The sequence below is a fragment of the Canis lupus genome, chromosome 35 (genome assembly GCF_003254725.2).
Source record: "Canis lupus dingo isolate Sandy chromosome 35, ASM325472v2, whole genome shotgun sequence".
NCBI classification, from domain to species: Eukaryota; Metazoa; Chordata; class Mammalia; order Carnivora; family Canidae; genus Canis; species Canis lupus.
The window spans coordinates 4,176,222-4,320,400 of record NC_064277.1 but is presented as its reverse complement, the minus strand read 5'-3'; the positions used below and the strand labels follow the sequence as shown (position 1 = coordinate 4,320,400).

At 40.4% G+C, this 144,179-nt stretch overlaps 2 long non-coding RNA genes and 1 pseudogene across 2 annotated transcripts; 1 reads left to right on the top strand and 2 right to left on the bottom strand.

Moving 5' to 3' along the window:
- Positions 1-22,989: 22,989 nt before the first annotated feature.
- On the bottom strand, positions 22,990-23,808 carry LOC112659255 (60S ribosomal protein L7a-like; annotated as a pseudogene).
- Positions 23,809-55,291: 31,483 nt separating this feature from the next.
- LOC112659280 (uncharacterized) lies at positions 55,292-106,272 on the bottom strand. The gene is made up of 3 exons (XR_003136285.2): positions 104,118-106,272; positions 94,856-94,950; positions 55,292-55,859 (listed from the first exon to the last, which is right to left on the bottom strand). It is a non-coding gene; the product is annotated as an uncharacterized LOC112659280 (long non-coding RNA).
- A 62-nt stretch (positions 106,273-106,334) lies between these two features.
- On the top strand, positions 106,335-119,120 carry LOC125754388 (uncharacterized). Its single transcript, XR_007408442.1, has 2 exons — positions 106,335-106,851; positions 117,988-119,120. It is a non-coding gene; the product is annotated as an uncharacterized LOC125754388 (long non-coding RNA).
- The last annotated feature ends 25,059 nt before the right edge of the window (positions 119,121-144,179 follow it).

Below are 144,179 nucleotides of genomic sequence, written 5' to 3'. Positions count from 1 at the left end.
CATATTTTGCAGTCTCAACTAGAATTTCATATTATATGGCTAATTTTATATAATCTAACTTTCTACCTTTGTTTTCATTGTAGCTATCAGCTTTCACCTGTTTTAAATAAGCAGCCTAGCTCTAAGGCTTATTGAGGAAAGAAAGAAAGAAACCTACAAATTTTTATTTACCCAAGTCTTCAGAATGTGTTCTTGGTTGTTTCGTTTGGTTGCTTTTAAAATATTTGTGAAATGGCTGTGAACTTTTTTTTTCCTAGTAGGTTCCATACCCAGTGTGGACCCCAACACGAGGCTTGAACTCCTAACCCTGAGATCAAGACTTGAGCTGAAATAAGAGTTGGACATTTAACTGACTGAGCCACCCAGGCGCCCCTGGCTGTGAACTTTTTATCGCAGATTTCCAAGTTGTGTGTTTTTGGCCCCAGGAGGATAATTTTTCTTTAATTCTTACACTGTGGTTGCCACCACAGTTTAAAATAATTTTAAGGTCTAGGTCAGCCCGCTCTTGCTCCTGCAGTGATGTCCTTTCCCTCTGCTAATTAACTTAGGTGAGAGGAAGGCAAATGCCTGCCTATTGACTTTACCATAAAATATGTATATACTGCATAATTTCCTCCTATCTGTGTCTCCATTTCTACCACTCTTATTTAAGCCACCAAAATGTTTTTCCTAGTCTCTGCCTCTATTCCTTTTCCCCCAAAGCAGTAGAGTGATATTTTAGAACATTAACTAAGCAAAAATCTATCAGTCTGGTCAACAAAGGCCTACACTATCTGTAGTGTAGTGCCCTCCCTAAATTCTCTCTTATGCTCTTTAAGCTCCAGGAACACCCTCTTTTGTGATAATACTCCAAGCTTATTCCTGTCTCAAAACCATTCTGTGTGTTCGTCTGCTGACAATTCTCTTTTCTACATTTGTGTATGGTCAGTTTTCCTGGCTTTCAAACCTTAGCTCAAAGGTCACATCTTCTAAGACTTCTCAGTCTCCCACCCCTAAACCAGAATCCTCTTCATCATTTTGCCTTATTTTAGTTTCTTCTCACTGTTTAAGATTATATTTACTTTATTTAGTAATGGCTCACTAAATTAGGTATAAGATCTATAAAATTAGAGATACTATTTTTGTTGGCAGGTGTTTGCCTAGCACTTGACCATGTTACTATACAATAGATATATAATACATATTTGTTAAATCAATGAATTAATCCCTGTGTTGTTAGTTTATACTCCAGCCACTTTGACAGGCAAATGTTAATCGTCTTTATAAAAATTTGCACAAATTTTAGTTGTTTCCAATTAGATGTAGACCAAGAAGGATCCATGTCCCCTAAAAGACTACTCTCCCGTTTCAAGCAGGATGTGAGGAATATCCTGCTTTGCTGTAGGATTAAGATGCTGCACCACAATTATCTCAGGAAAGTGGCTGGGTCTAGCTACCGAATAATAGTTCTTCTTAGGAAAATTTTAGACACGTATTTTATTTCTGCAGTTGCTGACAAGTGTTTTGTTTTACAGAATAAAAGCCATCTTGCCTAGAGTAAAAGCAAAAGGCCTTGTCTTTGTAGCGTTTTCTTTCTGTTTTGGAAAGCACTTCTTTTTAGCTACTCTGTGTCATGGTAATGTTGAATTCTCTGTTGAAAGTCTAGGGCTCTTGGTTTCCTTGATGTTCCTAGGCTTTGGGGTTTTGTTTCAGATTTGTGTTTTTAGAAGGAACATTTCCATGGTTACACTCGTTCCTTCTACCATTCTTGAAAAAAAAAATGATGACAAGTAGAGGAATCTGATTCCTGGATTACTACACAGATGTCTTTTGTAACTGCCTGCATATGAAACTCTTGGGCAAGTTCCATTTCCGTGCATTTATTCCCTTGAATGCTTTTATAAAATGAAGCGTGTTTTAAGATTAGGAATAAATGACTTGGATTGGCAAATTAAACAGGGTATGGCCTATGTTATGTTAATGGTTTGAACTCAATGTCAGCTGAATTTGGAAGGAACAGTGTATGAAGGGAGAGACTGTGTCAGGGGCCAGACTAAATAGGAGCTTTGGGAAGTAATAACACACATGTGTGAAGACAGTACTCTAGTCGGAAAGACTGTTGTGTTCAAATACAGTGTTTGGTTCTTTTAAATGTAAAGCTTCATGTAAAGTGTTATAATAAACATACGTACTTTTACTGATTTGGAGCAGTAAAACTCCCTTTTCCTGGGAACAATTTGTATGCTTATTGCCATGCTACTCAAGCCTCGTCTAATGACATATACAATCTAGCACTTTTCAGAGCATTGCAAAGCATTTGCACAGACTTGTTTGAATTTACAGTCATGAGATAATTTTTTTTTAACTTTTAAAAGATTTATTTATTTGAGAGAGAGAAAGCCACTGAGCAGGGAGCCTGACATGGGGCTCCAACCTAGGACCCTGGGATCATGACTTGAGCTAAAAGGCAGATGCACCTGACCAAGCCACCTGGGTATCCCTCATGAAATAATTTCAAGTAAGAAGGGGGAGCAAGAGAAGGACCTACTCTTCCAAATTAAAGAAAATTTAAATTACAAAAAAGTTGTGCACATTTTTTTAAAGTTAGTGGTTGATTTATATGACATTTCTCAATGAGTATATGAAAAATTTAATTTGAGTATTAGCTATTGGTTTGCAGACAGCTTGGCTAGAGGTTTATGTTGAAGTATTTAAAATGACTTTTAGGGGTGCCTGGGTGGCTCAGTTGGTTAAGTAACTGCCTTTGGCTCAGGTTATGATCCCAGAGTTCTGGAATCAAGCCCTGAATGGGGCTCCCTGCTAAGTAGGGAGTTTACTTCTCCCTCCTCCCCCCACCCTTGCTCTCTCTCACTCCTCTCTCTCCCTCTCAAATAAATAAAATCTTTTTTAAAAAAAATTAAAAATGACTTTTTAACCCGGTATCACTCCATTTTGCCTGAGCTTTAGATCCTATCTCTTTTCCTCCTGAGGGGCCACATTTTATACTGTGGTATCTCCTCTCCTCCCCCATCTTAATTCAATTATAAATTATCACTAGTGTATAATTATTACTGATTTTTTAAAAAGATTTTATTTATTAAAGACACAGCGAATGAGAGAGAGAGAGAGAGAAGCAGAGACACAGGCAGAGGGAGAAGCAGGCTCCATGCAGGGAGCCCGATGCGGGACTCGATCCTGGGTCTCCAGGATCACACCCCGGGCTGAAGGCGGCGCTAAACCGCTGAGCCACCCGGGCTGCCCAATATTCTGTAATTAAATTCATCTTCAATCCTTTCTAATCCTTTTGATTCCATTTATTTTTAGTTTTTGTGCTACAGGTCCTTAAATATTATGTTTTGATTTCTAAAAACAACAACAACAAAATTCTTTAATACTGCAAACCTAGCGCTGGAGTAGCTGAAAACTAAACTCAAATTTTGAAATTTAGGGTTGCCAAATCACTCTATCAGTTAAAGCCACCAAGCATGTAAGTAAAAGTTGGAACATAGAGTTAGGAAAAAAAAATCAAGACTGTGAATTGAAATGAGTATACCTGAAATGATTCAGAGAACTCCATGGAGTACTCTGAACTCTAACAGCATGAGCCTCCCCTACTTGTCATAGGAGCCCCTCCTTCCTTCTAATCCTCCTGACACCAAATTCATGGTCTCTTTATTAATAACAACCAATTTTCCAATTCTCCCAACATCAGTTGGCTACCCAGCAATTCAGTTCACTTCTGACCCTACTACCTGGGGTTAGCTTCAGATTCCTCAAGTTAAAGGCTCAGTCCCACAAGACTGTGTCTACTTCAGAAGCCAGCCATATATGAGGTGTCTAGGCTACCCACATCTCTGTCCAGCTGACTACAAATCTGGGGGTTTCCACAATCCCACTCCTTCAGGTTCAGTAGTTCACTAAAATGACTCATAGAACTCAGGAAAAGGCTTTACTTAATATTACTTGTTTATTATAAAGGATACAACTCAGGAAGAGCCAATTTGAAGAGATGCATAGGGCCATCTTAGGGGGAAGAGTGTGGACTTTCCATGTCCTTTTTGGGCACACCAGCCTCACAGCACATGCGTATACTTCAAACTCCATCATTTAGGGGATTTTATAGAGGTTTCACTGTGTTTGATAAAATTGATTTAATCATTGGCCATTGGTGATTGAACTCAATCTCTAGCCTATCTCCCTTCTCTGGAGGTTGGGGGATAGAGTTGAACCCAACCCTCTAATCATGCCCTGGTCTTTCTGGTGACCAGCTCCCATCCTGAAGCTTTCTAGGGACTCTACCACCACCTCCACCCCTCTGCCACCAACCATCTCAGTAGCACACAAAAGATACTCTTATTACTGAGGAGATTTCAAGGGTTTTAGGGACTTTGTGCTGGGAACCAGGGACAAAGACCAAATCACACCTCCCTTTTTAAAAGATATTGTAACTCCTTATTATGGGTTGAATTGTGTTCCTCTCACCCCCTAAATTTACATGTTGAAGTCTTAATCCCAAGTACCTCAGTGTGACTTTATGTTGAGATAAGGACTTTAAAGAGGTAGTGAAGTTAAAATGAGGTCATTAGAGTGGGTCGTAATCCAATGACTGGTGTTCATACAAATAGGGAAAATTTGGATAGTTAGATATGCATAAATGTGAAGAGACACAGGGAGAAAATGGTCTACAAGTCAAGGAAAGAGGCCTAGAACAGATCCTTTCCTCACAACCCTCAGGAGAAACCAACCCTGATGACACCTTGACTTTTTACCTTAAGCCTCCAGAACAGTGAGAAAATAAATTTCTGTTATTTAGTCCACCTGCTCTGTGGAACTTTGTTGTGGCCGCCAGAGGAAACGAATGCATTTCTTTATCTGAGAAAATTACTTTGAAAGATGAAGTAAATTTTCCTCAGTACCCTTCCAACCACTTCCGTTGTATATGGGCCAAGAAGTAGAGTTAAATGCCAGTATGTCCCAGGGGATGGTTACAAATTTAACACAAGAAAAGACTTACACGCCAAAAGACTTAGACCTCTGCTAATTTGTATCTTTCCTTTCTTGAGGTAATTCTTCCAAAGTCTAGCATTCATTGGCTTTTAAAAAAATATTATTATGGTCCTTTCTATTCCCTTTTTTGGTATGCGCTTAATTCATAGATCCCTTGTTAGATCTTTTGTAGTCATTATTCATTTGAAACCTTTTGGACTATGTTAAAGCTATCCATTAGATCTTCCTATGGCACCCCACAGTTCTTTTTTCATTTCACTCAGTATTCTTGTAAAATTTTAATATACATTTTCCCCAGTAGGACCTGTTTTGCCTAAGGATTCTTAGTGCTTAGCTCAATGCCTGGTACAAACTAGGTGTTTAATAGATCTTAAAGGAAGAAGGGAAAGAAAAAGAGGAAGGGAATTCCATTCAAGACTGCTATCCAGGAATAATGTGGATTTTTCTTCCATTTACTGAGGAGTTGTATTTGTAGTACCCTTAGAACTTGAGCTGGAGAGATAAATATTGGGAACTTGTGATTTCTTCACCCTTCAAATACTGCATGTAACATAAGGGACTGAATAGCCTAATATGTTGTCTCCAGATACTCTCTCACTAAATCTGAGGCATATTCTCTTAAACATTGGCCTTCCTCTTTACCCTTCCCCTTGCCCAAATCTAGGGACAATAATTGTGATGAGAACTCTGGGTCAGAAAGCTTAAAGATGACTTGGTCTTATGGTCCCGCCTTCTGTTCTCTCTCCTAATATTGTTAGTGTTTAATAACTTATAGTTCCTATGCTGGGTATTTTCCACTTCTTTGGAGAGCTTCAGTCTTTTCTCTAAGGTGATATGGTGCTGCCCAGCCCTTCATTTATGTTTTGAAATTAACATTTTACCCAATATTAGAAAAGATGGTTTCCAACTTGCAGTTTTTTGCTTGGCTCAAATTCTCTTATATTTTGCAGATATTTTTCAGAATCTTCAATTCAAGATTATGTTCTTTCCCTAGTATCAATGTAGATTTCTTCTTCTTTTAGTTAATTTCCATACATTTTGAGAAAAGGAGACAGATAAATGTGCACTTATTTAGCTACCTTTCTGGAAAATATTAGCATCTCCCCTTCTACTTCGAATATGCTCTCTTCCACTGGAAAAAAGAGGGGGGGTTGTATATGATTGTCTTAATAGAAAACCAAAAGAATGTATGGACAAGTTGTTGGAAATAATGAGGAAGCTTAAAAAGATGAATATTATAACACCTCTATCTTTATCCATATACTTCTAGGTTCTAACCAATTCTCCTGCTTTTCCCCATTGATGAGTTCTTAACATTGGTCTTCATCATTTCCCTGCCAATTACTTTTCTTTCAATTCCTGCATCCTGACATATATCCCTGTCATATTGTAGAAGCTAATCTCTCCCAAAACATTTTGGGATTTTCTAGACCACTGCAGTAGCTTTTTTTGTGTGTTTATTTTCCTTACACTTGGGGCCATATTTGATGCTGTTGATTAGCTATTCCTTAAAACCTCATCTTTACTTTCATGATTCTGCACTGTACTGTTTTCTCTAAACCAGTGCTTTCTCCTTCAAGAACCCTTTTGGCTTTTTGGAACTTCTTTTCTTTAAGAAACATAAGTATCCCAGTTTTAACTGTGTGTGTTTTTTTTTTTTTTTTCCCTATGCCAGAAGCATGAAGGTTTATCTCTACAAGCTCCTTTTTGGTCTAGCCTCTACTTGTCTTTCTTTTGGGTGGAGGTAGAGGTGGAGAGCAGGACAGAGATGGAGAGAGAGAATCCCAAGCAGGGTCCATGCCCAGTGTGGAGCCCAATGTGGGTCTCACTCTCACAACCCTGAGATCATGACCCAAAATCAAGAGTCGAATGCTCAACTGACTGAGCCACCCAGGAGTTCCTCTACTTGTCATTTTTAATAGTATTCTGGATGCTATTGTGAGAGATTTAAAGACAGAGGGGCTTGGAGACAAATGTGAGGGAAAAGTTGAGACTAATGTCTGACTTGAATAATGGCAAGGACAGCAGTGCTATTTCACATAGGAAATGTAAGGGAAAATAGGGTTCAAGAGAATCATTTTAGTTATAAGAAACAGGAATAATTCAAACAATTGGAGTCTTAATTCCAAACCACTGGTGACATTAGTCCAACCACTTTAAGGGATTCTGAACTAAGTAGAGAGACGAACTGACAAATAACTTAGCCAAATTTATTATGTTTTTATTTGATTTGTGTATCCCTGAACATAAAGTTGTTTTGTTGTCATTTTTAATAAAAATTATCAGTGTTCCTTCTTAAAGGATAAGAATTATACTTGTTATAAGTACTACCATTGAAGAAGAGTTTACATTTTTAGTACATTTAGGTTACCCCAAAATAATTGCCAGGAAAAGAGTGACAGATAAAATAATTGCTTTTTAAAAATGAAGCTGTCTGTGAGAAATTCCCTAAAACAGAGACAAATATAAAAAATGCCACATTTGTTTTGTTAGAAACTATTTGAAAAATGACTGGATTGTAAATATTGTCAGCAACTTTAATATTCTAATTTTTACTTGAGGTTCGCAATGAAATTCAAAATTGTGACTGATGGAAAGATTTCTTGTCTCTGCATTGTGGTTAAATCTTTACTTGTTATCAAAATACTAGAAACATGAACAAGAATAAGAATCTATGTGTGTCTTGTGCTCTGTACATAGGTAGAAACTACCCATATGCACATAGTTCTTTTAAAACCGTAAAGAGGATGTCACAAGTAAGCTCTTTATCATTCTCTCTTAGAAAATCTGATATTATGTCCTGGGACTAGTAAATTAAACAGATAATTACTGGTAAATTATGTGTAGACCTCTGGGCTTCAAAAATATCTCCATTTATAAACTGAGTTGGGCATGCTTATAATTCTGTCAATAACATCAACTTCATAGTTTTTTGGGTCACATTGTGCTTTCATGAATATAAAATCTTTAATTAGCTCTCCTTGAGAGGTATAATAGCAACATTTTAGTGAAGGAGAACAAAGTTTGCTTCATCTGAGTCAATTAGTGAAGGAAAATATGCCTTTTTTTTTTATAAAGACACTAGTGATAAATTTATTGGCTAATAGAATGCATCATTCAGCTTCTTACTTACAGTCTCAAGGTTAGATTTTTGGTATATTAGGAAGAATTACATATAACATGTTCTAATTATTATTAACTAGAATTTATTAATCCCCTGATAAACTTATTAGATAATGTAGGTTTCTAAGCTGTATGCAATAAAAACAGATTTGTTTTACGACTAACATCTACATACATTGATGTTATCCAGAAAGTGAAATATAGGTTAGCTGCATACAAAGCTCTTCTTTTGTATTCCTGTTTCCTCTTCTCTAGTTCTTCTATTCTGTTATTTTGTTCTCTTTATAGCCTGTTTTTTTTGTTTGTTTGTTTTTGTTTTTGTTTTTTTTCCTCTCAGGAAAGAACATCTATGAAGGACTTACCCAACAAAGCATAGCACCAGCAAGCCTGGTGCAAAATCAAGGGAAAAGTTTGAAAACAGAGAACTGCCTGGATTAAATGTTTAAGCTTTATTCATTGATGACCTTGGATTGTGCAGAGTGGTACTACCCTTCTGACCCTTATGCTTTGTCCACTTCTGGATGATTTCCTTATTGTATAAGCTGAATTATGCATCTGTACTCATTTTGGCCTCCCTTTAGAACTGAAAGATGAGTAACATAAACCCTTTAAATTTACTTTTAGTCACATTTTATAAAACAATGAGTCACATTTTTAAATGAATCAAATAACATTTCTATATCTAGAATAAGCCATGTGCCTCAGGAAGACATTGACCAGCATATTAATAATAAATGTCAACTAAAGATTGTTTTTTTCTAAGAATTCTGAAGTCTTCTGGAACATTTAGTGCTTTTCTTTAGAAATTACTTTCAGAACTGTAAGTGTATTTTATAATATTGTCAATGGTGATAAATCTTCATCCACCAACATTGGATTTGATTTTTGTGTATAGTCAAAAATTCAGAGTTAATTCTGTTGTATAATGCAAGTGATTAAACTGGATAATGCCAAATTTTTATTTTAAGCAAGAGATATGGCTATAACATAAGTCACTATGTTTTTGAATATGATAGATAAATTCACTTGTAATCTGCTCCGGTAGGGGAATTATAAAATGATATTTTATATAGGATTGTCATTCTAAGGATTATTGAACAAAGAATATAAGAGGATATTTGCAAATGGCATATAGGATAAAGGGTTAGTATCTAAAATATATAAAGAATGTTTAAAACTCAACGCTTAAAACATGAATAATCCAAATAAAAAATGGAGAGAAGACATGAATGAATACTTTTTCAAAGAAGACATGCAAGTGACCAATGGACACATGACAAGATGCTCAACATCACTTATCATCAGGGAAATGCAAATCAAAACTACGAGATATCACCTCATACCTGTCAGAATGGTTAAAATCAACAACAGCCAAATAGCAGGTATTGGCTAGGATGTGGAGAAAGGGGAACCCTCTTGCACTGTTGATGGGAATGCAAACTGGTGCAGTCACTCTGGAAAACAGTGTGGAGGTTCCTCAGGAAGTTAGACATAGAACTAGTCTATAATCCAGAAAGTGCACTACTGGATCTCTACCCCAAAAATACAAAAATACAGGGGCACCTGGGTGGCTCAGTCGGTTAAGTGTCTGACACTTGATTTTGACTCCGTTTATGATCTCATGGTCATGGGATCGAGCTCCACAAAGGGCTCTGTGCTCACTGCAGAGTCTGCCTCAGATTCTTTCATCCTCCCCATCTTCCCCTCCCTGCTCATGTGCTCTCTCTCTTAACTAAATAAAACCCTTTAAAAAATAAAACAAAAATACTAATTCAAAGGGATGCATGCACTCTGATGTTTATAGCAGCATCACCTACAATAACCAAATTGTGGAAACAGCCCTTGTCCATCTACTGATGAATGGATTATAGAAGATGTGGTATATATATACAATGGGATATTGCCTAACCATAAAAAGGAATGAAATCTTGCCATTTGCAACAGTGTGGTTGGAGCTAGAGGGTATTGTGCTAAGTGAAGTAAGTCAGAGAAAGACAAATACCATATGATGTCAGTCATATGTGGAATTTAGGAAACAAAACAAATGAGCAAAGGGAAAAGAGAAAAAGAGTGAGAATGGCAAGCCAAGAAAGAGACTCTTAACTATGGAGAACACACTGATCTCGCCAGGAGGGACGTGGGTGGTGGCATGGGTTTAAATGGGTGATAGACATTAAGCAGTGCACTTGTGATGAGCCCTAGGTATATATATATATGGAAATGTTGAATCATTATATTGTGTACCTAAAGCTAATATTAATTACACTGTATGTTAACTAACTGGAATTTAAATAAAAACTTTAAAAAATTCTCGTATTATAGTCAAATTTATAGAAACATAGTATTATTTTTAAGTAATATAAAGAAAAAAAATTCCCCAAACTACTTCTTTAATAATGAAATTTATTTTTAAAAATAACATCTGTTATGCTATTTTTCATATCTGGTGTTTTTTATAACAAGCAAGGAAAATATCATTGTCTCCATTGAAGAGGAGATTTCTTTCATAGGAGTAATCATCTTGCTCAAGATAATATGGCAAAAAGTATTGAAACTGGGCTAAGAACCTGAATGCTCTAACTCCAAATGCTATGTTTTTATAAGGTAATTTACATAATGCTTTGCAGAAGGAAATTGGAGTATAAATGAAGAGCATTAGATAAAATCTAGTCCTGGCTGTGTCCCTAACTAGCTGTGTGATCTTCAGACAGTTTATTTCACCCCTTGGGGCCCTTAGCACAGTTATTTGTCAAATGAGGGTTTTGTATTTTTTTGTTTTTGTTTTTGTTTTCTTAGTTGTAGGCTAAGTTAAGAAACTCTGTAAGGAAATACTATCAAACACTATTTAAAGAGCAGGATAGAGGAAGTATTTAAATAAGCCTTACAAATATTACAAAGAAATCAGTCAGCTTTACCAAGCCAACTTCATATAACAACCACAAAGGATTAATACAAATTTTATTGAATGGAAATGAAGAATGTTTAAAAGCACATGAGCCACTATGGAATCATGAAAGTTAGTAAAATATATTTATGATTGTCTTGTTAACTTAGTTAAACTTGCTGAGCACCCTTTGCATGTGTTTGCTTATTACAAAACCAGCTCAGAGAATAGACAGATGTGGAAAAATCTGTAATTTAAGGAAAGAACAGAGACACAAGAGTTGTTGCTATTAGTATATCTCAAACTCTATTTCTAGGATTCACATCTGTGTGACTTAAAGCCAACGGACAATAAAATGATGTATGTGATTGTAAATGAAGTTATACAATTCTGTTAAATAGTGTCCCGGGTTGGTTTTCCCAAGAAGTACACTCTGAGGGGGAGTATAGTACCTAGAAAGTTTATTAAGGGAGGGAGTACACTTCAGATCACTGCCTGTGGAATAGAAAGGAACAAATTGGGTGCAGGGAAGGCTCAGCCAACCCTGCTGGGGTTCTGAAGACATAATGCCCCTTCAGACCTGTTCCAGTTAGAATACAAAGGCAGAGTCTTTATGCCTCCACTTGGATCAGTCACTGGATATGGACTATTAGGGCTTTAATTTTAAAGAACAAATGCAGGTCCTGAGTAATATTGTTTATTAATCATGTTATTTATTATGATTGATAATTATGGTCGTTTATCATTATAGGAATCAAGTATGCAGGTTCAGCATAGCCCTGTTGTGAGTAATACTCATCCTTTATCTGGGATTCAAAGTCACCTAACTGTGACTTTGGCCTCCTACCAAAATGGAGCTAACTAGACCACAAGTTGTGTTACCTCTAGATGCCACTTGATTTATTTGCATGTGATTTTTCTCACTGCAATGTCTTTACAAAATGTGGAGGTGCCATTGCCAGGGCAACAAGGAATGTTGCACATGAAGTTGAGCCTTTACTAAAATTTTAATTCTCCCTGTCTGAACTCCCACTGACTCCTGGCTTATCCTTATATTGTAGCCAGAAAACAAACATCATGGAGTTCACACTTCTGTTTCTCTGTTCCCTCTGTTTCCTCCCATGGTCGTGGTAACCTATACACTTTCTCCTAAGTTGACACACAATGAATTTATTTCTTCTAACTAATGTTGACACTTTTTCCTTGTCCGATTCAATAATTCCCCTTTGTGTTGAATACTATCTACTCAACATAGCTCATGGTATGGCTATGCCATATTTGCCTTACTGTCCAGTCCTATTAACACTTAGTTATTTACCATTTCTTGCTACTACAAATGTTTTGTGAAACATTTTTTTGTAGACTAAGTTTTTCTGAAGTGCAAGGTTTAAAAATAAGTATGTAATGCTAAATTTCCTTTCAAAAAGGTTATTCTCAGTTCCTACTGTCATTGAGCATCAGTTAGGTCATTTATTTCTTTATACTTTTGCAAACTGAGGTATTATTAATCTTTTAAATATTACAAATCTGGGGATCCCTGGGTGGATCAACGGTTAAGTGCCTGCCTTCTGTCCAGGGCACGATCCTGGAGAACTGGGATCGAGTCCCACGTCAGGCTCCCTGCATGGAGCCTGCTTCTCCCTCTGCCTGTGTCTCTGCCTCTCTCTCTCTCTCTCTTTGTGTGTCTCTCATGAATAAATAAAATCTTTAAAAATAAATAAATAAATAGATAAATAAATAAATATCATAAATCTGGGAAAACTATAACTCATTAATTCACGTGTCTTCAATTGTTAGAGAATCTGAGCATCTTTTATGTTTTATATTTATTTTTAAGTGAGTTATGCATTTATATCTTTAGCACACTTTAAAACAGGATAGTATTGGTGCAAGAAAAGACATAAAAGTTCAATGGAACAAAAGAATTTAGAAACACACCTGTGTATATACAGGTGTATTGTGTATGTTAAGCCAGTGGTAAAAAAGTGCTTTATTTATACGTGATATTGAAGAACTGGCCATCCATTTGTCAAAAATAAAATCAAATCTTTATATCTCACCATTCAAAAAAATAAATTTTAGTGGATTAAGGGCAAAATATTGAAACAATATTCTAAGAATTGGTGATTTATATTAAGATAAAATATTTTTTAAATCTAACCTGATTCAATTTTAAAAATTGAAATATATTTGACATATAACATTGTGTAAATTTAAGGTATATAAATGTCAGCTTGATACATTTATGTACTGCAATGTGATTTTATTGTAGCCTTAGCTACATGTCTGTCACATCATATAATTATTATTTCTTTTTGTAGTGGGGATACTTAAGATCTAGGCTCTTAGGGTATTTGATGTTAATAATGCAGTACTGTGGTCTATAATCACTCTTCTGTGCATTAGATCTCCAAGGCTAATTTATCTACTTGTTGCAAGTTTGTATCTTTAAGCAGTATCACTCCTGTTACCTCATCTTCCAGCCCCTGAAACCACATTTCTACTCTCTATTTTTACCAGATTGGCTTTCTTTTTAGATTCCACATATAGGTGACATCATACAGTATTTGTCTTTCTCTTCCTGACTTATTTCACTTAGCATTATGTCCTCAAAGTCCACCTTGTGACCAATGGCAGGATTTCCTTCATTCTCATGGATTGAATAATATTTCATTATATATGCACACATACCTTGGAGATATTGAGAGTTCAGTTACAGATATATTACAATTAAGTGAATATTGCAATAAAGTGAGTCAAATAAATGTTTTGGTTTCCCAGTGCATATAAAAGTTATGTTTATCCAAGATCTATAAAGAACTTATTAGACTCAACACCAAAGAAACAAACAATCCAATCATGAAATGGGCAAAAGACATGAAGAGAAATCTCACAGAGGAAGACATAGACATGGCCAACACGCACATGAGAAAATGTTCTGCATCACTTGCCATCAGGGAAATACAAATCAAAACCACAGTGAGATCCCACCTCCCACCAGTGAGAATGGGGCAAATTAACAAGGCAGGAAACCACAAATGTTGGAGAGGATGCGGAGAAAGGGGAACCCTCTTACACTGTTGGTGGGAATGTGAACTGGTGCAGCCACTCTGGAAAACTGTGTGGAGGTTCCTCAAAGAGTTAAAAATAGACCTGCCCTACGGCCCAGCAATTGCACTGCTGGGGATTTACCCCAAAGATACAGATGCAATGAAACGCCGGGACACCTGCGCCCCGATGTCTCTAGCAGCAATGTCCACAATAGCCAAACTGTGGAAGGAGCCTCGGTGTCCATCGAAAGATGAATGGATAAAGAAGATGTGGTTTATGTGTACAATAGAATATTCCTCAGCCATTAGAAACGACAAGTACCTACCATTTGCTTCAACGTGGATGGAACTGGAGGGTATGATGCTGAGTGAAGTAAGTCAGTCGGAGAAGGACAAACATTATATGTTCTCATTCATGTGGGGAATATAAATAATAGTGAAAGGGAATATAAGGGAAGGGAGAAGAAATGTGTGGGAAATATCAGAAAGGGAGACAGAACGTAAAGACTGCTAACTCTGGGAAACGAAGTAGGGGTGGTAGAAGGGGAGGAGGGCGGGGGGTGGGAGTGAATGGGTGACGGGCACTGAGGGTTATTCTGTATGTTGGTAAATTGAACACCAATAAAAAATAAATTAAAAAAAGTTATGTTTACATTATAATGTTGTCTACTAAGTGTGCTATGGCAGTATGTCTAAAAAAACAATGTACATATCTTAACTAAAAAATAATTTACTGCTAAAAAAAGCTAATCATCATCTGAGCTTTCAGGGAGTTGTAATATTTTTGCTGGTGGAGGGTCTTGCCTCAGTGTTGATGGCTGCTGATTGATCAGGGTGGTAGTTGCTGATGGTTGGGGTGACTGTGGCAATTTCTTGAAGTAAAAAACGAATACAACAATGAAGTTTGCCACATTGATTGACTCTTCCTTTCAGGAACAATTTCTCTATAGCAGGTGGTGCTGTTTGATAGCATTTTACCCACAGTAGAACAGAATGTTTCATCTACGTTGAAAATCTGTTGCTCAGAGTAGCCACCTGTACTAAATATCTTAGCTAGATCTTCCAGATAACTTGCTGCGGCTTCTACATCAGCCCTTGCTGCTCCACCCTGCACATTGATGCCATGAAGATGGCTTCTTTTTTTTTTTTTTTTTAACATTTTATTTATTTATTTACGAGAGACACACACATATAGAGAGACAGAGGCAGAGACACAGGCAGAGGGAGAAGCAGGCTCCATGCAGGGAGCCCGTCGTGGGACTCGATCCCAGGTCTCCAGGATCACGTCCTGGGCCAAAGGCAGGCGCTTAACTGCTGCCCACCCAGGCTGCCCATGGAGATGGCTTCTTGCCTTAAACCTCATGAACCAACCTCCACTAGCTTCAGACTTTCCTTCCATAGCTTTCTCCCCTCTCAGCCTTCACAGCATTGAAGAGTGAGGGCTTGGTTTGGATTAAGCTTCGGCTTCAGGGAATGTTGTGGCTGGCTTGATCTTCTATCCAGACCACTAAAACTTTCTCCATTAGCAATAAGGCTGTTTCTCTTTCTTATCTTTCATGTGTTCACTGGAGTGGCACTTTTAACTTCTTTCAAGAACTTTTCCTTGCATTCACAACTTGGTTAAATTTCATGCAAGAGGCCTAGTTTTCAGCCTCTTGACTTTTGACATGCCTAACCTCAAATGGTTAAACTAAGTTTAACTATTTCTAGTATATGATTTAAAATGAAGGACATGCTACTCTTCCTTTCACTTGAAGACTTAAAGACCATCTTTGGTTTATTAAGTGGCCTAATTTCAAAACTGTTGTGTCTCAGGGAATAAGGAGGCCTGAGGAGAGGGAGAGAGATGGGGGTATAGCTGGTTGGTGGAACATCAGAACACAAACATTTATAGATTAAGTTTCACTGTCTTATATGGGCATGGTTCATGGCACCGCAAAATAATTACAACAGTAACATCAAAGATGAGAAAGTTTGAAATATTGTGAGAGTTACCAAAATGTAACATGGAGACATGAAGTGAGCAAATGCTGTTGGAAAAAATGGCAGATAGACTTGCTGGATGCAGGGTTGCCACAAACCTTCAATTGGTAAGAAATGCAGCATCTGTGAAGTGTAATAAGAAGTATCCCTGTTAGACCATATCGTCTTTATTCATTAATCCATTGGTGGAATATTTACATTCTTTCCTGTCTTCTGTATTGTAAATAATGCTACAATAAATATCGGGGAGATTTTTTATCTGCACGGGAGTGCAGATATCTCTTTAATATCCTTTTTTCCCCTCATTTTGAGTATATACTTAGAAGTGGATTTGCTGGATCAAATGGTAGTTTTATTTTTGCTTTTTTTGCAGAAACCTAATACTGTTTCCCACAGTTGTCGAACTAACTTACATTCCCACCAACACTGCACAGGGTTCCCCCTTTTCCTCATCCTTGCCAACACTTGTATTTCATGTCTTTTCCATGATAGTCATTCTGACAGCTGTGATGTGATATCTCATTGTGGTTTTGATTTTGCATTTTCCTGATGATGAGTGATGTTGCATACCTTTTCATATGCCTGCTGGCCATTGATGTTTTCTTTGGAGAAATGTGTATTTAGTTTTTGTGCCCATCTTTTAATCAGATTGTTTCTATGTTGTTGAGCTGTATGAGTTCTTTATATATTTTGGATATTAGCTTCTTATCTGATTTATGATTTAAAAATTTTTTAATTTTAGTATAATTAACATACATCGTTAGGTTAATTTTAGAAGTACAATGTAGTGATCCAATTCTATACATTACTCAGTGTCCTTTGAGTGTTTTTGACTCCCTTGTCAAATATTAGTTGACCGTATATGTGGGGATTTGATTCTGAGCTTTCTATTCTTTTCCATTGATCTATGCATTTTTTTAAAGGCCAAGACCATACTATTTTAATTACTATAGCTTTGTAATATAGTTCGAAGTCAGGATGTGTAATATATCTAGGTTTGTTCTTTTTCAGTACTGCTTTGATTTTAGGATCTTTTGTGATTCCATACAACTTTTAGGATTTTTTTTCTATTTTTTTAAAGATTTTATTTATTTATTTATTTATTTATTTATTTATTTATTTGAGAGAGAGAGAGAGAGAGAGGCAAAGACACAGGCAGAGGGAGAAGCAGGCTCCATGCAGGGAGCCCGACATGAGATTTGATCCCGGGTCTCCAGGATCACACCCTGGGCTGAAGGCAGCACTAAACCGCTGAGCCACCCAGGCTGCCCAGGTTTTTTTTTTTTCTAATTCTGAGAAAAATGATATTGGAATTTCACTAGGATTGCTTTGAATATATATATGGCTTTGGATAGTATGGACATTTTAATAATATTGTTTCTTTTAATCCTTGAACACAGAATGTCTTTTCATTTGTTTGTGTTGTCTTTGTTCCTTTCAACAAAGCCTCCTAGTTTTCATTATATAGATTTTTCTTTCCTTGGTTAAGTTTATTCCTGGGTATTTTATTGTTTTTGATGCTATTGTGAATGGTATGATTTCCTTTATTTTTTTCAGATGTTCCATTTTTAGTTTATAAAAATGCAACTGATTTCTGTATATTGATATTATATTTTGCAACTTTACTGAATTTTTGTTGTTGAGTCTTTGGATTTTCTTTTTGTTGTTGAATCTTTGGGATTTTCTTTTTTTTATTTCATTTCATTTTATTTAGATTCAATTAATTAACATATAGTGTATTATTAGTTTCAGAGGTAAGAGTTTAGTGATTCATCAGTTGCATTTAACACCTAGTGTTCATTACATCACATGCCCTCCTTAATGCCCATCACCAACTTACTCCATGACCTCACCCACCTCCCCTCCATCAACCCTCAGTTTGTTTCCTATGTAAAGAGTCTCTTATGGTTGGTCTCCCTTTTGGTTTCCATTTTATTTTATTTTTCCTTCCCTTCCCCTATGTTCATATGTTTTTTTAAATTCCATATACAAGTGAGATCATATGATAATTGTCTTTCTCTGACTGACTTATTTCACTCAGCATAATACCCTTTAGTTCCATCCATGTCATTAGAATGGTGACTTTTTCATGGCTGAGTAATATTTTATTGTATGTATGTACCACATCTTTATACACTCATCTATCGATGGACATTTGGGCTCTTTCCATAGTCTGGATATTGTGGGCATTTCTGCTATAAACATTGGGGTACAGGTGCCCCTTCAAATCACTATGTTTGTATTCTTTGGATACATACCTTAGTAGTGCAATTGCTGGGTTGTAGGGTAGTACTATTTTTAAATTTTTGAGGAACCTTCATACTGTTTTCCAGAGTGGCTGCACCAGTTTGCATTCGCAACAGTGTAAGAGAGTTTCCCTTTCTCCACATCCTTGCCAACATCTGCTGTTTCCTGAGTTGTTAATTTCATATCAGCATAATGCTGTCCTCATAAAAGACTTTGGGAATGTTCCCTCTTCTATTTTTTGAAAGAGTTTGAGAATAATAGGTATTCTTCTTTAAATGATTTATAGAATTCACCAGTAAAGCCATCTGCTCTTGGATTTTTGTTTGTTAGGAAGGTTTTGATAACTGATTCAATCTCCTTACTAGAAATTGGCCTGTTCAGCAGGATACAAAATCAATGCCCAGAAATCAGTGGCATTTCTATACACTAACAATGAGACTGAAGAAAGAGAAATTAAGGAGTCAATCCCATTTACAATTGCATCGAAAAGCATGAGATACCTAGGAATAAACCTAACCAAGTAGGTAAATGATCTATACCCTAAAAACTATAGAACACTTCTGAAAGAAATTGAGGAAGACACGAAGAGATGGAAAAATATTACATGCTCATGGATTGGAAGAATTAATATTGTGAAAATGTCAATTCTACCCAGGGCAATTTGCACATTTAATGCAATCCCTATCAAAATACGATGGACTTTCTTCAGAGAGTTGGAACAAATCATCTTAATATTTGTGTGGAATCAGAAAAGATCCCGAATAGCCAGGGGAATATTAAAAAAGAAAACCAGAGCTGGGGGCATCACAATGCCAGATTTCCAGTTGTACTACAAAACTGTGGTCATCAAGACAGTGTGGTACTGGCACAAAAACAGACACATAGATCAATGGAACAGAATAGAGAACCCAGAAGTGGACCCTGAACTTTATGGTCAACTAATATTCGATAAAGGAGGAAAGACTATCCACTGGAAAAAAGTCTCTTCAATAGATGGTGCTGGGAAAATTGGACAGCCAAGTGCAGAAGAATGAAACTAGACCACTCTCTTACACAAGACACAAAGATAAACTCAAAATGGATGAAAGATCTAAATGTGAGACAAGATTCCATCAACATCCTAGAGGAGAACACAGGCAATACCCTTTTTGAACTCGGCCACAGTAACTTCTTGCAAGATACATCCACGAAGGCAAAAGAAACAAAAGCAAAAATGAACTATTGGGACTTCATCAAGATAAGAAGCTTTTGCACAGCAAAGGATACAGTCAACAAAACTACAAGACAACGGACAGGATGGGAGAAGATATTTGCAAATGACGTATCAGATAAAGGGCTAGTGTCCAAGATCTATAGAGAACTTATTAAACTCAACAGCAAAGAAACAAACAATCCAATCATGAAATGGGCAAAAGACATGAACAAATTTCACAGAGGAAGACATAGACGTGGCCAACATGCACATGAGAAAATGCTCCGCATCACTTGCCATCAGGGAAATACACATCAAGACCACCATGAGATCCCACCTCGCACCAGTGAGAATGGGGAAAATGAACAAGACAGGAAACAACAAATGTTGGAGAGGATGTGGAGAAAGGGCAACCCTCTTGCACTGTTGGTGGGAATGTGACCTGGTGCAGCCACTCTGGAAAACTGTGTGGAGGTTCCTCAAAGAGTTAAAAATAGACCTGCCCTACGACCCAGCAATTGCACTGCTGGGGATTTACCCCAAAGATACAGATGCAGTGAAATGCCGGGACACCTGCACCCCGATGTTTATAGCAGCAACGTCCACAATAGCCACACTGTGGAAAGAGCCTCGGTGTCCATCGACAGATGAATGGATAAAGAAGCTGTGGTCTATGTATACAATGGAATATTCCTCAGCCATTAGAAACGACAAATAACCACCATTTGCTTCAATGTGGATGGAACTGGAGGGTATTATGGTGAGTGAAATAAGTCATTCGGAGAAGGACAAACATTACATGGTCTCATTCATTTGGGGAATATAAAAATTAGTGAAAGGGAATAAAGGGAAAGGAGAGAAAATGAGTGAAAATATCAGTGAGGGTGACAAAACATGAGAGACACCTAACTCTGGGAAATGAGCAAGGGGTAGTGGAAGGGGAGGTGGGCAGGGGGTTGGGGTGACTGGGTGATGGGCATTGAGGGGGGCACTTGGCGGGATGAGCACTGGGTGATATGCTATATGTTGGCAAATTGAACTCCAATAAAAAAATTAAAAAATAAATAAGTAAATAAATCCTTTCCTCCAGTCTCAAAAAAAAAAAAAAAAGAAAAAAAAAAAAAAAAGAAAAAGAAAAAGAAAAAGAAAAAAAGGCCTGTTCAGGATTTCTCTTTCTTCTTAATTCAGTTTTCATAGATTGTATATTTCTAGGAATTTGTACACTTTTTTCTGGTTTGCTCAACTTGTTGGTGTATACTCATTCACAGTAATCTTTTATAATCCTTAGTTTTTTATGGTACAAATTGTTACTGTTTGCTCTTTCATTTGAGTAATCTTTTTCATGACGAGTCTAGCTTAAGATTTGTCATTATATTTATGTTTTCAAAGAACCAGTGTTAGTTTCATTGATCTTTTCTACTATCTTTTTAGTCTCATTTATTTCTGATCTGATCTTTGTTATTTCCTCCCCTCTACTAACTTTGGGCTCACATTTCTCTTCTTTTCCTAGTTCCTTGAGGGTAAAGCTAGGTTGTTTATTTGAGATTTTTCTCAAATAATGTAAATGTTTACCACTACAGACTTCCTGCTTAGAATGGCTTTTGCTGCATCTCATACATTCTGGTATATTGTATTTCCATTTTCATTTCATTTTCATTTGTCTCAATAAAAAAAAAATTTTTATTTCACTTTTTATTTTTTCTTTGACCCATTGGTTGTCCAATATCGTGTTGTTTAACATACAAATATTTGTGAATTTTCCAGTTTTTTTCTTGTAATTGATTTTTAAATTCATACCATTGTAGTCAGAAAAGCTTGATATGACTTCAATCTCCTTAAATTTACTAAGCCTTGTTTTGTGGCCTAACATAAGATTTGTCATGGAGAATGAATGTTACATTTGTACTTGAGAAAAATATGTATTCTTTTGCCTTCAGATGGAATGTTCTATATATATATATTGAGTCCATGTGGCCTAAAATGTCATCTAAGGCCTATGTTTCCCTATTGATTTTCTTTTTTTTTTTAACGATTTTATTTATTTATTCATGATAGACACAGAGAAAGAGAGAGAGAGGCAGAGACACAGGCAGAGAGAGAAGCAGGCTCCATGCAGGGAGCCCGGTGTGGGACTCGATCCCGGAACTCCAGGATCATGCCCTGAGCCAAAGGCAGGCGCTAAACCACTGAGCCACCCAGGGATCCCTCCCCCCTATTGATTTTCTGTCTAGATAAACATTCATGTAAATGAAGTATTAATGTCTCCTATTAATATTATATTGCTTTCTATTTCTACATTTAGATCTGTTTTTGTTTCCTTTATATATTTAGGTGCTCCCATGTTTGGTGTATAAATACTTGTAAATGTTATATCTTCTTACTAGATTGACCCCATTATTGTTATGTAATGCCCTTCTTTGTGTCTTATTATAGTTTTACATTTAAAGTCCATTTGGCTGATATAAGTATATCTACTCCAGCTTTCTTTGAGTTTCCATTTGCATGCACTATCTTTTTACAATACTTGAATTTCAGTATGTGTGTCCTTACGTCTGAAGTCAGTCTCTTGTAATCAGCATATAGATGGGTCTTGTTTATTAATTCATTCATCCTTCTTTTGATTGGACAATTTAGTCCATTTACATTTAAAGTGATCATTGACAAGCATGTCTTTACTGCCACTTTGTCAATTGTTTTGTGACATTTTGTAGTTCCTTCCTCTGTTCCTTTATTCTTCTGCTCTCTTCCCTAGTAAATTGATGATTTACTTTAGTGGTATGTTTAGATTCATTCTCTTTATCTTTTGTGTATCCACTATATGTTTTTCTTTCAAGTTTTTATTTTAATTTTAGTTTAAAATTACATACAGTATAATATTAGTTTCAGGTGTACAGTATAGTGATTCAGTAATTCCATGCATCACCTGGTGTTTATCACAAGTGTACTCCTTAATCCCCATCACCTATGTAACCAATCCCCGCCCCCCCCACCTACCCTCTGGTAACCATAAGTTTGTTCTCTATATAAAGAGTCTGTTTCTTGATTTGTCTCTCTCCTCCTTTGCTCATTTGTTTTGTTTCTTAAATTCCACACATGACTGAAATCATGGTATTTGTCTTTCTCTGACTGACTTATTTCACTTAGCATTATACTTCCTAGCTCCACCCATGTCATTGAAAATGGCAAGATTTCATTCTTTTTATGGCAGAATGATATCCTGATGTGTGTGTGTGTGTGTATATATATATATATATATATATCATATATAAATCATATGTATGTGTATATATATCATTTCTTCTTTATCCATTCATTAGTTGATGGACACTTAGGCTATTTCTATATCTTAGCTACTGTAAATAATGCTCTTATAAATATAGAGGTGTATGTATCCCTTTGAATTAGTGTTGTCATACTTTTTGGATAAATATCCAGTAGTGCAATTGCTGGTTCATAGGGTAGTTCTATTTTTTTTTTTTGAAAGGGAAACTTTTATTACTTTTATGGATAGAAAATTCAACAGTGTCCACTCAGCCCAGCTTGGTGGCCAGTTCTTTAGCCTTTGCTTTTTCCAGCTTGGCAATGTGAGCCACCAACTTCAGACCCAGGACACTGCCTCCCCAGTGGCAGCGGATCTCATCATATCCGTCATTGTAATTGGTCCTGATGGCTTCTACCAGCTTAGCCAGAGCTCCCTTGTCTTCTGAGTTAACCTGTGTGAAGGCAACAGTCTTGCAGGTCTTCCTGTGGACGAGATGCCCCAGCCTGGCCTTCTCCTTGATAATGCAGTAGGGAACCCCCACCTTAGGACACAGGGGAGGCAGGAAGACAACCAGCTCAGTGGGATCCACATCATGTGTGAGCACTACCAGCTGAGCCTTCTTGTTTTACACCAAGGTGATGACAGTGTTAGCCCCAGCTCGAAGGACAGGAGGCCTCTTAGTGGGGACATCTGCTTTGCCAGCAGCTTTCTTCTCGGCCTGGGCCAACAACATCTGCTTCTTCTCTTGCTTTGTCTCTGGTGTGTATTTGTGGGTCAGCTTAAGCAGTTGAATAGCTGTTTGGCAGTACAAGGTCTGGGTGAACTGGTTAACGGCGGGAGGTACTTTGAGACGTTTATAGAGAATGACCCTCTGCTGCTGCAGCCGGATGTAGTGCACCCATTTGCAAAGCGGGTGAGGTCCCTTTTGGGCTAGATGTCCTGTCCGATGCCAAAGTTTTTGGGCCTTTTCTCAAACAGGGGATTGATTGACCACCTTCTTCTTGGCCTCCTGCTTCTTCACTACAGCAGGGGCTAGGGCCACCTTCTTCCCCTTTGCCTTCTTTCCTTTCAGCATCTTGGCTTGCTGGAGAAGAGAGTGGGTAGTTCTATTTTTAACATATTGAAGAGCTTCCATGTTGTTTTCTAGAGTGGCTGCACCAGTTTGTATTCTCATCAACAGTGCACAAGGCTTCCTCTTTGTCCACATCCTCATCAATACCTGTTGTTTCTTGTGTTTTTTATTTGAGTCATTCTGACAACTGTGAGGTCATATCTCATAGTTTTGATTTGCATTCCCCTGATGATCAGTGATGTAGGGCATCTTTACATATGTCTATTGGCCATCTGTATGTCTTCTTTGGAAAAATGTCTATACATGTCCTCTTCTCCTTTTTTTAACTGGATTATTTGTTTTTTTGGTGTTGATCCATTTTTTGGTCTTTAATCCATTCTGAATTTATTTTCGTGTATCACATAAGAAAGGGGTCTAGTTTCATTCCTTTGCATGTAGCCATACAGTTTTCCCAACACTGTATGGCTACTTTGTTGAAGAGACTTTTCCCGTTGGATGTTCTTTCCTGCTTTGTTAAAGATTAATTGATCCTATAGTTGTGGGTGCATTTCTGGGCTTTCAATTCTGTCCCATTGATCAGCCTATTTTTTGTTCCAGTACTCTTTTAATGACTACAATTTTGTATTATAACTTGAAGTCCAAAATTGTGATGCTTCCAGCTTTGCTTTTCTTTTTTCAGGATTGCTTTGGGTACTTGGGGTCTTCTGTGGTTCCACAGATATTTTAGAATTGTTTGTTCTAGCTCTGCAAACAATGCCACTGGTATTTTGATAGGGATTGCATTAAATGTATAGATTGTGTTGGGTAGTATAGACATGTTAACAATATTTGTTCTTCCAATCCATGAATATGGAATGTTTTTCCATTTCTTTTTTTTAAAAGATTTATTTATTTATTTATTCATGATAGACATGGAGAGAGAGAGAGAGAGAGGCAGAGACACAGGCAGAGGGAGAAGCAGGCTCCATGCCGGAAGCCTGACGCGGGACTCGATCCTGCGACTCCAAGATCGCACCCTGGGCCAAAGGCAGGCGCTAAACCACTGAGCCACGCAGGGATCCCCTGTTTTCCCATTTCTTTATGACATCTTCAATTCCTTTCATCAATGTTTAACAGTGTTCAGAGTACAAGGATTTCACCTCTTTGGTTAGGTTTATTCCTAGGTATCTCATGGTTTTTGATGCAATTGTAAGTGAAATTGTTTCCTTAATTCATCTCTCTTCAGCTTCATTAAGGGTATATAGAAATGCAACAGATTTCTCTTTATTGATTTTGTATCTTATGACTTTACTGAATTAGTTTAACAGCTCTAAAGTTTTTTGGTGGAGTCTTTGGGGTTTTCTATATATAGTGTAATGTGAAACATGTGAAAGTCTTATTTCTTCATTACTAATTTAGATGCCTTTTATTCCTTTTTCTCGTTTCATTGTTGTGACTAGGCCTTCTAATGCTATGTTGAATGAAAGTGGTGAGGGTAGACATCCTTGTCTTATTCCTGACTGTAGGGAAAAGAGCTGAGTTTTTCCTCATTTAGGATGATATTAGCTGTGGGTTTTTCATATATGGCCTTTATTATATTGAGGTATGTTTCTTCTAAACCTACTATTTTTTTTATCATTGTGCTTTGTCAAATGCTTTTTATGCGTCTATTGAAATGATCATGATTCTTATCCTTTCTCTTATTGATGTGATGTATCATGTTGATTGATTTGCAAATATTGAACCACCCTTGTAACCCAGTAATAAATCCCATTTGATTGTGGTGAATGAGTTTCTTTAATGTATTTTTGAATCCATTTTGCTAGTATTTTGTTAAGGATTTTTGTATCTATGTTCATTAGGGATATCGGCCTGTACTTTTCTTTTTTAGTGGAATCTTTTTTTTTTAAATTTTTATTTATTTATAATAATCACACACAGAGAGAGAGAGAGGCAGAGACATAGGCAGAGGGAGAAGCAGGCTCCATGCACCGGGAGCCTGACGTGGGATTCGATCCCGGGTCTCCAGGATCGGGCCCTGGGCCAAGGCAGGCGCCAAACCCCTGCACCACCCAGGGATCCCTTTAGTGGAGTCTTTATCTGGTTTTAGTATCAGGGTAATGCTGGTGTCATAGAATGAATTTGGAAGTTTTCCTTCCCATTCTATTTTTTTTTAAAGATTTTATTTATTTATTCATGAGATACACACAGAGAGAGATAGAGAGAGGCAGAGACACAGGCAGAGGGAGAAGCAGGCTCCATGCAGGAAACCTGACGCGGGACTTTATCCTGGGTCTCCAAGATCATACTCTGGGCTGAAGGCATCGCTAAACCGCTGAGCCACCCAGGCTGCCCCCCCATTCTATTTTTTTTTTTGGTTCTATTTTTAAAAATATTTTGAGAATAATAGATATTAACTCTTCTTTAAATGTTTAGTAGAAATCACCTGTGAAGCCATCTGGTCCTGGACTTTTGTTTGTTTGGAGTTTTTTGATTCCTGATTCAATTTCTTTGCTTATTGGTGTGTTCAAATTCTCTGTTTCTTCATGTTTCAGGTTTAGAAGGTTATATGGTTCTTGGAATTTATCTATTTATTCTAGGTTTCCCAATTTGTTGGCATATAGTTTTTCATAATAATCTCTTATAATCCATTGCATTTCTATGGTGTTGGTTGTTACTTCTCTTTCATTTCTGATTTTTATTTATTTGAGTTCTCTCTCTCTTGGTAATGAGTCTGCCTAATGATTTGTCAATTTGGTTCATCCTCTCAAAGAACCAGATCCTGGTTTCATAGATCTGTTTTATTGTTTTTTAGTATGCATTGATTTCCACTCTAATCTTTATTATTTTCTCTCTTCTGCTGGTTTTGGGTTTGGTTCTTTTTTTTTTTTTTTTCTTTTTCTAGCTTCTTTATGTGTAAGGTTGAGTTGTTTATTTGAAAATTTCTCACCTCTTGAGGTATAATTTTTATAATCTGAATTTTCATTTGTCTCTAAATATTTTTTTCCTCTTTGATTTCTTGGTTGACCAATTCATTGTTTAGTAGCTTGTTATTCAACCTCTATGTATTTTGTTCTTTCCAGATTTTTTTCTTGTGGTTGATTTGTAGTTTCATAGCATTGTGGTTGAAAAAGATACATGTCATGATTCCAATCTTTTTTAATTTATTGAAACTTGTTTTGTGGCCTAATGTGATCTATTCTGGGGAATGCTCCATGTGCACTTGAAAAAACTGTGTATTTTACTATTTTTGGATAGAATATCCTGAATATATTTGTTAGATTCATTTGGTCCAGTGTGTATGCAAAGCCATTCTTTTCTTGTTGATTTTCTGTCTGGATGATCTAATTATTGATATAAGTGGGGTATTAAAGTCTGTCACTATTATTGTATTACTATTAATTTCTTCTTTTATGTTTGTTAACAGTGGTTTTATGTACTTGGGTGCTTCCATGTTGGATGCATAAATATTTACAATTGTTATATTTTCTTACCTAATTGTTTCCTTTATGACTGTGTAGTGTCTTTCTTTGTCTCCTGTTACATTCTTGGTTTTAAAGTCCATTTTTTTCTGATGTAGATATTTTTACCCCAGCACTTTTTTCACTTCCATTTGCGTGATAAATGTTTCCCATCCCTTCGCTTCCAATTTGCATGTGTCTTTAGGTATGTGAGTCTCTTGTAGGAAACATATTGATAGTTTTGCTTTTTAATCCTTCCATCACCCTGTGTCTTTTGATTGGAGTGGTTAATCCATTTACCTTCAAAGTAATTATTGATAGGTATGTACTTACTGCCATTTTATTACATTTAATGGTTATTTTTGTAGTTCTCTGTTCCTTTTTTCTCTTGATCGCCTCTCTTGTGGTTTGATGGCCTTCTTTAGTGATATTCTTGGGTGTCTTTCTCTTTATTTTTTTGCATACCTATTATAGATTTTTAATTTGTGGTTACCATTAGGTTTATATATAATATCCTATGAACATTGCAGCCTATATTAGGTTGGTGGTCATTTAACTTTGAACCCATTCTAAAAGCAATGAATTTTTACTCCTCCGCCATCACATTTTATGTATATGGTATCACAAAAGTATAGAACACATTGGTAAAAGGAAATTTACAGATTTTTAAACCCTAATTCTGTAATATGATGCTGTGTTAGCCATTAAACTATAATGGTTAAGGGAAAAAGCATTAAATTAAAAATTACTATGGCTACAATAATTTGTATTGTACACATATTTAAAATATACACAACATAAAAAGTGGTAAATCATGACATCAAAATATAAAAAGTGGGAATATAAGGGAAGAGCTTCCATATGCAATCAAAATTAAGTTACCATCAGCTTAAAATGTACTGTTTTATCTATAAAATGTTTTATGTAAGCCTCATGATAACTACAAAACAAAAACCCATATAAACTCACAAAAGGTAAAGAGAGGAGAATGAAAGTATATCGCCACAGAAAACTATCAGTTCACAAAGGTGGGCAGAAAGAGAAATGGAACAATAAAAATACAAAACTACCAAAAAGCAATAAATAACATGGCACCAGTAAATTCTTACATATCAATAATTACTCTATGAATTATATGAATATACCAACAGAAGGTACAGAGTGCGTGATTAAAACAAAATAAGACCAACAATATACTGCCTACCAAAGACTAAATTCAGGTTTAAGAACACACTTAAGCCTAAAGTGAAGGTATAGAAAAAAGACATTCCATTCAAGTGGAAGCCCAAAGACAACAGGGCAAGCTACTTATGTTAGAAAAACTAAGCTTGGATTGTTTGTTTCTTTGCTGTTGAGTTTAATAAGTTCTTTATAGATCTTGGATACTAGTCCTTTATCTGATACGTCATTTGCAAATATCTTCTCCCATTCTGTAGGTTGTCTTGTAGTTTTGTGGACTGTTTCTTTTGCTGTGCAAAAGCTTCTTATCTTGATGAAGTCCCAATAGTTCATTTTTGCTTTTGTTTCTCTTGCCTTCATGGATGTATCTTGCAAGAAGTTACTGTGGCCAAGTTCAAAAAGGGTGTTGCCTGTGTTCTCCTCTAGAATTTTGGTGGAATCTTTCCTCATATTTAGATCTTTCATCCATTTTGAGTTTATCTTTGTGTCTGGTGTAAGAGAATGGTCTAGTTTCATTCTTCTGCATGTGGATGTCCAATTTTCCCAGCACCATTTATTGAAGAGACTGTCTTTTTTTCCAGTGGATAGTCTTTCCTCCTTTGTCAAATATCAGTTGACCATAAAGTTGAGGGTCCACTTCTGTTGGTGGGAATGTGATCTGGTGCAGCCACTCTGGAAAACTGTGTGGAGGTTCCTCAAAGAGTTAAAAATAGATCTGCCCTATGACCCAGCAATTGCACTGCTGGGGATTTACCCCAAAGATACAGATGCAGTGAAACGCCGGGACACCTGCACCCCGATGTTTATAGCAGCAATGTCCACAATAGCCACACTGTGGAAGGAGCCTCAGTGTCCATTGAAAGATGAATGGATAAAGAAGCTGTGGTCTATGTATACAATGGAATATTCCTCAGCCATTAGAAACGACAAATACCCACCATTTGCTTCAACATGGATGGAACTGGAGGGTATTATGCTGAGTGAAATAAGTCAGTCGGAGAGGACAAACATTACATGATCTCATTCACTTGGGGAATATAAAAATAGTGAAAAGGAATAAAGGGGAAAGGAGAAAAAAATGAGTGGGAAATATCAGAAAGGGAGACAGAACATGAGAAAGTCCTAACTCTGGGAAACGAACAAGGGGTGGTAGAAAGGGAGGTGGGTGAGGGGTGGGGGTGACTGGGTGACGGGCACTGAGGTGGGCACTTGATGGGATGAGCACTGGGTGTTATTCTATATGTTGGCAAATTGAACACCAGTAAAAAATAAAAAAAAAAATTAAAAAAGAAAAAAAGAAAAAGAAAAACTAGGCTTGGGATGCCTGGATGGCTCAGCAGTTGAGCATCTGCCTTTAGAGTCCCAGGATCAGTCCCCACATTGGGCTCCCTGCATGGAGCCTGCCTCTCCCTCTGCCACTGCCTCTGCCTCTGTCTGCCTTTCTCTCTCTCTCTCTCTCTCTCTCTCTCTCTCTCTCTGTGTGTGTGTGTTTGTGTGTGTCTTTCACGAATAAATAAATAAAATCTTAAAAAAAAAAGAAAAGAAAAACTAGGCTTTAAGTCAGGAGATACAAGGAAAAATCACAACATAATATGACAAAAGTATCAATTCATCAAGAAGATATAACAATCATACATATAAACACACCCATCGGAGCACCTAAGTATATTAAGCAAATACTAACAGATCTGAAGGGAGAAATGGATAGCAATACAATAATAGTGGGGGACTTCAGTATTCCACTGGCAGCAATGGATATATCATCCAGACAAATAATCAAGAAGGCAACATTGGCATAACCATACTTATGACCAAATGGACCTAATGGACATATGTAGAATATTTCATTCAACAGCAGAAGAATACACATTCTTCTCAAGTACACATGGTACATTTCCCAAGGTAAATCATATAATAGGACACAAAATAACTCAGCAAATTTAAGATTGAAATAATGCTAAGTATCTTCTGATCAAAATGTTCTTAAACTAGACTTAATAAAAAGACACCTGGTAAATCTACAAATATGTGGAAACTAAACAACACACTTCTGAACAACCAATGGGCCAAAGAAGGAATCAAAAGGGAAATAAAAAATTTCAAAATAAGTAAAAATGAAAACACAACATATCAAAACCTCTGGGATGCTGCAAAAGCAATCCTTTGATGGATGTTTATAGCAATAAATGCATTTATTAGGAAATAAGAAAGATCTCATCAAAAAACCTAACTTTACAGCTCAAGGAACTAGAAAAAGAAGAGCAAATTCAACTCAATGTTAGGAGAAGAAAAGCAATAATAAGGATCAGAGCTGAAATAAATGAAAGGAACACTAGAAAAAGAGTAGGAAATATCAACAAAACTAAAAGATGATACTTTAAAAAAGATAAACGGGCAGCTCGGGTGGCTCAGCAGTTTAGTGCCACCACCTTCAGCCCAGGGCATGATCCTGGAGACCCGGGATTGAGTTCCATGTCGGGCTCCCTGCACGGAGCCTGCTTCTCCCTCTGCCTCTCTCTCTGCCTCTCTCTCTGTCTCTGTGTCTCTCACGAAAAAATAAATAAAATATTTTAAAAAATGAAAAAATAAAAAGATAAACAAAATTGACAAACCTTTAACTAGGCTAATTACACAAAAAGAGAGCTTAAGTGAAATCATAAATCAAAGAGAATTACAACATACTAAGAAATATATAGAATTGTAAGAGATTACTATGAACAATTATATGCCAACAAAATATATAATCTAGAAAAAAAATCAGTAAATTACTAGACATATGACCTACTAGGACTGAATATGAAAGAAATAAAAAATCTGAACAGACCTCTAATAAGTAAAGAGATTTTAATAGAGTAAAGTTGAATTAGTAATAAAAAACTTCCCAATGTAGAAAACTTCAGGACCAGATGGCTTCACTGACTAATGCTACCAAATATTTAAAGAATTAATATCATCCTTCTCAAACTCTTTTAAAAAATAGAAGAGGAGCCACTTCCATATCACTCTCTACAAGGCTAGCATTACCCTGTTATTAAAGTCACATAATGACCTTACCAAAAAATAGAGAAAACCATAGACCAGTATTCCTGAAAAATATAGATGCAAATATTTTCAACAAAATATTAGCAAACTAAATTCAAGAACACTTGAAATGGATTATATCCCATGATCAAGTGGGATTTATCTGGGATGCAAGGGATGGTTCAACATACACAAGGCAATAAATGTTATATACTTCATTAGTAGAACGAAAGATAAAAATCATATGATCATCTCAATAAATGCAGAAATAACATTTTACAAAATATAACATCGTTTATATTGAGGATAAAAATCCTCAACAGATTGGTTTTTAATAGAAGGAATATACCTAAACGTAAGGAACCCACAGCTAACCTTATACTAAACAGTAAAAAATAAAGCTTTTTCCTCTGAGATCAAGAACAACACAAAGATCCCACAAGGATGTCATGAAGGATGCCCACTTCTCTTATTCATTATAGTACTGGAAATTCTAGCTAGAGCAATCAGCTAGACAAAGAAATAAAAGACATTCATATCAGAAAGAAGGAAGTGAAATTGTCACTATTTGCAGATGATATGATCTTATGTACCGAAAATCCCAAAGACTCAACAAAAAGAAAAATTGTACTTCCTCAAATTCATCTGAAAATGATGCTTGCTTGATGTAAAACTAACAGTGCATCCCTTTTTTTTTTGTATAGTTTTTTTTTTTTTATTAAAGTTCGATTTGCCAACATATAGCACAACACAGTGCATCTTGAAGAACCTGGCCATGGCATGGACACCGGCTGTCTTATAGGAATCTTCAACATCTTTATGGACCTAGTTAATTAGTCAAGAAGCCCTTACAATACATTTTTTAGTACATCGCTTTTAAATATAAATGTCTAAAAAATAAATAAATATAAATGTTTAACCAACATTGATCATCTAAAATGAGGAAAATGTTCACAGGAGAAACAGTCTTACACAATCAAAGAAACAGAGGAACTCCTAGGGAACAGAAGCAGAGCAAAGAATAGAAGAAAATATTTGTTTTAAATTATAATTAGTACCTGCTAATATAAAAGAATGTCTTTTACCCAGAAAGCAAAAAGAAGGTGCTATAAAAAGAAACAATCAAAGAACAGGAAAAAAACTGTGGGAAATTAATAATATAGCAGAAACAAAGGTAAATAAATAGATATATAAATTTTCATAGCAGCTTTGTTTGTAATAGCTCCAAACTGGAAAATACCTAAATATCCTTCAATGGATGGATGGTTGGAGAAATTGTCATACATCTACGCCATGGGAATAGTACTCAACAATAAGAAGGAATGACCTGTTAATACATACAACAGCTTGGATGAAATTATGTTGAATGAAGAAAAGCCAATTTTAAAAGCATACATGTTGTATGATTCCGTTTATGTGACCTTCATGAAATAACAGGACTATGGCCCCTGTGGGGTGCCCAATTTGCCAATAGCAAAGACCAACATTGAGTCCATATGCGGCACTAGTATTTGGGGGAACCGACCAGCTACCTGGTGGTAGTACATTGGATTTTCTGTCCTTTTAAGAACAATGATTTTTTTCTCATGGATATACATTTTGCCTCACTGCCCATATGCTTCTGCTGTAATGATCATCCCTGGACTTACAGAGTATGTTATTTATGATCATGATACTCTTCTTAATGGTACTTCTGACAAGGAACTCATTTAAAAGCAAACAAAGTGCAGCAATGTCTCATGAAAGCATGGTGTTGTTAATGCTATTATTTGGAATTCACTGTCTACCATGTTTCCTATCATCCTGCAGCTTGGCCTCATAGAATGGACTTCAAAAATTCAGTTATTGTGTCAGCTGAGTGAAACCACTTTGTGGAGCTGGCATAAAACCTGAGATGCAGGGCATGCTCTGAACCAGTGATTAATTTGTAATGTAGTTTTCCCCCCAGTAGATACGCAGTTTCAGAAATCAAAGGGTATAAACAAGCACTTTTAAAACTGTTACACCTAATGATATACTAACAGAGTTTTGGCTATCTTCACACTATTGAGCTCTGCTAGTCTTAGAGATCTTGGTTCCCAGGGCAAGGAATGCTTCTACCAGGGGAAAATCAATAGTTTCATTAAATAGGAAGCTGAGACTGCCATTTGGCCAGAAAAAAAGAGGTTACTGTACTGGTTGTGACAATTGATCTTGATTATCAACAGTAATTGGTTTGCTCCTACACAATGGTAATACCTGAGGTCCAGGAGATTCTCATGGTAATCTCTTAGTACTCTCATGTTCTGTAATAGAAGTAGTAGGAAATGATAGCAACCAAAACAGGCAGGCCCTTTATGGCACAGAAAGTTCAAGAATACGATTTAGGCCACCTTAATAGACTAAAAAAAAAAAAAAAAGAAAAAAAGTAACTGGTTTGGGTACTAGCTGGGGAAAAGGGGAAAAGGGAATGTATGGCAAGAGGAGGGAATTATAAATACCACTTATGGCCATATGGCCATTTACAGAAATAAACACCTGGTAGTTAAATATATTTCCTGTCTTGTTCTTATGTTTGGACATTTGTGTATGTACTGATATTTTTCTCTTTCTCCTCTCCCATTCCCATGCCACCTAAGAGTATTAATGTGTAAATCATGCTTTTTTCTATATTTCAGTTTTAGTTTATAGGATAGCAAAAGTGGACTGTGAATCAGAGAATAAAGAAACAATTACTCAAAGATGGAAAAGTGGAACTTTGGGTTTCTTCTTCTGGGTTTGGTTGTATGGAAAGAGTTAAATCATATAATGGGGAAGTACAATATTGCTAATATCTTCATTTGGAAGTTAAATGTTGCAAATGAGGGTCTTCAGATGCTGAGCTGTTGTACACTGCATCCACAGTCTGTTGTTAACTCAGCACTACTATCATTCATCTTTGAGGCTAAACTACATTTTCCAGAATCCCTTTTCCTACATAGTTTTTGGGTAGAGTATGCTGGTGAGAGAAACCTGCCAAATGTGTGAGTAGAGAAGAGATTCATAGTGGCTTCCTGGCAAACTTTTGAGAACCCTCTTCATTACTGAACTCTGAGATGATTGGTGGAAGTTCAGAGATTTTTAAGAACTTCAATAAGTTTTTGAGAACCACCTGCCTTATGCTTGAGCTGAGATCTTTAGCATGAGTTCCTCTGATTTTTGGTGATGGCTCCCATGTTCTCTGCTCCTTCAGCTCTTCCAACAGTCATGAAAATTCCTAATTCTATGTTAAATTTGTTATATAAAGAATACATAAAATGACTTATTTTTCTTGATGGTACCCCAACTGATACAAAATCCTAAAAGCTTCCTAAGAGAAAAAAACCAGACTGCCTACAAATAATACATCAGTATGGCGTTGAACACATCAACAGCAACATTGTAAGCTAGAAGAAAATGGAATAAAGCCTTCTGAAGGGAAGGCTGAAGGAAATTGATTTCCAGGTCAGAATTCGTATCTAATCAATAGTGAAGATAAATACATTTTTAGACATGCAAAATTTCCACATTTTTTCCCTTGTTTCCTTTTCTCAGGTTGCTACTGAAGGATATATAACATTAAAAATAGGAAATGAGGGTGAAAACCCAAGAAACTGAAATGGAGTCTGGGAAAGACGGGTGCCAATATATGAGAGAGGTGAAGAGAATTTAGAGGATAATAAGGAGAGTAAATTCCTAGTATGGTGATTGTGCAATAGGCCTGCAGGGCAGGGCAGATAGGTCAGTTTGGGCAGGAGGATAGAAAGCTATAGGTGAAATCAATAGCTTACTGAATGACTTTGGCCACATAGAAAGGGGTTTATTAATGTTCATTAAGTTTGGTGTATTAAATGCATTTTTGACTTACAATATTTTCACCTTATGATGGGTTTATTGGGATGTAATCCCATTATAAGCTGAGGAAGTTATTTGGACTATACTAGAAAGGTCACTAGCAAACAGTATGTATATAGTCATAACAATATAACTATTAAGCTTCAATTTAATCAACTCTACTGGGAAAAGGATTCATGTATATGGATAAGGTGGGCAAGTGTTTCATAAGAGTACTAAATTCTTAGGCTCAACCAGAAGTCACAATATAATATTTAAAATAAAGTATAAGTAGGGACTAAAGAATATTATTTAGAAATATGGAGATAAATATCAGAAGAAACAGCAAAAAGAGTTAAAAGAATTGCCTCTAAGAAACAGAAATTAAGTTGGGACTGCTTTTTTTTTTCCCTCCTACAAAGCCTAGAATATGATTTGATTTCAAAAAATAGATATATTTATTACTCTAATAAAAATAATGATTAAACAAAGAAAAGTATAAGAGAAGTTAGCACTGTAATACAAAAAAAATGGGCAAGGATATTAACACACAATTCGCAAAACACAAAGGACCACTAGACATGAAAAAAAAGCTTACTCTCACTAAAAAACCAGTGAATTGAAAATATACACAATGTTTTCTAATGTAGTTCCAACGGTTCATTTTTGCTTTTGTTTCTTTTGCCTCAGAAAACATTCTAGAAAAATGTTATGGCTGAAGTGAGAGAAATTACTGGCTGTGCTCTCTTCTAGGATTTTTATGGTCTCAGGTCTCAGATTTAGGTCCTGAATCCATTTTGAGCTTATTTTGTGTATGGTGTAGGAAAGTGGTCTAGTTTCATTGTTTTGCATATAGTTGACCAGTTTTCCTAATACCATTTGTTGAAGAGACTTTCTTTTTCCCCACTGCATAGTCTCACATCTTTTGCTGAAGATTAATTTAGCATATAATTGTGGTTCATTTCTGGGCTTTCTGTTCTGTTCCATTGATCTAGGTGTCTATTTTTGTGCCAGAACCAGTACTGTTTTGATTAGTATAGCTTGAAGTCTGGAATTGTGATACCTCTACCATTGTTTTTCTTTTCCAAGAGTGCTTTGGCTAATTAGGGTCTTCTTTGGGCCCATACAAATTTTAGGATTATTTGTTCTAGTTCTGTAAAAAATGCTCTTGGTATTTTGATAAGGATTGCACTAAATCTGTAGATTGCATTGGCTAGTATGGACATTTTAAGAATATTGATTTTTCTAATCCATGAGCATAGAATATCTTTCCATTTGTATGTGTTGTCTTCAATTTCTTTCATCAGCATTTTATAGTTTTCAGAGAATAGGTCTTTTACCTCCTTGGTTAAGTTTATTTGTAGATATTTTTTTCTTTGGTGCAATTGTAAATGGGATTGTTTTCTTACTTTCTCTCTCTGCTGCTTCATTATTAGTGTATAGAGACACAACAGATTTTTGTACATTGATTTTTGTATCCTATCACCTTGAATTCATATCACCTCTAGTAGTTTTTTGGTGGAGTCTGGGGTTTTCTATATATAGTACCATGTCATCTGCAAATAGTGAAAATTTTACTACTTATCAATTTGGATGACTTTTGTTTCTTTTTCTTGTCTTATTGCTGTGGCTAGGACTTCTAATTCTACGTTGAATAAAAGAGTGAGAGTGGACATCCTTGTCTTGTTCCCGACCTTAGGAGAAAAGCTCTCAGTTTTTTTGCCATTAAATATGATGTTAGCTGTGGGTTTTTCATATATGGCCTTTATTATGTTGAAGTATGTTCCCTCTAAATCTAATCTGTTGAGGGTATTTATTACAAACAGATGCTGTACTTTGTCAAATGCTTTTTCTGAGTCTGTTGATTACATGATTCTTATTCTTTCTTTATTGATATGATGTATCACATTTATTGATTTGTGAATATTGAACCACACTTGCATCCCAGGAATAAATCCCACATGATTGTGGTGAATGATTTTTTTAAATGTATTGTTGAATTGTTTGCTAACATTTTGTTGAGGAGTTTTGCATCTATGTTCATCAGAGATGTTGGCTTGTTGTTCTTTTTTCTCATAGTGCCTTCATCTGGTCTTGGTATCAGGGTAATGCTGGCCTCATAGAATGAATTTGGAAGTTTTCTTTCCTCTTCTATTTTTTGGAATCACTTGAGAGTAGGTAAATCAAAATAAAAAAAATTATGTACAGCAGAGCCTACTGAATGGGAGAAGATATTCACAAATAACATATTCAATAAAGAGTTAGTATCCAGAATATATAAAAACTGTATACAACTCAATATCAAAAACCCCAAACAACCCAATTTAAAATTGGGCAGAAGACATGAACAGACATTTCTCCAATGAAGACATCCAGATGGACAACAGACCTATGACAAGATGTTCAACATCACTCATTATCAGAGAAATGTAAATGAAAACCAAAATAAGCTATTACCTCACATCTGTCAGAATGGCTAAAATAAAAAACATAAGGAACAACAAGTGTTGAAGGGGATGTGGAGAAAAAGGAACCTTACCTAGTACACTATTGGTTGGAATGCAAGCTGGTACAGCCACTTTGGGAAACAGTACGGAAGTTCCTCAAGAAGTTAAAAATCGGGATGCCTGGGTGGCTCAGCGGTTGAGTGTCTGCCTTAGGCTCAGATTGTGATCCTGGGTCTGGGGATCGAGTCCCACATTGGGCTCCCTGAGAGGATCCCACTTCTCCCTCTGCCTATGTCTCTGCCTCTCTCTCTCTGTCTCATGAATAAATAAATAAAATCTAAAAAAAAAATGACTTATCATATGACCCAGTAATTGTACTACTGGGTATTTCTCCAAAGAATATGAAAACACTAATTCAAAAAGAAATATGCACCCCTATGTTTATTGCAGCCTTATTTACAATAGCCAAATTATGGAAACAGCCCAAGTGCCAATCAATTGATGAATAAATAAAGAAGATATGGTTGGTATGTGTATATATATATATATATATATATACTACTATTCAGTCATAAAAAAAGGATGAAATCATGACATTTGCAATGATATGGATGGAGCAAGAAAGTATAATGCTAAGCGAAATGAATCAGTCAGAGAAAGACAAATACCGCATGATTTCACTCATAGGTGGAATTTAAGAAACAAAACAAATGAACAAAAGAAAAAAAAGAGAGAAACCAAAAAACAGGCTCTTGACTACAGAAAACCAGTGGGGAGGTGAGTAGGAGGATGGATGAAATAGGTGAAAGGAATTAAGAGAACATTTAACATTTTTAAAAAAGTTTTAATTTTAATTCTTTTTTAGTTGACATACAGTGTTATATTAGTTTCAAATATATAATATAGTAATTTAACAATTTAATACATCACCTGGTGCTCATCACAAGTGCAAGAGTACACTTACCTTGATGAGCACTGAGTAATATACAGAATTATCGAATCACTATACCATACACCTGAAACTAATTTAACACTGTACGTTAACTATCTGGAATTAAAAAAACTAATATTTATTTTATTATTAGATTATAAAATAGCCTTACTTCTTTGCATATTGTTCTCCTTTTTTAGTAAATTGGATAGGTTATACCATTTGCCTTGATTAATTTGTTTTAAGGATGCAATGTAATGCACAGGAACTCCAAAGCCACATGACTATAAAGGGTTGAAAGCTGCCTCCGTGTTGTAACCCTCAGATAATGCTAAAAAAAATAGTTCCAGTCTTCCCATTTGACAGACATTCTTTTATTTAAATAAGTAGATAATTCAAATTGTAAAAACTATTCCCCCGTGTGATTCAGTAGAACTGGAAGGAAATTTTCATGTTTCCTGATTTGCTGTCCATTAATCTGCCTAATTACACTGGTGGAAAGAGGACTGGGAAGAATAAACATGTAACATACATGTTAGACTCTTAGATATTTGAAAAGGGTTCCAGGTTATGTTTAGGATCATCGTACATCCTGGTTTGCCTGAAATAGTCTCAATTTGTCCCTGTTTCTGGAAGTAAATATTAGTAGCACCTACTTTTGTGGCACCTGGGTGGCTCAGTGGTTGAGCTTCTGCCTCTGGCTCAGGTCATGATCCCAGGGTCCGGGGATGGAGTCCCGCATCCGGCTCCCTGCAGGGAGCCTGCTTCTCCTTCTGCCTGTGTCTCTGCCTCTTTCTCTGTGTCTCTCATGAATAAATAAATAAACTCTAAAAAAAAAAAGCACCTATTTTTATTCTCAAAGTGTTCCTAGTTAGATGACAAATTATATGGTTACCCCCACCATAGTTCCCTTAAATGCAGGTATTAATTTATGCTAAAAATACAAGTGAAATGCTTTTGATACCATGCGGAAGAGGGTAAGTTTGTTACATTGTATGTATTGTGAGACATTGAATTATATTCTTGATGGCACAAAAGATGAACCTGTTTGGCTAATGCAGTGAAAATGAGGCTTTTTTTCCTATCAAAAAATAACTCGCATCTGCTCTAATGGTTGTAGAAATTCTTCATTGTGGGCCTATGTTGTGCAGCATACTGTCATGGAATACACAGTTTTATCCTGGAAATTACTAAAGTTAAAGGCTGTAGAGAAAGTTTGACCATAAAGGAATGCCACTGTAAGTCCAATGGAACTCTTTACTTTTAGCAGGACATTTTCTTGATGGTGCCATCTGATTTACTGCGGAGTGTACCACGGTTAGTAACTGATCTTCACAATGTGATCCTCAGTAGCCACAACATTGTAGACTTTTTTTTTTGCACATTTTGTTTATTTTGCATATAAACAAAATTATATTTATTATGATATCTACCTTCTCCACTAACCCAACTTTTTCTTGGCATTGTTTGAAAAAGGAATGTACTTGTATAACTTAGTGCACTGGAAAGTGTGAAAGCGTGCCATCAGCAAGCTGAAACTGTGAGAAATTCCTGCAAGAGGGAAAACAGACAGGGTCACATTTATAGAGAAACAAGTCTACAGGAAATTTTATCCAAAATAGGGGCAGGAGAGAACTTCTGTGAAAGTCTAGGGCATGTCCTCAGGATATAACATTACAAGGAGGGGTCCAAGTCACAATTGCTGGGATGATTCCTTAGGGAACTGTGCTTGGAGCAGCTTGGCTGGTTTCTGCTTGGACTGAGCAACAAACAACAGTGACATTTTCTATCCATATAAGCAGACTCAGGTTCCAGGGATGGAGAGGCATGGAAGATCCCTATTAACTGTGAACTACCAATACAATTTTTCCAATAATATTGGAATAATATTTCCTTCTATTCCATAGTTGTTGTCAGAAGCTGCATTCATGAACAAGTAAGGATCCTGGAAAGCACAAAGACAGAAGAGAAAATCACCATGTATTTGAGAAAACACATCATGAGAGAAGAAAGAAATGTAATTAAGAGAATGCTTAATAGAGAAAATAAGAAAAGCTCTAAAAATAAGTATAGTATCTTCAAAAATATTGAGAAGCCCATTTGTTTTCATAACAAAAAAATAACAAAAGTCCTTAGAAATTAAAATAGCTGTTTATCCTCCTCCATCACAGCCTTCTGCTGCTGCCTCTGGTGCCGCTTTGGTGCTCATTTGTTACATATCATATATTTACCTTAATGGAGCAACTGAGATGCTGGTGTACATCTTGGCCAACAAAAGATCCCAGAAAGGAGTTGAGAGGCAAAGTGATCTTTTCAGTGACACCTGATTGCATTAACCCCTTTTGAGTAAAACTATTTAAATGACTTCCTGAAACCCTGAAGATAAGTACAAAATCGTTAACATGGGCTTTAAAGTGCTACGCAAACCTCCTTCTCTCTTCATTTTAGCTTATTCCATGCCTTTGCTCATTTTCTCCCTCTTGGGCCTTCTTGTATTGTGTCTTTTACTTGTAACACTTTTTATCCCCTCTCTTCAGTGAAATGAGTTTCTCCTCTTCCTTCAGACCTCAGATTACTCATATTTAAGAAAAAAAAACAGAGTTCTCTGACTTTCATAATTGGGTCAAAGCTTCCTGTTATTTATTCTTGTGGACCTATTTTTTGGAATATTTATTAAACATGCCAAGTTGTCTAGGTGATGTGCAGTCTTTCTATCAAGTCTGATGGAATTTCTCTTGGTCCAAAGACTTGGGAATTGTGCTCCATCCTCCAACTCTGCACATACCAAAAATACAGGATAGTTACAATAAAGATTGGAAAACACAGGCAGTCCCCCTGGTCCGTAACATTGATGGACCTGGTGGATCCCGAGATTGGCAATGAAGGAGGTTACTTCATGTGATCACATATCTTCTCTCTCTGAGGAACCACCCATTTTCTTCCACAGCCCCTGCTCTGGGATGTTTTAACTGAGAAAGTTCAGATTATTTTATTGTATAGTAATTTTGCAATGGTTATTTCTTTTTTTTTTTTAAGATTTTATTTATTTATTAATGAGAGCGAGAGAGAGGCAGAAACACGGGGTGCAGAGGGAAAAGCAGACTCCATGCAGGGACTGATGTGGGACTCGATCCCCAGGTCTCCAGGACCAGGTCCTGGGCTGAAGGTGGCGTTAAACCGCTGAGCCACCAGGGCCGCCCTGGCATGTTATTTCTTAACTTCATTCAACAAATATCTAGGTACCATAGTAAATACTAAGATATAATAGTAAACAAAACCAGACCCAGTATTTGGTCTCTAGAGTTTATAGTCAAATCGATAAATCTAAAACACGGCTACACAGGAGTAAATAACTCATCATAGCAGGTGTCAGTACTTTATTAGTCTTCATGGTCAAATAATATTCCATTGCATAGATAATGCAATTTGTCTGTTAATTGGTAGACATTTCAGTTCTACTTTGGAGCTGTGAACATTTGTGTAAGTTTTTGTATGAACATACATTTCCAGTTCTCTTGGGTACATACCTAGGAGCAGAATTGCTGGGTGATTGGGTAACTCTATTTTTAAATTTTTCAAGAATTGCCAAAAACCGCTGCACCATTTTACAGTCCTGCCAGCAATGTGTGAGGATTCTCATGTCTTGTTACCAACATTTGTCATTGTATACCTTTTTGATTATAACTCCTAGTGGTGATGGAGTGGTATCTTATTGTGATTTTAGTTTGTATTTCCCTAATGATTAGTGATATTGACCATGTTTTCATGCGTTTATTGGCCCTCTGTATATCTTCTTTAGAGAATCTTCTCTAAATTAGATTTATCTAATTCAAGATATTCACATCCTTTGACATTTAAAAATCGGGGTGATGTTTTATTGTTAAATTGGATGAATTCTTTATATATTCCAGATACAAGTGTCTTATCTAATATATGATTTGCAAACATTTTCTTCCATTCTGTACGTTGACTTTTCACTTTTTTGATGATGTCATTTGCAGTCTAAAATTTTTAAATTTTTATGAAGTCCCAATTTTTCTCATTTTGTACTTTTGGTGTCATAGCTAAGAAACTATTGCCTAATACAAGGTCTCTTAGGGTTTATTCCTGTGTTTTTCTTCTAACAGTTTTATAGTTTTAGGTTTTAGACTTCAGTCTATGATCTGTGTTATTTTTTTTTAATGGTCTGAAACAAGGGTCCAACTGAATTCTTTTGCATGTTGCCCCACCTGGCATCATTTTGAAAAGACTACCCTATCCCAATTGAATTGCCCCTCGTCAAAAAGCAATTAACCATAAATGTATCAGTTTATTTCTGAACCCTCAATTTTATTCCACCGATCTATATGCCTGTCCTTATGTTGTCATCATAATTTTTATTTATATTTATTTCATTTAATATATTTCTAGTGAAATTGTCACATGTTTGAAATTGTTGATTTTTTTTTTCAAAATAAAATGCAGGTAATTTGAAAACACTTAACTATAATCTGAATTTGGCCTACTGGCATTGATGGTTCTTTCTAATCATGTGAATTTTAAAGATTAAATACATTAATTTGGGAACTAATTCATTTCACAGTGACATTAAACAATTTCAAGGGGTGCCAGGGTTGGTCAGGCATCTGCCTTCAGCTCAAGTCAAGATCTCGGAGTCCTGGGATTGAGCCCCACTTGAGCTCTCTGCTCAATGGGGAATCTGCTTCTCCTTCGCTCTGTGTGCTCTCTCTCTCTCTCTCAAATAAATCAAAAAAAATTTTTTTTAATTTCAAAATTATATCTAATAAATTTTTTAAAAATATTTTATTTATTTACTCATGAGAGACACACAGAGAGAGGCAGAGACATAGGCAGAGCGAGAAGCAGGCACCCTGCAGGGGAGCCCAACACAGAACTCGATCCCAGGACCCCAGGATCACTACCTGAGCCAAAGGCAGATGCTCAACCACTGGGCTACCCAGGTGTCCCAATAAATGTTTGACAAATGAGAATTTGTCACTTTGCCCTTATACAGTGATGATTGCAAAACAATACTTCCTTATCTGTAATTATAAACTTAAATGGAAACTCTTTTAATTCATGAAGGAGGCCATTAGACTAAGTTGGCTTTAATGCCCTATGAAAGCAAACCAAATCCAAGCCTCAAGGTTAAGAAATCATATCCTAATGAAAACCAATCACAAAGAGCCAAGTGGGCTTTCCCAAATAATGCAACTACTTAAGCTACAGGCAATTTCTTTGCTTTGCCCTCTTTTCTGTAAAAGTCTTTCCTTTAGCTCCTGTCAGTGGATTGCTTCTAACAACTTCCAATTTGGCACTGCTTGATTTGAATCAATTTTTGCTCAATAAACTTGTAATTGTAATAGAGCTCAGTTTATCTTTTAATACCCTGATCGGTTTAACTGCAATATGAAGTGATTATGCTGAGTGTATAGGGCTACCATAACAGAGTACCATAATCTAGGTGGCTAAAAGCAACAGGAATTTATTGTCTCACAGATCTAGGAGCCAGAAGTCCAAAATCCAGGTTTTGGCAAGGTCATGCTCCTTTGAAACCTGTAGGAAAAGAATACTTTCTTGACTCTTCCAGCTTTTGGTAGTCTTACATGTTCTTTGGCTTGAGGCAGCATAATTCCCATTGTCACATGGTATTTTTCCAGAGTCTCTTTGCAGTCTTCCTTCTGTGCATGTCTATCTCTGTATCTCAATTTCCCATTTGTGTAAGGATACCAGTCAGTTTGAATTAGGGCCCACCCAAATGACCTCATTTTAACTTAACTACCTCTGTAAAGACTTCTCTTTTCAAATAAGGTCACATCCTGGGCTACTATGTATTAGGACTCCAGCATATCTTTTTTGGGAGACACAAGTCAACTCATGATATTGAGAAGAGGCGTTTTGCTAGACCAATATTTCAATTTTAAAATTTTCAGTTATTTTATTTATTATTATTTTTGTGTTTCTGCTGACCTTAGAACTGAACAGTTTTTAATTATTATATCTCTGATACAGACATGTTCTTCAAAGTGCCTGTAGCTATATCGGGTCACTTACAGCCATCACCATTGCTGTGTACATCAGTAATCTCTCTTCCCATTTACGCTTTATCCCATATTCATTTATTCAGCCATTTATTTATTTAAAAATAGTTATTAACTCCTTATTATGTGCCAGACATTCCGCTGGGCATTGGAGTCTATCAGCCTTATTTCCATCTAACTTAGGGGAAATTGCCGATAGAATATATACTAACACTGGAACATTACAATACTACTCAATAAATTTTGTCATTCAGCTTGCTAAATTGTATTCTTAATATAATGAAACATTTTCATTATGGCTTTCTGAGCTTTCTAACCTAGAAAAGGATGGAGGGATACTGTTAGATGGGTCCTTTCCAATGAGAGACCATATTTTCCCCTATGATTTTTGGTCACCATTTATCATTTAGGTGATTTCTTCAACTTCTCAAAAAGTCCAAAAAAGAAAATGTACAGAACAACTATACAGAAGATGATGTATGAGTCCATATGAAAAACTCATAGGAATGTGAAATATCTTATATTTTATAATCAACCCTAAGGTTGAAAAGCAAAATATAAGTTTAATAACAATTCTTAGGGCTTAAGGAATGGAGTAGGCATTCCAGAACTGCTGCTCAAAAAGATTCTAACCAGTGTTTCAGCTCTGAGTCCACAACTTGGTGCTCAAACTCCAGTCAGGTGAGATGTCAGGTGTTGATCTGACCCTGGTTCTTTTTGGGTAACCTGCCTCTTCACTAGTTACTTTTGGAAATTTATCCTTGGTATTCTAAAATTTCAATACTGTATGCCTGAGTATTTGTTTTTATTCTTACTTATCCTCTCATATTCAGTTGGGCCTTTCTTTTTATTTAATTATATTATATTAATTATATTATATTATATTATATTATATTATTATTTATTTTATTGCAGTAGGCCCTCCCTTTCAATCCAAGGATTCTTTGTTCCTGGGCAATTCTCAGCCATCATTCCTTCACACGTTGCTGGCTTCCACCTACCATATTTATCCTTTTGGAAAACCTTTGAGACAGATATATCTTATATGTCTCTCCACTTTTAAATTTTCATCATTGGATGCTGAAAGAATTCCTTCCTGGGCCTTCTTGTCCTCTAATTCACTCTTTCTCTCTCTCTCTCTATATATATATGTCCATTTTGCTTTTCAAAACCATCCATTAAATTATTTTTAAATTTCAGCAATTATAATTTTCATATTCAAGACCCCTATTCTGTTTTTCATAACATAGGTCATTTTTCATAAAAACCTATACATACACCATGGATATGACATTCCTCATCTCTCTGATACAGGATCCCTTAAGCCTTGTGGGTTCTGAAGATTCTACAATTTGAAATACTTCCTCTAAGGGCAAGAATACAAAATTGTTTATGAAAACGAATAGTTTAAAAAAAGAAAATGAATAGTTATTTAGGATGTAAATTGAAATAGATTTCAGGAGTCTTGGAGCTTCAGATTCCTTTCGTCAGAGATCCTTTAAGTATGATTGGAAATGCTTACCTAAAAATGGGCTTCTCCTCTTTTCTAGAGTTCTCTATAACCTTGGCAACTCCCAGCCTTTACATGAGGCCCTTTAAAAGGCTCAAACTTAAGAACATCCACAGGGGTGCCTGGGTGGCTCAGTCAGTTAAGCATCTGACTCTTGATCTCAGCTCAGGTCTTGATCTCAGGGTTGTGAGTTCAAGCCCTATGATGGGAGCCTACTCAAAAAAAAAAAAAATCCATATGCATGTGCATATAGTCTTTTCTGTCATTTCTGCTTGATGTGAGGGAGAGAGCTGGAGTATGGGCTCAACCTGTTACCTTGAAAACAAAATTCTATTTTTTCCTAGGTAAATGGAAATAATTTTTACCTCTGTTTTTCTGTCATTACTTTGTCTTTGTTTTCATTTCTATTTATTTATTTATTTATTTATTTATTTATTTATTTATTTATTATTTATGATAGTCACACACACAGAGAGAGAGAGAGAGAGGCAGAGACACAGGCAGAGGGAGAAGCAGGCTCCATGCACCGGGAACCCGACGTGGGATTTGATCCCGGGTCTCCAGGCTCGCGCTCTGGGCCAAAGGCAGAAGCTAAACCTCTGCGCCACCCAGGGATCCCTCATTTCTTTTTGAAATGAAATCATACTAGCTTACGATTCTAGCATGGTTATATTTTTATTATAATAGAGATTATTAAACTCCTTTTGAAATTAGAGAATAGATACATTGCAGGAGAGGAAAATGTTTTTTCCTTGACCCCATTAGGGTCCATGGCTAGGTCTGAGAATGAAGCTGACAAAGACAGATGAACAGCAGAAAAGCGTGCAAATTTATTTAACATAAGCTTTATGTGGCATGGGAATCTTCAGGAGGAAATAAAGATCTAAAGAAACAGACCTGTGTATTTTCATGCTAAGTTTGGTGAAGAGTGGCTGGTTATGGAGGAATATGAGAGATGAAGGATTATGAAGTATTTGTAATTGTGGGGGAAATACAGCAAGGCTTATTTATTAGGATTCCTTTTGGTGTCCTCTTTGGACATAAAGATGTTTCTTTCCTGTGGGTATAGGAAGGTTGCCTCTCACATGAGGATTTTATGATTTGTTTCAGGGAATAGGGTGAGGGGGTGAGATCAGGAGGAGCTTCCTGCTTAAAATATGCTAAGGTGCCGTATTTTGGGGTAGTATGCTGTGAACCGACACATAGATATGGTGGAAGAAAAAAACATTGATCCTGTTCCTGATTAAATTTCTTATCAAGGAACATAGTAAAATACAGAAATGTTTTAAGATGTCATTTATGTCAGGCAAATCAACTGCTTTGGGGGAATAAAGATATAATCTAATATGCTGTTAGTTAAAACAAAAACAAAAAACTTTTTTGTTGTTTGCTAATCGCTGAAGTTTACTAATACTATTCTTTGAAAATTTTGCACCCTCTGGAGGGACAAAATACAGGTAAATTAGGATATGTTTATTGTTCAAATGAACAAACAAACAAAGACCAGAAATAGACTTATGAATACAGAGAACAAAGTGGTGGTTGCCAGAGGGGAGGAAGTGGGGGGAAGTACGGAATAGATAAAGAGGATTAAGAGGCACAAACTTACAGTTATAAATAAGTCACAGAGTTGAAAAGTATAGGGAATACAGTCAATAACATTGTAATAACATTCTATGGTGACGATGGTAATTACCCTTCAGTGGTGAGCATCATGTAATATGTTGTTGAATCACTACATTGTGTACCTGAAACCAATATAATATGGTAGGTTAACTATACTTCTAATATGGTAATAAATTCTTTTTAAAATGACAAAACATTGTTTATTATTCAAAAATGTTCAAAATTGTTCAAGGAATATTATGTTAGGATTTAAATTAATAAAAATAACTTGATTTTTAAAATGGCCAATTTTTTTTCCTTTTCAGTGGTGTTGAATTCTTATTTTCTTCTCATTAAACTGAAATTGCTAAAATTGCCACACTTAGTCCATGCAAAGCCCATGCCTTTGTGCAAATTAGAGAAAGCTGACCCTTCCTTGGGAAAATATAAGCATGCCTTGGAGGGCTCCCCTTCCTGGCAGACACAACTTTGCCTGGGAGCACAGTTCTGATGAGAAAGGTTTAGCTGATTTTGGAGCTGGCTTGTCCCATTGGCCAGAATCCTTGCTCAGAGCATAACCAGCATGCCTGTATGTGGCACCACTGAATACCTGTATTAACTACTTGCAAAATAAGCCCTTTTATAAAATAGCTTCCCATTTGTTCGAATTTTAGTACCTAGTCTATGAGAACAATAAAAGTTTTTTGAGCAAATATATATTCTCTACAGCCTTCGTACTCAACTTGAAGTCTGAATAGCAGTAGCATTCGCATCGCCTGGGAGCTTATTAGAAACTTAGACCAGACCTATTGATGAGAATCAGACAAGATCCGTGGGTGATTATATACACACAGAAATTTGACATGTGCTGCTCTCCGTTACTTTTAGACATAAAGAGTGGACAGAGAGGAGAATGTAGCAAAACCAAATATAAGAAGTTCAAAACTCCAAACGGATAGGGATTCTTAAGATAATTACTATTAATGGCACCTGTTGTGGGATATTCCCATTCAGCAGATGAAGGTTTGGGATTATAGATATTAACTCATATTTAACTCATCACTGTAGATTTTTTAAAAAGCAGGAAAGAACAGTGAAAAATAAGCCACATAGAAATCTCTAGAAAGAGATTTTGCTTAAGGTACAGCAGAAGTTGCCACTATATATGCACAGCACTTAACAAGTAATTTTGAGTAATTTCAACTTTATTCACCTTCGATTGCTGCACTTCACAGGCAGGTACCCAGAGCAGATAGCTCATTGTGGCCTGTCCCCGAGGGCTGCCAGGGTACTTTCCCTGCCTCTGCCTCCCTCAGGGCTTGGTTGGCATGCTACAGAATGGGGAGTGACTGAAGTCAAAGGGAGGATAGGGCTCACTATTCAGCCCCATTTGTGTTCTAGTTTCTCGCGTTATCCATGGTAACTCTGCCTTGTTCGTTCCAACTAGTGTTACCATTTTCTGCTAGTTTAGTTCTGTTGTGCACTTTCTCAGAACAGCTGACTTGACTCCTGTAGACAGGTAAACCTCCCTGTTCATTAGCCTTCAAAGTGCGTCGTCGTAAAGGTGCTCCCTTCAGTAGCAGTTCCTAGGAAAGATCTCTCAATTGCTCACACTTCTGTCTGCTTTCCTGTGTTCAGAGCTTATTAGTTTTGTGATTTAAAAAAAAAACAGATTTATTAATTTATTTGAGAGAGAGGAAGAATGCAAGTTCATGTAGGGGCAGAGGAAGAGGGAGAGAGAATCTGAAGCACCCTCCTCGCTGAGTGCAGGACACCACACGGGGCTCGATCCCACAACCCTGAGATCATGACTTGAGCCAAAATCAAGAGTTGGACGCTTACCCAACTGAGCCGCCCAGGCACCCAGTGATTTTTTTTTTAAGGGTAATTGTGAAGCAATTTATTTAGTTACCCAGAAAAGGCTATGAGTCATGCTTAGCCAACAGTTCCTTGGCTAATAACATGTTATTTAGATGACCACAATTATTCTATTATTCTCTTTCAGAAGTTTAACTCTGAAACCCTGTGTAAATATAACATCTGTTAAGGTTTGACATTTATATTGAAAGATTTTCTTACAATATTCTCCCAATCTGTTCTTGTAAAGTAATGGCACCAAAAAACAAACAAATAAACCAGGATTAACACATTAACACCAAATATGAACAAGTACACAAAAAGAACAGATCTCCAGTTGCTATGAGGTTCCATTGGCATGTAGAACCTCACTTTCTGGGTTGATTTACAGGGTCTCACCACTCCCATGTTACTGAGCCACAGTCCCCTCCCTCCCTGATGGTACATCAACCGAATGGTGTCTTAAAATGGCTAGAAGCATCTGTTGTCCAGGAATGGCTGTGGAATGGCCCATAATACCTTTATAATCTTCCAGCAGGCTGAAGCTGAATTTATTGGCAGTCTAAGTTCAGAACAAATTTGCAGTCTGGCTTTTCCTACCTGAGAGTACAGGAACTAAGCTCTGGCTTCACTTTTTATGTTAATGGCCCCTCTTTTATCTATCTGTCTGATAAGGCCCTGATCTATTTTAATTCATTATATTTGCTCAGAGGTTAAGTTTTATCTGTTAAAAAATAACTGGAGGATGTTCTTTTTGTTTGAGATAATAAGCACTCCTCTGAGACTACTTTGCTAGTCAATTTTATGTGTGCATTATTTAAATAGAGCTTCATTCATTGCCAGAACTCGTTTTCCCTTCAATTAACTCAAAATGTCCAAAACTGAACTCATCATCTTTGTTTCTGGCAGGCAGCCCCCCTCTAGGTCTCCATTTCTAGGCATGCTGGCACTCTGCTACTACCTGCCAGGCTCTAGGACCTGGGAATCTTTCTTTCTTTTTTTTTTTTTTTTTTTTTTTTTTAGTTAATTTATTTATTTGAGTGGGACGGGGAGAGGGAAAAGGAGAAAGAAACTCTACAGGAGTAGAAGGAGTAGAAGGAGCTGGAAGCCTAACGTGAGTCTGGATCCCAGGGCCCTGAGATCATGACCTGAGCTGAAATCAAGAGTCAGACACTTAACCGACTGAGCCACTCGGGCGCCTGCGAGTCTTCTAACTTTGTCAATTCACTGAGAAGTATCATTTTGTTTTTCAAATTTCTCCTTGGAGTTTTCTGGTCCTGTCTGTCTATATGGCTACCACTGAGTCCAGATCTTCATCCCTTCACACATGTCTTTATTCTTATTATACCTCCTAATTATATCCACGGGCCTAACAGTTGTCTCCTTGGTCAGCAAACACTGACTGTCCGCAAGGTGCTAAGCTTTTCTCCTCCAAATCCATCCTACATACCTTAGCAGACCAATCTTCCTCACATGTGCTTTTATTATTGAAGCAGAGGCTGTCAGCAGTTCCCAGGATGCATTCTTCCCTTCAAACATAGAAAGAGAATTTTTAGTTGAGCACATGGTCACCCAGTTAAAGATTCCCTCCCATCCATTTTTCTGCTGGGTCCCCTTCCGGAGCTCTACAATTGAAGACAATGGGCTATTCATTTCTTCTCTTTTATTTTCTATTTCCTATCTCTATCTTTTTGCTCTATTTTCTGGGAAATTTTTTTCAAATTTATTTCGTAACCCTGTACCGAGTTTGATTTTTTTCCTATCATATTTTTGGTTTCTAGGAGCTCTTTTATGTTCTGTATTTAATTTTTATAGCATACTATTTTATTTCACGTATTCAATATCCTCTTGTTTATAAGAAGATATAAATGACGGGCTTCTTAGATGTTCTCTTCCTTGCATTGTCTTTTTTCCTGTGTGCATGTGCATGTTTCATTTTCGATTCCTATTAGATTACCTCATACATCTGGTGCTTCTTGGCTATTTGATCATATTTAAGAGTGGAGCCTATAGCGCTGAGAGTCCTGTGTGCATGCGGTGTGGAGAGGCTCGTCAACTATGGTCTTCACTACAGAGTGGCCTGACGGGATAATTTTTCACTGGAGAACTTCCAAAGTCAGTATTTTTAGATCTTTTACCTCGAGCTGATTATCTTCCCCAGGGAAGAATCTTCCAGCTGCCACCTGGAGATAATAGGCCTGGTTATAAGTGCTCTGAGAACATAGTGAGGGTATAGAATATAGAATTCAGTTACATAAACTTGCAGTCAATCCTTTTGTGTTCCAAGAAGCATCTCCACCCTACTGTGCTTGTATGACACTCTGCTTTACTCTTTCTGGAGAATCACCCTCTAGTCTGCTGCCGAAGTAGGAGAGGGCATCTAAGTAGGGTTGACAGACTTAGCAAATAGAAATATGGGATGCCTAGTTAAATTTAAATTTCAGGAACAGAGTAGGTAATTTTTAATGTAAATATATCTAATGTAGTATTTGGGATATATTTCTACTAAAAACCATTCATTTTTTTAATCTGGAATTCCAATAGGACTGGGCATCCTATATTGTCTGATAATATGCTTCTCAAGTAGACTTTGAATCATACTTCCTGTTTCAGCCCCATTTCCACCCCTAGTAGAAGAGGTACCTGGATCTACCAGTATCTATCCTTTGGGCAACATGAGTCACGCTGTTCCCCGACTTTCCCCAGAGCTGACTGGGGAAAAGACTTTCTTTGCTCTCCTACCAGTTACCAGATACCACTTACCCATCTGCTCTCCAGCTTCCAAAATTGTGTGGCTGTTCATTTGTTTTCTATATATCAATAAGCTTTGTAGGCTTAAACCTTTTTGTTTTTGTTTTTGCTGCTGTTCTATTTGGTTTGCTTTAGTTTTGGTTTTGATTTCTTTTGTCCAGGATAATATTTTTATTTGGTTTCAAAATCAGCTTAATTGAGGTATTCTTTACATTTTTAGCCACATAATTTGTAATATTTAACAAACATACGGTGGGGTAACCACAACCATAATCAATATGTAGAAAGTCTCTGCCACCTCAAAAAGTTTTATTCTGCTGCTTTGCACTCAGTCCCTTCCTTCAGGCTCTGAGTTTTGGCAACTACTGATCTTTCTGTCATTTGAGTTGTGATTTTTGGAACATTTCGTAATATGGTGTTGTGCAGCATTTAGTCTTTTGGGTCTGGTTGCTGTCATTTAGCATAATGCTCTAGAGATGCTTTATGCAGCATGCATTGTTGCATGTATCATACTGTTCTCTGTTTTATTGCTGATTAATAACAACATTTGAGTTGTTGAAGAATGGATAGAAGAAAAAAAGAACATTTGAGTTGTCTCCAGTTTTTGACTAATTGAATAAAGCTGCTATGAACTTAGGTATACAAGTCATTGTGTAGTCATATGTCTTCCTTCTTCTTGGGTAAATACCTAGGTGTGAGATTTCTGAGTCACATAGTCAGGTATTTTTAACCATATAAGAAATTGACAAACCGGTTTCAGAGCAGATGCACCATTTTACATACTGACCAGTAGTGCGTGAAAGTTCCATTAGTTTTACATCCTTGCCAATACTTGGTTTTGTCAGTCTAATTTATTTAGCCATTTTATGAGTATGTTGGGCAAATTTATTGTGGCTTTAATTTGCATTTACCTAATGATTTTAAGTATCTTATTTGCCATTCATATGTTATTTTTGGTAAAATGTCTGTTCAAATCTTTTGCCCAATTTTTTAATTGGTTTATTTATTTTTTATTGGACTTATTAGAGTTATTTATATATTTCGGACACAGTCCCTTTTCAGGTAAGTGATTTTCAAGTACTTTTGATCCCCATTATTTGTGCCTTTCATATTTGTGAAATTGTATACTCACTAAATTTTTTGTAATCCCCAAATCAACCCTTGTGGTGCTTTCATGGTCATTCACACACATACCCAAAGCTGTGATAAATCTGAGTTGCTCAATGTACACCTTCCCAGTTGAGGTCAAACAAGGCAACCTTCTGCCTTCTTGTTTCAGCTCATAAACAAGTATCCTTTATAAGTTCTATTAAATGCCATGTTTTCAAAATTTTTGTGAATTTTGTTGGTAATTTCACTGTTTAAAATGGCCCCCAGCTGTAGCACTGAGGTGATTTTTGGTGTTCCTAAGTGCAAGAAGGCTGTGATGTGGCCTATGGAGAAAATTTGTGTGTTAGATGCACTTCATTTAAGAGTGAGTTATTGACTTTTGGTGATGAGTTCACTGTTAATGGATCAACAATACATTACACCCAGAAAAAGGACGAGGAAATTTGCCAATCTGTATAAGAGGTTACTCTGGACAGTGCTAAAGCAACATCTATAGTGCACGATGAAGCTATGGAAAAGATGGGAGAGGGGCTACCTGTGGATTCATGAGATGATGACTGATTTAAAAGATCATAGGAGGCATTATTGTGAGGAAAAGCAAAGAAATTTATGGCCAGGAAAACGCTAAACCCTTCTCAGGGCTGGCTCACTTGCATGTTTCAAAGGTGATATGGTGTTAAAAACATTAAACTTGCATGTGAGGCAGATCAGAAGGCTCTGGAAGAATTTAAAAAAACACTCCCTAAACATTATACAGGAAAGGTGTTATGTGGAAGAGCAGGTTTCCAAGCTGCCAGCCGATAAAACAGGCTTCTTTTGCAAGGATGTTGGCAAACAAAGCTGCCTAACACAAATGGGGTTTTGATTGACAAAACGATGCCTGGGGCTCCCCGGAGCCTAACCCTGTGTTTCCTAGGGGCGGCGGTCCGGATTCACTAATGCAGTATTTGCACTCAGTTCCCGGAACATAACTACTGTGCACAGTGAGAACTGACTGTCCTTCCCGCTGGGCCTGCCCTGTGGGCTCCACTATCTGTGGTTGCCTGGGGCGCCCTCTTTTTCCTCTGGTCCGGTCACCTGATCCATCCTCAGGCCTCCTCACCAGTTACCCTCAGGAAGTCTCTGGACCCGAGCCCCGGGGTGATGGAGATGCTCCTCTTCGTGTGTAACACACTGTGCGTATTCCTCTGGCTCCGCGATGCAGTCGTTCAAGCATCTGTCTGTCTCCCCCCATCGTCTCTGAGCTGCTTGAGGGCAACTTCTCCCTTCCTTCCCCTTCTCCTTCCTTCCTCCCTCCTTCCTTCCCTCCCCTCTTCTCTCCCTCCCTGCCTCCTTCCTTCTTTCCCTCCTTCCTCCCTTCCTCCTTCCTACCCCTTCATCCATCCATCCACCCATCCATCCATCTATACACACATACACACACACACACGTGTATATATGTATATTTGTATTTGTGTACACATTTAAATATATATTTTGTGGGTGGCAAAATTCAACACTTAAAGATATTTCTTAGGTTGTACTTCCATTTTCTTTTTTAAATTACCCTATGGTACTCCATCACATTTGATTGATCTGTGTTTCCGTGTCCTGGTACTTAGCAAAGAGCCTGCCCCGTAGATAGGAGCAGTAAATATTTGTTAAAAATAAAAGCATAAATGTTAATAATATTGATTCATTCTACGCAATTGAAGTTTTCTGAGTCATAAATTTTTAATAAATAGATAAAATAGTTTGAAATTAACATATTAAATTAATAGCTTGTTCCCTTCAATATCCTAAACAATTGCTCTGCTTATTCTCTCTTTAATTTGAGCTATCTATAATAAAATTTTGCTGAGCAAAATAAGCTTAAGTTTAGTCCAAAAGGAATAATTAGAAACTTGGAACAAGTGGTCTGCATTAATGAGTTTTTACTGTGCTTGGTGGGTGTAATTCTAGAATTTTAGAACTGGAGAGTTCTTCTTGTACATGTGTTCATGAGGCTCCTCCAGGTTAGCTAAGGAGACAGGAGGAGAGACAGAGCCAGCCCTCCGCAGGGGGCTGCGGGGCCTGGAAGGAAGGTCATCCATGGACAGCTCTACTCCCGGCCCCTGGCAGCAGCCCAGCTGTCTTTTCGAGAATGCACGTGAGCTCCTCCTTCAGCTGGGGCTGCTGCTATGAAGACTCGGCTGCTCCAGACAATGCTTGGTCTTGGCTTGTCTGGACTCGTCACTTCGGCCACTTCTCTCTCTGCCTGCCCAGATCAGCAAGTGCCGATGGTCTCCATAGGTCTTTGTAGGGGTGGAAAAACTTGTTCCTCTACCTTCGTAGGCTTCGTGACTGGGGCCCTGCGAACTAAACCGGCAAAAGACAGGTTAACTGGAGAAAAAGATACAAATCTTATTTGATATTAATATTTTAATTTTTATGTGTACAAATGGTCTCACAGAAAAGGAAGTAAATAAAAAACCCACAGAAGCAATTAGGCCTGAGATTTTGCATACTATTTTAATGAAGAGCAATAAATTAGGGAGAGGTCACAAGACGAAGGAGAAAGGTTTGTGCTTCTAGGGGAGGCAAATTGTAAGAAGGTAAATATGTAAAGGAAACTAGTGGAAGATAAGGGATATTTCAGTAAGGTTTGCTTATGTAGATTCAATCTGACAGTCATCTCCTCTTCCTGGTATGGGGGAGGGAAGGGAGACAACCAATGTATGCCCTACCTTTAGGGAGGGTAAAGGGCTTGTCTTATGCCTTCTGTTTGCCATTTGCCTTCACCTAAAAACAATCCTATGTCAAAGTTGTGTATTTTGGAATAGCATACTCTGATCCGCCCATCTCAAATTCAAACCCTCACATAGAAAGGATTCAACTGTGACAGATAGTTATTCTCCTTCCAGCTAAAAAGAGATCACATACCAATCTCCCTCCTAAGACCACTCCATAAAGTAGCTGCCCTTGGGGCCAGCCCTTTTTTCTTGAACCAGGGTGATGAGAAGCACAGCTGCTTTCTCAGAAGGCCTATGAGCATGAGATACACTCAAGTCACACCTCTGAAAGCTGCCCTCTGAGTCAACAGAGGCAGATGCTGAAGCCTGGAATGTCAGGTGGGTCATTCCAAGGAGAGTCCTTTCAAAGTCCACTGTGATCTTGGTCTCTGAAGGACATCATCTCCCAGATTTTGAGAAGACTTGCCTATTTGGCTAATTCCTTTTGATCTGCTCTAAATGTTTGAGTTGTCTGTAGGTATCAACAGACACCTCTCATTTTGTTTCCTCTAGTTTTATTTATTTGGTATATAATTGCTATATAACATGGCATAGGTTTAAGGTGTACAGCATCATAATCAATATATGTATATATTGCTAAATGATTACTACACTTGGGTAACATCCATCACAGGTAGTTACAGAACATTTTTTCTTGTGATGAGAACTTTGAAGATATTTTCTTAGCAAATTTCAAATATACAATATAGTAGTATTAACTACAATCACCATGCTGTGCATTATAGCCCCAGAAATTATTGATGTTATAATTGGAAGTTTGTGCTTTTTGACCATCTTGACCCATTTCTCCCACTCCTCACCCCCCCACCTCTGGTAACCACCAATCTATTCTCTCTTTCTATGGGTTTTGTTTTTTAGAATTCACATATAAGTGAGACCATACAGTATTTCATTTCTATACACCTTATTCTCTTGTCTGACATATTTCACTTAGAATAATGCCCTTAACTTTCATCTATGTTGTTGCATATGGTAGGATTTCCTTCTTTTTATGGCTGAATAATATAAATACATAAATGTTCTCTTTTCTCATTCATTCTACAATGGCCAATTAGGTTGCTCCCATGTCTTGGCTATTGTAAATAATGCTGCATAAACATGGGAGTGCAGATATCTTTTTGGGATAGTGATTTCATTTCCTTTGGATATATACCCAAAAGTGGGAATGCTGGATCATGTGCTAGTTCTATTTTTAATTCTATGAGGAAACTCCATACTGTTTTCTACAGTGACTACCTTTTTCTCCACATCCTTGCCAGTACTTGTTCTCTCTTGTCTTTTTGGTCATAGTCATTCTAACAGATGGGAGGTGATATCTCGTTGTGGTATTGATGTGCACTTCCTGATGATGAGTGATGTTGAGCACCTTTTCATGTACCTGTTGGCCACTTGAATATCTTTTTTTTTTTTTGAAAAATGTGTATTCATTTCCCTTGCTTATTTTTAATTCGATGATTATATTGCTATTGAGTTGTAGGAGTTCTTTATATATTTTGTATATTAACCTCTTATTAGATACATGATTGGCAAATATTCTCTTTCATTCTGTAGGTTATCTTTTCATTGTATTGATTAGGCATGTCTTGTTTATGGATAATATATTACCAGTGGGTCTTATATCAGAATTACTTATGGTTGAAAATTAAGGATGGGGCAGACCGGGTGGCTCAGCGGTTTAGCGCCGCCCTCACGTCAGGCTCCCTGCATGGAGCCTGCTTCTCCCTCTGCCTGTGTCTCTGCCTCTCTCTCTCTTTCCCCCTGTGTCTCTCATGAATAAATAAATAAAATCTTAAAAAAAAAAGAAAATTAAGGATGTCTCACATGACTGGAACACTGAATAAGTAAGCCTACAACATGTTTCTTATTTTCATTTGTTTTACTTAATCTAAATAAAGGAGTTGCTGCTTTAAAAATAAATGTGTAACACTGCAAGGGAAATTGGTATAAAGCTTACCAGAGTTGCTCTTTCTTAGAAGTGATTAATATTGTTTTAGAAGTTTGAAGCAAGGCAGTATGGAAGGTAGTATTTAGTTAACTGATATTTATTGGGAACCAACTACAGGCCAGACATTGTCCTAAGCCCTGGGAATATTGCAGTGAACATGAAAGTTGTATTCCCTGGTCTTGTGGAACTTAAATAGCATATATTCAATCAACCTATTTTTCCTTTTTTTTTTTTTAGAACATGGGAACATGGACAGTAGGGCAAGGAGTGAAGTGAGAGTTGAAAGTAAGTCTAAAGTCCTACACCAAAGTTTTCTAATTAAAGTATGAATGAAAGACTTTAAGCAACCCATGAGCAATTTGAACATTGAAAACAGCAATTTAACTCCAACCTGAAGCAAACTGTGAGTCAGAATAATGCCATAATGATATTGTTAATCATTGGTGGGCTTGTCACCTATTGGGGTTTCTTTCTTTTCCACCTCCCCCACTCTCACTTCCCCTGACTAAAAGGGACAAAAAAAAAAAAACCTTCAAGAAGTAATTAGTCATAGATACATTAATTATTGGACTGGCTATAGACTTTTCATAAACCCAGTGATGTATGATGAGAACCTCAGGCCCCAAGGCCACCAGTTTCTTAAACAAAAGACTCATTATTGGCTCAGCCAGCCTCCATCTGAGTTACTCAGCCCCAGGCCAGCGTGGAAGACCCTGCCCTATTTCCAGCTCTGATTTACTTTATCTACAGCAGATTCATTACTGCTCACCAAGCAGTTCTCTTACAACAGATCCATTAGAACCCCCAAAGCACAGGCCTGTGAACGGGGGGCTCTTCCCCGTTGTTACTCTCAGCACCGGGGAGGGCATGCTCACTGCTGCCTGTGGAGTCTTAGCAGATTTCTGGAAAGCACGTCGAATATGCTTGACATCTACCACTCATCCCTTAGAACTGATAAAGGCCTGCATTCCCGGCGGGGTGGGGGACCCTGTTACCCAGAGCATCGAATCACAGATCGGGGCCAACAGATGACGACCTCATCATTCCCCAAGACAAAGGATACGGAGCCCCAAAGTCAAACCTTGTCGTGTGCCTGTTCCTCACACTTTTCATCTCACTTTATATCAAATGGGACGTGGATTTACACCTTTGAGCTGAAGAAGCACCCAACTGTGCTTCTGTATTTGACACAGTTTGTATACTCGGCTTCTTCAACCAAAGGCTCTCCCTGCCCTTGATCCCTGGACCACTTCTGTCTATAATTAGTAGATACACCCCCTCCCACCCTAGCTGCTTCGCTCCCAATTCAGACAGTACTGTAATCCCTAATAGCAAAGGTAAGCACCCCAGGATATTGAACCACGGGGCAGTTTCACTGGAGAAAGATGTGTCTGACGCCCTGTGCCTCCGGGAAGTGAACCAGCAGTCAGATTCACCTGGAAGCCACCCTTACATTCAGATGCCTGATGGAAGTTCAGCTTTGGACACCGACTGACTCACAAGTAGAGGCAGAATATCTCGGCAGCTTCATGCCTGCTCTGGTAGGCGGGTTGTTGGAGTCAGTCTCAGGACAACACACTTATCATGAATGAAATTAAAATATTTGTCACACTAGTAAATTTATAACACTGGAATAGATTCTCCTGAAAGCATATTTGCTATTATTTTGAAAATCTATCCTCGTATTTAAAATAATATAATATTAAAGTTTATAGCTTTCTGATATGTAAAACACTGGGCAGCATAGAGTCCTCATCCAGTAGTTACTTCTTGTCAAGCACGTAAAGTGAGGCCTATAGGTTTTTGGTCAATCTGTGACACATATGGAAACCTAAAGAAATTTACATATTGCTCTCTGGCTTTCCTTGTAATTTTGGGCACAGGAATTACATGATTTTGTTATAAAAATGTTATAAAAACAACATGTTATAAAAATAAAGGTCATTTAGAAGATCAAGAATATGCTATTTCAATTTTTAAAAGATTAGTTAAAACAAAGCATTGAAAAATAGTTTTGAGAAATCTGAACTCATTGAGAATATGTTGTGAGACCCCTAGGAATTTGAGAATCCTTCCATAGTTTTTTTTTTTTTTTTTGTATATTTTTTTATTAGAGTTCGATTTACCAACATATAGCATAACATCCAGTGCTCATCCTGACAAGTGCCCCCCTCAGTGCCCATCACCCAGTCACCCCAGGCCCCCGCCCACCTCCCCTTCCACCACCCCTAGTTCGTTTCCCAGAGTTAGGAGTCTCTCAAGTTCTGTCTCCCTTTCTGATATTTCCCACTCATTTTCTCTCCTTTCCCCTTTATTCCCTTTCACTATTTTTTATATTCCCCAAATGAATGAGACCATATAATGTTTGTCCTTCTCCGATTGACTTATTTCACTCAGCATAATACCCTGCAGTTACATCCATGTTGAAGCAAATGGTGGGTATTTGTCGTTTCTAATGGCTGAGGAATATCCCATTGTATACATAGACCACATCTTCTTTATCCATTCATCTTTCGATGGACACCGAGGCTCCTTCCACAGTTTGGCTATTGTGGACATTGCTGCTAGGAACATCGGGGTGCAGGGGTCCCAGTGTTTTACTGCATCTGTATCTTTGGGGTAAATCCCCAGCAGTGCAATTGCTGGGTCATAGGGCAGATCTATTTTTAACTCTTTGAGGAACCTCCACACAGTTTTCCAGAGTGGCTGCACCAGTTCACATTCCCACCAACAGTGCAGGAGGGTTCCCTTTTCTCCGCATCCTCTCCAACATTTGTGGTTTCCTGTCTTGTTAATTTTCCCCATTCTCACTGGTGTGAGGTGGTATCTCATTGTGGTTTTGATTTGTATTTCCCTGATGGCCAGTGATGCAGAGAATTTTCTCATGTGCTTGTTGGCCATGTCGATGTCTTCCTCTGTGAGATTTCTCTTCATGTCTTTTGCCCATTTCTTTTTTTATATAAATTTATTTTTTATTGGTGTTCAATTTGCCAACATATAGAATAACACCCAGTGCTCATCTCATCAAGTGCCCTCCCTCAGTGCCCATCACCCATTCACCCCCACACCCACGCCCTCCTGGAGCCTCACAGGATAAACAACCCCCACTGAGCCTCACAGTGGCCTCACCGGATAAACCCATAGTTTGTTTTTGTGGAAATGATTAAGAGCTCCATTTGTCTCTCCTGGGATTTGGAGATTCTCACAAAATGCTGGATTGACCCACCAATCTTGATTGAATAGTTATGCTAACAAATCTGTTCTAATGACCAGTTATAAGCTCTATCTGAAAGAACTTTCTTCTTGCAGGATATATTTAACACTTAAAGATTATGTAAAATACTGTCACTGCTTTCTGATAGTTTGTAATCCCACTCTCATCATCTATTAAGTATCATCATCATCATCATCAGACACAGAAAAAATACCATTCTGAAAAAATATAAAATTTGATGAACAATTAACAAAAAAATTCCAGCAGGGCTTTAAAAATGCAAACTGGAAATCTAATTCTAAAATTTATATAAGATATAAAGGGCCAAGAAAAGCTAAGACATACTTTAAAAAGAATAACTAAACAAAAGTAACTATAGACACAAGACATACTATAAATTTACAGGAATTAAGACAGTATTGTTGAACAAAGAATAGAAATTAGACCAACTGAAAGATCAGAGCCCCAAAGTCACCCCCATGCATGTGGATATGTGATCTATGAAAAAGGAAATACTGTAGATCATTGATAAAAATACACTTAAAAAGTCAGTGATGTTAGGTCATTTGGATAGCCATATGTAAAAAGCCAAATATTCAAACTATCTTATAGTATCCACAAAAATCAATTACAGAAGGTATCTTAAATATGAATGTTAAAAGCTTTTGTAAGATGATTTATGGGTATAGCCATGAGTTAGGGAAAGATTTTTTAAACAGATTACAAAAAGCACTAGCTTTAAAGAGAGAGATTGGTAAATTGGCTACATTCAAATTAAGCACTTCTGTTTATTTAAAGACACCATTAAGAGCTTGAGGAAGAAATTAGATAATGGCAACAGGTGTATGCTACATATAAAACTGACAAAAGGCTCATATCCAGAATATATAAAGAATTCCTACACATCAAGAAGAAAGAGGACAATCTAATAGAAAAATGGGTAGAAGACCCGAACAGGTAATTTATGAAGGAAGATACCCAGATGGTGTTCAGCTTCATTAATAGTCATAAAAATGCAAATTAAAATCACATATACCCCTACACACCCTCCAGAATAGCTAAAATCAAAAAGACCGACAATACCAAGTATGGGTGAAGATGTAGAGCAATGAGACATTTATGGCTAGAAGGAGTATATTGTATTTAACATTATATGCCAGATGTAAAAATTAACATACTCTAGGACCCAGGTAGTTCAGTGCTAAGGTAATAGAAATGCATGCATATTAAAAGATATGGACAAGAATGTGCATAGCATCATTATTTGTAATAGAGAAAAAATCTTAAAAAGAAAAGAGTCTTCTGGTTTCCAGCATAGAAGTTGTCACTCCCATCCTCACAAGAAGAAAAAAGCTAAACAAAGTAAACAACTTTTTTTGGAGATATAATTGACATATAACATTTTGTAAGTTTAAGACAGACAATGTGTTGTTTCATATATTTATTTATTGCAATAAAATTACCACATAGTGTTAGCAAACACATCTATCATATCACATAACTATCATTTCTTTTTAGTAGTGAGGCATTTAAAATCTAGTCTTTTAGCAACTTTGAAGTATATAAAATACTATTATTAGCTTTAGTCTCTACATTGTACGTTAGAAATCCAGAACTTACTCATCTTCCAGTTGCAAGTTTGTAGTCCTAAATGACATGTCCCCAATCCTCCCACCCCTTAGCACCCAGTAACCACTTTTCAACTCTGTTTTATGAATCAAGCTTTTTAAGTTCCACATATGAGTGATATCATACAGTATTTGTCTTTCTCTGTTTAATTTATTTCACTTAGCCTAGTGGATGGCAGTTTTCTTTATTTTTCATGACTGAATAATATTTCATTATATATATATATATATATATATATATATATATATATATATATACATATACCACATCTTTTTTGTCCACTTATCTTTTGATGGGTACTTACATTGTTTCTACAATTGTGGCAATTATGAATAATGGTGCAATAAACATGGGAGGGCAGATATCTTTTTCATATTTTGTTTTCATTTTCTTTGGGTATATAGCCAGAAATGGAATTGCTGATAATATAGCAGGTTTATTTTGAATTTTATGAGGAAACTCCATACTATCTTATGCAATGGCTGCACCATTTTACATTTGCCCCAGAGTGCACCTGGGTTCCCTTTTTCTCACATCCTCACCAATACTTATTGTCTCTCATCTTTTCAATATTGTTGTCCTAACAGGTGTGAGGTGATATATCATTGTGCTGTAGATTTGCATTTCCCTGATGAAAAGTGATATGGAGCATCTTTGTATGACCTGTTGGCAATTTGGATGTCCTTGGAAAAATTCAGGTCCTCTTCCCATTTTTCTGAACTGGATTTTTGTTTTATTATTATTGAGTTGTATGAATTGTTTATGTATTTGTGATATTTTTTGGCTTGTTTTTATTTTTTTAAGTTTTAATTTTAATTCTACTTAGTTAACATTAGTGTAGTATTAGTTTCAGGTGTACATTATAGTGACTCAACAATTCCATACATCATCTGGTGCTCATCATGACAAGCTCACTCCTTTACCTCCATCAACTATTTATTCCATCCCACCCCCATTCCCTCTTTTAACCATTAGTTTGTTCTATATAATTAAGACTGTTTCTTGGTTTGTCTTGCTCTTTTTTCCCCTTTGCTCTTTTGTGTTGTTTCTTAAATTCCATATACAAGTGAAATTATATGGTATTTATCTTTCTCTGAGTTATTTCCCTTAAAATTATACTTTCTAGCTCCATCCATGTCATTGCAAATGGCAAAGATTTCATTCTTTTTATGGCTGAGAAATATTCCATTGTATATGTATACTACCTCTTCTTTATCCGTTGATCTATGAATGGACACTTGGCCTGTTTCCATATCTTGGCTATTGTAAATAATGTTGCTGTAAACATAAACATGCATATATTCTTTCGAATTAGTGTTTTTGTATTCTTTGGATAAATACCCAGTAGTGTAATTTCTGGAGCATAGGATAGTTCTATTTTTAACTTTTGGAGGAAACTCCATACTGTTTTTCACAGTGGCTGTGCCGGTTTGTGCTCCTACCAAAAGTGCATGAGTGTTCCTTTTTCTAGATATCCTTGCCAACATCTGTTGTTTCTTGTGCTATTGATTTTAGTCATTCTGACAGATGTGAGGGATAGTTCATTATAGTTTTGATTTGCATTTCCCTCATGGCAAATGATAATGAGTATCTTTTCATGTGTCTGTTAGTCCTCTGGAGAAATGTCTAGTCATCTCTTCTGTCCACTTTTTAAGTGGATTATTTATGTTTTGGGTGTTGAGTTTTATAAGTTCGTTACTTATTTTGGATACTAATCCTTTATTGGATATGTCATTTGCAAATATCTTTTCCCATTCCATATGTTGCCTTTTGGTTTTATGGATTGTTTCCTTCACTGTGCAGAAGCTTTTTATTTTGATGTGGCAGGGTGGTTTAATATTCACGAATCAATCAACATGATACATCACATCAATAAGAGAAAGGATAAGAACCATATGATCATTTCAATAGATGCAGAAAAAACATTTGACAAAGTACAAATATCTATTCATGATAAAAACCCTCAACAAAGTAGGTTCAGAGGTAACATGCCTCAATCTAATAAAGGCCATATATGAAAAACCCACAGCTAACATCATACTCAGGAGGAAAACCTGGGAGCTCTTCCCCTAAGGACAAAAGCAAAACAAGGGTGTCTACTCTCACCACTTCTATTCAACATAGCATCCAACAACTTGGAAGTCCTAGCCACAACAATCAGAAAACAAAAAGAAATAACAGACACTCAAATTGGTAAGGAAGAAGTAAAACTTTCACTATTTGCTGATGACATGATATTATATATAGAAAACCCTAAAGATGCCACCAAAAATCCTGCTAGAGCTGATAAATGAATTCAGCAAAGTCACAAGATACAAAAATTAATGTATAATAATCTGTTGCATTTCTATATATCAATAAAGAAGCAGCAGAAAGAGAAATTATGAAAATAATCCCATTTATAATTGCACCAAAAATAATAAGATACCTAGGAATAAACCTAATAAAAGAGGTGAAAGACCTGTACTCTGAAAACTATAAAACAAAGATGAAAGAAATTCAAGATGACACAAAGAAGTGAAAAGAAAGTCTGTGTTCATGGGTTGGAAGAACAAATATTGTTAATATACCTATACTACCCAAAGCAATGTATACATTCAATGCAATCCCTATTAAGAAACCAACAGAATTTTTCACAGAACTAGAACAAACAATTCTAAAATTTTTAGAGAATACAAAAGACTCCAAATAGCCAAAGCAAACTTGAAAAAGCAAAGCAAGAGGCATACAATTCTGAACTTCAAGTTATGTTACGAAGCTGTAATAATCAAAACAGTATGGTACCAACATAAAATAGACACAGAGATCAATGGAACAGCATATAGAGAGCCCAAAAATAAACCCATGACTATATGGTCAATTAATCTTTGACAAAGGGGGAAAGAACATCCAATGAGAAAAGGACATCTCCTCAAAAATGATGTTGGGAAAACTGGACAGCAACATGTAAAAGAAAGAAACTGGATCACGTTCTTGCACGATACACAAAAATAAATTCAAATTAAAGACCTAAATGTGAGACTGGAAACCATAGAAATCCTGGAAGAGAACACAGGCAGTAACCTCTTTGACATCGGCCATAGCAACTTTTTTCTGTATATGTCTCCCGAGGCAAGGGAAACAAAAGCAAAAATAAACTATTGCAACTACATCAAAATATTTTGGATATTCCTATTTGATATTTGGCTTGTAAATATTTTCTCTCTCTGTAAGTTCCCTTTTCCATTGTTGTTTCTTTTGCTGTTCGGAAGCTTTATAGTTTGATCTAGTCCCACTTGTTTATTTTAGCCTTTGTTGCATGTGCTTTTGGTGCCATATCAAAAAAAAAAAAAATCATTGCCAAAACCATTGTTAAGGAGCTTCTTCCTTACATTTTATTCTAAGATTTCATGGTATCAAGTCTTATGTTTAAGTGTTTAATCCATTTCAAGTTAATTTTTGTGAGTGTTTTAAGATAAGGGTCCAGTTTCATCTTCCTGCATGTGGTTATTCAGTTTTCCCAAAACCATTCATTGAAGAGACTCTCTTTTCCCCACCGAATGTACTTTGGGTCTCTTATCAAGTAATAGTTGACTATATACACAGAGGTTTATTCCCAGGGTCTCGATTCTGTTCCATATCTTTGTGCCAATTTTATGCTGGTGCTGCACTGTTTTAATTACTAAAGATTGTAGTATAGTTTGAAATCAGGAAGTATGATGTCTTTAGCTTTGTTCTGCTTTCTCAGGATTGCTTTGGCTATTTGGGGTCTTCTGTAGTTCCATAACATTTTTAGAATTGATTTTTTTCTATTTCTGAGAAAAATTGGAATTCTGCAAAGGATTGAAGTGGATCTATAGATGCCTTTGGGTAACATAGACATTTTAACAATACTAAATCTTCCAATCCATAAATGTAGAATATCTTTTGGTTAACTCTTTGTAAACCAAAAGAGAAACCATTTGTTTCTCTTTTCTGCCAGAGTGCAACTATGCATAGTCCCTCAAACAAGGGCATGAATGAATGTCTTCTTAATTTTTTTTTTTTTATCAATCTTGTAGTTTTCCTTGTACAGATCTTTCACTTGCTTGGTTGGATTTTTTCCTAAGTATTTTAATGGTTTTAATGTTATTATAAATGAATAGGATGGATTTTTAAATTTGTTTATCAAATATTTCATTGTTAGTATATAAAAATGCAACAGACTTTTGTATGTTGATTTTATATCCTGCAACTTTATTGAATTTGTTGATTAATTACAACAGCATCTTTAGGAATTTCTCTATATAAGATCATACAATCTGCAAATAATGAGAACTTTACTTCTTTCCAATTTGGATGCCTTTTATTTATTTTGCCCAATTGCTCTATCTAGGACTTCTATGTTGAATAAGGGTCACAATGGTCATCTGTTGGTTCAAAACTTCTCAGGAGCTTCCCAGGTACAATCTGAAAGTGGCCCCTATATGTGGATGGCAGGGAGAGACTAACGGAAGAGGTAGACCATCCTACATTGATAGGTGGCAGGTTTAATAAGCAAGGGAACTTAGACACCGAGCTTGTCTTGGGTAACCTCAAGATGAAGTTCTCCAGATCTGCCCACCAAGTCTCAAAAGTTTATATGGGTTTAGGCACATATACTAGTCTCAGTACCACATCACTATCTCAAGGCTGCATCCTTGGGGCAGCTTCCGGGAAGTGGGTAGGCAAATGGAAGGTACATTTCAAGGGCAAGGGAGCCTTCTATTGTCTGGGTCCAGTTCATGGGTCAACCAGTAGTCATGTTTTCTTGTTACCTCCCCCAACACTCAATCCCTTGTGTCTGGCTCTTAAAATCTCACATGTCTCTTCTCTTACACAGTGTGCACTGAGCCATTAGAAAGGGATCTCGTTAGTATGGAGGCAGCTCCTTTGGCTGTTATCTGGCTGCATTCAAGGCAGATGCCACAGCAACTGTCCAAGCACATGAAAACTCATGACAATGATTCCTCAAATTAGTGACAACTTTTTCTATCAAGAGCCCCATGATCTGAACCCTTGGGTTAGATCACTCAAAGCATGAAAACTCATGACAATGATTCCTCAAATTAGTGACAACTTTTTCTATCAAGAGCCCCATGATCTGAACCCTTGGGTCAGATCACTCAAAGCATTCACTTGTATCCTCACGTGATTTCCTAAAGACAACACATTAACAGACGCATCAGTTGTGAACAGTTGACATTCTGTTTGAGTAATGGCATAGGTGCCTTCTTGCAAGGCAGTAATAATGTTCAAGACTATCCTATTTTGGAAGACAGCTTTTCTAAGTAGAGACATTTCAGTGTTCAGTAAGGACACATTTTGTTGGCTATCACTTAAGGCTTGGTAGATAAATTTTTTAAGGGTTTCCATGTGTGCTATAATATGCTCTAAGCTAATGGAGGGAACCGACAGCAGCCAAATAAATGATCCTACTCATGGAAAACAGAATGTGTCAACTCCTCTCTTTTTTCTTCAGTCTCTGTGGAAATTGTTTCAGTTATCTCTTAGGAGGTTTACACTTCAAAGACATGATAAGACATGATACAGCTTCAAGGGACCAAGAAAGAATGTAAATTTTCTGCTAGGAATTTTTTTCTTGCTATTTAAAAGTTTCCTTTGTATTACAGATTGGATGGCATGAGGCATTACACCCTTTTCCCCATCAATCACCACAACATCCTCCTCTTCACTCTCTTCACTTTTCCAGGGATTCCACCTCTTAATGTTTTAATCAGGCTCTGTTACAAGAGCTCAGATCTTAACCTGGCAGCTTGCAACCTCTTGGTTTTGCAAATGAACATGCTAAGGACTCCAGCTGATTATCCTGCCTTCCCACCCACCTTATCTGTCAGCCCAGAAGCCAGCAGAATAGTGAACAACCACATGTCCTTATCTATGTCAGCTCATCTTCCAACTTTCTAACTCAAGCTTCAACTTCTAGTTGAGTTGGTGTCTACTGAACTGTGCTAAGTAGAGGCCAGCCCACTGCACCAACCATTTGTTTCTCTGCAATGTGCATAGTCCCTCAAACAAGAGCAGCCAGCATTAGGGGGTGTCCCCATACTCATGTGGCAGTCCATAAGCATCTGACATATGGGCCACCCTTCTATACGTAGAGGTTGATGGCCAATTCAGGATTTCCCCTGTTGATACCTCATTCTCAAGGCCCATTTCTTTGGTCTCCTGCCTCGTTCACCGCTTATTGGTTTACACCCTCAGAGGCTTCCAGGTGTAATCTGAAACTGGCCCCCAAACACAGAGGCCACAGAGAGACCAAAGAGAGGCAGACTATTCTGGATTGGTGGATGGTAGGTTTAATAAGCAAAGCAACTTAAATAAGAGGCTTATATTGGATGGCTGCAAAATGAGGCAATCTCTGCACCTGCCCACCAATTCTTAAAAATTTATATGGAGGTCGTAACTGGTTTCAGTCACATATACTGTCTAGATGGTCTCAGCACTGCATCCCTATCTCAAAGCTATATATTTGGTGTAGCCTCTGGGGGCAGAGATGTCAAGTGGAATGCACGTTGCAAGAACAGGAGGTGGGGAGAGCTCTGGTTGCCTGGATCCAGCCCACAGATCATCTGGTGGCCAAGTCCTAATGATGATCCCCTTCAGCTGCACCTATTTCTCATTCCTGGTCTTCAAGAAGAGTTTTTAACCATTTACTGTTGAGTATGATGTAAGCTGTGAATTTGCCATATATGGCCTTTATTATGTTGGGCTATTTTTTATTCTAGGGTTTTCATCATGAAAAAAGATGTATTTTTGTCAGATGCTTTTTCTGCATCATTGAGATGATCATATGATATTTATACCTCAATCTATTAATGAGGTGCATCATATTTATTGGTTTGTGTATGTTGAACTATCCTTGCATCCTAGGAATAAATTCCACTTGATCATAGTATATGATCCTTCTAATGTATTGTTAAAATCAGTTTGCTAATGTCTTGTTGAGAATTTTTACATCTATATATCAGGGATATTGGTCTATAGTTTTCTTGTAGTATTCTTTTTTTTTTAATTAAAAAAATTTTTTTTTCAGAGAGAGCAAGTGAGTGGGGAGGGGCAGAAGGAGAAAGAAAAAGAATTCCAAGCAGGGGCCACGCACATCCTGGAGCACAACAAGGGGCTTGATCTCATAACCCTGAGATCATTACCTGAGCAAAAATAAAGAGTTGGACACTTAACCAACCGAGCCACTCAGGTGCTCCTGTAATGTTCTTATCTGGCTTTGGTGTCAGGATAAATTCTCATAAAATAATTTTGAAAATGTTCTTTCCTCTTCAATTTTTGGGAAGAGTTTGAAAAGGATTAGCAGTAATTCTCCTTTAAATGTTTAGTACAATTCACCAGTGAATCTATCCAATCTATCCTGAGCGTTTCTGTTTTGGAAGGTTTTAGATTACTTATTCAATCTATTTACATGTTTTTGGTCTGTCCAAATTTTCTATTTCTTCCTGATTCACTTTTGGTGGGTTTATATTTTTAGGAATTTACCTGTTTCTTCTAGGTTATCTGGTCTGTTGGCATGTAATTGTTTACAATTATTTCCTATGGTTCAATGTATTTTCTGTATGTCTTATACTACCACAATGCTGACATCATTCTCAAAAACTTTTCTTAGGTTCATCAGAGAACTAAGGTCACAGGGCAAACTGTGACCCCTAAAAGTGGAGAGACAAGTGACTACAGAGAATTATAGCTTACCAGGAGCAGAAGGCTAGGGACAGAGGCTAATTACTGGAGCTGGTACTAGAGTAAGGAGGCTTAAACTTTAATTGGCAAATTGCTGGAAGCTCAGTGTGCATAAGCTTGAGAATTAAAAATGAAGAAGGGCCCAGTATTACTTGAGGGGCTTCACACTTTTGTGAGTCTACTCCCAGGAGCCCCACCAAGTGTCCAGGGTGAATAGCAGAGAAAAACTACCTCCTCTCTTCCACAGGGGAGGGGGGGAAATACACCCAGAGCATTCTGTTCTTCCTAACAAATGGAACACTGTTTTGATAGAAGCCTAACCACCTTGGGGTTTGCCAGAGTCTAACGGACCTGAGGCATGGGAAATACCCACCTACAGCTCCCTAAAGCTCTCCTGTTTTACCTAAGGGCAGGGGAATGCAGTGGTTGCCTGAGAAGCACTTTGTGAAGGTCATAGCTGAGGGCACAGGCTCATTGACAACTGAGGTCTGATAGCCTAGGTCCGAGACACTTCCCCTCCCTCCACACATCCTCACCACAGCAGCAGGCTCCCAAACGATAACAGATTACAACTGGACTACATGACTCAGATCTTATTGAAATCTCTAGGAAAACCCAGAGCAACAGAGGAAAAAAAAAAAAAAAAAAAACAAGAACACAGGGGAAATTTTAGCCTCTTAACGCCTACAGCTACAGCAAGGAGTAAACTCCTAGCCAGATAAACAAAACCTAACACTAAAACATATTTCTTTCAGTCCTTTAACTTAGTAACCATGTCCATCTTTCAACAAAAAGTCACAAAACATGCTAAAAGGAAAAAAATGTAGCTGGAAAAGACAGAGCAAGCTTCAGAACCAGACTCAGATATAGCAGAAAGTTTAGAATTATGAACAGGAATTTAAAACAACTATGATTAATATGTCAAGGGCTCTAATAGAAAAAGTGGACATGTTGCAAGAACAGATGGACAATGTAAGCAGAGAGATGGAAACTCTAAGATAGAATCAAAAGGAAATGCTAGAATCAAAACCACTGTAACAGAAATAAAGAATGCCTTTGATGGGCTCATCAGTGGCCTGAACGTGTCAAGAAAAGAATCAGTTGAAGATGTGTCAACAGAAACATTCCAAGTTGAAAAACAAAGTGAAAAAAAAAATGAAAGAAACAGAAGAAAATATCCAAGAACTATGAGGCAATTTTTAAAAAATATACGTATAATGGGAATACCAAAAAAAGAAGAAAGTAACAGAAATATTTTAAGTAATAATGGCTGAGAACTTTACAAAACTAATGATAGACATCAAACCACAGATCTAGGAAGCTCAGCAAACAGCAAACTGTAAGCCGGAAAATACAAAAAAAAAAAAAAAAAAAAAGATACTAGACGTTCAATTGTAGAAAAAGTAAGGAGAAAATCTTGAAAGAAGCCAGAGTGGAAAAAAAACTGAACTTAATCTATAGAGAGGGACAGACTTCAATTCAGAAACTATGCAAGAAACTATGCAAGAAATCAAAACCAGCAAGACAGTAAATACCCATGAACCTGGAACTTCATATCTGGCAAAATCTTCAAAAGTGAAGGAGAAAGTGTCACTGGTAGATCTACCTGTCATGAAATGTGAAATGAGCCTTTTAAAGAGAGAGAAGGGCAGCCTGGGTGGCTCAGCGGTTTAGCGCCGCCTTCAGCCCAGGGTGTGATCCTGGAGACCTGGGATCAAGTCCCACATTGGGCTCCCTGCATGGAGCCTGCCTCTCCCCCTGCCTGTGTCTCTGCCTCTCTCTCTCTCTTTCTCTCTCTCACGAGTAAATAAATAAAATCTTAAAAAAAATAAAGAGAGAATTACATACGTCCAACACTTGGATTGACATAAAGAAAGGAAGAGTGTTAGAGGAGGAGTAAATGAAGGGGTTTCTTGGCTCTCTCTCCTGAGGTACTGGCAGCATATGCAGCACTGGGACCCCCATCCATGCTCAATAATACAGAGCACGATGGATTGTTGTTTTACAAAAGAGGAGACTTGCTTTTTCAGTCCACAGCTATAGGCTCTACATTTAAAGATATCAAAATGGACATAGTGAATTCTCTGGCTCGTGGAAGAGAAGAATCTTCTCCAAATACTCTCAAAAAAACTTCAAATAAGAAACGAAAATATGGTGATAGCGTCTCCTTCTTAGCTGTATATTAATGTATTCTATGTACTGTGCTATATTAACGTAGCTACATATTAATGTTAATAATGTATCTATTGTGTATTATGCTCCCGAACATTTTCTTATAGCATTGTGATGCCAGTTAAATTGTGGTTCCCTTTTGAGACCAATTTTCCAGAGTTTTTGTTTTTTAAGAAAACAATTTGAATTATTTAAGTATAGACATAATGAGCTCTTTAAAAACAAGAATGGTTAGCTTTTCTGTTGTTTTTTTCTTTTTTTTTTTTTTTGGTTAGCTTTTCAAACTACAAGGAAAAGGTCACTGAAGCATCCTATAGGTTTTAATTTCTAATAAAGTAAATACTGATGGCTAGTATCAACAAAAACAAAAAAACCACTGGGGTCCCCATTCCCTTTATTGAAAGAGTGCAGGGTTCTTGAAACCAAAAAGTGAGGAAATCACTGTGGATTATTCCCAGCTGTGATTGGTCCATTTTTTGCTATGCTATCATAAGCAACATTGTTAGAGAACTCTAAGTACCTGTATAAGTCCCTGGTTGGCCTAGGTTTTTTTGTCCTGTTAACCTACAAAGCTCATTTTGGTGACCTGAGGGATTTGGACCACAGTTACCTTTATCCCTCTTTGACTTTTTGCCTATTTTATTTTTCTTTACTCTTTTTTTTCCTTTTCTTCACTTTTTCTTATTCCTTTTTTGTTTTTTCTTTTCATTTTTTGCTTACTTTTTCTTTTTTATTCTACTTTTTCTTTATTTTTACGTTTTTTAGTTTTTTATTCTTTGATTTTTATTTTTTTCACCTTTTTCTTTATTTTTCTAATTTTTCATTTATTATTTTAATTTTTTATATAGTTGGTTAGTATTTTGGTATTGCTTTGTTATTAGTATACAAGTATTTTTGTTCGTACTGTTAGTATTCTTGATGTAGTTATCAGATCACCACTGCAGGGCCTCTCGGCCACCTCTGCTGACAAGGAAACCCATATTGACAACTACGGGCTCCTCTAGACTGTCAGCCAGATCAGTGGGGCTGCGATGAGGTTGATATGGCCCATCCTGGCCAGGACAGGTCACCATGAAGGTCATTAACAAGATCAGTTCCTCCAGCCTCCAGAGACTATTCCTCAAAGGTCAAAGCATGAAGGCCTTGAATCATCCCAATATCCTGTAGCTATTTGAGGTCATTGGGACCCAGAAAACACTCCACCTGGTCATAGAACAGTGCTGGTGAAGGAAAGATGATTGATTGCTCACTGCAGCACCACCCCATGAAGGAGAGCGAGGCTTGTAGCAAGTTCCTCTAGAGGATGTCTGCTGTGCGGTGCTGCCACCAGGAGGGCAGTGGCCACAGGCATTCAAAGCCAGAGAACCTGTATTTGGTTGCCGACCCTAATGTCAAGGTTGCGGACTTTGGCTTTGGCAACAAATTCACCCGTGACAATAAGCAGGCTACCTTCTATGGCAGTCCCTCTGATGCTTCCCCAGAGCTCTTTTGATGACCCCACCGTGGGTATGTGGAGTTGTGTCATTTTCTATACAATGGTCACCAGATCCTCGCCATTTAATGGACAGAACTTCAGAGAGCTGTGGCGACGGGTGCTGAGAGAAATATGCAGATAATATGACTATCTACACAGAAAAATCCCCAAATATCATCAAAGCCTCTAGAATAAGCAATTATAGCAAGGCTGCAGGATACAAGTTTAATATACAAAAGTAAATTACTTTCCTGCCTACCAGCAATTAATAATTGCAATTTGAAATTAAAAACACAAGGCCATTTACATTAGCACCTAAAAAAGAGAAATGTTTAGGGAAAGGTATGTACAAGATCTATATAAATAAAACTACAAAACTACAAAACTCTAGTGAAAGGAGTCAGAGAACTAAATAAATAAATAAATAAAAAATAAATTAAATCCATGCTCATGATAGGAAGACAATATTGTCAAGATGTGAGTTCTTCTAGACTTGATCTACAGATTTCACACAGTCCCAATCAAAATCCCAGCAAATTATTTTGTAGGTATTATCAAACTAATTCTAAAGTTTGTACAGAGAGGCAAAACAAACAACCCCTGCCCCCCAAAAAAGAATACTTAACAAAATATTGAAAGGGAAGTTTAAAGTCAGAGGAATGACACTGTTCAAGAGGTAGTATAAAGCTACAATAATTAAGACAGGGTGCTATTAATGAAAGAATAGAGAAATAGATCAATGAAACAAAGCAAGGAACCCAGAAATAGAGGCACAGAAATATAGTCAACTGATTTTTCACAAAGAAGCAAAGGCAATTCAATAGAAATAGAATAGCTTTTTCAACAGATCATGGTGGAAGAACTGGACATACACATGAAAAAAAAAATTGAATCTAGACACATATCTTACACTCTTCCCAAAATTTAATTCAAAATGCATCATAGGCCTGAATGTAAGATGCAAAAATATAAAACTCCAAAGAAGATAACATAGGTAGGAAAGAATCTAAATAACCTTGGGTTAGGTGATAGCTTCTTAGATACAACATCAAAAACGTGATTCATGAAAAGAAATTGCTGACTTGGACTTCATTAAAATAAAAAATTTGCAGGCAGAAGACACTGTCAGAGAATATATATCTGGTTTGATGGCTTTCTTTAATGATATGCTTGGATTCCTTTCTCTTTATTTTTTGTATATCTATTATAGGTTTTTGATTTGTGGCTACCACTAGGTTTATATATAAAATCTTATGCATATAGCAGTCTATATAAGTTGGTGGTCACTTAATTTTGAATTCATTCTTTATTCCTCTCCACTTAAGTTTTAGGTATATGAGGTCATATTTTATGTCCTTTTATTTTGTAAATCCCTGCGCTGATTCTTAAAGTTATACTCAATTTTACTGCTTTTGTGCATCTTACTTTTTTAACCCGTGCTTGTGGTCTTTCCTTTCTACTCAAAAAGCCCTTTAACATTTCTTGTAGGGATGGTTTTCTTTTGTGTGTGTGTGTGGGGTGGGGGTTTAGTGGTGGTCATGTACTGCTTTACATTTTATTGTCTAGAAATCTCTCTTTCTCTTTCTATTCTGAATTATAGCCTTGCTGGATAAAATATTCTTGGCTGCAGGGTTTTTTTTCCTTCTGCACTATGAATATATCATTCCATTCTCTTCTGGCCTGCAAAGTCTCTGCTGAAAATTTAGCTGGTAGCCTTATAGGGTTTCCTTCATATGTAACCATTTTCTTTTTTCTTGCTGCTTTTAAAATTCTCTCTTTATCACTACTTTTGACATTTTAATTACTATTTGTGTTGGTGTGGACCTCCTTGGGTTGATTTAGAAGGGGGACTGCCTATGCCTCCTGACTCTAGATTTGAGAAGTTTTGAATTATTTCCTAAATTTCTGCCCCCTTTTCTCTCTTTTCTCCTTTTGGGATCCCTATAATATGAATGTTATTATGCTTGATTGTGTCCTTGAGTTCCCTAAGTTTATTTTCACTTCTCATTAGTATTTTTCTCTCTCCTTTTCAGCTCAATTGCTTTCCATTACTCTGTCCTCCAAGTCACTGATCCATTCTTCTACTTTCTCCATTATACTATTTTTAACTTCAGCTATTGAGTTCTTCTTCTCTGATCCACTCTTTTTTTTAGGTATTTTGTCTCTTTATTAAGGGTCTCACTGGATCTTTTATCAAGTACAGTAATTATCTTTATGATCATTAAATTCTCTATCAGGCATATTACTTATCTCCATTTTGTTTAGCTCTCTTGTTGTGATTTTTTCCCCTTGTTCTTTAATTTGGGACATTTTCCTCCATTTTCTCATTTTTTCTAACTCTGTGTCTGTCTCTCTGTGTAAGGAAAATCAACTATGTCTCCTGTTCTTGAAAGTAGTGACCTTATGAAGAAGTCCTGTAGTGTCCTGCACCTGTTCACCAGAGCCTGGTGCCTAAAGGGTATCTTCTAGTGTGTTGTGCATGTCTTACTGTTTTGCCCTCAGTCCAGTCATCTAAAATGGCTCTCCTTGCCTGTTTTAGGCAGGGTTGGGTATCTTTTTTGTTAGTAGGCCAGTCTGGGGCTGCCTTGGGCTTGAGTTGAGCCAGACCAGGTGTTTTCCAGAGATGCAGTAGTACCAAGCTGCAGGTCACTTTCCCTGTGTTATTCCCTGAGAAGTTTTTATTGTTGGGTGGGGCCTGCAGACAGACCAGTTGTCTGCCCCCAGCTCACTACAGTGGAATCAGTGTGTGTGGTTATCCATCTTCCCCTCTCCCTCAGACAGAAGTCATTTGGGGGTGGTGCTTGTCCATGTTGGGGCTGCTTGCACACTGCCAGGCTTGTGGAACACTTCAGATTGACTCCAGCTAAGGCATATTGGAGGGGGCAGTCTGCAGGAGAACATGGGAGTGGAGTGCATAGTGTTAGCAAAGTTGAAGCAAGCCTGCTGTGGGAGGGGTCCTGGAGCAGAAGCCAGGCTGGAGGGGACATGTCTGGAGGAGAACATGGGACAAGGCATGCTTTTAGCAAGTTAGGTAGCAAGGGTTGGTGCTGGTTCCTGCAGGTGTTCCTGTGTCTAGTTTGGGGGATGGGAAGGAAATGGTGCCTGCCAGCTCTTGAAGTCTATCAATGATCCCTGCCCTTCCAGTACCTGTTCTGAGATTAGTAAACAAATCTGACTCTCATATATCCCAGGCGTTTTTCAAACTGCTGCTTCTATGCTGTATCTCCATAGGGACTGTTTCTTGTGCTATATCTTTAAGAGCAGAGACTCAATTTCCTTTTGCCCTTCTGACTCTCCCTGAGCCAAGCCCTGATTTTTAAAGTTTCACATCTTAACCCCTGCTGATTATAAGAATTCGTGAAATTTGGCCCTTTTGGTTTTCAAAGCCAAATGTTATGGGGATTTGTTCTCCCATGCATGTTCCTTGATGTGAGAGTCTGCTTCTCTCCTCTCTCTGCATTCCCTGCATCCCTTCCTCCCATGGACACTCTTATGGATCCTGGCCATGACTCTGCCTTTCCTACCCTCTTCGATATGGCCCCTTTTCCACATTTAGCTGTGGAGAATCTTCTCTGCCAGTCTCTGTATTGTTTTCTGGATGATTTACACTGATGTGGGTGTTATCTAGTTGTATCCATGGAACAAAATGAGCTTAGGTCCTCCTACTCCTCCATCTTCCCCAGAAGTCTCTTCAAATCAACATCTTTAAAGTGCAGAAAGAAAAGCCTAATGTCAACATAGGATTCTATATTTGCAGAACTCTTTTTCAAAAATGAGGCAGAAGCCAAAATGAGATGCCACACACTTTTTAGAATGGAGAAGATGAAAACATTATTGTAAATACAAAGCACTGGTTAGAATTTGGAACAACTAAAACTGGAAACAAACTAGTACCGTGACTTTTGAAAAGAGTTTAGCAGGTTTTTCTAAAGTTAAACATGCACTTATTATGACCCATATATCCTACTTTTAGGTATTTCAATTTTTGAGGAAATTAAAAGGTAACATTTCAGCAAAAATCTTATGTGAATGTCTATATCTACTTTTGTCATATTTGCCAAAAACCAGAAATAAACCAAAGCATCCTTTAATAGATAAATAGGTAGACAGACTGGTACATCCATACAATATATAATGCTTGACAATAAAAAGGAGTAAACTCGGGCAGCCCAGGTGGCTCAGCAGTTTAGGGCTGCCTTCAGCCCAGGGCATGATCCTGGAGACCAGGGATCGAGTCCCATGTCGGGCTCCCTGCATGGAGCCTGCTTCTCCCTCTGCCTGTGTCTCTGCCTCTCTCTCTCTCTCTCTGTGTGTGTGTGTGTGTCTCATGAATAAATAAAATCTTTAAAAAAAAGAACAAACTATTGATTCACACAAGAACATGGATGCATCTTGAAGACATTCCTCTAAATGAAGTCAGAGCCAAAAGCTTATCTATTATGTAATTGCATTTATAGGACATTCTAGAAAAGGCAAAATTATAGGGATGGAAAATGATCAGTGGTCATCAAGGCAAGAGGTGGAGGAAGGGGTTGACTCTGAAGGGGCAGAATGAGAGAATTTTGATGAAATAGTTTTGTATGTGTAAAGAAAGCCTCAGTATTCCTTCTGTGTTTCTCCATTCTCATACTGCCACTGCACAACACTTCTGACACCAGATGTGTGGGACTTTCCTCCACAAGTAATTTTCTGTGTCATCAGCTGGATGTCCTACAGTTTGGCTCAGTTCTGGCACTACCGGCCTGGAGATAGCATCAGATTCCACAGGTTAGGACTCAATCCCACAAGATTGCCCCATTCCCCAACTTCAGATGTCATTACAGTCCAGGTTGTTACCTGTGCACCGTATATTGGAGGTCCCCAGGACCTCCTCCTAGGATTGATTAGTTTGCTAGAGTAGTTCATAAAACTCAGGAAAATAAGTTACTTACGGTTTACCAGTTTACTATAAAGGGGTATGATAAAGGATAACGATTAACGTTCAAATGGAAGAGATGCATGGGGCAAGGTATGTACATGGGAATGGCCAGGCATATGACTGCCAGCACTTCCATGTGTTTAACCTGGAGTCTCTCTGAACATTGTACTTTTTATGGAGGCTTTATCACATAGACATGATTGATCATTAATTAACTCTATTTCCAGCCCTTCTCATCTCTTTAGAAAATGGAGGGTAGGGCTGAAAATCCAAAGCTTGGTCTTTCTGTTGATCAGCCTTTTCCAAGGGTCCCATCATGAGTCAGTTTGTTAGAACAAAAGATACTGCTATTATCCAGGAAATTTCAAGTGATTTAGTAGCTTTATGCCAGGAACTGGGGTCAAAGACCTGCTATTAGAAAAGCTGCTCCTAGTGTTCTTATTACATTACAAGGAATTTAGGAGGTCTGTGCCAGGAAGTAGGAGTAGTAATCAATATATATGTATATTTTTAATTATCTCACGTATGTTACTAAGGAAGTAGATATATAACTATACAGTTGTCAAGATATACCTCAAAGAGTAAGCTTTACTCTATGCAGATTTTAAAAATCAACCAGATGTCCCTTCCCTTGGAAACCACAATAAAGTTTCTTGCCCACAGATCTCCCCTCCTTCTGCTTTGTGATCAACCTTGGTGCTTCCCCATGTGAGCCTCATGACATGGTGTGCACCTGCCTCTTGGGATTTGTAATGAATTATCTTTCCAATGGCAATCTCCTGATCTGTTGGCCTTATTATACTTGTATTTTTTCTATTAATTTTCTATATTATAAAACAACTGACACAGTGAACAGAGTGGTTTAGCCTTAGACTGGAATGATACTCCCTTAGATATTACTGACTTGGTTCTACCAAACAGCAGGGACAGCCTGGGGAGGTACCACTGCTTGCTGGCTGAGCTTATGCTGTGATAAGATTACTGTTTGGTGCATGTGCTAGGTGTTACCATTGATTTCCATCCTAAATTCAGAATTTGAAAATTAAGTTCACAGGTTCCTACTTGAGTTACTTGCTTAGATTCTGGAATATACTCCTGGGGCACCTAGCTAAGTTTACAAAGCATCCCACTGAAGGGAACGAGATGTGACTTCCGTCAAAGTGCTGGAGGATAGTCCTGACCAATTAACCAGGCAGCACTGACAAGTTGTGGGGCATGTTGTGTTGCTATTTTTTATACATCTTAGCCTAACCCATTGAAGACAGGGAGAATGTGCTTTATCAAAAAAAAAAAAATAGAGGCCTTATACTAAAAATTCAAAGTCTCAAAATACTGTTAGGCCACCATTACTCTCTGAAAGTGGATCAAACCCCTCAGAGGTCAATTTGGACACCCTAGAGAGGGAGGCCCCTCTCTAGGAACAGCCCATTCAAGACTACTATGAATTTATCCAGTATGCCCTCAAAGGGTGAAAACAGTCTGAGATAGACAGGAAACTTAAAAAAAAAAAAAGTGAAAATGGATCCTTTAGATAGCAGAGTTATCTGCATTGCATTAGGAAGAGGATTCTATAGCTCTGTAAGTGCAAACCTCAATCCCTGGGAGACAGATTAAGCAACCTTGGAATGAGAACTGGCTGCCTTTGAGACACCACCCAGTCCCCTTATCCCTTTTCTTATAATTGCCTACAAGTTCCACACTATGAGTTATCAATAAAAAAATCATGGCTTCAGGCTGATAGATTAGAAGAATAAATACTGTTAAAATGTCTATGCTACCCAGAGAAATCTACACATTCAACGCCATCCCTATCAATATACCATTGACATTTGTCACAGACCTGGAACAAATAATCCTAAGATTTGCATAGAACCAGAAAAGACCCCGAATAGCCACAGGAATGTTGAAAAAGAAAACCAAAGCTGGGCATCACAATGTCTGACTTCAAGCTATATTACAAACCTGTGATCATCAAGACAGTGTGGTCCTGGCACAAAAACAGACACATAGATCAGTGGAACAGAATAGAGAACCCAGAAATGGACCCTTAACTCTATGGTCGACTCATCTTTGACAAAGCAGGAGAGAATATCCAATGGAAAAAGGACAGTTTCTTCAACAAATGGTGTTGTTGGACAGTCACATGCAGAAAAATGAAACTGGATCATTCTCTTGCACCATACAAAAGATAAACTCAAAATAGATGAAAGACCTAAATGTGAAACAGAAATCCATCAGAATCCTAGAGGAGAACAGAGGAAGCAATCTCTTGCAAGACATGTGTCTAGAGGCAAGGGAAACAAAAGCAAAAATGAACTATTAGGACTTCATCAAGATAAAAAGCTTCCACACAACAAAGGAAACTGTTAGCAAAACTAAAAAGGTAACCTATGGAATAGGAGAAGATGACATTCCAGATAAAGGGCTAGTATGCGAGGTCTATAGAGAACTTATCAAACTCAACACTCAAAAAACAAATAATCCAGTCAAGAAATGGACAGAAGACAGGAACAGATATTTCTCCAAAGAAGATCTACACACGGCCAACAGACACACGAAAAAATGTTCTACATCACTTGGCATCAGGGAAATACAAATCAAAACCACAGTGAGATACTACCTCACACCAGTCAGAATGGCTAAAATTAACATGACCGGGAATAAAAGACATTGGCGAGGATGTGGAGAAAAGGATACGCTTTTACACTGTCGGTGGGAATGCAAGCTGGAACAGCCACTTTGGAAGACAGTACAGAGGTTCCTCAAGAAGTTAAAAAAAATTGGGTTGCCTGGGTGGCTCAGCGGTTGAGCATCTGCTTTAGGCTCAGGTCGTGATCCCAGGTCTGGGGATCGAGTCCCACTTTGGGCTCCCTGCGAGGATCCCACTTCTCCTTCTGCTTGTGTCTCTGCCTCTCTCTCTGTGTCTCTCATGAATAAATAAATACAGTCTTAGAAAAAAAAAGAAGTTAAAAATAGAGCTACCCTATGACCCAGCAATTGTACTACTGGATATTTACCCCAAAGATACAAATGTAGTGAAACGACGGGACACCTGCACCCCAATGTTCATAGCAGCAATGTCCACAATAGCCAAATTATGGAAGGAGCCAAGATATCCTTTGATAGGTGAATGAATAAAGAAGGTGTGGTATATATATATATATATATATATATATATATATATATATATTAATTTATATAATGTATGTATTTATATATATATAAAATGGAATATTACTTAGCTATCAGAAAGGATGAATACCTATCATTTACATCAACATGGATGGAACTGGAGGGTATTATGCTGAGTGAAATAAGTCAATCGGAAAAAGACAATTATCATATGGTTTCACTCACGTGGAATGTAAGAAATAGTGTGAGGACCATAATGGAAGGGAGGGAAAACTGAATGGGAAGAAATCAGAGAGGGAGACAAACCAAGAGAGATTCTTAACTCAGGGAAACAAACTGAAGGTTGCTGGGTGGGAGGATGGGGCAACTGAGTGACGGGCATTAGGGAGGGCATGTCATGGGATGAGCACTGGGTGTTATATGCAACTGATGAATTATTGAAAACTGTATCTGAAACTAATGATGTACTGTATGTTGGCTAATTGAATTTAAATAAAAAATAAAATAAAATAAATCATGGCTTCGGGTGGCTAACAGCCTAAAACAAAAACCAAAAGACAATGGCAATGGAGAAAAAAAAGGTAAAAGAGAAAAGAAAAAAGTCACCTAGATACAGAGGGAGAAAATACAAGGTAAATAAGTAAGTTATTTTTATAAATATACAATATTTCGATATATAGAATAGGGATATATATGTATATAATTAAAACAAAGGTTCATAATTTGATCCTACTGGAAATCCAAAATTTATATACTAAAAGAATTTATATAGGGATACTTGAGTGAATCAGCAGTTGGGCGTCTGGCTTCAGCTAGGATGTGATTCCGGGGTCTCAGGATCGAGTCCCACATCAGGCTCCCTGCATGGAGCCTGCTTCTCCCTCTGCCTGTGTCTCTGCCTCTCTCTTGTGTCTTTCATGAATAAATAAATAAAATCTTTTTTAAAAAAGAATTTATATAACAACAACAAAAAATGAGAGCACCGATGGGCTTTTGTGCCTCTACAACACAGGTTCTTCTTTTTTTTTTCTCTATGATTTTATTTATTTATTTGAAAGAGAGAGAGAATGAGAGAGGGAGCAGGAGAAGCAGACTCCCCACTGAGCAGGGAGCCTGACTCGGGGCTCGATCCCAGGACCCTGGGATCATGACCTCAGCAAAAGGCAGATGCTTAACCAATTGAGGCGCCCAGGTGCCCCTCTACAACATAGGTTCTAAATCAACTTTAGCATTGGCTAAAATAAAACAATTGACAAAACTTAACATGCTTAATCAATATGAATAATTTCATAGGGTATGTGGGGATCTCACTAAATTTAAAACTATACCCCCTATAATCTTCGGAAAATAACTATAAAACAGAGGAAAAATAACTATAAAACTGTAGCTGTAGCCTTGCCTCAATTTCTTGTGCTCATAGTACCCATTGCCCTAAAATATTTTATTTGGACATAGAAGCTCCAACAAAATGAACGATAAAATAACATTAAATGAAGTATTTAGCATTTACAAATCGGCATGATAAAATAGGATTCACAAACCCCAGGTAAAATAGATAATATGGCCCAGTGTAAATTAACACAGGACCTTCAAGGATCAAAACTTACTATACAACACCTAATTAGTAAACAGGTTATTATCCTCACTGTTTCCCCACCGGACAGCCCTGTTCTTACACTTTGCCTATTCCTAAACTTGGGGAGAAGAAGTGTTTCCTACAACATTAATGCTGTGGTCCCAGCCATTAAGGCCACCATACCCAATATTTAAAAAATGACTCCTATAGTTTTGACTGATACGTTCTGCTCAGCACCTATTTCAACAGTCTTTCGGTCAGGCTTCCCTCTGAACAGACCCGATCTGTCTTTTCCAGGCTATCTATTGGGGCCTCAAAAGCTTTGCCATCCCACATTATCTTTGCACAAGATCTTTAACTCCATCCATCTTCATCTGGGAGCACAGGTATAGCATTACATCAATGCCAGCCATCCTCTTCCCAGGAGATTCACACACTAAAGATATATAAGTCCGATATCTTCTCGTCTTGCCTGGGGTTCTGGTGACAGTCTGTTCCTCATTTACAGATCTTGCTTATCTCACTGATGCTGCTAATTGCAAATCAGCCCAGCTTAAATGAGGATCCCTATAACAAGAGGCCTGCCTACAGGCTAATGCTAAACTTCCAGCCTTACTACAATATTTTAATTGGCAAACAATCTTACACCCTATGAACAACATGCACTCAAATTAGGCCATATATATATATATATATTGAGATATAATGGACGTACAGAATTATATCAGTTTTAGTTGTACAACATAATGATTCAATATTTGTGTGTATTGAGACATGGTTGCCACAGTGTCTAGTTAATTATCACACACATAGTTACAATTTTTTGTTTATGATGAGAACGTTTAAGATTTGCTCTCTTAATAACTTTCAAATATACAGTATAGTATTAACTGGTAACCATGTTGTATCTTATGTACCAGGACTTACTTAGTTTACAAATGGAAGTTTGTCACATTTTGCCCATTTCCCACCCCACTAATCTATTCTCTGTATCTGTATCTCATATATACACAAATTAGAATCTACATATAAATGAGATCATATGGTATTTGTGTTTCTTATCTGACTTATTTCATTTAGCATAATGCTCTCAAGGTCCATTTATGTTGTTTCAAATGGCAAGATTTCCTTCTTTTTCATGGGTGAATAATATTCCATTGTATATATACACCAGAACTTTTTTACCCATTCATTCATTGAGAAACACTTAGGTTGCTTCCATGTTTTGGTTATTGTAAATAATGCTGCAATGTACATGGGAGTACATCTATTTTTTTCAAGTTAGGTGTTTTGTATACTTCAAATAAATACCCAAAGGTGGAATTGGGATCCTATGGTAGTTTTATTTTTAATTTTCTGAGGAGCCTCATAATGTTTTCCATGGTGACTGCAGCAATTTACATTTTCACCAACAGTGCATAAGGGTTCTCTTTTCTTCACATCCTCACCAACCTTTGTTATTTCTTGTTTTTTTTTTTTTTTTTATAATAACCATTCTAACAGGTGTGGGGTGATTTATCATTGTGATTTTGATTTGCATTTACCCAAAAGTGATGTTGAGTACCTTTTCATGTATCTGTCAACTGTCTCTATGTCTTCTTTGGAAAAATGTATATTCAGATCCTCTGCCCATTTTCTAATTATATTGTTTGTTTGTTATTGAGTTGTATGAGTTCTTTATGTATTTTGGATATTAATTCTTTGTCAGGTTATGATTTGCAAATATTTTCTTCCATTTGGTAGGTTGTCTTTTTCTTTCCTTTTTTTCTCTTCTTTGTTTCTTGCTTCCTTGCTTGCTGTGCAGAAGCTTTTTAGTTTGATGTAGTCCCATCTGTTTGTTTTTGTTTTTGTTGTCTTTGACTTTGATACCAAGTCCAAAAAATCACTACCACAGCCATTCTCATGGAGCTTATTGCTTATAATTTCTTCTAGGAATTTTATGGTCTCAGGTCTTATGTTTAAGTCTTTACCCAATTTGAGCTAATTTTTGTGTGTAGTGTCAGATAGTGATCCAGTTTATTCTTTTGCATGTGGCTGTCTAGATTCTCCAACACCATTTATTGAAGAGACTGTCTTTTCCCCATTGTATATTCTTGTCTCCTTTGTTGTAAACTAATGGGCCAAGTACATGGGCTATCTATTCTGTTCTATTGACTTATCTGTTTATTTTTATGCCAATACCATGCTATTTTTATTACTATAGATTTGTGATATAGTTTGAAATCAGGAAATGTGATGCCTCCAGCTTTGTTCTTCTTTCTTAAGATTGATTTGGCTATTTGAGGGCTTTTCTGGTTCCATACAAAATTTAGGATTATTTGTTCTTTGTCTGTAAAAAAAAATGCCATTGGAATTTTGATAGCAGGCCATATGATTTAAAACCTTTTTGCAGCAGAACTCCTCTCATCACCAACCTGAGGAAAACCTTGAGTTGTTGGAAACTTTAAGTTTCAACCACCCCTAATTGGGGCTTGAATCAAGTCAGTTGGGCTCTGGTATTGGTACCAATGTCACCTTTGCTAGCTTTTCACCTATGAGCCCCTTGACATATAAGATAAAGATATTTGCAAGCCATATATCTGATAAGAGGTTAATATCCAAAACATATAAAGAACTCATACAACTCAATAGCAAAAAAACCCCCAAATATCCCAATTAAAAAATGGGAAAAGGACCTGAGTAGACATTTCTCTAAGCAAGATATATGAAGGGCCAACAGATACATAGAAAAATCCTTAACATCACTTTTGAGGGAAATGCAAATTAAACCACCATGAGATCATCTCATACCTGTGAGAATGGTCATCATCAAAAAGACAAGAGATAGCCAAATGGATTGGAGAAAAAAGAACCCTTGTTCCTGTCCTGTTGGTAGGATTGTCGATTGGTGCAGAGACTATGGAAAACAGTATGGAGGATACTAAAAAATTAAAAATGGAACTACTATGTGATCCAGCAATTCCATCTGGGAATATGTCCAAAGTCAAAACAGCAACTTGAGAAAATGTCTGCACGCCCATGTTCATTGCAGCATTATTTAAAATAGTCAAGACATGTAAACAACTTGAGTGCCCATCAATAGATGAATGGATAAGAAGTTGTGGTATATATTATACACAATGGAGTATTATTCAGCCATACAGGATGAGGAATTTCTACCACTTGTGATGACAAGGATGGAACTTGAAGGCATTTTACTAAGCAAAAAATGTCAGACAGCAAAAGGCAAATATGATCTCACCCATAAGTGGAGTCTAAAACAAACACCAAACTCAGAAACAGAGTCTTATGGTTACCAGAGGCAGGAGATATGGGGAGAGGGAATTGAAGGAAGGTGGTCAAAAGGTACAAAGTTCCAGGTAGGCCATAAATGAGTCCTAGGGATGTAACGTACATGATGACTGTAGCTAACACTGCCAGGTGGTAGAAAAGCTAAGAGTTAATCCTAAGAGTTCTCAACACAAGAATTTTTTTCCCTTTCTCCTTTCCTCTTCCTTTTCTTTTTATTGTATCTGTATGAGAAGATAAATGTTAGCTAAACTTACTGTGGTAATCATTTCACAATATATGTAAAATCAAACCATCATACCATACACTTCAAACGTATACAGTGATATAAATTATCATAAATTATTTCTCAATAAAACTGGGGGGCGGGGGACTGCTCTATCCCAGCCTGTAGACTGCCTCTCTTAAGGTGCTAGCAATTTGGACTCAGGACATTTAATTGCCTTTCTTCCTCTGATATTAGGGTTTCTATTATGTTTCATGATCTACTTTCTGCTTAGTCCATGATCCTGGCATATTTCTTGCTCTCTGCCAAAACGTACACCCTACTCTCCCATAGATAAAGAGAAATCTGGTAGAGATACTACTATTAGTGTCATTTTAAAATTAGTAGAGATCATTGTTTTCCTCAACAGGCACCTGCCTCATATTAATTAACCCCTTGACCCCTTGAAGAGAGGACTTCCCACTCCTTAGTGCCTTCTACTCTCTTCTCCAACCTTCCACCAAGGCATCATATGATGTCAAAGCATCCCAAAGCCAATCGTATTAACTACATCTTTTATTTTCTGTATTCCGATGCTTTGACATCTGAGGGCTTGCTGACCTTGAAGTGAGTGTCCCTTCCAGTGGGATTATTTTTAGAGATAAAAAACAGCTCACTCCATAAACACACCTTTCAAATGTAAACCAACCCACAACCAACCACCTCCTTTTTCAGGATCTCGTATTCTAGGCAACTATTTACCTACACTAATCACCTTGGAACAAGGTACCTGACAACTAGACAGAGACCAGATAGTCTCTATGTCTCATGACCTGTTGAAATGATTCAATCTAGCCAATCATAAACCTGCTTACCCTATTCACCCATTTCTTCTCATGGAAACCACAATAAAGGCTCTTACTGGTTTCCCCTTATCCCTCTGACTCCTGACCAACACCAGAGCTTCCCTGTGTGGTCCCTGTGGTGTAGCATGCCCCCTTCTTTGAGTTCTGTGATTATAATAAGCTTTCTTCTAAATACCAGTTGTCTCCTGATCGGTTGGCATTACCCAGACTAAAGCCTATATTTTAAAACAATCTTGTGTTTATCTTTGTTCTGACTACATGGTATAGAAAGGTAATGGTTTTTGATCTGTATCCCCAGCTAGGACAGGGATTGTATCTAGAGTCAAGTACCTAGTACACGGCAGGCATATAACACATAGTTATTGAATTTGACTCAAATTTTATTTATAGTAGGTCCATCCTCTTAATTATTTGGAATTTTCTCCACCTCTGAGACCCATTTAAAAAAATTTGAGTAGAGTTGATGCACAATGTTACATTAGTTTCAGGTGTACAACATAGTAATTCAACAACCTTATATATTATGCAATGTTCACCACTAATGTAGCTACCATCTATCTACATATATTGCTACTGAAATATCATTGACTGTATTCTCTATGCTTTGTCTTTTATTCCTGTGATTTGTTCATTCCATAACTGGAACTCTGTAGCTCCCACTGCCCTTCACCCATTTTGCCCAAATCCCTCCCCCCTCCCCCCGGCAGCCATCAGATTGTTTTCTGTATCTATCGGTTTAATTTTGCTTGTTGTTTATTTTTTCATTTGTTTTTTGGATTTTTTTAAGAGTCCACTTATGAGTGAAATCAGATGATATTTGTCTTTCTCAGTATAATTTCTTTCTTTTTCTCTCTTCTTTTTAAAAATCCCTGTACTGTCAACATACCATGTTGTATTAGTTTTAGGCATACAACACAGTGATTCAACAATTCTATACATTGTTCAGTGCTCATCACTAAGTCTGACTGGATTGGATTTCACTTAGTATAATGCCCTCTAGGTCCATCCATGTTTCCTTAAATGGCACCATCTTATCCTTTTTTATGGCTGCAAAATATTTCTGTGTGTGTGTGTGTGTGTGTGTGTAGCACATTTTCCTTATCCATTTGTCCAACACCCATTTTTAAGCTACAATGGCTAGAACTCCTTGTGCCATTCCAAGCCAGGACCCATTGCAAGACTGGGAGAAAAAGCACAGGAGTCGAATTAGCTGTTCAAGGTTTCAGCCTTGGTTCTGCCACAAGCTTGCTATTTTTCTAGCTGGATTATTTTACACAATATCTAGAACTTAGCTACTCATCTATAAAGTAAGGCCTGTGACCTACGTAGTCTTTGAGACAGTGCTGCCTACAAGAACTTCCATGGTGACAGAAATGTTCCATGCGCTGTCCAGTAGGGCAACCATTACCTGTAGCAACTGAAAACTTGAAATGTGGCTAGTGTGACTGTATTGGAAGCTCAGCTCTAAGATCCCTCCCATCTTTAAGATATCAATTCTTTATGTTTTTCTTCTACACATTCTTTTCCCTCTAGTCTTGTTTTCAAGTCCTAATACATAAGAATAGAAAACTCAGAGATCTTTTTTATTTTTGTTTGTACAAAATATCAACATGTTATGACATAATTAATGATAAAGGAAACTTTTTAGATAATTATTTTGGAGAACTAAAGAAAAAAATCAAAAGGATGCCCTAGCTGCAGAGCGTAGCAAGGTGAGGCATGAGCCCTGGGAGAACCTGAGCAGTGCTGTGAGCAAACAAGATTTGCCTGCCACCCCAGCTCATTCAAGGTGCCATGCAAACATTCCCTGTTGTGCCTCTACTTCTGCCTAGAGACGTGAAGTGGGGTCATCCATGCATCTGGAGGCTGCTGTATCTGCCCAACCAGTGGGAAATGACAGTTTGGAACGCAAAGACCTGTCACCACCTATGCACTTGTGTCCTCAGTGCATTTAAAAGGGGGCCACTTGTGCACAGAAATGCTATTGGAAGAGTAGTACTCAGATGGTTCTCAAAGGTCTCCCAAGGACACTTGGCCATGTCTGGAGATATTTGTTACAAATTGGGGTAGGGGGTGCTATCAGTATCTAGTGGGTAGAGGCAGGGATGCTGCTAACCATCTTAAAATGCACAGAAGATCCCCCCAACCCTGCTAACAACAAAAAACTATCCACCGTTCTAAATCCCAGTAGTGCTGAGATTGAGAACCCCTGATTTATACCAGCATTCTATCATTGTATACTCTTGGATATCTGAATTTTTTATTATATTGATCAACTCAAATACTCAGTCTTATGTGAAGGATATATTTTTCCATTTTGTTCTTTAATAATTTTGGCTTTCTTTTCCTTTTGGTGTAGATATGCATGCATATATTTGTATATATTTTCAAGTGGGCTATAATTTGTAATTCTGAGTTGGCTGTAGAAACGCGACTTCATGTTTATAGTTAAGTAATACTTTCCAGACAATATTCATCAAGTATTTAGTATTTCATACATATTAATTAACCATGAGCAGTCTTGCAAGATGACATTGTTTTCATTTCATAGTGAGGGAAACCAGGATGGAATAGGGAATAAATCATTTCCCCAAGGCTGTAAGAAGATCAAGTTTCAAACATTCAAATATTTCTATTCCTTGGATCTTTATATACAAAATAATTTAGCAAATGATTATTTTTTTACCTTAAATGGTTCAACTTTTTATTTGCTCTGCCTTTAAAAACTAAGTTTTAAGGTATACTTTACATATGTTGAAATTTAAATGTACAGTTTGATAAGTTATGGTTCTTACTAATTTCTAAACGTATTATTTAGAGCAAAATTTGTTGAGTACAAAATAAATAGATTTAAGATTTATTGCACAGATTGACTATATGGCATTTTAGTACATGGGAAGGTTAACGGTTCTGATACATCAATAAAATCTCACTAATTTATACATTGGGGAAAAGTCCTGTGTGACTGAATAGGAGCAATTTTGAATTTTAGGCTGTTTGTTAGAAAAAGTGTTTCATTACTCCTTAGGCATTAGAGATCCTGCTATGAAATCACAGTGTGACTTCAAGCAATTCACTTTACTTGTTTGAATCTCAATTTCTTCATCAGAAGAGCCAAAGGGATTAGATTAATAGATCTCTCAGATCACTTCCAGCTCAAAAGTTCTATGACTTTCAGTTAATGCTTTCAGGACACTAACTGAACTCACTTCCTGCCAGGAATTCCCTTCCATGCTCTCCATTATCCCACGCTCTCCTGGTTTTCCTCCTCCTCCTGCTGCTCTTTCTTGATCTCCTTTCCATCCTCTGCCTCTGTGCTGGAATTCCCCAGGCTTCGGCTTCGGACCTCTGATGCTGGAACTGCCCATTCTTTGTGGTTGTTGCTGTCACCTGCCTTCTCATCACTTCCAAGTCGATCTTTCTCTCCCCCAACTTCTCTGCTGCTGGCCTCCTGGGAGCATATCAAAGAGCTTTGTACGTGGATGCCCACAGGCACGTCCAACTTACGTGTCCAGTGGGACTCCCCTTCTTCTCCCCTCGACCCCACGTGCTGTACCTGTTTTCCTTAATTTTAAGTGAAAACACCAGCATTTATTTCAATCTCAAAATAAGTCTGAGGTGTTATTTTCCCACCATAGGGAATCTGTCTACTAGAGAAGAAAACACTGAAGCTCAGAGAATGGCGGAGAATGTCTGTGGCTACACAGCTAGTAAGTTGGTGGAATTTGGATTTAAACTCCAGCATCTCTGACTCTGAGACTAGAGCTCTCACCCACGGCCCTGAAACCCTCCTTTGCCCAAGCCAGAGCCCTGGGAGTTGTCCTCAGTTCCTCCCTCAACACTCACACCCAGCCAAGGCTGGCACCTGAACTCACATGGCTCTCAGAGCAGCTCCTCAAACCTCTGCCCTGGCTGAGTTCATTCACTCTCACCCTCACCCAGTACAGCCATGCAAGACTGGGAGAAAATAAACTCAGCCCCTGCCTCTCTCCAGTCTTCCCCCTTCAAACCACACTTTGCATTTAGAGAAAAGTGCTTTTTCTACAGCAAAGATCATGTCACTCCCTTGTTTAAAAGCCTTTGGTGGCCGTGCACAGCATTCAGACAAGAGCAAGCCTTTCCACTTACAGCAGGACTCTGTTGGCTTCACTAGCAGGGCGGCCCATCTGCATTATCTGTGGATTCTGTATTTGCCAGTTTGCTTACTCTCTACAATGTATTTGTAATTCCAAAATCAATACTCCTGGCATTTTTGCATAATTCACAGACATGTATAGAGTGGCAAAAAATTCAAGTTGTCTGACATGCGCATTGCCAAAGGAGGGTGAACAAGGTGACACTCTGCCATCAGTTTCAACTTTCATGCTATAAACAAATATCCTGTCTATAGTCTGTTCAGTATCATGTTTTTCACATTTTTGGACCTTTATTGGGGATTCACTGTTTAAAATGTCCTCCAAGCAGAGGGCTGAAGTGCTATCTCATGTTCCTAAGTGCAAGAAGGTGGTGACATGCCTTATGGAGAAAGTACATGAATTAGATTAGCTTTGATCAGGCATGAGCCACAGTGCTGTCAGCCATGAGTTCAATGTTAATAAATTAACAACATATATTACACAAAGTGTGTTTAAACAGAAACAAAAATAAAACAAGGCTATATGTTTTGGCTGGTTAATGATGATGTGACCACAGGTTCACAGGAGCCTAACCCTGTATTTCCCCTAGTTCAGCTAGTTCAGTATTCATGGCAACTTTGTTTTTGAGTATAACAATCTCAAAGAAAGAGAATCAACTGTATTTTCCCCTAGTCTGTGGCTTGTCTGTTTATTTTCATAACAGTAAGTTTTGAAGAGCAGAAGCTTTTAATTTTGACATAATCCACTTAAATTTTAAAAACATTTTATGGCTTGTGAATCTACAGGTTTAATGCAATTCCTGTCAAAATGCCAACAGCATTTTTCACAGAACTAGAAGAAACAATCCTAAAATTAGTATGAAACCACAAAAAAATCCCCCAGAGCCAAAACAATCTTGAAAAAGGAAAGCAAAACTGGAGGTATCACAATCCCAGATTTCAAGTTATACTACAAAGCTATTGCAATCAAAACAGTATGGTACTGGCACAGAAATGGACACATAAATCAATGGGACAGAATAGAAAACCCAGAAATAAACTCACAACTATATGGTGAATTAATCTCCCACAAAGCAGGAAAGAATATCCAATGAGAAAAAGACAGTCGCTTCAACAAATGGTGTTGGGGAAAGTGGACAGCTACATGCAGAAGAATGAAACTGGACTAAAGAAAGAAACTGGACTACTTTCTTTCTTATACAAGAAACAAAAATAAACTCAGATGGATTAAGGACCTAACTGTGAGACCTGGAACCATAGAAATCCTAGAAGAAAACACAGGCAGTAATTTCTCTGACATTAGCTGTAGCAACACTTTTCAAGTATGTCTCCTGAGGCAAGGAAAATAAAAGCAAAAATAAACTATTAGAATTACATCAAATTAAAAAGCGCTGCACAATGAAGGAAATGGTCAATGGAGCTAAAAGGCAGCCTACTGAATAGGTGAAGATATTAACAGATGACATATCTGACAAGGGATTAATATCCAAAATATATAAAGAACTAAAACTTAACACCCAAAAACCAAATAACCCAATTAAAAATGGGGAGAAGACATGAACAGACATTTATCCAAAGAAGACACACAGATGGCCAACAGACACATGCAAATATGCTCGACATCACTGATTATCAGGGAAATACAAATCAAAACCACAAAGAGATATTGCTTCGCATGTGTTGGAATGGCTAAAATCAACAATACAAGAAACTACAGGTGTTCACTAGGATGTGGAGAAAGGGGAACCCTCTTGCACTGTTAGTGGAATGCAAACTGGTGCAGCCACGGTAGAAAATAAGTTTTTTCAAGAAATCAAAAATTGTACTATCCTACAATCCAGTAATCACACTACTGGGTATTTGCCCCCAAAATACAAAAGCATTAATTCAAAGGGATACCCAGTGTTTATTGCAGCATTACTTACTTTTTTTTTTTTTTAAGATTTATTTATTTGAGAGAGAGAGACAACATGGGGGGACGGACAGAGAGAATCTCAAGCAGACTTCCCACTGAGTGTGGAGCCAGACATGGGGCTCAGTCCCACAACCCTGAGATCATGACCTGAGCCAAAATCAAGAGTCATAAACTTCACTGACTGAGTCACCCAAGTGCCCCTGCAGCATTATTCATAATAGCCAGGATATGGAAGCAACCTACCGTGCACAGAAGTTTCACAACAGCCATGTTTTGTTTTCAAAATGGAAAGAAAACTTATTATTATTACAGGAACCTAATAGAAGCAGTAGAGGAAGGGAATCTACACAGAAAGGAAAGTAATAGTAGGCAAACTGGGTACTTACAACATCCAACCAGGGAAGCCCCATGGAGAGAGCCAGGCTGAAGCACAGATCGAGAGGCCTGGATAGACTGTCCTCCCCTCAGGTGAGACTTCCAACTTCCAAAAGTATATAAAAATAAAACAATTCATAAAATTTTATGGCTTGTGCTTTTTTGTGTACTAAGAAATCTTTGCCTAACTCAAGGTGACAAAATTTTCTCCTATGTTATGTTACAGAAGTTTTATAAATTTAGCTCTCTTATATTTAGGACTATCTCCTACTTTGAATTCATTTTTTTTTCATTTATTTTTTTTTTATTGGAGTTCAATTTGCCAACATATACTGTATCACCCAGTGCTCATGAATTCATTTTTGTATGTAGTATGAAGTAAGGGTCAAAGTTCTTTTTCCTTCTCCTCCTCTTCCAACTCCTCCTCCTCGTCGTCCTCCTCCTCCTCATCCAGCGTCCTCCTCCTTCTCCTATTCCTCCTTCTTCTTCTTCCACTACCATTTGTTGAAAAGCCCACCTTTCCTCATTGAATCACTTGACAAAGTACTTTTGTTGAAGGCAAATTGACTACACTGTGTGAGTGTATTTGTGGATTCTACTTTGTTTCACGATCTATGTCTATCCTTATGCCAATACCACACTGTCTTGAAATCTTGAAATCAGGTACTGTAAGTCATTAACTTGTTCTTTTTCAAAATTGCTTTAGCTATTCTAGGTCACTTGAATTTCCATATAAATTTTAGAATCGGTTTGGAAGTTTCTGTTTAAAAACCTGCTGGGATTTTGATTGGAATTTGACTGAATCTACAGGTCACTTTGACAGGAATTAACATCATAACAGTATTACATTCCAATTTTAAATGGTATATTTTTTTATAATTGAGATTTTATTAGTTTTTGTTTGAACATTAATACTCAGGCATTATGAACAATATCCAAAGATGTATGGAGATCACCCAGTTCTGTTAGGGGTAGCAAAGATCAGGCCACAATTTTACAAAGTATGAGAGAATAGACATTAAGGAATTCAATTCTTTAAGACATATTAAATCCATGTTCGTGACTCCAAATTGCCATTTACTGATCCTTCTGCCAGCTTATGTAATATTAACATTCAAACAGTGAAAATCTCTTTTTTATTTCAATATCCCAATGTTTTGGGGTGCCTGGATAGCTCAGTTGATTGACCATCTGCTTTAGGCTCAAGTCATGATCCCATCCTGGGATCAAGCCACATGTCAGGCTCCTTACTCAGCGTAGCCTGCTTCTCCCTCTCCCTTTGCCGGCTGCTCCCTGTGCTTGGGCTCTCTCTCTGTGTGTCAAATAAATAAATAAATAAATAAATAAATAAATAAATAAATAAAATCTTTAAAAATTTTCCACTATTTTTTGATGAGAAAAATAAACAACCAGCACTTCATTTCACTTCTTAAAAAAAACAGGCATTTCCACTTATCTACATACATTTTAAAAAATGCTCAGTTGAGATTCCTTTTTGAAAAATATGTTTCTTGGGTTATAAAACTGGTATTTACAAAACAGTTGGTAAACTATGTCCCTAGATTTTATGGGAAGAAAGATTTAGGACCACTGATAAGACTCAGTGTGGGTTGTTAGTCAGATTTGGCTCCCTTCTCTCTTTCATTGGAGGCTGGCCTTTCCTTTTTTTTTTTTTTTTTTGGCCTTTCCTTTTTTTATAGGCAAGCCTTCTTCATTTTCTTGGTTGACCACTTTGTCTTTTTGTTCCCCTTTTACCTTTTGTTTCCACGTGTGTGTGTGTGTGTGTGTGTGTGTGTTTGTGTGTGTGCTAACTTCTACTTTTGTAGGAACAGATTTATCTGATAACCTTGTCTGTCTCCTCTTGGGCTCCTCCTATATTGTCCCTCTGGCTTAACTGACTTTCCCCTGGGCATCTTGGGATAATTTCACCAGGGAGAGGGCTGCTTGGCTACTGAGTAGGAGATTTCCCAAAAAGGAGCTACCTGGCTACTGTGTCATCACACTCACAGTGCTGGGACCTGATGCTGTTGATGGGTGTTTTCTGTGCCTCCTGGATCTGGATATCCTTCTCCAGATTAAGGAAGTTTTCTGCTACTTCTTAAAATAAATTTTCTGCCTCTTTTTCTCTCTTCTTTTGTGGCTCTAATAATATAAATGCTGTTACACTTGATGAGGTCACTGAGTTCTCTATTTTCATGTTGCACAATTCTTTTTCTCTTTTGTTCAGCTTCATTATTTTCCACTATTGTGTCTTCTAGGTCATTAATTCATTCCTCCAGCCTGCCGTTCACTGTATCAAGCTTGTTTCCAATCTCATTTACTGCACTCTTCATCTCTGATTGATTCTTTTTTAACTCTTTTATATCTGTGGTAAGGGTCTCACCGATGTCTTCTATTCTTTTCTCAAGCCTTATGATTGTTGCTTTAAATTCTCCGTCAGTCATCTTACTTATGTCTATTTCACTTAGATCTGCCTGTGGCCTTATCTTGTTCTTTCATTTGGGATAAATTCCTCCATTTCTGCATTTGTCTAAGTCTCTACCTTCTTCTCTGTGCTAGAAGAAGCCAATTATGTCTCCTGCTCCTGAAAGTAATGGGCTTATGAAGAAGAGGTCCTATAGTGTGCAGCATGGCGCTTCAGTGTGCAGCATGCACTATGCTGTTGTGTTTTGGCTGCCCTGTCCTTCAGGCCAGTCATCTACAGAGGCTCTTCTTGCCTGCTCCGGGCAGTGTTTGACTCCTTGCCTGAAAATGGGAGTTTTAATTAGGTGTGCTCTGGTCTGCTTGTGAAATGAGACCTGACATTACCTCCACCAGAACTGAGGCTCTGTAGAACTCTCTGATCTGGAGACATGGTGTGGGCAGAGGTGTGTGCTGGTTTTCTGGAGTGGGAGGCCCATCTTTCTGGGACTGAGACAAGCTTGACTGAAGGGCTGTCCTTCCAGAATGCAGAGAGTGGGGCTTGTTGTAAGCAAGTTAGGCAGCTAGTGTTGGTGCAGCACCACTTCCTACAGGTGGGTCTGTGTTTTTGATGAGTTGTGGGGAAGGAAATGGCTTTGTTCCCAGAAAGGCATTTCTGTGAATGCTGCCTCTCAGGGATGCACTCTGTGAAGAGCAAATAATCTCCTCTCTGTGTGCTTCAGGAATTCTTCAGATCACTGTTTCCAGGCTGCCTCCCTCCCACTCCTTGAGTTGTTTGCCTGCTTCTCTTCAGGAGCAGTGCAGTGCCCTCTAGGTTCTCTTTTTGTTCTTTAAAACATTTATTTATTTATGAGAGACAGAGAGAGAGAGAGAGAGAGACAGAGAGAGAGAGAGAGAGAGACAGAGAGGCAGAGACACAGGCAGAGGGAGAAGCAGGCTCCATGCAGGGAGCCCAACGTGGGATTCGATCCCGAGACTCCAGGATCATGCCCTGGGCTGAAGGCAGTGCTAAACCGCTGAGCCACCCAGGCTGCCCCCTTCATACAGATCTTACACATATTTTGTTAGATTTATTTCTAAGTATGTCATTTTGGGAGGTGCTAATGTAAATGGTTTGTATTTTTAATTTCAAATGCCACTTGCTCATTATCAGTATATAGAAAGCAATTGAGTTTTGTATACTAACTTTGTATCCTGCTGTCTTGCTATAATTGCTTAGTTCCAACAGGGTTTTTTTTAGTCAGTTCTACATAGATAATCTATAGATATCTATATCATGTATAAACAAAGATAGTTTTATGTCTGTGTACCTTTTCTTTCCCTATTGCATTATCAAGGACTTCCAGTGCACTGTTGAAAAGGAGTAGTTAGAAAGGACATTCTTGTCCTGTGTCTTATCTTAGTGGGAAAGTTTCAAGTTTCTTACCATTAAATATGATATTACCTGCAGATTTTTTATAGATAGTCTTTATCAAGTTGAGAAAATTTCCCTCTACTCCTACTTTACTGAGAGTTTTTTTTTATTTGCAAATGGATATTGGGTTTTATCAAATGCTTTTTCTGCATCTATGACATGTCTATTTATGACAGATTACATTAATTGATTTTTGAATGTTGAAACAACTTTGCATACCTGGATAAATCCCACTTGATTGTGGTGTATAATTCTTTTCATACATTGTTGGATTGTGTTTGCTAATATTTTGTTGGGGATTTTTGAGTTTATGTTCATGAAAGATATTAATCTATAGTTTACCTTTCTTCTAATACCAGTCTGTTTTTAGTATTAGTGTAATTCTGGCTTTATAGAATCAGTTAGGAAGTAGTTCCTCTGTTTCTAACCTCAGAAAGAGATTGTGGAGAATAGATATCATTTCTTCCTTAAATATTTGGTAGAATTCACCAGTGAACCCATATAGGTTTGTTGCTTTCTGTTTGGGAATGCTATTTACTCTTTAATAGGTATAGATCTATTCAGAAAGACTATTTCTTTTTGTGTGAGTTTGGCGGATTGTGTCTTTCAAGGAATTGATCCCTTTTTCTAGGTTAATAAATTATTTGTGGCATAAAGCTGTTCAAAGTATTCCATTATTATACTTTTAATTTTCATTGGATTTGTAGTGGTGCTCCTCTTTCATTTCTGATATTAGTAGTGTGTCCTCTTTTTATTTTTATTTATAGTGTTACCATGGTATATTTTCCCATTCATTTGCTTTTAATCTATATCTTTATATTGAAATTTTTTAAGATTTTATTTATTCATGAGAGACACACCAGGTGTCCCTACATATATCTTTATATTTAAAGTGGGTTCCACAAGAGCTAAAACATGGAAAGAGACCAAATGCCCACCAACTAAAGAATGGAAAAGAAGATGAGATGATAGATAGATAGATAGATAGATAGATAGAGGAATTTTACTCAGCCGTTTGCAATGACATGGATGGAACTAGAGACCATTATGCTAAGCAAAATAAGTCAGAGAAATTCAAATATCATATGACTTGTCTCATAGGTGGCATTTAAGAAACAATACAGATGAGCATAGGGGGAAGGAAGGAAAAATAAAATAAGAAAAGAGAGGGAGGGAGGCAAAGTATAAGAGACTCTTAATTAGAAAAAACAAACAGGGTTGCTGGAAGGGAGATGGGTGGGGGACGGGGTAACTGAGTGATGTGCATTAAGGAGGACACTTGATGGAATGAACACTGGGCATTGTATGCAGCTGATGAATCACTAAATTCAACCTCTGAAACTAATACTCCACTATATGTGGACTACTAACCTGAATTTAAATAAAATCTTGAATGAAAAAAATAATAAAGTTTCTTGCAGACAAAATATAGTTGGGTCACGTTTTTTAATCTCCTTTGGCAATCTATTATTTGTTTGTTTCTTTGTTTGTTTGGCGATCTCTTTTAATTGGTACATTTAGATCATTGACCGGGGCCTGTGATTGTGATGATGCCCTAGCAGGTCCCAATAGCAAACAGCTCTTGTTGGATATATTTCAATGGTACATAAGAAAAGGCAAATAATGCACTTGGTACAATGCCTAGGACATAGCAAGTGCTCAGTAAACCTTAGGCATCATTATTGGCATTACGATTTTTGCTTGTCAGCTTCAAAATTTACCCCTTGGACGTTCCTCATGGTGCCTTAGTGGGACCAAAGAAATTGCTGTTTATTACTCTGTCTTGTTCTATTCATATATTGTCACTTCTAACACTCTGTTTCAAATTACATCAAAGTAAGCATTCATTTAGCTGACAACCTATCACAGGGCATCTTTCCATGTAAAATGAACCAATTTATAGTCATTGCTGACAGCTGGTTTTTGAAGGAAAGGCCATTTTCCTTAGTTGATTGTGAAGAACAGTGATTAATTCAGCTCATCAGACTGCAGCAGCAAATGCTAAAAAGGGCTCATTGTGTGAAGCGCCCCCCACCCCCCCCAACCAAGTCTCTTAAAACCTACATTTCCAAATCTGTCAGAATTTCCTGAGCTTAGGCTGGACTTCAGAGGTCACTTCATCCATCTACCCTCCCACCTCCTACACTATTTTTAAAGACTTCTAAATAAAAATAGGCCCTGTTTTTCCTTGGCAATGGGCCATCAGGAGAGGCGAATTTGGCAGCATCCATATTTTAGGATTCTGTGGACTTAAGAAAGGGAGGTCTCCTCCAAAAAGTGACTTGCCAGTGCTTGAAAGGGATGAATTCTGATGCTACCATAACAAGAAATGCTTACAGAGAAATCCTAAATGGTGAGATTGGTTGCTGTACTCCTCTTTGCATCTAGTGGGAGAGGAGGTACGTGGTACCATGGAGTGGAAACAGAAATTTGTTACTATGATACCCAAAGGACACTTGTTACAAGAGACATCACTGTGCTCCTCCTCATGGTCTCCTGTGAGGAGAAATTTTGAAGATCGTATTCAAAGTGACCTCCAGGACCTCGCTGTGGACCCTTCAGGAGAACTCTGGGGGTAGAAAAGACTAGGAGAAAGTAGGGAAGGGAAAGAGAGAATGAGTAGCAAGAGAAGGGATCTCCAAACACAAATCCCTGTGGAATGGATGCCAACTAGATGGGATAAGAGGAAGCTGAACTGTGTTCTGGACTGTGATCAGGTGGCCCTGAGGGCATTTTCCTTCTAGTCACACCTGTTCACTGAACCAGACGTCATCATTGCTGACCCTCGGGTTCTCTCTGCAGATCCAACCTCAACTCCCTGCAGATTCATCTGAACCCATCTGCAGAGCAGGGACCACAATGAGGGGCAGAAGGGGTGTCTGAGGGTGACCTCACACCCTCTCAAGTATGCCCTGCAACTCTTTCAGCAGTCGGTCCCAGAGGTCCACATTCACGGGAGTCCCCAATGTTGAGAATGTGCTTGCTTTCTAGCCCATATCATCGGTCGGGGAGGGACAGTGAAAACAGACACCCGAGCCTCTTCATGGTGGCCCAGATAAGAATTTAGGAAGCAAACTTGCTTCCTATCATACATTTGCTTATCATATGATTCACTGAAGGAGGGAAGAGTTCTGCTGTCTTGGGAGGCATGTTGAATCCAGGTGGGTTGAACGTGGGTGTTCCAAACAGCTGCCCTTTTGGCAAACCTGGTCAGAAAGTTGACTTTCAAAGTTTTGGGCTGTCTGTGCCGGGAGGGGGAGATTTATGGCAGATCTTTTCTTTTCTTTTCTTTTTTCTTTTCTTTTTTTCTTTTCTTTTTTTCCTTTCCTTTCCTTTCCTTTCCTTTTCTTTTCTCTTTTCTTCTCTTTTCTTTTCTTTTTTTCTTTTCTTTTCTTTCTTTTCTTTTCTTTCTTTTCTTTTCTTTTCTTTTCTTTTCTTTTCTTTTCTTTTTTCTTTTCTTTTCCTTAGGTCTATTCTTTATGAAGCAGCGGTGTCGCTGTGCTCCATGGGTACATCTGCACATCCACGAGCATGGCAGAGGGTCAGATTTCCAGAACGGTTGGCAAGAACTGTGCCCCTTATTTTCCAGAGAACACACACTGCTCTGAAAGGAAGAAATAGCTGGTTTTCCTCAAACTGCTGAGCCAGGAAGCAAGAAGCCATCTCTCAAAGGCAGCAGCAGTCGGCTCCAGTCTCCTATGCGGAGACAGTAGGGTCCTTCTTCAGGAGGGAAGAGAGACTGCACAAAGGCCCCGAAGCTAGCTCGCACGGCTGCCCCAGCCCTAGTAGGCCCTGTTTTGTGCCTGGGAACACATCTAGCCGAGCAGGTCAAAGGGGACCCATTCTGCAACACCCAGAGCAAAACATCTTCCTGTTACTGCTGAACTCAACGTGCCGGGAATGAGCAGTTTCATACCTTCTGCTTGGTTGTCAAGACATTTTTAAAAATGCTGATGTGACTGCGAGTCATTTCCCAAGACCCATGAGGCAGATGTCAGTAACTCGTCATGTTGTTATTTACTGGACGGTTTGTTGCCTCTCGCCTCGCGGTGCTTGGGAACCAGGCCCAATTCTGTGGAGAGAGCAGCCTCCTGCAGTTGATCCAGTGAGTGTGTGAGTTGAGCCTTGAATCATTTGCTTGATAGATTTTTTTTTTCCTTTCCCTGGAAACAGGAAAAAGACTTTCCCCCTAAGCCTCAGGCAGTAGGGCTCATGCAGGAAGTCCCTTTCCTTTCCTTACGGAGAAAACAAAGATGCACACATGTTCCCAGAGAGCTGCAAACACAGCTCTGCTTTCAGCAGTGGCTGGGACCCTGCATCACCTTCCCCTCCCCTGGGCTGGGCCCAGTGTAAACCACCACATCTTGGGGTTCCTTCTTTCTTACACAGGCTGAGTTGTAAGTGGGAGACACAATCCACAAGACTTCACAGGGCCTGGGTGGGTCACACGCATACCTCTATGTAACACGAACCGACCCAGAAAGATGATGACTTGACTGATTCATAAGGATTCTTACCAGTAATACAGTCAGCATCTTAGGGCTTCAGGTCATCACCCCGACCGTCTGAAATGGCTTTTTTTTTAAGCCCGGAGATAGCCCAGGGGCAGACATCCAGAGCTTTCAGGGTAGGTCCCAGCACCCATGTGTCGTTCACCTTTGTAGCCTGGATGGGCTCCCTAAAATGCTTTCCCAAGCCCCTGGGCCTACCCAGGACCCCTCCAGTTGCTCAGCTGGCCAACCAGTGAAACATTCCCAGCCGCAGCGGAGGTGGATGCCTCGAACACCCACAGATGATCACTGACCGCATTTGTGACTCTCACTGCACCTTCAGCATCTCTTCTCGCAGAGATCCGAGGCCAGGAAAGAAGCCACCAATTGTTGTTTTTGGAAGTGGACAGCCTGGTTTTCAGTTTTCCCATTGAGTATTTGCTAAAATAGCCTCTTAGGAGTGTGTTATGAACTCTGCCATCGTAGCTGCAGTTCCTTGGGACATGGATGGCATCTTATGGAAAGTTCTGGGGGTCCCCTCCAGCCACCTGACTCCCAGCAGCCCCCCCAGCTTGTAGGAGTTTAAATCACCTCGTCTCTTCTCAATTTTCCCCACTCCCTTCCTCCCTTTATGAGTCTTTTTCTCTTAGGAGTAATTTCCAAACACCTCAGTTAAGTTTTCAGGGTGCTTTAGATTTTCTTCTTTTTCTTCTAAATAAACTTTTTAAAATCAAGGCTAATGTTCATACAGAAAACCACACATGCCCTGAGGGTTCAGCTCACAAAGTGAACCCATGAATGTAGTAGGCGCTCAGATGAGGAAACGGGATCTCAGCAGCCTCCCAGAAGGCCCTTCTGCCCCTTCCCGTCACTGCACTGCCACAAGGCTAACCCTCAGGTGACCTCGTTACTGGAAATTGACTTTGCTCAGTTTTCAGATTTACTTACATGGATCCATGCAGCAGGAGCCCTGTGGGATTCATCCCTGTGGCCGAGCGTGGAATTGCTGATGAGTATTCAAAGTTGTGGTTTTCTCCAAAAGAAACCCTCAAAGCATAACAAGTGCAAAGGAATTTTAAAACCAGCTTGGGTGGAGCTGGGGGATCTGAGGGTCTTTGACCTCATGAGCTGAGCTGAGCTGGAGGTGGAAGGTGAGGAGCCACCTGGCCTCTGCTCTGCCCTGAGACGTGCTCACAGGACAGTCCCAACTTCTCTCTTTCCATCCCTGATGCGATGATTGAAATGATGACAAGTTAAATGTCATTTGTTGTCTCGAGTTGACATATCGAGCTATGCGTACCTCTTTGAAAGTCTGCTCACCTGAGATTTGGATTCAGAATAAAGTGGATCGATTGAGAATCTAATTCCGAGAGACGCAGGGTCAGGACCAATCAACCAGTGAATTAATCAACAGGCATTTGTAGGCGCCTCTTTACTTTTCCTTCACTCACCTCTGCCCACAGGTTCTGAACTAACACCTTCATTTTTCAAATATGCAAATGGAATTACCGTATCATAGAGATAAAGTGCGAACAATTATTTTATATAGCATCGATTTAAACACAACTTAGAAATTTAAAAATGCCCAAGGTGGAGAGTCTAACAGGAGACCTGCACATAAAACTGGGGCACCAGAGTCATGCTCTGGGTGAAAGTAAAGAGAAATGACTGCTGTGCAGAAAGGTCGGTGGGGAAACATGCCTGCCTCCATCTGGAGACATGGGGCAGAGAGAAAAATAAAACTTCCGTGAGGCTGTGTACCACAAAACAGTGCTCCGGTCACTCAGTGGATGGAGTCCACACTAGCAGGCATAGAATTCATTCTGAAGTAGCCTCTGCTTGGAGTGTCCCAGGTTCTGACAGAAGCAAATGCAGGTATTCCCTGGAAGCAATCAGACTTCCATCACAGTCACTGCAGTTGTAAGATGCCACCAGTTGTTAAGATGCTTCAAATTTCAGATCCGTAGAGTGTGAATCCACGACATTAGGTAATAACATGAATAACTCGAAGTTCTCGGATTTGTGGTAGAGATGGAAGAGGAAGCAGACACACTCTCTAGTACCTAATAGGCTCAGTAAATTGTAATCACCACTGAGTAGTGTTCAGTCCCTCTGTATTTATGAATAGCTAACCTGGAGACCACCTGCAAGTCTGGCCAGAGAGCAAAGTAAAAGTAGCAGCGGAGAAGCCGGGAGCGGCCAGGGACGGCTTCAGAGACAACAGAGGTCTGGAGACTGGCTGTGAAAGATTGAACAAGTAAAGGGAAGAGAATATTCCAAGCTGTAGAAATGGTATGAGCGGAGGTTTGGAGGTGGCTGTGAACGAGGCATACGAAGGAAAAGAGAAGAGATAAGGCGGCAGGAGATGAGTCCCGCGGTGCAGATGTGAGAGGGAGCGCACTGGGGCATCTAGAGCTGTGATGGGATTCAGCAAGTGTGCTGTAGGGAGTGCATTAGGCCAGTGTGCTGGCTGACTGGCTGCACTGGTCCACCCAGTGGACGAGGAGAGCCCCTTGGCCAATAGGGTGGCTGTAGGATGGAGAGGAAAGGGGTGCCTGAGAAGACAGGAGAAAGGTGAGCAGGATTTCAGTCTACTGATTTGATAAATGAAAGAGATGAGTACAAGGGAGGGGGTAACAATGAAGAGCCTTCCCTTCTCCCAGCATGGACCTGAGCCCAAGGGGGAGGCAAAAAGCACGTGGACCTTACAGAGGCTACTCTAGGACAACGCGCCTGGGGAGGATGTCGGGTCTGCTGTTCCTCTCTCCTGGCCTGCCTGAGTCCTTCTCTGCCTGAGGTCCTACTCTCTACTTCCCACCAACCCAAATGAATTAATTTATAATCTTCTTCATTTTCTCCAACTTCCCAGAGTCAGCCTAAACCTCACTCATCCAGAGCGCACCTTGGTTGAGCCTTTGACAAAAATGGCACAGGAGCCCCAAACAGAGGACTGGTTCCCTTATCTCCTTCCTTTCCCTTTCAGTCTTTCCCCTGCTTCTCTCTGCTCTGGGATGGTTTGTAGCAGTGGGAATTGGCAGGGACAGCCCCCAACCCCAGGCAAAAATGACTGAAAGCACAGGTCTCCCACCGATGAACCGGCACAAAGAACAGAATGTTTTGAATGCTTCTAGAACCTTCCAAATTCATCCTCACTATGCATACAAATAATCCACCCTGAGACAAACAATCCAATGGAAAGTAACATGAAGCTGAATGGAAGGAAGTTGGCAGGTCAATAATAATAATAATAATACAAAGACAGCCTCATGGTAATTGAAAAAATAAAGGTCTGATATTACCAAGTGTTGAAGAGAATAAGGCAGATGGAGCTTGTAAAACAGAAAGTGCACATTATACCAAAATTCAGGGAGGAATCGGCCACTTTCCACTAAAGGTGAAGATGGATATGTGGGGGGATCCAGTAATTCACCTACACTCAAGGAGTCCCAGGAAAGACTCTGTGCGGAATGTCTGTAGGAGCAACAAAGCGGCAACAGGCTAACCTCTCAGCAGGAGAGTGAATCAGCCAGACTCCAGTCAACACAGCGGTGGCAGTGGAGCAGGCGTCCACAGCAGGATGCTGAAAGGAAAACAGGCGGGAGATATCCTCGGTGGTCATTCGTGTACATGCAAAAACACTCAAAACAGCAGTAGATGCTTATGGAGACAAATACGATGCAAGGTCAGACCTGGGGGGGGAGCCTGCTGCCTTCTGCACAACGTGGCCTCAGCATGAGGCTGTGAGGGGGCCCATGTGATCCAGGGTGGGAGCTCTCCCCGGATCGGTCACCATTTACTCATTTAAAAAGAGAGATAAATATAAAAAATAGTGAAAGGGAATAAAGGGGAAAGGAGAAAAAATGAGTGGGAAATATCAGAAAGGGAGACAGAACGTGAGAGACTCCTAACTCTGGGAAGCGAACTAGGGGTGATGGGCAGGGGGTGGGGGTGAATGGGTGACAGGCACTTGACGGGACAGACACTTAGGGGGGCACTTGACAGGATGAGCACTGGGTGTTATTCTCTATATGTTGGCAAATTGAACACCAATAAAAAATAAATTTATAAAAAAATAAAAAATAAAAAGAGATAATAAATAAAAAATAAAAAGATATCTGCAGTCACATAGTAATCATGTATTTTTTTTTTTAATTTTAGGGCTGAGTATGTAGATGCCGGTTATTTTATTTTCTTTTTTTTAATGAATTTTTTTTTTAAGATTTTATTTATTTACTCATGAGACCCACAGAGAGAGAGGGAGAGAGAGAGAGGCAGAGACACAGGCAGAGGGAGAAGCAGGCTCCATGCAGGGAGCCCGATGCGGGACTCAATCCCTGGTCTCCAGGATCACACTCTGGGCCAAAGGCAGACACTAAACTGCTGAGCCACCCAGGGATCCCCATTATTTTCTATGTTTGAAAGATTTCATGATTTTTGAAGAAAGTGAAACAATAAATTATAGCAAAGCTTTCATAGGAATACGTTACAATGTTCGCAGTTTTTAGCACCAGCAGGAGAGCAGCACGATTCCTTTCTCCCCTTGATTTTCTGAGTTTTGTGACTGTAGCATATTTATAATTTAAAAAAGAATTAGAGATGGTTATTTTAATTTGTTTAAAAAGTGATTATATGGAAAAGATAAATGAGGAGAAATCTATGGCGTGGTTCTTGAGGCCTGTGGCTTTGTATCAATCTCTCAGCAAAGAGGGGCCCCTTTGTAAGATGCGATTAATAAAATCCAGCGGGGAGGGCATTAGTGGGTTCTCTATGAGAGGGCTCACGTCCTACAAAGAGCACAGTGTTGCTAATTCTGACACCAATATTTCCGCAGGAGTGAATCGATGGAATCTTCCTGAATGTGTTATTTATGGTACCAAATGAAAAAGATCTTGTTCCTCAGCCAGACTCCAGCCAGGAAAAGGCCAGACAGATTCGTATTCAGGTTCTTATTGCCCGAGTTAAAAGCAGTATCTTCATGGTCACCAAGGTGAATTCGGCACAAAGTTTGCTGAGTTAGCTCCTGGGCCTGCAGGAGAGGGCGCATCCAACCCACAGCTGCACCGATGGGCCCAGGCTAGCTGCTGGGGTCACCACCTGTCAATACAGTTCCTCAAACCCTGATTCCATGAATGCTGGGAAAACCGGCGTCCTTCTCATATTGGCAGGGAAGTGGGAAGTTTAAGATTCCGCGAGGTCACTTCTTTTTTTCTTCTTCTGGAATCCTCTTTCCCCAAATTATTGATCATCTTACTGTGTTGTTCCTCTTGAGCTTGCAGCGTTCCCACTGGGGGATTCCTCTCCCCTCAAGGTTTGAGGAAACGGGGTGTGTGTGGGGTGGGGAGGTCATACAGGTGACTCCTGCACCACAAAACCTTCCCCAAATGACCATAATTGCAGATAATTAAAATCCTTGTTATTGCAAGTCCCTGCCGCCTGTAACTTCTCACCGGTTCTTCCTTCAAGCCGAATACCGTGTAACTTTGTTTTTTACTCCTCTCTGTCTACCTTTTAACATTTTTTTCCCCCTCGTCTAGAGTCTCCTAGCCTTTCACTCTTGGGCTACTCTAAGGACATTTATTAAATGGGACACTTCTGTTCATGGAGTCCCGCTCCCTCTTGGCTTCACCCCAAGGGCTATTTATTTCACAACGAAGTGATGCCCCCGAGGGTATGTCGAAAAAGAACTCTCCATGCCAAGGGAAAGCCTGCCACAGAAGTTAAATGGTCGCCACCCTGTCCCACAGTGCCACCCCGGCCTCACCCCCCGATACGATCATCTGAGAACCGGAAAGTATTCAGGACAGCATTGGCTCACGTTGTGCCAAGTGTGAAATAAGTGATCAAAGCAGTGCGTTTTGCAGGTATTGGTGTGGCAGCGGGGAGAGAGCTGAGGCGCCACCTGGTCCCGCAGATCACTGGGATCGTGGAAGTGAGGGAAACCGAGGCAGAATGTTCAATGACAACATCTCTGAAACTGGCCTTTGCCTCCTCAGGCTGATTTCATGGGGGGGGGGCGCTTCCCCTTGGCTAGAGGTGGGGAGCAGAGTAGTCAGCGCTTCTCGAAGGGAGTGGGGGTGGGTCTCCACGCTGCTCCCGTCGGATTGCCAAGGACAGAGGGAGGGCCGTGTTTTCCTGCCTGAAGATGGGCGTGAAAGAACATTCTAAACAGGAAAAGCCCTGAGTCCTGGCCCAGCGGGGCAGGGAGCTAATTTCTGAAGGCAGAGCGACGGTCAGAGCCACCTGCGCCATCGACGGCCTCCTGCACCAGACACGGTGGAGAACCCGCAAGAGAAGGAAGCCGAGGCCTCCCCGCAGCCTGAATGCCGCCTTCGGCCCTTCTGGAAGGCAACCTGCTGCCAGCACACGTTGCCCAGCGCGGTGCTCCGGCCACAGCAGCTACTCGGCCTGTCGAGTGGATGGAGAACAAGCAGACGTGGGACCTAAGGACTAAGTGATGACATGACCGATTGCAGCTCTGCCTCCAGATTCCTGGGGTCTCACCCGTGCCCGAGACGACAGTTGGCTCCCGGGGTGAACCCAGAGGCATGATGTGGCTGCATCTGAGACGCCCCGCTGCCTGCGAGAGCCCTGATCTGAGCTGAGGCCATCTCGGGGAGTCCGGGTGAGGGGGGCTGTGGCTTGGCTGCGGGAGGAGGGGGACGTGTGCACCCTCATGGCGCCAACGGGGGGGCAGGGCTGCGGCCTCCTTGCTCTGGCTTTTTGGGTTCTTGTTTTGTTTTGTTTCTCTCTGTGCATTTGTGTCATTATGATGAGGAACTAGTTTTTCTTCAATCTCCTTTCCATTTGTAGATTCGGGACGACCCTGGGGTGGCCGTAGCCAGGGCCTGGTGGGGGTCACGGGACCACTTCAGGGACACTTCAGGGACAACAGGGCTTCTCATCTTTGAAGTACTTTCTTGACAGCTGTTAAAAGGGCCCTGATGCTCGGAAGGGGTGTTGTAAGAAAGGAAACAAATGGGGCGGGGGAGAGAAAGTACCGGCAGGTCCTCAGAATTTGATCCTCCCAATGGCCCCCAAACCTATACAGAAATGGATCCTTGGACGGCAGCCTCCCCTCCAGATGGCAGCAGTGGCTGTGACCCTTCCCACTTGGGCTGGACGCCACTCCAAGCACTAATCACCCAGCACGTGAAAGTGTAGTGAGTGCTTGAGGAGAGGACATTTATTCAAGCACACGGAATATTTTTTTCTTTTTTAAAGATGTATTTATTATTTGAGAGGTGGGGTGAAGGAGCAGAGGGAGCGGGAGAGAGAATCTCAAGCAGACTCCCCGCTGAGCGTGGAGCCCAGACACGGGGCTGGATGTCACGACCCTGAGGTCATGACCTGAGCCAAAACCGAGAGTCAGACGCTTGGCTGACTGGGGTACCCACGCACGCCAAGGACACAGGATTTCTGAGAACTCTCCAGTGGTGCATTTCCACTGCCTGCTCTTCTTCTGTGGCTGCAACTTTAGATCTTATGTACATCCTTTCTGCATACGACAAGGTGAAGCACCTGTGGGACTTGAAAGACTTAACCATTTGGCACCGGGCACACGATTTTACAGCGAAGGGCCCTTCCCAGCAGGTCTGACGCTGGCACAACTGTTATGGGACAAGTGCTTCCTATTGTCCACCGACTGGCTCCCATGAGTTCTCTGTATCCACTTCAGGTCTGCTGACCCCCGAAGCAGACCGCGGAGCCGGGGAAGAGCTATTGCTGCCTCCCGCGGGAAGGTGTGTGCTCCAGTATCCCAGCCGAACGAATCACTTTCTAGCCGATCGGCAATGAAACGTGACCTAAAACAAGCCTGCTCTCGGAATGATCTAGATAGAAAGGGGGAGTAGGGCAGGGAAGATGGCCCAAGTGGTCAGGAGAGCTTCTTGTGACCTGCTTATGATGACAAGGGTGCATGTCACCCCCGAGCGACAGAGACGGGCGCTGCGTGGTATTGCATAAAACCTCTGATTGCCGGGATGCGGGCGAGCGGGTGACTGTCACCACTCACGTGCACGCATACCTGCGGTGTCTCGCCTACAAACTGGGTGGTAAGATACTTGTGGTCAAAAATCACTTCTTACACATCTTTCATCCTTAACAGCGCGTCACACTGAAACTTGCTTATTTTGTGGACACTTACTGCACCTACACCAGCAGGAGCCGGTGACTCGCCGACCCAGGAAACAGAGCCCAGACAGGTTGACTAGTCTTACCGTCACCCCTGGTGCAGGTTTGCACTAAGTAAAATATCTGCTGAGTGCAACATATCCACTAATTATCCTAGAGATAAAAAAAAAAATTTTAGGAGAGAAACTTGATTATGAAAAATTTCATAAAATTTTCATAAATATTGAGAAGAAAAATAGTAGAGTGTACTAGACCTCCATGTATCCGATAGCTTAACCGTGATCAACTCATGCCCAGTCTTTTTTCATCTAGACACTCCCTCTGGGTTATTTTGAAGCAAACCTCATATATCACATTATTTTGTCTGTAAATATTTCAGCAGGGCTCTCTAAAATAGTAAAACTCTTTAAAAAAAAACCATACTATCATTACCCTACCTAAAGTAATTAACAACAATTACATAATATCATCAAAGACGCATTGATTTTGCTGCCTCGTACGTTTTTTTTATATAGTTTGTTCAAATCAGGATCCAAAGAAGTTCAAATCGTTCCAATTAGTTGATGTGCCTCTTACATCTTTTCTAATCTGTACTTGCTCCTTTTCTTTCCTTGCCCCTTTTGGAATACATTTGTTGAAGAAATCAAATTATTTCTCCTGTAGGATCTGGATTTTGCTAATTGCATGCGTGAGGTACCTTTTAGGATGTGTCTCTGTCCTCAGGCTTTCCGGTAGTTAGATCTTGGGTTCTTTGGTGTTTTGTTTGTTTTCTGTTTTGTTTGGGTTTTTTTTTTGGGGGGGGGGGTGGGATCCAGGATACTTCACAGGTGGTTATCGTGGAAACCACAGAATGCCTGGTTATTCATGCTTACTTAGATTGTGTCATTAAAGATTGCAAAATGGTGATTTTCTAATTTTTAAATCATCTCTTCATTTTGTTTGCTGGAATGCTTCTACGAGAGAAAGTTTTCTTTATCAATACAGAAAAGGTCAGATAAAGCCTTCATGCTTTCCTCCTATTTACCAGTTTTTAAAATATTAAGTTGGTCTCCTAGTACAGGGGCAACCAGCAAACTGGTGTCATTGTTGTTGTTTCTGAGTGTCAGAACAGGCAGGTTTGAACACGGAATGTGTGTCAGTCCATTACTGCTTTTGTTCTTACCGATGCCCAAAGGGCCACAGCGTCCGCAAGGGGCAGCCTTAGAGACATCGTCTCAGGGATGCCTTCCGTTTCTAGAGCGATGGAAGTTCCGTGCAGCTGTGTAGATGTCATCCAGATCGTGGGGACGTAGCTGTGGTTCGTTAATTCTCACCGCTGTATAATTTGCCATTATGTGAATATACCATGATTTATGTGACCAGTTAATGTCCAAATGGTTTCTACTTTTTCGCTGTTATAAATAACACTGCTCTGAACATCTTTTCTCCTAAAGCACATGAGCAGGAGCCCCTAGAGCAGAGCCACTTCGCTTTTTCACATCAAGGCACACGCGGAAAGTGATAGTCTGCATCACACATGTGGGTAAATTTTTTTTTTTTTTACATGTGGGTAAATTGAGGTGATATTGGGTTATCTATAGGGGCTTGGTGAAAAAAATTCATTACACTTTTCACGTATTTTCTAATTACAATTCTCTCTTCTTCTGAATCTTTCCTCTTCTTTCTACCCTTGGCCTGTCTTCACTAATAACATTTCGATTCCAAGGATTTCTTTTTTTCTTCTCTTATTTTATTTTTATTTTAAAGATTTTATTTATTTATTCGTAGAGACGCAGAGAGAGAGAGAGAGAGAGAGGCAGAGACACAGGCAGAGGGAGAAGCAGGCTCCATGCAGGGAGCACGATGCAGGACTCGATCCCGGGTCTCCAGGATCATACCTCAGGTTGCAGGTGGCGCTAAACCACTGCACTACAGGGGCTGTCCTCTTCTCTATTTTATTTTAAATTTTTAAATTAAAATTCAATTCAATTAGCATATACTGTATTATTAATTTCAGAGGTAGAGCTTAGTGATTTATCAGTTGCATATAACACCCAGTGCTCATCACATCACATGCCCTCCTTAATGCCCGTGACCCAATTACCCCGTACCCCCACCCACCTCCCCTCCAGCAGCCCTGTTTGTTTCCTAGAGTTATGAGTCTCTTATGGTTTGTCTCTCTCTCTCTCTCTCCGTTTCTGTTTTATTTTTCCTTCCCTTCCCCTACGTTCATCTGTTTTGTTTCTTAGATTCCACATAGGAGTAACATCATGTGATATTTGTCTTTCCCTGACTGACTTATACCACTTAGCTTAATATCCTCTAGCTGCATCCACATCATTGCCAATGGCAAGATTTTATTATTTCTGATGGCTGAGTAATATTCCATTGTATACATACCCCATCTTCTTTACGCATTCATCTATGAATGGACATCTGGGCTCTTTCCATATTTTGGCTATTGTTCAACTCCCAGAATTTCTGGTCACAGGTAGGATGTTAGGTACAAATCATTCTAAGCCAGTGTTTCTTAAAATGTAGTCTGTGAGCATCAAGTAACACTACATGACACAGTCACTAGCTCGCAGGGATAGATGTAGAGCTCCTTTGTGCCAGATGTAAGCTAAGTGGCATCAGTCTCAAGGATGAACAAAATGCCACAGTGGTGTGAGTTCACTCAGTGAACAGGACAGTGGAGAGAGGCTGGTTTATCATATGACACATGCTTCTATAGCAGCTTATTCATGTTGAGAGTCACTGTTGGCTTCTGCAAAATAGCGTCTTTTGCCTGGCACCTTAAATTAACGTTGACAATTAATTTCATCGGTTTTGTACATTTGTACTGAATTTATAAATTGGCTTTAGTTTTGTAGCTATAGGACCATATGGAGAATATTATCATGAAGATAACAAAGCCCACATTCATTTAATAATTTTTTTTTTCATTTAGAAGAGGTTGATCGTTACTCAAAGTGACCATAGTGGTCTACCCAATAGCCATTACCTCTTACTTTCTGCTCCCTAACAGAACCTTAAGTTTGTTCAGTGTCCTACCCTCCCATGCAGCCACGTGTTTAGGGAGGACTGGCACTTTCACCACCCCAAGGTCCTAATGGGTGTGAGGCAATCACGGACCTCGTGTACCCTGCCAGTGACTGGTTTAAACATGAGTGTGGAATGACGCAAGTTTATCCAGTAAGACCCAAGGGATAATTCGGTGGTGGGGGGGGCTTCAAGAATGATCTCTCTTAGCAAGAGACAAAAGGAAGAAGAAAGCCCTTTTCCTCTTTCTGTGAGTCGTGACCAGAAGTGTCACTTGAAAGTGCTGCAAGCATCCGGTGAGCACTTGGGGACAGTCAGTCCCAGGTGGAAGCCAGCATGCCCAGGTGGAGGGGCAGGAAGAAGACGACGACCCAAGTCTTGGCGACCCTCTTCTGCTACTGTATCACGAGCCCTGTCTCCTGACTTCTTGTTTTAAGAGATGATGTTTTCCGTGCTGCTGATCCCTTGAGTGTGGGTTGCTGTTACCTGCACCTGGAAGTGTCCCAACCGGCACAGGGGCCTGAGGGCATCAGGAGAGGATGAGCTCCTGGGCCTTGGTACCACATCCTGGGGTCAATGGCTTTGCTGGCTCTCCATCCTCACTGGGCTGTGAGTGTGGGCAGGCCTATGATCGAAGTGCCTGGCATAGGCCTGGCATAGGCCTGGCAGCCAATGCACGTTCAACAAACAGTGGTGTGATGAGGGAGTGAGTCCTGGTTACAGGAGAAGGGACCTAACTGTGGGCCACCTAGGGTGTGGGCGCCTGAGGCCACCGCCACGTCCTCTTGAGCAGCAGAAGAGATGCTGAGTGTCTGAGTTTCCTTGCACTGCATAGTCCGAAGAAGCTGCAGCGAGGCATAAGTTACTAAACACTGTGAGGCAGCTGAGGAGAGGCCCAGCGCGGAATGGCAAGTAGTCGGCACAATGAAGGGCAAATTAGAACGATTAATAAGAATGCAATCAGAAACTCTGCGGGAATAATGGGGAATAATAGATCATAAATGAAGTCTGGGATTGGCTCTATGGGTATATTTCCAGCCCAGCAGGCAGCATGCTATATTCACGCTTCACATCAATAATAGCCGGAGAAAATAGATGTGATTTTACAAAACAATGAACCTAACTAAGCAGGCATATTTAGTTCTCTTCCAGAAGGAAGGAGGAAGCCACAGCTGACTCAAATAATTTGACACACTCCGTTTCCAGCTGAAGATTTTAGAACGAGGCGAAAACGAGTTTTTATCATTTTTCATGTTAACTGGGTAAAATTGGCTTTTATTCCCACAGTTGGGTGAGACTCGTAATAGAAGATGTTACGGCTCCAACTAAAGGTGTACAATTAGGTATTATAAGTACTGCTTAATAAGTTTCGAAAAGTAGTAAGCAGGCAATTGCTATTATAATTTTCTTTTTAGATAAAATATGTACAGAGAATGTGTGAAAGCCGTAATTATAGGCCTATATAGCCTTTGCAACTATACATAAAACTCTAGTGGGTCACGGAGATAAAATAATCAGAGCCTTGGCCTTTAAACGGGCTATGGAACCAAGCATCCCGAGAAGGAAAATCAAGCACTTCGTCTTCAAAATAACTAAGTTTTTAATTTAAAAAATAAGTGATGTAAGCAAGTTTGTACAAGAAGCGTTGACAAGAGGTGCAGACAAGACTTTGGCAGGAACCTGGCTGAGCTGGGCCGGGGAGGGGGTTGGGGGGACGTGAGACCTCGTTTGTCCCCTTGCTCTGGGGGGAGCAGGGTCCTCATGGTCACCTTAGCGCAGCCAGCTGAGGACCTGGCGTAGAATGTCACAGGTTCCACCGTCGGTGAGAGTTTGGGGCCCTGGAAACTTGATGTTGAAAAATCATACCCTGGAAACACTGATTTTGAGAGCTGCCCGGAGGTTGGAAAAACTTACTTGACTCTGGTGAGGAGAGAGCATCGTGACTCAGAGCCCAGGGTCTGGAGCCAAGCCTGGGCCCGGGCTTGGCTCTGCCAGCGGCCAGCTGTGTGCCTTCAGACAAGGGGCTCAGACTCTCTGTGCTCTGGCCTCCCCGGGCCGTGAGACCATCTGAGCGCACAGTTTAGGAGGCGCCTGGGGGGCTCCGCTGCTGAAGCGTCTGCCTTCAGCTCAAGTCCTGATCTCAGGGTCCTGGGCCCTGCGTCGGGCTCCCTGCTCAGGGGGGAGCCTGCTTCTCCCTCTCCCTCTGCCTGCACCCCCCCACCCCTGCATGTGTGTGCTCTCTCTCCCTCTTTCTCTCTGTCAAATAAATAAATAAAATCTTAAAAAAAAAAAAAAAGTGGAGTTAGGAAGCAGGTTCTGGAAGGTAGTGCAGATTTCAGCAGGCCCGGGAGCCAGTCGGCCTCAGCCTGGCCTTGCACCCCCAGGGGCCCCTGTGGAATGAAGGAGCCAGAGGGGTTTGTGTGCTGAGCAGCTGCTCGCCCCCACCCAGCCGGCCACGGGTCAAAGACACCTTCTTTCAGCAAAGCTGTCTCTTTTCCTTTCCTTTCCTTTCCTTTTCTCTTTTTTTTCTTTTGTTTTTCCTTTAGTTGCCTAGTAAACACTTCTGCTGGAAAATTCCAACTTTGCCTTGGATGAGCTAAGAGGAAACGCCACGTGTCCACACCCAGGGCAGCCTCGCCAGGGAGGGCGGAAGGCCCCAGCGGACAGGCTTGTCAACGTGGCCAGGGCTGTAGCTCCAGCTGGCACTCCGAGGAGGCTGCGGGGGGGCAGCACGGTGGGGGCGACACGGGGCGCCGACAGCGGCCACGGCCTCTCTTCTCTCCCCAGCTCTTTTGTACCCACTGCTTGCTTGCTTTTTTTTTTTTTAATTTTTTATTTCCCACTGCTTTCTGTACACACTCATAGCACCTGTCACGTAGATACATGTCTCAGAGCCACAGCCTGGTCCTACTCATTTGAGTGTCTTCGGTGCCCAAGGCCAATGGTGTTACACTGAAGGGGGGCAGGGGCTGCATGAGCAACAGAACTGTCACTCCCTTCCTTCCAACTGGACACCCCAACACACTGAGGACAGAGGCGTCTGTGGGAAGCCAGAGGTGTCACAAGGGAATCTTCCTGGAGGGCAAATCAGTACACAGCGTCGGGTAGGCCTTAGCCGGGGAGATTAGAATTATTAACTTTTTTTTAAAAAGATCGTATTTATTTACTCATGAGAGACACAGAGAGAGAATGGCAGAGACACAGGCAGAGGGAGAAGCAGGCTCCCTACAGGGAGCCCGATGTGGGACTCGATCTCAGGACCCCCAGGATCATGACCTGAGCCAAAGGGAGATGCTCAACCACTGAGCCATCCAGGTGCCCCTAGAGTTATTGGCTTTTAAAATTACTCTGATTTGGAAAAAGTTGAAAGAATGTTGTCCAATACCTGTTCCTAATGCGCTCGAGTCAGAAGATGGTGAGGATGGGGGGAGTCTGGCAGATGCTTCCCCCGGGAAGAGAGGTTGGGGGCGCACAAGGCCCCAGCACCCGGGGTCTCTCCACAAGATGGCGCCCATCTCTTTCCTTAGCTCCAGTATCAATGGGAAACTTGTGTTTGAACTGCTGGGCCCGGGTGGGAAGAGGACCTGCGTTTCCCATATCTGGTTTCCTGCACCATCTTATCACCTGTCCTATAACGTATCCTACATTCACATGTTTTATTTCCCAGGGAACCCGGGACATCGCACGGGTACCCGCGTGTGATTCTGAAGTGGAGCGAGAGGCCCTCCGAAGTGTGCCCGCCGCACGCGGAGCCTGGACCCGTGGCTAGGTCCAGCACAGGTGTTTGCAGGTGATGACCCGGGTGAGTGGGGAGAGCAACCAGCTTTATTGGATACTGCGGGCTTCGGGGTGAGACCCTCATTCTCTGTGGTGCTGCCAAGAGGCCCTCTCACAGGGCCTGGTCTCTGGAAACACGCCTGTTTTTTCTGCTCAAGAGTGTCCATGGATACGAGAAAGATCCCTGGTCCCTGAACTTCATGGGAGGAATTTCTAAAAACAAAGACCTGAGTAACCCAACATGGGCAGTGAGGAGAATCCTTTTACCATCTCTTAAACCCTATTACCCGCCCCCTTGGCTATGAGGGGTGCACCAGTAAAATTGTTTCGTTATCAGAGATAATGTACTTTGTCCAATTGCTTCCCCTCATACAATTTTTCAACCGTCCGTCCCTGAAAGAATGGAGTCCAGGCATTTCATAGAAAAGGGAGACAAATTCGGAAGATGCTGCTCTGGCCTCGATAGATCTCCAGAGTCTTCGGGCCAACCCTGGTTTCCACCGGGGTTCAGAAACTGTGGACCGTCCTTCCTTCGGCCACACAGCAGGGCACAGGGGTGCTGGGGGCGGATGCCGTACTTGGCAGAGCCACCTGATTCCATGTGAAGGCCACAGGGAAAATAATTGCCAATTTGAGAACATTCGAAGCAGCGCGCACGTAGGCAATTTTCCCACGTGTCACCAACTAATGATAAGAGTCTGTCAAGCTTGGGCACCGTCTTAGAGTAAACGTGCCCTCACGCCTCGCTCAGTCCGCGGGCGACCCACCAAGTGGCCCGCGGAAGGACGGCTGGGCCCGCTTTGGACAAGAGGAAACGAAGATTCAGGAATGCCACGTGAGTTGTGCGAGGTCACACAACAGGTGAGTCTCAGCTTTGGAATCAGGGCCTGCATTGCCCGAGGCCTGGCTCCCTCTGTGCTTTAACTGGCTCTGCCGTTTCTAGGCCCAGGCCCTGTCCCGGATATGAGGACACAGCAGCAAACCACATCCACAAAAATCTCTGCTTTTGTTTGCATTCTAGGGGGGACCGTGAACGCACAGACAAGTGATGCCAGCAGAGGTCCTGTAAAATGGGGAGAAGGGCTTTGGGGAAAACGAAAGCAGGGCAATGAGGCCCGCAGAGGTGGTTCTAAATGGGGGGCTCGGGGGGCATTGGAACAGAGGCCCGAAAGTGGGAGGCGGTGGGTCATGCCGAGCCCTGGAGGTCATGCCCCCTCCAAGCAGAGGGAGGAAGGGCCATGGAGGCCGCCTTGGAGGTGGCCTGGCATGTCCGGGGGCAGCCCGGAGGGGAGGGTGAGTGATGAAGTCAGATGGCCACGGAGACCAGTAGAGCCATGGGCAAGTGACGTGTTTCTCATGTGTCCCCAGGGTCACTCTGCAAGTTTCCCCATAAATTTCCAATAAAATCCAAGCAAACAGTGACACAGGAAAAGAGTATTACATTTGCTATTATCGTGTGTCCCCGAAGGAGATAGAGCATCGAGCACTGTTTGCTGGGTGTTGGCTCTGAGCAGGTGCCTGGCAAGGGGCTTGCTTTAGCCACATCATTTCGTTCTTATCCTCGCAAACAGCTTCCTCACATAATTGTATTTGAGCCATTTTAACACCGAGGCTCAGAGAGGTTACCCAACTGGCTCAATTTCACAAATTAACCAGTGACATTCCTCCAGCCTCAACTGCACCCCCTTTTCCTCTCTTGTGAGCGTGTGCTCCCATCAGTGGCTGAAATGATTTTTTCGGGGGAAGAAAATGTGATCCTTGCCAAAGCGCTTCATAAGAAATACTCTTATAATACAAATTGGTGAATTTTTTTTTATTTTTAGTTAAAAAAAAAGTTTATAAAAAAACATTTATTTATTTTAGAGGGGGGAGGGGCAGAGGGAAAGGGAGAGAGAGACTCTCAAGCAGACTCCCCACTGAGTGTAGAACCCGACTGACGGGGGGGGGGGGGGGGGGGGGGGGCTCGATCTCATGACCCTGAGATCATGACCTGAGCCAAAACCAAGAGTAGGATGCTTAACCAACTGAGCCGCCCAGGTGCCCCAAAATTGGTGAATATTTTAAATGTTGTTCAGCACAACGGCATTTGCACATGTCATTCAATCTGAAAATCTTATTTTTAAACAATGCATCTAGTAATATTGAATGACATTTAAAAGGGGTCTCTGATTAACCCTTGGTTCTATTAACAAAAACTAAATAACATTTAAACACTGTTTATAATCATGTGATTTCCTTAATTGTCTGATTAACAAACAAATCTTCCCAAACGCTTACGTAACTATTCCTAGAAAGATAACAAACCAAATCTAGACACAGGATGAATTTTACATCCTCTGGAAATGTCAACATAAAGATCATAACCCAAGTCAACGGTGTAACTGCACATTTTAAGTTAGAATTACAAGCTGGACCTGCCGCTCTAGCGCACGGGTTCCTCTTGAACCCAACACGGAAGGAAAATAGCGAGGAGCCACCGATTCTTTTCCTGACGTCGATATATCCAACCCAGGTTCTTCGATTTACCTTCCTCATGTTCACACTCAATTCTGCATCTTCTCAGTATTAAGTCATGTGTCCATGAAGGAAACAATTACGTCACTGCAGGTGAATTTGGGATTGGATTCTTCAGTGGATTCGGGGGGATGCCTCCCCAGCCGGCTTGTGTTTCCGCAGATGCAGGAGTGTGAGGGAGACCCCGTGAGCCGGGGGTCAAGATGCCCAGGATGAGTCTTGTCGAGGCCACGCAGAGCTTGGTCCATCCTCGCAGCTTGTTGGGTGCACAGCTTGGCCCCTGCACCCTCTTACGTGTTCCCCACTACTCCCGCCAGGTCTCCGTGCTGCACGACTGCACTGGGCCGTGCTGTTTCTGGCTCACTTCTCTTCTGAACTCGTTTCAATATCCTACAGATTTGCTGCAACCATAACCTAACAGTTATTTAAATGATGCTGGATCAGATTCCCCGCCTGCGCGAGGCTGCCTCCGTCTGCCCCTCCGCACGGTGTTGAAGTCGGGCCAGCGCAGAGACATGGGCTGGGGTGGGGGACGAAGGGGGAAGCGAATCAGAACGATCTGGACAGAAGCAGGGGGAGAAGTCCTAGAGACTGGACATGGGGGGCAGGGGACGAGGACCAGTGGAGCCACATGCCCCCCCGGGCCAGGGCAGTGATGCGCAGGACTTGGGGTGAGCCCCCCTGGCACCCTGCCTCGGCCCTTCCGAGAGCAGGCCTGAGGCCACAGCTGGGAACTCGGGTCCAGGGGGTGGGTGCGGGGGGCCGGGGAGGAGCCTGGGCGCTCCTGACATGACAACAGGGAGGGGGAGCACATTCTCTTTCTCTAAAGATTTTATTTACTTATTCCTGAGAGACCCAGAGAGAGAGAGGAGCAGAGACGCAGGCAGCGGGAGAGGCAGAGACACAGGCCCATGTGGGACTCGATCTCGGGGCCCCGGGGTCGTGACCTGAGTGGAAGGGGGACGCAGGTGCCCCGGGGCACTTTTTGAAACAGGGTGCAGGGGAGGCAGGAGGGGGCTGAGGGGCAAGATGGGGCTCCAAGCTCGACCGTGCAGGGAGGCCAGGCAGCGTGAGAGCCGCACAGCCCGCCGTGTGCAAGAGCCCTGGGTCGCGGGCGCCCTCAGGACACCCGGGAGGGAGTCGGCACAGGGCGTCTGCCCCTCTGGAAGGGCTGCCCGGGGAAGGATTGGCCGAGGTGCCTCCTCCATATGCAGGAGGCGGGAGGAGCTGCACAGGAGCCTCGGGAACCGCCCTGTGATGGTCTGCTCTCCGCAGCCGCCCTGCACCCCGAGGCGCGGGGAACGCGAGCCGGTGAGCGGAGCCCGTGTGCTTTCTGGGCATGAAGACTCTTCATTCTGCATTTGTCTCACTACCAAAACCAGGCCCTTGATCCACGACAGCCTTCCCGCCGAGGGTGTCTTCCCAGGGGTGCAGGCCCCCGGCTCCCCAGCCCCCCAGCCCTGCAGCTGCTTGCTCGCTGGGCCCACACTGGGCCCGGGCCAGACGCTGTCCCTGGACGTGGCCTATCCCAGAAGCAGAAGCCAAGGGCACCCTCAGCCCCGGGCTGTGTGGACAGGGGAGTCGTCATCCACGCAGGAAATTATAGTCTCTACACACGTGGGTCTGGAATGTGAGCAACAAGTTATCTGGTTCTGGAAACACTTCATCATAGCTTGAGATGACGACCCTGTGCAGTTAGGCTTTCTCTCCGCCCGGGCACCGGGACGCGCCGGAGGTGGGGACAGGGCGCTCTGGGGTTTCCGCTGGCACAACTCCAAAGCCACAGCAGGAATGAGGCAGCCGCCGGGCAGCATCTTGTCTGGAAGTAATCAAGCCCCGTGCACGAAACTGTGGGAGTCTACAGGGTACAAAGCACAACATCTGCACCTAAGTGCCGGGGACGATGTTCCCCTGTGGCTTGGACACAGGTGGGACTGAAACTCCGGGTGGGAAAAGAAAGCAAGTTTTTAACCCGTGACCCACTGCTTCGGTTAGAGACCTTAGACTCGGGGCACCTGGGTGGCTCAGCGGTGGAGCGGCTGCCTTTGGCCCAGGGCATGACCCTGGGGTCCTGGGATCGAGTCCCGCATCGGGCTCCCTGCATGGGGCCTGCTTCTTCCTCTGCCTGTGTCTCTGCCTCTCTCTCTCTATGTTTGTCTCTCATGAATAAATAAATAAAATCTTTAAAAATAAATAAAGTGTTCCTCTAAGAAAAAAAAAAAGGAAACCTTAGACTCAAAGCCATGTTTGTTACCCTATTAAATATTGACAGATTTATGGGTTGGGGAAGCTTCAAAAAACAAACAAACAAACAAACAAACAAAAAACAAACACTGAAGAATTATCTTTTGTTGTGCAGTTTAAGACCATGATTCTCATGATGTTAAAAGCATTCTAGAATATTCTAGTATGTTGCTTTGGTCTCTGCAGAGAGCATGTGATTAAAAAGAAGTTGACTTTGCAGATCCCATTCGTTAGCTGGGAATTTGAGACACAAAAGAGGCACGAGTTTCCTCATTTGGTCTGGACTCGATTCCTTTTCCAAATCAAAGAAAACGTGCCGTACTGCTGACGTGGTGAGCAGCTTTGATTGTAGAACATGCCGTGTTCCAGGGCGTGGGCAGCATGGGGCGAGGCCGCGTGGCCTGCTCCCGTCATCTGACCCCCTCTTCCTCTTTCTTCTGCCCAGCAGAGGGACCAGAGTTTGCAGTCCCAGCGCTGGGCACGAGGACACCAAGCTTCCAAAGAACAAGCCTAGAAGCAGCTTTAATTTGAGTCGCACACAAAACTAGGCTCTTGTGACGTTGCGAGCCTTAGAAGTGAGATGGGCACATTTTTAGTTTTACCTGGTTTTCCTCCTGCGGTCACTGCGTTTGAGAACGCAGATGCCTAAGAAGCTGGGGGTGCGGGTGGCGGTGGTGGTGGTGGTGGCGGTGGTCTGGGGGACGGGGGAAGAGGGAGTGGGGAGTTAGTGTTTAATGGGCACAAGTTCAGTTCTGCAAGATAAGAAAAGTTCTGGAGATGGATACGGTGATGATAGCATAACCGTGCGGCTGTCCTTGATGCCGCTAGACTATCGGCCCACTTAGAAATGGTGAAAACAATAAATTTCATGTGTATTTTACTACAATCAAAAATAAGTTAAGAAAAAAAGCTAGGGGGAAAGTCTACTCAGGTAATCAGAATTCTAAGATGGCCCACATGATGCCTCCCCCCGCCCCCTCCCTTGCACATGTTCTGTATGATCTTCTATCGAGCGTGGGCAGGACTTGTGAATATGATGGTGATCCACTCCTGTCATTAAGTTGCTTATATGGTAAAGATAAAGGGATTTTTCAGATGTAGTCAAGGCCCCTACTCAGTTGACTTTGAGTTCATTAGAAGGAAGATGGTCTTGGGTGGGCCCTGCCTAACCAGTTGAGCCCTTAAAGGAGGACAGCCTGAAAAGAGAGAGTGGAAACAGCAGGTCTCTTTGCACCCCCCCACCCCCACCATGTTGCTGAGGGAGCCACATGGCAGGGAACAAGGGTGGCCTCTGGGCTTCACTCATAATCACAAGGACCTGGATCCTACCAGGGAGCTTGGGAGGGGACGCTGGGTCTCAGTGAGATCAAAGCCCTGGCCAACACCTGAAGTTCAGCCCGGGGAGTCCCCGCAGGGGACCCTGTTAACCTTGTAGTTGGTCCCCTGACCCACGGGAACCGCGAGTTAATATGTGTGTGTCCTCGTAAGGGCCTAGGTTTTTGGTTAATCTGGTGGCAGCAGAAGACAAATACAAGCTCGTGGTCACCAGGCATCTGCCGTGGTGCACTCTCCGCGTCTGGCCTTCTACTGGAATCCCCCTGCGCGGGGGGGCTGGGATTCTGGAAAGGCCAAAGGTGAGAGGCAAGCACTGTGCTGGAGACAAGGTGCCGATGACCTTGTTTAATTTTGATTAAACAGATCTAAAGCTGAGGGGATCCAGAGGAAGAGCCCCAGGGAAATCAGAGCTTGCGTTCTAGGAAATGCCTTCGCCTCTCAAGTGAGACCAAGGCCTGGGCCTGGGTAATAAGTCTACCCTCATAAATCACACTGCCTCTCCCGAGTGTGGGTCCACAGGGACAGATCTTGTCTCGTGTGTGGTCAGGCATGCAACTTAATTGTGTGTATACGTAAAGAGGCTCGCCGGGGACAAGGGGGAGAGCCGAGCTGTGAGTGCTTGGAGCTGGGAGAGGTCGGAATGGAAGGTGCCAACAGGAGCAAGAGGACAGGAGTGACGTCCGTGACCCCAGGCAAGTCACCTACAGCGTGAGAGGATCGATCAGAACATGTGCTGCGCCAGCACTTGCATCCTCGGGACTTGTCATCCATCCAGCCTCGAGGTGCTCACAGATGCCTGTGACTCATCAAGCATGTTCCGGGCCAGCAGCCAGGAGGGGGATGCCGGACAGACAGCCCTGGAAGTCAAGGCCCACCTCACCCGACGGCGCTCGTCCAGAGCAAGCGAACCGGCATCACCCAGCTCATCGGCGTCCCCGCTTCCAGCGCGGGCAGTGGGGCTGGGATGGGCGCAGCTGGGCCGCCGCCTCCTGGGCACACGGCGTGCTCCGCTCCTGCCCCGGCGCAGCCCCCACTCCGCAGCTCCACGAGGCCCGGGCCCATAAACCAAACCATACCTCGCCCCTCCTTTAACCCCCGGCGTCTTGTCATCTCTAGCATGACCCCGACTCCTCACCTGGTCCTGGTACCAGCACCGCGGCCTCTCCGCAGTTCCTGAACACTGGGCCTACGCGTTCCCGAGCCCTTGGCACCCCCTGGACTTGTGACCCAGGCTCACCTCCTCACAGAGGCCTTCCCGGATAACTGACCTAACGAGGTTTCGCTCCTTTGCCAGGCTTCTGCACCATGTGCCGCAGAGGGGCGGTGCCAACAAGGAAAGGGGGATGGCTGGAAAGAACCTTGAGGTACTGGGGTGTGTGTGTGTGTGTGTGTGTGTGCACGCACGGATATAGACCACAACGCTGTGGACATTCGCAGAGATGCCTGCATGTGTGAGTGTTTACGCATGCATATTTATGTGCACACACATATTTCCAACTTCCGTCGGTTAAAAGGACCTGGCAGCAATGACAGCTGGTAGGAACGGGCGCAGGTAGCACTCAGATCCTGGGTGGAGAAATGGAGCTGATTCCAGAGCTGGGCTAGGAAAAGTATGAGACGAGCCTGGAATATGTTTTTGTGCCAGAAAGTAAGGACACACCCAAGAATGATGGTGCCGGAAAGACACATGAACGGGCTTGAAGGGGCTCACACTGGCCAGTTGTGGAATAATTTAAGTATCAAAATAGACAATTGGATTACAGCTCATCGTATGAGATAGGAATCAATGAGTCCATACGGAAAAAATAAATGAAAAGGGGCGCCTGGTGGTCGGTTAAGTGTCCAACTCTTGTTTTCAGCTCTTGTTTTCCATCTCAGGGTCATGAAATCCAGCCCTGCATTAGGCTCTACTGGGCATGGACCCCGCTTGGGATTCTCTCTCCTTCTCTCTCTGTGCCTCCACCCCACTCATGCACACACATGCTCTCTTTCTTTCTAAAAAAAAAAAAAACAAAAACAAAAAAACTAAGTAAATGAGTAAATAAATGTGATTAAGGGGAAGCTCTTCCTTATAGTAGAATCCAACTAATGAAGGTAGGAGTAACAAAAAATGACTATTAGGCAACAATAACAGTAGTAGTTGATACACGTGTAAGTCATTGGCAGCTGGAGGGTTCATGAGAAATGGGAAATCATGGGATCCCTGGGTGGCGCAGTGGTTTGGCACCTGCCTTTGGCCCAGGGTGCGATCCTGGAGACCCGGGATCGAATCCCATGTCGGGCTCCCGGTGCATGGAGCCTGCTTCTCCCTCTGCCTGTGTCTCTGCCTCTCTCTCTCTCTCTCTCTCTCTCTCTGTGACTATCATAAATAAATATTAAAAAAAAAGAAATGGGAAATCAGCAAAACATTGGACTCTCAGCCCACAAAACATTAATCAAATGCAAAGGGGAAGGTGGCAGACAGCTTGACTAGGTGACCAAGGTAACACCACCACAGGTGGGACAGGCAGACGTGGTGAACCTTCTGAAGTGATGTGCTAGGAGCAGCATCATGCTGGTGGTATTCCCGCTGGTAGGTAGAAGGTCAGCATGGAAGAAAAACCTGTGCTCTTGAGGATAGATCAAGGACACCAGAGGCAGGCAGACACGGGGGTTGCTCCAGATGGAAGGACACTAATGGGATGGACAACTCAACGCAACGCATGCTCCATGGTGGAGCCCGCAAGGCAGAGGACAAGGAACACTGTTGAGACAGTTGATAATATTTGAACAACTGTTGGATGGCAGTGCTGTGTCAGTGTGGATTTCCTGACTTGGAGAGCCATGTAGCATGGGAGTGTGTTCTTGTTTTTAGGAGGTACATGGGGGAGTATTTGAGGGGTGATGGGGCATGATGTCAGAGTATCTATCATCTATCTATAATCTCTATTTATCCATCCATCCATCTATCCATCCATCTATCCATCCATCTATCCATCCATCTATGTCTGTCTATCTATCTATCTATCTATCTATCTATCTATCTATCTATCTATCTAATCTATCTATCCATCTATCCATCTATCCATCTATCTATCCATCCATCCATCCAGTCTGATACAAACCTCAACATATACAGATATGTAATCAAATATATTCATCTGCATGATAGGAGTTGAAGTAACTGCCATTTAAAGAGCAGATAAAACCTGAGGAATAGGATGGATTTTCTATTACAGACACATAGTCCAAAGGACGGAGGGTGACATAGGCCACACCCCTGCGCAGAGCTAGGACCTGGGCTTTGTGCCGTCACACAGGCTGCCACTGTCCGTCTCCCAAGACGACTTTCCAGCAGATAGAATCCTCTCATCGTATAACAGTTTGGGTGAATTTTCTAGGCTGGTGCAAAGTTACAGCAGGACCAGTGAAGGAAGGAAGAAAAATGAAGAAACATTTGTTCATGTCAGAGCCAAATCAATGTGAATAATTTTCCAGTTTGTCACTCCAAGTGCTAAAACATTCCAGGGGGATGGAATCTGATCCATGGCCTTAACTGGGAACAGTGTGGGCAGGGATGAGGATCTGGTTTTTATAAATGACGACTTCAGCCCCTTAAGACCTAAGACATAGTCTGAATGCTCCAGAGAGTGTGTCTGATACAAGGCATAAATGGTATTATATAGTTTAAAATGTTTTTCTTAATAAAAATCATAAAAATTGCTACAGAAATAGTTCTTTCAATTTTTAAAATTTTCTCAAGGTATCTTCATAAACCTCCACCAGCCCCTAAGTCAAAATCTGCCCTGTGATTCCTGTTTCTTTTCCTATCACCTTACATTCCTGCCTTCAACTCCAAAAACTGTCGCTTTAATCTAGGAATGTGGATTTAAAATAATCTTAGGGAGAACCTGAGACACGTTATCATTACCAGGGATATTAGGTCTGGAGAACACACTCGAACACGAATGTTTCAAGGTTAAATTGAATCACGGATTCAAGCAGAGGGATTTCCTGGAGCATGAACATTCTGACATCTCAATGAGTAATGGGACTAAAATCGATTTATCTGTTTGTTTGGCTCCATTTTATGTCTATGCTTATTTGCCTCTTTCCTTCTCATCTCCATCTAATTTTTGTCAACCTGTGGAACTTTGCATCCCCGTAGTTTGCCTTAAATTCTATTTGTGCGTGTAATGCCCACATCACCAACCACTTTGTGAGCAATCCTTAGTTACGTTTCATTGGCTACAGTCATCGGTAAGTACACTGTAATATCAAAATCACTTTCACGAGCCATCTGTTGGCCATATTCTAGATCTTCTCTGAAGTCATAGCTTGTTAAAAGTCTGATTCATAGGACCCAGATGTCCAACAATAAGAAAATGGCTTATTGAATTATGGTACGTCAAGATCGTGGAATATTATGCCACCACTAACAGTGTGACTTATGTCTTGAATTTGGAACCTAGAACAGTGTCATGAATATCTTGTGGGAAAGAAATACATAATAAAAGACATGCATACTCTATAACTATGCTAAATATTTATGTATTGGAGAAAGATACATATGCAAAAATGATGGGGATATGCTAAATTTAATTTAAATTTTAAATTTAATAATTTTTTTAAATTTAAATTCTTAAAACAATTTAATTTTGATGCTACATTCTCTTTAAGTAAAAAAAGAGAGAGAGAGAGACACGATTTGTGAAATTTCTGCAGGAAAGTATAACCCATAAAGTTGATCCTGAGCTTTGCAGCTTATGCACTGAATGACATTTGGTCATAATGTTGTGCAAGAATGCCAGGGAGTTTTCTTTCTCCTGGTTTGTAATATGTTAAGTCTGTAAATAGAGTTAATTATGTCCCATCTGCCCAGAGCTGTAAGGATGATGTCACTGGATAAAGCAGTGGAAGAAACAGCAGGCAAAATTTATTCACAGAATTCATTCAAGGAATATATACCAGGATACTCCTCATGTCCCAGACTCTGGGTGACGCCATGTCCGATACAGTCCCACCCTGCGTGGGGTGTTAGTGTTTGTTCTAACCAAGAAGACACATTCATCTCAGGTAGATCTGTTACTTTTACATTGCAACTCTACATTTTTTTTTTCATAAGACATTCAGTTTTCAAGAGCTTGATGGACATGTGACAGGCCTGTCTGGCATCCATGACTCCCAACTTTCCCCTGCTACATGAGGTCTTGGCAGAAGCTATCCTTGTGTCGGGATGCATCTGTGTGGGTTAGCGTGAGCCCTAGGCTTGGCCGATTAGACACACTATCTGGGACTCTGACTCTTGAGGAAAGGCGGGGGGATTGGGTTGGGTTATTCTCAGAAGCGAGCCAGCAGGCCTGGCTACCTGCTTCTGTAGGGAGACCATTGTTGTGTCTTAGGATTTCCAAGATACTTTGCTCCTACTCGTTCCCAAGTGTGGTCCTGCACTCCCCTGCTGATGCTGTGAGCCACGCTCATATCCTCCTCCACTTACCACCAACCCCTTTTCCATCCAGTAAAGTCCTCTTTGCTTATCAGGGCTGTTTCCTGTCAAGAACTCTGACACAAAGAGAAATGTCATCTATGTGGCTTAGCAGAAGACGAAGGCTGGGAGGAAGGCAGAGCTAGGGTCAAATGCTGCTTGGACCACTTGAACATCAGGACATGACGCTGAAGCTCTGAACGCCTGTTTCCACATTTGACCTCAGGGACCACAGTACCTACCTTCTTAATGAAGGCTGAGCGAGAAAATGCAGAGCCTCACAAAGTATCTGGCTCATTTTAAGGTCTAAAAAGGTTTTCTTATTCTTCTTTCCTTTCCTGTCCCTTTTCCTCAAATAAATACTTGATGATGTATTGGCTGGTTGAACTTTAAAATCAAACCAAAGAAGGAAGAATCTGTAGTTCTTTGCTTCCTAATTTCCAGCTTCCTCTCCCCTAATAAATTTGCAGGGTAATCACTGGCATGACATTTATATTTCTAGAACTGGGTCACTGGATTCAGTAATCTAAAAATCAGCAATTTGCTAATGGAATAACATATCTGTTGACCAGAGTAAAACGTGGAGTCATGCATCTTTGTTAACAATATTGAAAACCGGGATCCCTGGGTGGTGCAGTGGTTTAGCGCCTGCCTTTGGCCCAGGGCGCGATCCTGGAGACCCGGGATCGAGTCCCACGTCGGGCTCCCGGTGCATGGAGCCTGCTTCTCCCCCTGCCTGTGTCTCTGCCTCTCTCTCTCTCTCTCTCTCTCTCTCTCTCTGTGACTATCATAAATTAAAAAAAAAAAATAAAATTAAAAAAATATAAAGTTTTGGGATCCCTGGGTGGCGCAGCGGTTTGGCGCCTGCCTTTGGCCCAGGGCGTGATCCTGGAGACCCGGGATCGAATCCCACGTCGGGCTTCCGGTGCATGGAGCCTGCTTCTCCCTCTGCCTGTGTCTCTGCCTCTCTCTCTCTCACTGTGTGCCTATCATAAATAAATAAAAAATTTAAAAAAATTAAAAAAAAAAACAATATTGAAAACCAAAGCTGAATAACTCCAGCTTATGGCAGCTAAAAAAAAAGAAAAGAAAGAAAAAGAAGAGACACACACAGGGAATGTAATCCATTGTAAAAATGAGAATCATATGGGAAATACACAATGACAAAAACAAAAACCCCAAGCTCCCTTGCCAAGATCTCAGCGCCAACACACTGGTCCCAGAGCTTAATACCAAAGCAATAGGATGAGCAAGAGCAGGGCTCCCAGGACTGAGAAATTTGATCTCCTGCCTCAGTAAGTGCCTCACTGCGGGAGCAGCACATTCAGCCTGTTTAGGAAAGACATATCGATTTTTTTTAAAGTTTTATTTATTTATTCATAGAGACACACGCAGAGGGAGAAGCAGGCTCCATGCAGGGAGCCCGACATGGGACTCGATCCCGGGTCTCCAGGATCAGGCCCTGGGCCGAAGGCGGCGTTAAACCACTGGGCCACCCGGGCTGCCCCCCGATTTGGTTTTTTAGGCAGCAGATGATATTGTCATTGTCCTTCAGGCCACGGAGGTGGGCAGGCCCCTGGATAATCAGCCTGAATCAGCACAACGCCCCAGGTCCCTCGCCCCCTGCCTCCCGCGGTGACCTGGCCTGAGCCCGACGGAGGCCCCCTTTGTCCTACACACCCGGCCAGACAGGGCCGGGGTTCCTGCAAGTATGTCATTGCTTTGGGGACAGGAACGTAGTTCACAATTGGGATGCGATAGCTAAGACTTGGGAGCCAGCATCCCCTCCCGCCACACTCCTTAGGGCTAGTGTTTATGCTCCCCGCCAACTGAAATGCTGTGAATAATTCAGGTTCACAGGATAATTCTGTGTGCGGAGCAGACAGTGGTGCCGATCACCATTCTCCACCTGGACCTGAGGGAAACGCTCTCCAGAAAGAAAAAGGATTTTGGAGACAGTGCACATCTCCTGTGTGTGGCCCCGGGATTCAAACATCAAGGGTGATGCCTAACAAGGCACCTACTGAGCGAGTCTCCCCCAAACTGGGTGGCTTTTAAAACACAATCATGATGATCTCCCCTGGTTTCCGTGGGTCAAGAATTTGGGGGCCATCCGTCGGGGTCTCCCTGGCTCCCGCGTGTTCGCCACCAGTTTTGGCTGGAGCCCGGGTGTCTGGGGCTGGACCCACTCTCGGGTGGCTTTCCTACAGTGATGGCCCCTGGGGTCCGTCCTTGGCTGGGGGGCACTCAGTTCCTCCCCGAGCCGTGTCACGATGTTTGGGAGCTGCTTTCCCCCGAGCCAGCAGCTGGGGACAGCTTTACCCCGCACCCCGAGGTCCTTCAGCAGGGTCTGGGGACATTGGTCTCTTACAGCTGAGCCCCTAACGGGTAGAGACCCGGGTGCTTGAGACCCCTTACAGCACCCAAAACGGCCTCCCAAGGCAAAGAATTCTCTGGCCCCAAATGTGAAGATGCTGCTACCGACACCCACCGGTCACCGGGGAAGCTCCGCGGCCTTCTATGGCCTCGGCCCCCAAGCTGCACCTTTGCCCTGGCCGCGGCACGCAGGGCCGGCCTCGAGTCCGTGTGTGAGGGGATGACACGCGGCCCTGAATGCCGGGAGGCCAGGGCTGTCGGGGCATCCTGGGGGAAGCTAGGGCGGCAACCAGGTCTTAAAAGACACATCTTTGCGTGACTGCGAGGGACTTTCCCCCCCCCCTTTCCTGCTGCTCGCTCTTGCTATACGTGCACGACTCGCATATAATGCAAAACAGACGTGAGAAACACTGGGTTAGAGCCCTTAGCACTGCCTGGGGCTTTGCGAGATATTGTCCCCCGAGAACCACCGGGTCACTGGCCTCAAATAAGTCATCCGTGCAGGATGTTTTTAACAAGAGGGTCAGTTAGCAGCCACGAGGAGAGGCTAGGACTCCAATCAGCCCTTTTTTGGTGAGAAGATAGAGCCATTTCTCCTGAACATCTGGGAACCGCTGGTTGGGCTCCGACAACTAGAGCTTTCCTGGGTATGCATTTTTTTTTCTTCTCTAAGTCCTATTCCCTATTTCAACACTTCAAATAAGTTCAAACGACCAAGCAACACTTGTATAGGAACTTTAGGACTCCGTCCATTTACTCTTATCCCAGAAGGTTCCTCAGGTTGCCTCCTGACTCCGAGGATACAGTTCCCTATTCCTCTGCAAAGCTGGTTGGTCTCACACTGGCGATGAGCTGGATCCTCCGTGCTCTTACCTCCTGGGGCCTAGACTCCGGTCATCTTCTGTTCTCCTGTAATCTCCAACCTCTCTATCAGTCCTTTCATTTAAGCACATAAATACACTTAAATCTTGCCATTCTTTTTTTTTTTTTTAAGATTTTATTTATTTATTCATGAGGGACATAGAGAGGCAGAGACACAGGCAGAGGGAGAAGCCGGCTCCCACGGGGACCCTGATGTGGGACTTGATCCCAGGACCCCGGGATCATGCCCTGAACCAAAGGCAGACGCTCAACCACTGAGCCACCCAGGCGCCCTAAATCTTTCCATTCTTTAAAAAAAAAAAAAAAGGTACACGGTATCTTCCTTCCTCCTGACACCTACCACCAGCTATTGTTCAATTTCTTCCTTTCCCTTTCTAACCATCTTTAAAAGGATGTCCATACTTACAACTTCAACTTCTTCACCCCCTAAGCTTCTGGTCCTCCCCGAGGCCTACAGGCTGCCAGAGCCAGAGGTGTTTTGCTCTAATTTGCAGTGTTTCTCAGCGACTGCCCCTCCCCAACTCACTTGCTCCAGAGTCCCCTGACGGTGTGACTGAGCTGCATCCCTTGGGCCAGGACTTCACAGTTTCAGGAAGCTCTTGTCACTCCTGTTCCCCAACGTTTAAGAGCCGCAGCTTATCCCTCAATGCTGGCCTCGTAGACGAGATACCCTTCGTTCCCATAACTGCACTTGGCTGCCTCTTTCAAAGGCAGAGCTGGGTCTGACTTGTAACAGAAATTCTTGGGATGTGAAATCATATACAATGGGACAGGCAGGAAAAAGAGAGAATACAAACACACCCTCTTTTTTTTTTTTTTGTCCTGGAGAAAAATTTTAAAGTTTGATTTCATTTCCTCATTCTTCTTTTTCTTTCTTCTCTTTCTTTCTTTTCCTTTCTTTCTTTCTTTTTCTTTCTTTCTTTCTTTCTTTCTTTCTTTCTTTCTTTCTTTCTTTCTTTTCTTTCTTTCTTTCTTTTTTCTTTCTTTCTTTCTTTCTTTCTTTCTTTCTTTCTTTCTTTCTTTCTTCTTTCTCTTTCTTTCTTTCTTTCTTTCTTTCTTTCTTTCTTTTCTTTCTTTCTTGTTACTTACAGTTGAAATGGAGATTGAGATTCATCTTGGCTTCTTCCGACTTTCTGAAGGCCGAGGTGGAGGAGATTTGAACCTCTGCCAAGCAACACAGACCAGACTGACCCACCTAATTTGGCCTAATATATATATATATTTTTTTTAATGTTTTTCTGGCTATCGATTTATTCAACACAAAACAATCTCCAATTTTACTGAGGTGGCTGACCATGTCCACGACCAAATCCACCTCTAAACTGGAACTCGGTTGCTGGCCCAGCCCCGGCCTCAGCTTTCTTGTCGGCACCAGGGGGTCCAGCGCTTCGTCTGTAGGTGTCTCTGTCAGCTTCCCCTTGTGTGAGTCTTGCAGGTCGCTCTCCCTCCAGACCTCTGGGCCGTGGCCTGCCGGTCTCAGGTCAGCTGCGGCGCAGAGTGGCAGGCACAATCTCGGGGGGTTGGTGGAGGTAATCACGGAGATACTGGATACCCACATTGGTAAGGTACCAGTAGAAATGTCTCCAGGGTAACTGTTCCTTTACGTAGCCTCGGGATTTGAGAGACTGCGTGGCCTTCATGACGTGAAGGTTGGGCACAAAGGGAACAATGGTGCAAAGACGGAAGGAAATAGGTTCAGAAGATCAATGTGTGTAACTCCTGCCCATCACTTCATGTGTGTGTGATGTTAAGTGGTTGGTACAGTTAGAAATCTGGTGTCTTGAAAAATCACAGCTTCCTTGAAAAGACAAGACTAGACTATTGTGTGTCGCCAAACCAATGTCCTTATCTCCTGGTTGAAAAGCGCTTCAATCCGTGGCTTGCAGACTGGTGGCTGATAGAGCCCAGGGATGCAGCTGTGGAGACTCAGAGGCTGACGGAGCCTGAGGTCAGCATCGGTAGGAAAACACAGATTCCTGGGCTCGCCCCCCTTTGGAAGGAATGCTCGGCATCTCTGCAGGGCCGCCCTGTCCGGGTCCGGGTCCCCTGGGACCCTGTGCGGGTTGGGCCCTGCACGCAGGGCGTTGGTGGTTCTGGGCTGCTCCTCCTCCCTGCAAACAGCCTTTTCCAGCTCGTCTCCTTGTCACTCAGGCCCCAGTGCTGTCCCTGCTGCCTGGTGCCCTGATGCCAGGAGAGGGAGGAAGACCTGCCACCTCGCAGCCCTGGAGGAGGAGGAGGACGGCTTTGTACCAGCTCTCAAAGGCAGGCCCGGGCCCTCGGTTCCTTGGCACCCGGAGAAACCCGGGACGCTCTGTCCCACAGCACCTATGTGGCCCAGGTGAAAACTCCGAAGCTCGTTGGGACACACTCACTCAAGGCCACACAGAGGCCCCGTGTAGGTGGCATTTTACTCCCCGTCAGCTTCCTGATGGGGCCACTCCATGGCCCAGAGGCCTAGTGTCCTTATTTTCTCTTTCTTGAAGCCGCTTGGTGCTGGAGAGCCAGGAGTAGAGCCGCCTTTGCAGTCGAGGGTGGCTGGAGGAAGAGCTTGGGAGGAAGACCACAGAGATCACACATGGTCGGCGGGAAATTTGCGGCTTGTCCCGTCCTTGGCAGGAAGGCAGGCGGCGGCGCCATCTGGGCAGCGAGGTGCCCTGTCCTCTGCGGGCCGGGCCATCAAGCCTGCGCCCCGCACTCGGCTCCCAGGGGGCTCTAGAGGGAGGCGGGGGAGGGCTGGCTTGATGCCACCTGCCTTAGGTCCTCTAAGAAAATCCGAACAATACTGTAAGTGTACAGCTGGAGGGGGACAAGAGAAGAGTTTTATAATTTTTTAAAAGGTCCCTCCCACCGGCTCCTACTTTCTATGCCCAAAGTGAAATTAAATATCCCCCCCCCCAATAAAATCCATTAAGTTTGGAAGAATTCCCATTTCCCAGCAGTTATGGAGGGTTCTAGAGTCCTCTGTCCACATGTTTGAAAAGGCTGTGCCTCAAGGTCGGGGGACTGCAAACCATGTTTTAATGGGCCCAACTTAACCTCACAATTACTTGATTTGAAAAGAGACTTTGTTATTTCCCCCTTCTGAAAAATCCAGCATTCAGATTGGTAGACTGTCCCCTTTTTAAAAAAGTAGGATTTTAATCCTATTTAAAGCGTTCTAGGCCTCTTTCCCAGGAGACACAAATGCACGTCTCAGTAACCACCAAGTACAGGAGGTGGTTGGTGTTAACTGTCACCCTACAGAGAGAGCCTAATTTCAAAGCAATTGCAGAAAATTTTAAAAAGGCCTGTATTTTCTTTACTTTGGCCTATCATTGCCAAGGACACTAATTTTTAAAATCTAGAACACCCAAACACTGCATGTTCCAAATCTGTTTATCTTTGAAGATATTGACGGAGCACACACATATTTTTTGATAAGAATGAAGGAGAAATTGAGATAAAAATATTTTGTGGGATGCTTTTGAAGACAACATGGGGAATATAATGGGGAATTTAAAAAGCAGATTACAAAATTGCATATACAGTTTAATGATTCCAATGCATCTCAAGTACACTCATGCCTGGGATAAAATGAGTGAAAAAAAAATCAAAACAATAACTGTAGTCTTCTTTGAGTAGCACGATTATGACTGATTTGTTTCCTTTTTTATATTTTAAAAATTCTCTGTAATATGCATGTTAAATTTGTATTATAAAAAATAAAACCCAGGAAATGCCACGTTCATGTCATGTACAAGCTTTAGAGAGGGCAAATGAATCCAGGTTAAGCAATATTCCAGGACAGTTAGGTTAGGATTTCTTTTGTCCTTAATACCCATTGCTTCATTAATTTTCCTTGCCCTGTGAACTGACCTAATTCACACTCCAGCAGTGCCCCCCGCTTCTCGCTGTTTGCATGGGGCAGCAGGTCCGTGGCAGACATGAGGTTATTCAAGCTCCATAAACCCACAAATGAGCATGCCCCATTTGTAACTGCACAGATGTTAGACACGGTCCATTAAAAGAAGGGAGACAATTCCATAGCAATTTAACCGAGGGAAGAATAAAGAAGGCATAAAAAGCCATATGCTTCTCTAGAATAACAAAGAACATCTGTCTTTAAACTCACAAGGCTGGGCATGACATCTCTAGAAACCAAGCCCTTTGCCACCCTTTCTGGGACACACTTGTTTCTTGAAGCCAGACCCCCTCTTCCAGTGCTAGGCGAGGACTCCCTTTCTATGTCCACAGCTCTGGAAGAGATCTCCAGAATGGTCCCTGCCGGCTACTGGTGTCTGGTGGTGAGGTCACCCAGCCTTTTCGGGACAGGGCAAAGGTGTGACTGGCAGTGGGGGACACAAAGACTCAAGTACAAGCTTGAGGGCAGGTGTAGAGCCAAAAGGGTCCTAGGACAGCAGTTTGGATTTCTGAAATAAGTGACTGGCTGAAAAACATGTGTTCAGCTGTTGCATGGGCGAGAGCTGTCTGTAAGGGATGTAAGTCTTTCTGCTGCCATCCGTCACCTGTTCTCATTCTTCTTTACAGCTAGACAGTTGACACTCACTGAGCTCTGATCTCTTACTCTGCATGAGAAATTTGCAGCTTATCACGTCATTAGCAAGAAGGAAGGGGGTGGTGCCATTTCTGAGGCGTATCTTCACCTGCTGGTCCGACTCCTTTTGGTAAAAGGTATCTTCTCTCTCCTTCTTCTCCATAAGGCCTCAGTGACTCCTTTTGGTAAAGGGTATCTTCTCTCTCCTTCTCCATAAGGCCTCAGAGAAGAGACATAGTAAGTCTTGGCTACTGAGAGCACAGTGTCTTTCAAACTATGGCTTGAGACACATTAGTGGGTCAGGAAAATCATTTCATGGATTGGAACCAGCCTTTGAAAGGAAAAAGGAAGAAGGAGGAATGGAATGGAACAGGAATGACTTAAACTGGATTAAAAATATCAGAGTATATTGCATGCAGTGAGGGTGAATATGATTTCCTAGAAATTGTATAAAACTTTAGTTTCAGTGTTATATATGCATCTACATATATCTGTGTGTGTGGTGTTTGCATACGTGGTTAGAAGGTGAGACATATTTAAGGATCGTGGCCAAATAAGTTTGGAAGACACTGATTTAGGTAGATGTTGCTTATATAGGGTTGTGGTATAAGAAAAAATATATATATATTTGGTCTATGTCCCTGGAGCACAGAGCTCTTGAGACCCTTGGAATTTCCTGAGTGATAAGAGTATAAATTATCCATAACAAGTTCCTTAGACTTCACCTCATTTTATATTAATGAGGTGACTCCTGGTGGTGCTCCAGATAGCTTTGGGATGGAGGCGGGCAGCCAGAGGAACCAACCATATGATTAGAGGGTTGAAACTTTCATCTCTACCCTCTGACTTTGGGGAGAGAAGAAGGGCTACAGATTTTCAAACATGAATGGCCAGTGATTTCATGAATCATGCCTATGTAATGAAACATCCTGTAAACAATAGGGTTTGGGGAACTTCCAGGTGGGTGAACACACTGAGTCAAACTTCATGGCTTAAAATAACAATATCCAACAGCTATTTTATTACCTCTTATGATTCCGCGGATCTATTGGGCTTACCTGGGTGGTTCGGCTGTGGATGCTATCTGTGGGGGCTGAAGTCATTTGGGGCCTCATCTGGGCTGAAACATCCAAGATGGGTCATTCACATGGCGGGCAGTTGGTGCTAGCTATAGACTGGAAGCTCAGTTTGGGACACCAACGGAAGCACCTCAACATGGCTTCTGCATGTGGATTGGCTTCTCAGCAGGATAGCTAGATCTTAGGAGAGTGTATCTTGGAAGCAAGTATTGTGAGATGCAGGGAGAAGGTTCAAGGCCAGTTAAAACTCCATCCAAGGGAACAGCATTACTTTCCCTATATTTCACTAGTCAAAACAGGCACAGGGCCTTCAACCCACCCAAGGAAATAGGGAAAAAATCCTCAACTTTTGATGGAGGTCACATTGAAGAAGAGCATGTAAGATGAGAGGTATTATTCTTACTGTTTTTGAAATGGAACCAGATTATTTATATCTAACTAGAGACCTTCCCAAAAGCTAGGTCAAGGCTAACAACTGAGGGGCAGCTCCCATCTCCTCCAGCTTCCTGAGGTGGAAGATCTAATGTAGGCACATTTGGCAGCTGGTGAATACTGGCATATTCCATCTTCTACTCCAACCCCCAAACCTCACCTCTGGGCTGTGGAAGATCTATACTGGGTAGTGGGGCAGCCAGCTGACAGCGCCAGTTCCTACCTTCCCCACACACAGCTCCTGCTTGGTAAGGGTGGTGGTGCAGCTGGTAAAGAGTGAGTTCCTTACCTCCTCACCTCCCTGACTCCTCATCCAAAGCACAGACATTCTTCCCAGGAAAACGTTGGAGCGAGCCGTAAGACTGCCAAAGCTCTGATCCTGCCAAGGGGCTCTACTTTCACTGGATCAGACTGTGGAGCAATTTATGCTTCAAGTCATTAGTAAGAACAATGGAGCAATTAACCAGCAATTAGTGGAGGCTAACAACTGGGTATGATACATATAGAAGCAGATGAGCCAGAAGCTTAATGAGGAGGTCATGGAAAAAGACAAAGAGAGTTCAGCTAAACCTGCAGTCTCCCCAGTGATCAGGAACTCTGTGTGTATGCCCAAGGCAGAGTCCTCCAAAGAGTAAGTAAAAGGAGACAGAAATTCTGAGCTACTGACCCCCGGCTGAACGAAGGGCAATGGATAAACTCCCTGAACAGTGAAAGCAGTCTCTAAACCATATCCAGATCAAGTACAAATCATTGATTCAGGGGGCTTCCCTACAAGCTCTGCACAGTCAGAGGCTCACTGATAACCTATGCTGACCCAGGGGGGACTGTAGGAAGTCAGGCTTCAAGATAAAATTGAGGGGAAAAAGCTTGAGCAGAGATGTCAGAGGCCGCACAGTAAAGGAAAAATAGATTTTGCTGAACTGGTCAAGCCAACTCACTAAGTAAACAACAGCAGCAACAGTCCTTAGAAGGGAGAAAAAAAACAGTATCCCTAGTTGCTACAATATATTATCTAAAATGTCCAGGTTTCAACAGAAAATATGAAGACCTGCAAGGAAACAGGAAAGTGTGACCAAGCACAGGAGGAAAAGCAAGAAATAGAAACGAGCTTTAAGGGGGCTAGATGTTGGACTTAGCAGACAAAAACGTGAAAGCAGCTATTTTCAATATGTTCAAAGAACTAAAGGAGTCCATGTCTAAAGAACTAAAGGAAGGTGTAATGATGATGTCTCATCAAATAAGAAATATAAAAGAGATATAAATTACAAAATAGGGCCAAATGGAAATTCTAGAGTCGAAAATGTAATATCTGAAATGAAGATTTCAGTAGAGGAACTTAACTACAGATTTGCGCTGGGAGGAGGAATAAGCAAACTGGAAGATAGATGGAGATTATGCAGTAGGAACAAAAGAGGAAAAAAGAAAAGAAAGAAATTGAGTCTTGGAGAAATGTGGGACATCTTTAAGCACATCAACATATATATGCTGTGTATACCAGAAGGAGAAGATAGTGAAAAGGGAACTGAAAAAGATTTTAAAAGAAATAATGGCTGGAAACTTCAAAATTTGCTGAAAGGAATTAACCTCCACATACAAGGGGCTCAATTAATTCTCAGTAGGATGAAAGCACAGAGCCACACCTAGACACATCACAGTCAGAATGCTGAAAGCCAACAATAGACACAATCGTAAAAGCCACAAGAGAAAAATGACTCATCATATGCAAGGGAATGCTAATAAGATTGAATCCTCAATAAACTGACTTCACATCAGAAATAATGGAGGCCAAAGGCCATATTCACTTTGATAGAAAAACCAACCAGCCTCTGAATCAAGAAGCATATGATCAGCAAAACTATCTTTTAAAAATGAAGGTGAAATAAAGACATTCCCAGATAAACTAAAAACTGAGAAAATTCATTGTCTGTCTCCTTGGAAAAAGGAGAAAAAGTTGGAGGACATGTACATCCCTATTTCAAAACTATCTAAAAGCAGCAGTAATCAAAACAGTGTAGTACTGGCATAACAATAGACACATAGAAGAAGGGAATAGAATTGAGAGTCCAGATATAAACCCATATGTCAATGGTCAACTGATTTGTATCATTTTGGGTGGTGCCAAGACTATTCAATGGGGACAGAATAGCTTTTTCAACAGGTGGCTCTGGGACAAGATAGCCACATGCCAAAGAATTAATTTGGGCCCTTTACTTCACACCATATATAAAAATCAAATTAAAACAGATCAAAAGACAAATGTAAGAGATAAAACTATAAAACTCTTCAAAGAAAACAGGAGTACATTTTATAAGCCTGGATTCGGCAATAGTTTCTTAGATATGATACCAAAAGAACCATCAACAAAATTTTAGAAAGTAGATAAATTGAATTACATTAAAGTTAAAACCTTTTGTGTTCAATTAATACTATCAAGAAAGTGCAAAGACAACCCACAGAATGGAAAATACACTTGCAAATAATATACCTGACATAGCACTTGGATTATTGTAAGTAAAGAACCCCTAAGACTCAATAATAATAATTAATAATAATAATAATAATAATACCCCCAAGTAATCCCATTAAAAATGGGCCAAGGATCTGAATAGAAAATTTTCCATGGAAAATATACAAGTGGCCGATAAGCATAGGAAACGATGTTCAACCTCAAAAGCCATCCAGAAAATGCAAATCATAACCACTATAATGAGATACCACTTCACAGGTATGGCTTTAATAAAAAAAAAAAGATGGATGATAATAAGTGTTGATGAGGATGTAGAGAATTTGAAACCCTCAGATATTATTGATGGGAACATAAAATGGTATGGCTGCTTTGGAAAGCAGCCTGGAAATTACTCAACAGTTTCTGCATATAGTCACCACAGAGATCCATAATTTGCTCCTATGTATATACCCAAGAGAAGTGAAAACATTATGTCCACACAAAAACTTGTACACAAATGTTCACAGTAATATTATTCATAAAGTCAGAAAATCCAAACAACCCAAATGTCCATCATCTACTAAATAAAGGAAATGTGGTATACCAATGCACTGAAATATTATTTGGCCATAAAAGGGAATGAAGTACTGATACATGGAAAAATCTTGAAAATATTATGCTAAGTGACAGAAGATGGACACCAAAGGCCACATGGCATATAACACCATTGATATTATGTGTCCAGAATAGGCAAATTAGTAGATGCTTAGGGCTGGGGAGATGGATGATGAGTACGGGGTTTGTTTTTGAAATGAGGAAAATATTCTAAAATCATATTATGGTAGTGTTTGTACAGCTCCATGGATATACTAACAACCACTGAAATCGAAATGAGTATATTTTATGGTATATAAAATGTGTCTCAATTAATATATCTATATTAGTTATATATGGCTCAGGATCTCTCATGAGATCAGTCATGGTTTTGGCCTGGGCTGCAGTCATCTGAATGCTTGACTGGGGCTGGAGGATCTGACTCCAAGTTGGATGCTTGCAGAAGTTTTGGTTGGCTGCCAGCAGAAGGCTTCGGTTCTTTATTTCTTGCCAGGTGGCCCTGTCCCTACAGCTGCCTAAATGTCACAAAGGGATAGCTGGCTTCCCCCAAAGTGAGTTGTTCAAAAGAGCAAGGTGGAATAAGGTACAATGCCTCTTATAACCTTGTCTTAAATGTCACACGCTGCCATTTTATCAAAATCCTATTGGTTATACCAGGGCATGAAACCAAGAAGAAAAAATCATTGGGGGCCCTCTTGGAGACTGGCTCCCACATGTGGGGTTAAATTCTTATGGCTTTCTTAGTGACTTCAGCTTCTCCAGCTCATTAGCCGTAACTAGTACTCAACACTGCCCTAATGAAACACACTCGGTATCCTGTGATCCCTGAGGCCTGAGAAGGGGCACTTCAAGTTTTTGCCGGAGATCCAAATAAACACACACACACACATGCTCACACCACACACACACATGCACATACCACACATCTACATACACACATGCTCACACCATGCAATGTGCATACATAGATATATATATCAACATAAATATAAATACATGTTACTTTTCAAAAAGTCTATACGTTTTTCAGCATGGAGTTGTTTTGTCTTCATCTGTTTTTTTCTTTTTCATTTTATTATCATTTATCATTATATTTACATGGAAAAAACATGAATCCATAAGAAATGCCTTTGCTTGCTGCAACCCTTCGGTTAGGAATGTATAAACTCTGGTCCATCATTCTGAGAAATAATGAAAAAAAACAAATGAAACCCTGACCCTGAGATCCCTGTGATGGCTCTCAAATCAATATACCTGCCTGGCATCTGCTTGTGTCAAGCTAGTTGACATTCTTTGCTGTTTACCCATTAATACTTTCCTAAGTACCTCAATTAGGGTGTTTGAAGAGATGGGAGATCTTGTGATAATCCCCAAGAGCTCATCCATACACAGGCTTTCTTCCGTGTTTTACAAGGAAATGTTCAAGGTTGAGTGGTCTTCACACTCACCCCACATAAAAGCATTTTTGCCGTCATTGCATGAGGATTGTCTTGTCTATCCCCCAAAGCAAGTCAAAATAAATCAAATGCTTTCTAGCTGGCAAAGGGAAGAAACACAGTAGTGCCCAGTTCTGCTCTCACTGGTGTTTAAATTTGAGGAAATTACTTAAACCTCTCTGTTCCTCATCTGTAAAATGGGAATTACAAAACCTGTCTCATAGGATCCTCATAAGAATTAAATTAGTTAAAATAGCTGAAGCTCTTAGAACAGTTTCTAGCACAATCACATATACTACATGTTAGCTCTCAATATGAATAGTCTTCCACAAGGTTTTTCAAGCTGAAGAATAAGCAGTTGGCTAATAATAAACAGACCAATAACAGTGGGTGCTGAAATGCAGCACTTTTGTCAGAATACAGACTTCATCTTAGAGGTGGTTGCAATGACAGGTGTGTCCCCATGGTGTTAGCTTGGCGTCAGCAACAGAAGAAGGGGGATGGGTTGTGTGTTGTGTTCTGTGGAGTCATTAGTACCACTCAGGGAGGTGACAACTTTCCCCTAAATTCATTTGGATGGGAACCTCCAAAATAATGCGCCTGTCTACTTCAGTACTGAATTCCATGCAGAAGTATTTGGGCTAAATGATGTCTGTGCATATACACTTTTTGTATCCTGGAATGAATTTCATCTCCACTGAATTCAAGTAAACAGTTTTTGTGGC